The 142382-nt window shown below is 38.6% G+C and overlaps 10 protein-coding genes, 1 long non-coding RNA gene and 3 pseudogenes across 29 annotated transcripts; 7 read left to right on the top strand and 7 right to left on the bottom strand.

The window, feature by feature from the left end:
- Nucleotides 1-4068: 4068 nt before the first annotated feature.
- On the bottom strand, nucleotides 4069-11817 carry LOC103710895 (RAD3-like DNA-binding helicase protein). 3 transcript variants are annotated; one of them, XR_015987357.2, is made up of 11 exons: nucleotides 11569-11817; nucleotides 10859-11431; nucleotides 10706-10788; nucleotides 9713-10066; nucleotides 8898-9200; nucleotides 8584-8826; nucleotides 8422-8487; nucleotides 8266-8351; nucleotides 6351-6915; nucleotides 5691-6262; nucleotides 4069-4613 (listed from the first exon to the last, which is right to left on the bottom strand). XR_015987357.2 is itself a non-coding variant. In XM_017843742.5 (9 exons), exons 1-9 carry the CDS (start codon nucleotides 11729-11731, stop codon nucleotides 6039-6041), a joined length of 2730 nt encoding a protein of 909 aa, XP_017699231.5. In that variant the 5' UTR covers nucleotides 11732-11817; the 3' UTR covers nucleotides 5504-6038. The 3 variants fall into 3 exon arrangements, 1 of the variants encoding a protein (XP_017699231.5); XR_003386421.4 differs by having other exon boundaries at nucleotides 8266-8487; XM_017843742.5 differs by lacking the exon at nucleotides 4069-4613 and having other exon boundaries at nucleotides 5504-6262; nucleotides 8266-8487.
- A 216-nt stretch (nucleotides 11818-12033) lies between these two features.
- On the top strand, nucleotides 12034-16472 carry LOC148703558 (uncharacterized). Of its 2 annotated transcripts, none has more exons than XR_015987359.2 (3): nucleotides 12034-12206; nucleotides 12354-12447; nucleotides 16338-16472. It is a non-coding gene; the product is annotated as an uncharacterized LOC148703558 (long non-coding RNA). The 2 variants fall into 2 exon arrangements; XR_015987358.1 differs by having other exon boundaries at nucleotides 12067-12206; nucleotides 12360-12447.
- A 3697-nt stretch (nucleotides 16473-20169) lies between these two features.
- LOC103710896 (Pentatricopeptide repeat (PPR-like) superfamily protein) lies at nucleotides 20170-26725 on the top strand. 2 transcript variants are annotated; one of them, XM_008796821.5, is made up of 3 exons: nucleotides 20170-20542; nucleotides 20938-22779; nucleotides 25981-26725. In XM_008796821.5, the coding sequence occupies exons 1-2, from the start codon at nucleotides 20428-20430 to the stop codon at nucleotides 22767-22769; spliced, it is 1947 nt and encodes a 648-aa protein (XP_008795043.3). In that variant the 5' UTR covers nucleotides 20170-20427; the 3' UTR covers nucleotides 22770-22779; nucleotides 25981-26725. The 2 variants fall into 2 exon arrangements, with proteins under 2 accessions (XP_008795043.3, XP_088578492.1); XM_088722366.2 differs by having other exon boundaries at nucleotides 20294-20542; nucleotides 20676-22779.
- Nucleotides 26726-27080: 355 nt separating this feature from the next.
- LOC103710930 (uncharacterized) lies at nucleotides 27081-28329 on the bottom strand. Its single transcript, XM_008796860.6, is given in 7 exon segments — nucleotides 27081-27227; nucleotides 27230-27353; nucleotides 27355-27497; nucleotides 27500-27589; nucleotides 27592-27700; nucleotides 28200-28251; nucleotides 28253-28329. Coding segments are annotated over 7 exon segments (651 nt in total). The 3' UTR covers nucleotides 27081-27171.
- Nucleotides 28330-30663: 2334 nt separating this feature from the next.
- Nucleotides 30664-30813, bottom strand: LOC148703557 (signal recognition particle RNA; annotated as a pseudogene).
- Nucleotides 30814-33830: 3017 nt separating this feature from the next.
- NYC1 (NAD(P)-binding Rossmann-fold superfamily protein) lies at nucleotides 33831-44320 on the top strand. Its single transcript, XM_008796822.6, has 10 exons — nucleotides 33831-35551; nucleotides 37070-37148; nucleotides 37267-37402; nucleotides 37858-37932; nucleotides 38048-38243; nucleotides 39867-39935; nucleotides 41526-41665; nucleotides 41865-41987; nucleotides 42653-42845; nucleotides 43830-44320. Exons 1-10 carry the CDS (start codon nucleotides 35147-35149, stop codon nucleotides 44013-44015), a joined length of 1602 nt encoding a protein of 533 aa, XP_008795044.4. The 5' UTR covers nucleotides 33831-35146; the 3' UTR covers nucleotides 44016-44320.
- A 4214-nt stretch (nucleotides 44321-48534) lies between these two features.
- Nucleotides 48535-49072, bottom strand: LOC113462986 (mitochondrial import receptor subunit TOM7-1 pseudogene; annotated as a pseudogene). Its single transcript, XR_015987356.2, has one exon. The product of XR_015987356.2 is annotated as a mitochondrial import receptor subunit TOM7-1 pseudogene (transcript).
- Nucleotides 49073-62147: 13075 nt separating this feature from the next.
- On the top strand, nucleotides 62148-69459 carry LOC103710931 (proline-rich receptor-like protein kinase PERK15). Its single transcript, XM_039129105.3, has 8 exons — nucleotides 62148-62854; nucleotides 63674-64231; nucleotides 65381-65467; nucleotides 65599-65669; nucleotides 66689-66765; nucleotides 67341-67488; nucleotides 68312-68473; nucleotides 68962-69459. Exons 1-8 carry the CDS (start codon nucleotides 62275-62277, stop codon nucleotides 69268-69270), a joined length of 1992 nt encoding a protein of 663 aa, XP_038985033.3. The 5' UTR covers nucleotides 62148-62274; the 3' UTR covers nucleotides 69271-69459.
- Nucleotides 69460-70622: 1163 nt separating this feature from the next.
- Nucleotides 70623-78837, top strand: LOC103710900 (ras-related protein Rab7). Its single transcript, XM_088722364.1, has 7 exons — nucleotides 70623-70843; nucleotides 70966-70992; nucleotides 71108-71207; nucleotides 77669-77815; nucleotides 77908-77988; nucleotides 78110-78255; nucleotides 78536-78837. Exons 1-7 carry the CDS (start codon nucleotides 70791-70793, stop codon nucleotides 78603-78605), a joined length of 624 nt encoding a protein of 207 aa, XP_088578490.1. The 5' UTR covers nucleotides 70623-70790; the 3' UTR covers nucleotides 78606-78837.
- A 1919-nt stretch (nucleotides 78838-80756) lies between these two features.
- S1P (SITE-1 protease) lies at nucleotides 80757-94028 on the bottom strand. Its single transcript, XM_008796828.6, has 10 exons — nucleotides 93172-94028; nucleotides 92038-92166; nucleotides 91532-91684; nucleotides 89469-89585; nucleotides 84924-85108; nucleotides 83924-84187; nucleotides 82765-83836; nucleotides 82007-82531; nucleotides 81270-81330; nucleotides 80757-81179 (listed from the first exon to the last, which is right to left on the bottom strand). Exons 1-10 carry the CDS (start codon nucleotides 93727-93729, stop codon nucleotides 81088-81090), a joined length of 3156 nt encoding a protein of 1051 aa, XP_008795050.4. The 5' UTR covers nucleotides 93730-94028; the 3' UTR covers nucleotides 80757-81087.
- A 4667-nt stretch (nucleotides 94029-98695) lies between these two features.
- On the top strand, nucleotides 98696-116337 carry RSY3 (Adenine nucleotide alpha hydrolases-like superfamily protein). 2 transcript variants are annotated; one of them, XM_088722361.2, is made up of 12 exons: nucleotides 98696-99074; nucleotides 99173-99367; nucleotides 99463-99547; nucleotides 102285-102360; nucleotides 104323-104499; nucleotides 105334-105396; nucleotides 105496-105598; nucleotides 109943-110052; nucleotides 111492-111581; nucleotides 111746-111826; nucleotides 114661-115470; nucleotides 115829-116337. In XM_088722361.2, exons 1-12 carry the CDS (start codon nucleotides 98930-98932, stop codon nucleotides 115919-115921), a joined length of 2028 nt encoding a protein of 675 aa, XP_088578487.2. In that variant the 5' UTR covers nucleotides 98696-98929; the 3' UTR covers nucleotides 115922-116337. The 2 variants fall into 2 exon arrangements, with proteins under 2 accessions (XP_088578487.2, XP_008795051.4); XM_008796829.5 differs by lacking the exon at nucleotides 105334-105396.
- A 594-nt stretch (nucleotides 116338-116931) lies between these two features.
- On the bottom strand, nucleotides 116932-124749 carry LOC103710904 (uncharacterized; annotated as a pseudogene). Its single transcript, XR_015987355.2, has 4 exons — nucleotides 123574-124749; nucleotides 123357-123471; nucleotides 120640-120750; nucleotides 116932-117592 (listed from the first exon to the last, which is right to left on the bottom strand). The product of XR_015987355.2 is annotated as an uncharacterized LOC103710904 (transcript).
- Nucleotides 124750-124991: 242 nt separating this feature from the next.
- On the bottom strand, nucleotides 124992-131511 carry LOC103710909 (Peroxisomal membrane 22 kDa (Mpv17/PMP22) family protein). Of its 2 annotated transcripts, none has more exons than XM_088722363.2 (3): nucleotides 131198-131511; nucleotides 127723-127811; nucleotides 124992-125606 (listed from the first exon to the last, which is right to left on the bottom strand). In XM_088722363.2, the coding sequence occupies exons 1-3, from the start codon at nucleotides 131345-131347 to the stop codon at nucleotides 125201-125203; spliced, it is 645 nt and encodes a 214-aa protein (XP_088578489.1). In that variant the 5' UTR covers nucleotides 131348-131511; the 3' UTR covers nucleotides 124992-125200. The 2 variants fall into 2 exon arrangements, with proteins under 2 accessions (XP_088578489.1, XP_008795056.1); XM_008796834.6 differs by having other exon boundaries at nucleotides 127723-127817; nucleotides 131198-131510.
- Nucleotides 131512-134835: 3324 nt separating this feature from the next.
- Nucleotides 134836-140891, top strand: LOC103710907 (uncharacterized). 11 transcript variants are annotated; one of them, XM_088722354.2, is made up of 6 exons: nucleotides 134877-135037; nucleotides 136659-136786; nucleotides 137258-137458; nucleotides 137723-137862; nucleotides 138804-139709; nucleotides 139794-140891. In XM_088722354.2, the coding sequence occupies exons 4-6, from the start codon at nucleotides 137758-137760 to the stop codon at nucleotides 140682-140684; spliced, it is 1902 nt and encodes a 633-aa protein (XP_088578480.2). In that variant the 5' UTR covers nucleotides 134877-135037; nucleotides 136659-136786; nucleotides 137258-137458; nucleotides 137723-137757; the 3' UTR covers nucleotides 140685-140891. The 11 variants fall into 11 exon arrangements, with proteins under 11 accessions (XP_008795053.4, XP_008795054.4, XP_008795055.4 ...); XM_088722353.2 differs by having other exon boundaries at nucleotides 137714-137862; XM_088722355.2 differs by having other exon boundaries at nucleotides 137258-137463.
- The last annotated feature ends 1491 nt before the right edge of the window (nucleotides 140892-142382 follow it).

The raw sequence follows: 142382 nt of genomic DNA, 5'->3' as shown, positions 1-142382 counted from the left end.
CCGGCTTCGCGGCGGCCCCCGGGTCCAATTTCCAGCAACACCTTTAATAAAAATTAGGCCTTTAATGCCTCTTTAATGCTGTAGGGCCTTATTGGAAAAAACTAAAAATGGAGTGATTTTCAACTCATAGAAAATTAACTTTCCCATATTTTTCATGGGAAAGACTTTTCCATGTTTCTAATGGGAAAGACTTTCTCATGTTTCACATGGAAAAGACTTTTCCATGAAATATGGGAATCATATTTACATAGGAATACAACTTTTCCATCTCTCTTCTTTGAAAACTCCAACCAAGCAAGAGGCATCTCATTACTTTTTCGTTGATCATACTTTCTCTCCTTCTTTTTCTGCAAGCCAAACGAGCCCTTCATTATACCCAGCTGTTCGGAACATCAAAGTAGTTACAGAACATCTTCATAGCTTCTCTGGGAACCATATTTTTAGGAAGGTTAATCAACTGGCGGATTATCTTACCAAAGAGGCTACTATAACTCAAAGGTGGATAATCAGAATGAATGAGTTTTCTTCGGTTATTAATCACTTGGTGATGGCCGATAGCGTTTGTTCGGCTCCGAACTTTGTTCCTGCACAACCCCCAAAAAGAGGGGAATTCCGATTGCCAAGCATAAGGAGACATGCAGGCGATAGCCCTTCCCACCTTTTACAGGCCTTTCATGTGAGGCTCATGTGTCTTTTTCTCCTTCTGCCTTCATTTCTTTGAATTCAGAGATGCTATTTAGTCTAAAACTAATTCATGATACATTTGATGTTGCGAGGCTTAGTAGTGAAATAAGCGAGGGGGTTAGGGGAAGCTTCCTTTGTTGTTGGTTGTAAATTGGCTTGTCGTGAAACCCGCATTGTTGGGTTTTGGATCCGGTTGGGTTACCCATGATGGGCTAGCCCAACCCTCATCAGCCAAGATTCCAATATGAGAGAGAGTGACCATGATAAAGTTAAAAACTAGCCACCAAGGTGATAGCCTGGTGGTAAGGAGGCTTGGATTCCATCCGAGTTGTCCGGATTTGAAATGCGCAGGCATCGATTAAAACAGGAGACTGCATGCCCCACGCCCAGATGGTTCTATGTGGATATGCTTTTCTTCTATCAATACTGAGGTGGCGCTGAGGTGACGTACTCACACGTGAATGACCCAGTGGGGTTTTGCACGGGTTGGAGAGGGTACGCGGAAACTTGCAACCTGCATCGAACATTCCCTGGTGGAAGGGGAGCCCAGTGGGGGCTACTACGCGGGTAGGGTTCTGCCCCTCCCCCTCTCCTATTGTTTACCAAAAAAAAAAGTCCAAAACTATTGGATAGTTTCTCCTTCCCTCTCTCTCTTAGATCTGAGTTATTCTAATTCTATTCGCATAAAGTAGCACCTGATAGTTTGATTCATGCGCTCCAAGTAATGAAAATCAATCGGGATGCAACAACTACTAAAGAGGAGTCCTAGATGTCCTAAGCTCTCAAAGATACTTCTGTATTAGGCAAGTTAATAGACTTTGCAGACTGCATCAAGGCCCGCTCCAGAATGAATCTTGGGGAGGAGACAAAATTATCAAATACTTTGTTGTTTCTAGCAAGCCAAATCTTATATGCAACATAGGAAGCCCGAATGCTCAAATATCTACCATTGGTTCTAAGTCAATTAGCCTTTATGAAAATCAAGAAAGCCTCAATTGGAGATGGATCCATAATCACTGATAGGGAACATTAGAAAGGGTCCATACTTGCCTTGCCTTCGAGCAATGGAATAGAACATGTGCTACCCCAATCTTCCAAGCTAGTTTCAAGAATATGCAAATCCCTTCTAGCCAACATTCCTTTACAAGGAATCCGATTCTAAGCTAATTTCCACAAAAATAATACCACTCTAGGGTGTACCCCAATCTTCCATATGCAAGCACAGTCTCTTTTATCAGCTGTGCACTCCTTGAACAACTTATAGAGATCCCTAACCTTCACTTTGTTATGACATATTGGCCATACATCAATATATCAGGTGTGTCATGAGAGGGTATGGCAATGGATAATATTTCATTTGCCAAACGGTCCCAAAATAAATTATTAACAAGAATGGCATTCCAACAATTTTCACCAAGCCTAAATAGGTCACATACCGTCATACCATCCACCACCTCCTGATTTACCATGGTCGGCCAGTAAGTAAGAGAAACTTTCGGCAACCATGCATCATTAAACACCTCCACACTCTAGTCATTTCTAATAGGATCGGATATTAGATAGTACAACCGTAGCATAATGATATAACTCCTTCCAAAAAACTGAGCTAGTCCGCCTAGGAGAAGAGTGAGAAAAGGCTGATCGAGTCCCATATTTTGCCATCAAAGAACTCCACATATTATTGGGCTCAAGAAAAAGTTTTGCTGCATCCTTTGCCAATAACACCTCTCTCCAAGTAAGCAAGGAATGCAATCCCAATCCTCAATCAGTTCGACACAACTTTTCCCATGCAACAAGATGAACTCTCTTCGTATCTCCCATATATCCCCAAACAAAGTTTTTAAAGATTTGCTCCAACTTATGAAGAGAGGATATGGGAACTATGGTATTAATCATGAGGTGATATTCTGTTCTATGTCAATTCCATAGTTCCCAACATCACACGTATTATCTCCCTGATGCTCTATATTTGCACGTCAGTTTCAGCTCTTCGTTTTTAAGGTCTATGGCAGTTATTTCAGGATCTCTGGCCTTTGATTTTGCGCCCCGTCTTGATTGAACAATCCTGTGATTTTCATCATGAATGCACTATTCTATTAACAAATATACCCACCACGGCCCAACATTCTCTATCTATTATATGGCTAATATAATAATTAAAAAAAGAAAGGAATACAAACTGAAACAGAGTAATCTTGAAAACAGGACCACAACCATCAATGCGAGATCAACAGGAGAGTTATAATTTATTTTATAGAAGGGCAGTGATATGTTTGTTTTACAATTTAAAATAAGGATTCTCCTTTTCATAAAGTTTGGTGGTATCTCGCCTCCCCCTTTCCATCAAAAAAATAAAATAAAATAAGGAGCTCCAAACAAGCCCGCGAATTACATATCACAATCCATCTGGAACGTGGTTTCTAACAGCCCAAAAGAATATTGGAAACTGTAATGGCTCTTTCAATTCAGCTTTATGCACTCAAAGATGAGGGTCATTTGACCTTAACCATAAAATTACATCTTCCATATCTTAAGCTGAATGTACTATTACAATATTACATAACATTTTTTTTTGGGGGGGGTAAATATTGCATATACAGATGCAATAATCATCATTAATAACTCCAAACACCACCATTAACAAAGTCTATAATATGGTGGTACCATGTAACACTTGCACCATGGAACATGAACTTTCTTTCTCTTGCGTCCATCATTTCTCAATCTATAGAAATTTCGCTAATAGAGTAGTTAACGAAGGGCCTCCACCCTCCAGTAGACCTCATTTATGCTAAAACCGTTATTAGCTTACATTTGCGTAAAAAAGAATGTGTTAAAACCCGCAACTGAATAACTAATACATGTAACACAACAGGGAGAGAAATGAAAACTAGCTGTCACAGGAGGTGCAGGCTTTGATGAATGGTCAAAGAATATTAAGATGACCCAAGGCATGTTGATCATGGTTCATGCAGCACTGCTATTGAAGTGCGCAGAGACGAGACCTGCAGAGGAAAACTAGAACCAAATCCTAGGGCCACAAAATGAAATCTACATCAAGAAACACTCACATGGTGTACCTTGCAAGTTAATTCAAGAGAAAAATACAAGTAAAAATTAAAACATGGGAAGCAAACCAGGCTATAGCCCAGCACTCGCACCCCTCCTCAATGTTTGAAGAGGTGCCCTATTCAAACATTGCCAGTCCCGATGTTTTCAGGAGGTGTTATCTCAAGTATTTGACCAGGGTTTCTTTTGCAGCAGTTTGTCATCGTCATTATGGTCGAAAAAAGAAAGTACCACTTTTTCTTTTTCTTTGTTTTAAATACTGCAACATATAAATACTCTATAATCTATAATGTCCAATAAATTTGGCACACCAAGTGGAGCTGATGATATCTGCTTTTCCATTCATCATCAAATGAAATCAAAGATTCATCAGAAAATGTTTAATATTACAGCAATCCCAGGACCATATCTTATGGTATAATATTGAAAATGATGTTTAAATAGGTTGAGAAAGAAACTAAATGGAACAATTCAAATTCTATCTATACTAATTATGCCAATGAAATAAATTACAAAAAAAGCCTTAGTGATTACTGGATCCTCCCACAAAACTAATCTGATGTTGTGGAACATGCGATAATTCTCTGGCCAGTCTACAGCATCAGCAAGGTATTCAGAGTCGGATATAAATGAAAGCGGAAACTGTTGATCAAAAACTGCATACATACAAATTCACACTCATGATGAATTGTATAGATCCATGTGTGCATGCATCCGTGATAGTGTATTCTTACATGATCCCAATTCAGGAAGTGCATATATTCAAACTCATGGATTACATCTAATGTATCCTCAATTACGAGCTTGTTCAGAGGTCATCATTATCATGCTGCAGAAAGTCGCTTGTTGGGGATGTATGGCTGGCAAAGAGAAATCACAATTTATACAACCTTACAGTATAAGTTTTGAAGCTAAATAGAGAACGGGTATTTCCTTTTGCATATTTAATGGTAAACATAAGGAATAGTGTCTGTCACAAAACCTACACTGCCAGACTAAGTGGAATGCAAGGCCAAAAAATAAACAATACCTATTTACCAGGCAGATCACAGGAATCAAACAGCAAAGTGGAGATTGTAATATCTAACAAAAGGGAAAAAGGGAAGGTGGAGAATGGGAGGCGATCAAATAATAACAATGGGAACTGGGACAAATGGCCAGGAACCGCTTGAGAAAGCTAAGTTTAAAGTGTTTCTGTTTATCTTTCCATTTGTTTTTCCTAAGGTTTCAGGATTATTTCCCCTTGATTTGCACTAGAATCTTTCCTATAGACCACACAATTAAGAAAGTACACATTACAAGGTTCAAACAGAAAAGGATGTAGATGAGGCATGCAACGCACCAAAAAGCATCTCTCTCTCTCTTTTTTCATACTAAGATATCCAGTATAAGTGCCAGGGAAAAGGATATTATAGAATTCATGAAGGTTGACTGTCTCTAGAAGAGTCAAACTGGCAGTTGGTTATAGCAAATACTGGTATATGTTTAGCTACAGGAGCTTAATGAGTTGACAGCAATATTTGCTATTGTTGCACTAAGAAATGAAGCCCAACTTATGTTAAAAAAAGAATTCAAGGAAAAAAAAGAACAGGCATCCATAAATTTGATTTTACATCAGAATATTAAGGGTCTACTTATAAGTTCAAGCCTGAAAAGCTTTTTCACTTTATTCCACCCATCAGTTCATCAAAAGCAGAGGAGAAATAAGTTGCAGGAAAAATTGAATGTTGCAACAAAGGGAAGAAAAAGATTGACAGGAAACCAATGCAACAGTTGTGAAGCTTATACTTTCCATATGAAGAGTTGGCCAAAGTACAAGTTTAAAAATAGAGACAAAGATAATATATCAACAAATAACATTGTCATCATTAAACATAAAAACAGAAACTGACTCTTAATAGAAGAAAAAAGGTAATAGGCTAGAAAAGATACATTACCTCCTATCCAATTTGCTGCAAATTCACAAAGAGCAATGCACCTGTGCTTCTACCATTGCACTTTGCTCTGAACAGCAATTGCACAAACAAGATTTTTTATATTCTGAATATTTGCCTTCTTTAAACCAATTGGTAGGTTCATCTGGTGATGTTTGTGAGAACAGCTCCTAAGGTAAGTGAGAAAATAAGCCACATCCAATCCTTATCATCTGCATACGTATGTTTTCACTCATACCGCCTCTACTTATTGAATTGGGAGAACTGATGCCGTTATGGATTTCACGTGCTCATACTTCTTGTCACACCACTTCTGCTCATTAAATTGGAAGAACATATGCAGCATTGTACTTATGAGCTAATACTTTTGGTTACACTGCTTCTTATTTGGAAGAACTGACGTAGCAGTCTGTGGACTTCCCCATAGCTTTGAGTAGCAGAAACAAGTCGATCTTTTATCCACAGGGGTAGCTTGTTAGCTGGGTGTGAGAAACTCTGAAATGATGGATCGCATGCGTACCGTGAGTCGACCAACAATATTGCAGCATAGTCATTTATGTGCCTAATTGCTCTGCCTGCAATTAAAGAAATTGGGGGGTTGGTAACAGAGCAAACAATCATTTACATGCTAATTGATGCTAAATAGTCAAAGAACATGCATACCAATTGACTGATTTACAGCTTTCATGCATAAGTTCTCATAGTATTCTCTTCCTCTTTGTTTGCATTTCCTCAAGATGTCAAAGCCAGACTGAACTCTAGTGTTGCCATATAATTTATTACCCAAGGATTTATTTGGTGTCAGTGAAGACGGTTCTCCTAAACCTTCTATATATTTGATTCTTTCCATCAACTCAACATCAGCGGGACTTGGATAAGGAAGTCCAACCATTATAACGCAACGTCCCATCCCATCACTGAAGTTTATACCTTCAGAAATCTTTCCACCGACAACAGCTAGAAGAAGTGCGCCATTAGTTCTTGAATCATTTGAAATTCCACTAGGAGACTCAATGGCTTTCTTGTATTCCTTCAGTACAAGATCGACATCAATGCTGTTTCTAGGCTCCCTGTATATATGTTTCTTCTTCAGAATTTTGGAAAGAACCCCTGAAGCCCTCCATGTATTATAGACCTGTTCTTCATAGTCAAATGAAGAGAAAAACATGACAACTCCTTCTGGGATAACTGCCACTAGATTGCAAAGTAAACGTCCTAGCTCATCAATCTGGCATGCAACAAAACCAAAATAACATAATTAGCAGAATGCATCAGTAAATATTAATGACAATAAGCAAGAATGGATTAAAAGAAGGCTAAAAGAAGGCTATCAATAATTAGTTCATGGAGTGAATGTTTATAAAATAAAATAAAATAGCTTGCAATAATATTTCGAAAAAGAAATATCATATAAAATTCAGCACAAAAAATGTAACATGGGACTAGAAGAACATCTAGGTGCTTGAGAGAATATAGAAACAGAAAACGAATTTTTGAAAAAAAAAAAGAAGCACATTCAAATTCTAATGAAGAACCAAAGGACAGATGATGAATAAAACATGCAATCCAAAATAATAAAGTTTAAGAAGAACACAAGATCTATAAGTTACATATGGACTTATGTATGTATACAACAACAGGTGTTAACTCAGCAATATATGTGGGATATAGGTATCATACCAACATGATATTTTAAAATTGTATATATGGAAACATTGCTGTCAAGAGCATGGCAGGCCTTCCATATAATTGAAACAGCATTGCCTCTACCCCATCAAAGATCATGCCTTAGGGCTACAATATGTGTGGAGCGAATCAACATATCCTAATTGATGTAGCTCTTGTCAATGAGATTTGACGCTCCCAAATCAGATGAGGATGCAGTGTGATTTCCGATTCTATTTATATAGTCATAAACGCAGAGAAGGAACCCAAAAAGATATTTTGCACAAAAATGCCAATGCAAAAATGCTTGACAGAGTTTTTGTCCAAGCAGGCGACAGGACATAATTAATCTCTGAACTAAGAGTTCCATAGGGCAGAAGATAGAATAAAGAATCCTATCCAAATGATGGAGACAATGCTATCTTCAGTCAGGGCATCAACTGCTCCCTTTTTCTCACTAAATTGAAAGAATAATTTTTGGCCAAATGATATCTGCAGTCATTTTAGTGCAGATATTCATTTTACTTTGCCCAAATGATATCCACTACCCCATTTTGACCAAAGGATAAAAATCACTCTGTCAATCATTTACACAAGATGACCCAATTTGTACTCATACTCCTGTTTTTGTGCCATATTAAAATGTGAATTATGTAAAGAAACACTATGTTCAATATAGATAGATTCCCACAATAAACATACCTAGAATAACTACTCCCACATTTCGAATTAACATAAACTTGTATTCCACTTCCCTTACATCTGAAGAGTAGGTATTATGATTAATAAAGGTCTTTTAAATTTAAAACCCACCAAAAATCTGCTTTTAGAAGCAAGAGAAGTCTTCATAATCCAACAAGTAACTACCAACATCATGACCAGTGAGTCTGAAAGGATAAGACTTAGTACAAACCATGCTTGGAGTGCTTCTTGAATTGTAACTGAAATCAAAAGTCATGCCAGAGGGTCCACGAGAAACTGCAATGGGAAACAAACTCTCTGGAGGAACAATATGGTTGCATGTAAAAAAATGCACTTGATCCAATGCTAAGCCAGGGAAGAGGCGCACCCTTGTCTCTTCAATAGGCTGAAGAGTCCCCCCAGCCAGGACAACAGCATGTGCCTGACCTGCAATCTGCAGAAATTTATAATTAAAATAGGTTATACTGATATGCAAACCTGTCTTTATGCTTCCACAGAAAAATTTGATTAAGCAATAGGGCTATGAGACCTCAGAAAAAATTTTCTCTCCACAAAGCATTACAAATTTAAGGTATCCTTCTTCTGTTTGCCCAGAAAGCTTCTGCCTTGAGACTATCATTCTTCCATCACTATCATTATTTATAAGAGAGAGAAAGATACCAACTAGAGCCTGAAAACCAGATATTACACTTCCTTCTGCACCTTGGCCCTGGTGATCGGAATGCAAGGAACCAATTCGCGAACTTGCAAATTTAGCTCCATATCCAGTGACCTGAGGAACTGACACGATATCATCAACTGGGAAATAAAATGCATGGATGGCTATGCATCTGCATAGAGTACCTTGTGAATGATGTTGCTTTCCTTCACATATCGATGCAATTTTACTAAGTTGATGTTGTCAATATTGAGAGAAAATAAGAACTCATTTATGGTCATTGACGTATCACCAAAATTTTTCTCTTCAGTTGCTTGGTCTGCATGAATGTTACTAATACCAGAAGAATCTTCCTGGCAGCCAACCAACAACCGGAGGAAGGACTGGATTAAAACTATCAGAGTCTGGATGTATCGTCGATTTCCAGCTCCCAAACGATTTCGAAACCTGCCAAGATACAACTCAAGGTGGGACAGCACCTGCTTCAACTGGCAATTGAAAGCTCAATTCACAAGAAAGTTAAGTTCATACTACATATTTCCCCACCTAAGTCACAACAAATTAATGTTTATACTATTTATTCCCCCCAACAGGTTTGTGTGTGGGCCAAAAAGGCCTAAAAGCAACAGAAAATCAATCAGAACTAACACAACAAAAAGCCCCCTGCTCAAGGGGCAAGACTCCTCTTGATTACATAGAATACCATTGGACCCAAAAGCCGAGCCATATCAGGATCCTACTCAGCTTGTTGAAGGCTGCTGAAATTTCCATAAAATTCATAAAAATACTAAAAAAAAGTCAAGCACAAAATCTCTGAATTAACTTCCTATGCATGTATTTTAATTATAATTTCAAGCCTAAGAAAGACTAAAAGCGAAGCCTCAGCAACAACAAAAGCCCATTATAAATATCCGTAGTCTAGAAGGCAACCAGTCTTCAGAACAACAAAAGCCCATTATAAAAGTCAGTAGCTAAAAGGAATCAGGTACTGCACCATTACCTGGGACACAGTGATTTTTGAGTTGTACATGCTAGTGAGGGAGTCTGCCACATTGTGGGCTTCATCTATAACTACAACACTGTTCTTCAGGTTCAGACCAAGTGATTCACGAGCAGATCTCAATAGTAGAGATTGGTAGGGAAGGACCACAAGGTCACCTGCCCGAACCATTTCACGAGCACCATAATATGAACAGGTCCCAATTTTCCTTCCCAGCTGCGCAAGATCTTCAATGTCCAATGCACCATGCTCCCATACTTCAGTCCTGAACTGTTTACGTAGATTCTGCTTCCTCAACATTGGGCATCCTGAAGAAGCCTTTACACGCTGTACCCTCCCATTATCAGTCTGGACCTGCAGAAAGATTGCATCATTGGCTCTATCAACTGAGGTAAGCATATGGTATCGGTTCTGGTCAAGTCAAATTGTGGGCACAAACTGACCGTTTTATGTATTTTTTTTTCCAAAACCAAAAATCATGAAACATTGCATAGAAGATGTTTTTAATAAACCTCAAATTGTACTTGGATAACATTAGAGCTTCCATGTTAAAATTTATCCAGGAAGGTACTAAGGTACTGTTTTAAGACAGCATGTCAAAGACATAAGTGTTGGTGATGATATTACAAAGCTTCAGACAGCATTCAACCTAGATGCACACTTCTCCAATTTCCTTATGGATGATCAGCTACTGCTCTTATGATCTCAAGTTAAATACTAAGCACATTTTCACCTAAATTAAAGAGCAAAATAAAATTGAAATATAATAATTTGAAAGATTTTGTTGAAATTGTTCGTTTCAAAATTTTCTGAAAAATCTAATTATAGGTTATTCATCAATTGAAATAATAGGACATTATGCTTATGAACAAACTTGTGGAAGAAAACCTGAAGAGATATTGAAATTTATAATGCAAGCAAATGTTTTATGCATTAGACGTTGGCACCGAACTCAGGCAGCATATGATATCAACCCGTGAAATCCACCCAAACCTTGATTTGGGAATCCTTCTTGCTCTTCTGCAACTCCAAGCAACGCTCATTGATCCGGTTCGAGTTCCCCAGTTTCAGAACATCTGAGCAATTTCCCAACAAATACATAAATATTACCAATAAGAAGACTAGTAAGAGACAAATATCCATTACCAGAATTGACGCACAGGTTCTTCCTTGAGCCCAAACAAATGAGATTGAGCTCTGAAGTGAAGCCCGTCCTTTTAAACTCCCTCACAAACTGTGACAGCTGCGCATGTGTCCGGCTAGTGAAATAAACCTTGGGGGTCACCTCCTCTTCCTCCATTCCTCCCTCTCCCTCCTCTTCATCACTGCTACTCGAACTCAAACACCTCCCACCTTTCCTCTTCGATCTCCCAATGCCATACTCCATATCCTCCGCCTCACTCTCATAATCATCTACCAGGAACACCATCTCTTCGTCATTCCCTGGCGACTCCTCGGCAGTTTTCTCCACATTCTTGGGCTTTACGAAAGAGGCCTTCTTCGATTTTACCAATCCAGACCCTAATCTCCTCCTTCCCCCCTCCTCCTTCTTCGTACCTGGGATGGCAAAATCCCTCATCCAATCCGGCTCCTCCTCTTCATCAATGCTGGAGGTTTTCGTGTCGCCGGGCTTCCCCTTCTGCTGCTCGCGCTGCTGCTTCCTCCGATCGACGACCCACTGCATCGCGCTGCAGATGATGCTTAGGGTTTTCCCCGTTCCTGCGCCCAAACCGAGAAAGAGGCCATGTGGATTTCAGATAAGGATTTAGGGTTCGATTTCAGATGGGAGATGGAAAGAGAGAGAGAGAGAGAGAGGCGAGAAAGGAGGAGGGAGAGAGGGAGGAAGGAAGGAGTACCAGTGGGGCTCTCGAGCATGGCGATACCGCCCTTCTCCAGGGAGTCGTAGAGGAAAGCCATGAAGTCCGTTTGGATTGGGTAGGGATCGAAGGGGAAAGCCGGAAATTCACGCCTCGCCTTCTCCGGCGCCTCCCCCATCTCTTCTATCTTTTTCTTTCCCATTTGCTCCCGTTCCGCTTACCTCCGTCCCCCTCAAATAGCACTTCCTTTCCCGTGGTCTGCAAAGCGAGCGGCTCCAAGTGACGGACCAGCCGGACCCATCCGAGCCGGAATAAAGACCCAGTTTATTGATATCGATCTCACCGGTTTAGCTTTCGTAATTTACAAAAACCCACGTAAACCGAAATCCCGGTTCGGATCAGTTCAAAGCGGAACAAATATTTGTACCCGGTCTCAGCATGTCGGCAGTGGGCGGACCGATATACGCCTATAAATAGACGACCCAGGGATGCCATACCCTCTTTGCTCTGCCGAAATTTTTTCCGTTGGGCCGCTCTAGGAAGAACCGCCATGGAGCGGGGAGCGGAGAGCGGCTGGCCATGGCTCAGTTCTTGAAGCCTGGCTCGGACGTGCCTCGGCGACGATATGGGAGGCGGAGCAGGCTCTTCGTCTCCACCCCTCCGTCCTGCTCCTCCAGGTACTCTCCTTTGCTTTCCGTTAATCCTTTCGATCGTTTCGTCTCTCAATCCCTTCTCTCCTCCTCGTGGCTTCTTTCCCCTTCCATCAAAAACCCTGAAAACCCTAATGCATGAGGATTCTTTACGTTCGGATGCCGGTGTACAAGCATCAGAGTTCCATTCTTTATCTAGTAGCAGAGGATCACACCACAACCATAATCGTCAGAGAGACGGAAGCGGAAAGATCACAAAGATCCGCAGGTTTGCATCTCAATCCTAGAGATCCCCTTCAAGAATTCGGTTCTTGAATTTTTCTTGAAACCTTTCTTGCAATAGAACAGGGTTTTTTTATTTTTATTTTTGCATTCAATGCTTTTCCTACGCTCTTCAAGAATTTGGCTTTTGTAGTTCTGTTGATATCTTTCGTCTAGTAGATCAGGGCCTTTCGGTTTCTTTTTGTGTTCAATACTTCCCGCTACCCTCTTTAAGAATTGAATTCGTGGAGTTGTCTTGAAATCGTTCTTGCAATGGAGTAGGCACCGACAATGGGGTTCTTGGAGCTATAGGTACTTCAATTTCTCTTCCTATTTAATGCTTCTGCTATTATCTTCAAGAATTGGGTTCTTGGAGTTACAAGCACTTCAATATATCTTTCTATCTGGTGCTGCTACTCTCTTCAAGAATTGGGTTCTTGGAGTCACTTGAAATCTTTCTTGCAGTAGACCTAGGTTATTTCAACTTCTTTTTGTTTTCCATGCTGCTGTTTGATGCCCGTATATGCAATGCTAGATAACTGATACTTTTTTAATATCTTTTTCATGATTCTTCCTTGAGATTCCTTGTGTTGTACTTGCTGGCTGATTTGCAGGGCATTATTTATGTAGTTAGTGGGAGTGGTTGCATGAACAATTAATATTTAACCCTAGAAAGACTTTTTATATTAACTGTCGAAGGGAATCAATATGAAATATTTAGCTTTTCATGCAATGTGAGTATTATACAGGGTGAAATAGTTGTTCTAGATGGCCGATATTGATGTATACTGATGCTAGAAGATAGAATTGTACCAACTGGAATTGAAAATTTTTCATGTCTTTGTTTCTTTTCTCTTTTTTGATTGAGATAGTTAATTTAATTCTTATCAGCTTTCCTAGTTGTGTTGTTGGTGTTTACTGTTTAAATACCTTACCTAAAATGTATTCTTAAGGGTTTCAATTGCCTGGAGGAGTCTTTCTAACACTTTAATTATTTTAAACAATGTTATTCATCCGCTAGTTTAATTTTTTTTTGCATTCAAGTGTAACAACAAGTGATACTATCATTTACTATATTGTGAATATAACTGATCTACTGGAACTTGCATTTCTTACTACACGAGCAAATGAAGCTTTGAGATATAGCTGTGATGTTTTCAGAGCAGGAAATTATAACTTGAAAGACTAATCCTGATGAACTTTATATGTACTTCTTTTTCCTCATTATCTTAAAAAGGCAGGCTGGGCTGAAATGAGTTGTAGCTTGCACCCAGCCTGAGCAATTGGCTGTTCATGTGATTATTGCTTCCAGAACTTCACTTAACTATGAGTGCCCAAGAGAAAAATGTCTTGGTTGCTGTGAGCGATATATTGCCGCAATTCTTCCTTGTTTCAAGTATTTGCGATTTTATTTTTTCAGTTGTCCAATGCTGTAACTATATGTTTATTGGATTGTTTGGTATTGATATATTGTTATTGAGGGTTAAAAGGCATGTTTTCTTTGTTCAAGTCGCTGCCTATGCTCTGTGGTAAACCTGCTGTGTTGCTTGTGCTGTTTGACATATGACTGACATTTATCATATGAAAACAGATGCTTAAAGTACCTGAGAGCTTCAAATCATTGTAGATTCCCTATTATGATTTTTTTTTAAAGTACCACAAGACTTGCATGGTACTCAATAAAGGCAGCAAGTTAAGGAGTGGGTTTTGCTCAAAGAATTGATGGATGATCCTCTCCTGATCAAGTATAGTGATCTGCTACAAATTTTAACATAGATGGTTTCCTATCTCATATATATTTAGGTGCTGAAGAAAGAAATGTACTATTCCGATTCACTCTTACTTACTTCTGTTAAACATACATAACATTCACTCTCCTCACCATGATATCCTCATCTGTTGTTAACTCATCTGGATGCATCTTTACTCAGTTTAGCTCCAGATTTTCCTGAGTTGTTGTAACTCCAGCTTTTCAAATACACTGTCTAATTCCATACATCACTATGTTGCTAGGTATCATATTCACCATTTTATTATTTTTTGGTTCTTGTCTTCTGTGCGTGTCTCTTTTTTTTATACCCTATCTGTCTGATTCATACAACTATTTGGCTCGTTCTACTGCACACAAAGTTTTCTTTCCCACAAATATCAAAAGCATATAGTGGTGACATAACATTTTGGGATTCTTCTATGTTGCTATTTTTCTTTCCCATATGAATTAAGTAATTGAAGAAGTTTACCATGCTAGCAGTCCATGCATTAATAATGTTGTACCTCTATCAATGTTTGTAGATCTTTTCCTTTACCAATATCTTATGATTTCACCTTTAAAGCATATTACCTTCTGTTTGGCACAATAGTTTGGGATACCAATATCTATTTATGTTGTCTTTGTACTAATGTCATAATGGTAGACACAGCTCATGAAAGATCTTTCCAAACAGACATGTTACTAGGTCTCTTGGAAAAGGTATACTTGTTAAACTATATCAATCAATTCTTGTTCAAGCAGGGTTTTCATAACCCTGTATATATTTTTACGTTGTTTATTTTTATGCATCGATTGCTATAGGTTGTTTATTAGCTTATATAAATTTTTAACTTAACACTTGTATTCCTTTGTAGCGCAGAGTTTATGTAAATCTCAATCACAAATCAAAAACAGTGGATATGAAACTTAAGAAAAGGTAAAAGAGCAGTCCTGTAGACTCCCACCACCTTTTGAGATCCTCCAAATCCTAATTGAGTTTCCCCTGTTCTCATGTCCATTACGATAAATTTGAACCACTACTAAGGTCTCCTCAGTTTTTTTATGCATGCTAATCAAGCACCTCTATTTAATATTCACTGTCCTTGTTTTTTGCAAGTCCATTGCTTTTCTCTAATGCACTAATTTTGATCCACTGCTTTATGATATTTTATAGTTTTTAAGGAAAGAAGTAAAATATGAGTATTTGCTACATATACATGTGCATATATTTGTCTGTCCTTTCCCCTTGTTTGAACAGTGACTCGACATCTCCTTGCTTCCATTTTAATTTGCATATGGATTTTCCCTTCATTGTGATTTAACCCACTCGTGTAATCTTCTCATGGTTATCTGACAGTGATTGGACTATAGAAACTATATGTGGTTTGGTATCAGAGCAGCAAGGTCCCTATGGTGTGATTAAATACTTAGGACATCTATATTAACATAATTAGTGAAGCCAATCATGCTTGGGAAACTTTGATGACATGAAGTAAGGTTGGTTCGCATGTAGAATATGATAGGCATTTTGTGATGTGGTGTCTCCGATAGCTGAAGTTGGATGATCTTGTCGGCTGTTTAATGAGATATGTATACTGTAGATGATTTGTGATTCAGATCAAAATAGATGATGACTCAATTAGACTGCATTAGCTGTACACGTTATAAGGAAATATAAATAGGAGGTTCTTCAAGACTTTTTCCGCTGTCCACTAAGTTACTTGGAGTTTAGCTTATCCATAATTGTTATTAATACTAACAATTTTGAATGGATAGCTTATGCCTCTATGATATATTGTGCTTAGACAATGAGTAATAGTGACACAGTAACTTCAGTGTTGGATTAGTCTCGCAGCAGGAAATGGCACTACACTTTTTTTTTAAAGGCCAGTTGTGTATGGAATTACATTCATGTATCTCTTCCCATCCTTGCCAAACTTTGATTTAACAAAGGCAAATGGTCCCTTTTTTCCTGTAAGGTCAAGGCTATCTGACTATTCCTATCCTTTTTCAGGGAATTTGGATTATCAGGAATTTGTAGATCCATTCAATTTTCTAAATTTGTAGGATAAAATTGATCAACATGGCTTTGTCAGCTGCAAGGAAGGCGATAAGAAAGCCTTATTTGTATTTCATTTGTTTTTCAGGTGAAATGCTGCAAACAAACCAATAGACTCAGGAATAATCAAAAGAGGCATTAACAAGGACTCAGGAAGCATTCTTTAAGACATGGTTCATGATAGGAGATCATTAGTGGCAAGATTCATCAACTGAGCTAAAATATGTGTCTGGGCTTGATGGCAATTGTTATGGTAATATTTATGCATCACCATCTCCAATAGCTTGATATTGCAGCTTTGAGTTTTGATTCTTTTGGTGCTATTTTGCACCACAATTAAGCAGGTAAAGTGTTGCTTTGAGTTCTGTCAGTATTTTCTATTTTCGAGATGTTGGAAAAGCTATTAAAAAAACCACCACATTTTCTTCCATAGAAGATGTTATTTAATTTCCTTTTCAAGCCATGTGCGCTTAAAACTTTGGATTTCCTTACCTCTTGCTTTAATGACCAGACAGCTTGCGACACTGTTTTTGTAATGCAGGATTCAATTTTTGTATTAATTCATATCTAAAATTAATTTATTATTTTCTAAGCTAACAATGTCGCTCAACTTTTCCATTAAGGGATTTTTTTTTGAAAAAAAAAAAGCATAACTTATAAACAATTTCATAACCTATATGAGTCAGTGATTTATTATTGTACTCTGAGTCAGTCATTTATTGGAATCCCAAGTAATCATACTCTGGTTATTTGCCACAAATTATCTAGTTGTTGCTCACCTGCTATGCTGGTAGCAGTTGTAATTCTCCTTATAAAATGGATAATCCATGCTGGGATCTTTCTTTTCTAACACTATTGTTTTGGAAAGAGTTATGATGCATATGATTGTCGCCATTTTCTTGTTAGATTTCTGAGTATGTTGAACCTGGTGGTGGAAAGGCAAAGGGGCAGGGAGGCTTGGAAGAAGGGTATGACCAGGGAAGCGTTTTAGAACTTTAGGCATATGCCTCTTGCCCTTTCAAGTGGTGGCTGTTTAATTTCTCTTACTAGTTTTAGATAATATAGTTATGTAGCATGTATATATGTGGCTTAGAGATGAATTCCATTTATTAAACCAGAACTCTTCATCTTGCATCTTTATCTAAATTCTTTTCAAGGGGGGTTGCTTCCTGAGTGAATGGTCATATTCAGTATGTACTGTGGGTCAATGCCATAAAGGTGACTGGGCTACTGTGATCAGCTAAATTCGAAGGTGTACTGGTGACGTGGGGGACAGCACCCCCTACTTTAGGACATCTGGGGCATGACTACTATCTTCAAGACAAAGTATGTCTATAGAAAGACTAATGGATCAGTAGATTTGGTGGCTATCTTTATGGCAAATCACTTCGGGGGGATTTTTAGACTCGTGTGGAGGAGCTGCCTAAAGCGTTCTATGGCTTATTATATTTTGATTTTTTTATATATATTCATACTAGGTTGGGACAAGCCATCTAGCGTAGCAAAAGAAAAAAAAAATCTAACTGCTCTCTTAAATCAGTTTATTTCACGGAGATATATAATAAATTAATAATATATGTGAAGTGATCTGATGGGTGGGATTTAGGTTTTGGTTCCATAAGTCGGGTCAAGTCCCAGTGCCATGATTAGTTGTAGGGCTTTGGATCGAATGAGTCAAAGTGTATCTATTCATGATCAGGTGCGGTTCCAGATTTGGGTTGCGTGAAAAAATAATTTAGAAAACTAAATTATCAAACTCTGAAAAGGTTATCTACCTTTCCAAACTCAGCCTTATTACGGGCGTATACCATATATTTATTTTTTATATATGCTAAAGCACCATTGAAGTAACGCATGATCTGAATCCTCAATCTTTATAATAGTGATCCGTCGTCCGCTTCACTACTTTCACGTCCTAGTGCACTCCTTTGGCCAAGAGATGATGTGATGGATCAAGAGATAACCCCCACTCAAAATTCCAAAAATAAAAGAAAAAAAATGATAGAGCTATATTTGCAGACTCTAAATTTTGATGTATCACCAATAATAGGGACCAACTTGGAACTGTCTTGTAGGGCTGAAATCAGATGAAGTACTGATCAGATACTTGCATATTCATATTCATATTTATTTTATTTGATGAATATGGATACGAATGTTAGACGGATACAAAAATTTATATCCATATTGAATACCAAAAATATAAATATAAATATAGATAGAAATCAAATAATTAAATTTTATAGCGACAGAATCAAAGATATTACTAAGTGAATGATAAATTAAGTTAATAGCATGCTAATGTGATCATTTATTTTTTAACAAAAAATTCATGAATGTCATACAAAATTAAATAGAGTTACAAATAGAATTGGATATTCAAATACAGTTCAGATAATTATCTATCTATATTCATATCCTCTCTTTTTTTTTTGATAGATATGGATGTTAGTTGGATGCTCAAATTTTTATGCATATTCGGATAAATTTGGATTAAAAATGGATCCGGATGGATATGAACTGATCCACTTTTTGGGTAATAAAAGAGAGGCAAAAAAAATCTTTCTTAACAAATTTACTTCCATTTCAGATGTGATAAACCATTGTTCATACATATTTGTTGATCGGCTAACCTTCCATCGCTAGAGCTGCCAACTGTTTTCAGTACTTTATAAGCTTGCTAGGTGCCATTGATGTTGTGAGCTTCTTACTGGTGGAATAAATTTTGGATGTACGACCCTCTTCCTTTTATTAAAAAAAAAATGATAATTTATGAACGCCGGTTCTTTATTTCTTTAAATTGTATGGATCCATCAAGCAGCAATTCTCAGTTGATGAAATCACGGCCATCTATTGAATACATCTCAATATCTAATTAATAATAAAATCATAACCATAATTAAATGCGGCAGAATTTTAGTCAAAAATATTTTTTTTTTTTTTTTTTTTTTGCAACGGCGGCTCACACGCTGCGGGTGTGAATGCAGCCAACGAAATTAGAAAATAAAACACTACATAATGGCCCTGGAGCAGCTCCACTCCCAACCCAAACAAAACCACCGAAGTGGTGGGCCGCATAAGAGGCCACCCTGTTGACCTCCCTAAACACGTGTGAAGCCTGGAGGGAGTCATACTCCTCCATCAACCTGTGAATCTCAAGGATTAGCGGTCAATCCTCAGCAGTGAGTCCTCGTCCCCGGATCTACTCAACCACTGTGGCCGAATCGCCCTCAAGAATAATACGGTCCACACCCAATATCCGCTTCGCATAGAAAATGCCCTTTCAGGCTGCTCTGAGCTCGGCATACACCCCTGACGAGTCAAAAGTATGCGAGCCTCCTGCCGCAACTAATCTGGTGTCATGATCTCGGATAACGAACCCCATGCCATTGCATTTCTCCTCATCATCCACACTGCCGTCAAAGTTCACTTTGAGAAACCAAGGGATGGGGGCACCCAGGAGACGAGTACTGTTCTGGACGCTGTGTGAGCAGAATGGGGGCTTTAGATGTCCCTAGCCAACTCAGGTGATATCTCTGCAGCGCTGGTGATCTCAGCCGCTTGCATAAGGACTCTAGCCGCTATCATCCTCGGGTGAGGGCTGACTCCCTCGAAGACTCGGGCATTCCTATCCAGCCAACACTAGCAGGCTAGATAGGCAGCACATGTCCCCCTCTCTCAATCAAACATAGATCTCTGTGCCGAGTCCTTTAGGAATTGTAGAAACTCTTCGATAGATAACCACCTCTGCCACTGATCTGGCTGGCCCGAATCATAGCATCATATCTGTCTGGCCCGTAGGCAATCTATGAGGGCGTAGAAAATGGTCTCCTCCATCTCCGGACAAGTCACACAGCCCACGGGCCTAGCACAGCTCTTTTTCAATAAATACTACTTCCTTCAATAAATCTTCTTTTTCTGATCGGATCACAGCCTTCCATCAAAATCCTCTGCTTTTCGGCAGCCACGCTGACACCGAACCCATGGTACAAAATACAGTACGCAAAGGCTGAACATGCACTCCTCTCCAGGCTAAAATTCACCGCGACCAAACCGTCCAAGTCTCGTGCGAATCACGGCTTGCAGCCGTGCGGTGGCTTCGGGGCTCGAGACAACGACGCTCTCGACAATCAGCTCTGCTTCCTCGCCAGTGGAGTTGGGTTGAAATCCCATCTCGCATGAATAGTTGGCGTTTGGGAAGAGAAATGCGGCCCTCCAGAAGGGCCGCTGCTCTCCTTCCGAAGCGGGGCGTATCTTCCTCACCGCAGCTCAGCAGGAGATTAAAGCAAACAGGTGAGAGGCATAGTATACTCCCCTCCGAAAAAATCATGGCTTTACGATAACTCCTTTTTACAACAAAAAATAAGGTTTTAATTTCTGGGCTTTGCTGCACTGAAGCTATCTTGTTATACTGCAAAAAATTCAGACCAGGTGGTAGACCGATGAGAAAAAAAATTCTCCAGAGTGTTTGTTCATGGGAAAGCTAAATAGGATGCAGTCGAAATTCGAGAACAGAATACTTGTTATGATATCCTTTATCGTTATCTTTAAAACTAAAACTTACCAAGCACAATTTCATATATGGATTGCTTTGCTTTAGTTTGTTCCTTAACGTCTCGTTAATACTTTCAACTTTTACTAATATTTTGATGGATATTTGATTAATTAAACACTATGGAACTGTGTAGAAAATGAAATAGTTCAGATGTTCAGACTTCCAAGTCTCAGAGATGACAGCGCAGCCTCACGAGCAACACCAAGGTACGAGCGGTCCGTTCGTGCACTCGACGAGAGGTTCGTGAGAATACTGAAGATTTTTAAGTGGGGATCGGATGCTGAGAAGGCCTTGGAGGTGCTGAGGTTGAAGGTTGATCACCGATTGGTTCGCGAAGTAATGAAAACAGATGTTGAGATTGGGGTGAAGATGCAGTTCTTCAGATGGGCCGCAAAAAGGAGGAATTTTGAGCATGATTCCACCACGTATATGGCCTTGATACATTGTTTGGATGGAGCCGGACTGGTAGGCGAGATGTGGAAAAATATCCAAGACATGGTTAAAAGCAGTTGTATCATTACCCCTACCGAATTATCTGAGATTATTAAGATCTTGGGGAGGGCAAAGATGGTGAACAAGGCATGCTTGATTTTTTATCAGATAAAGGCTCGGAAATGCAGGCCAACTGCACATGCTTACAATAGCATGATCATCATGCTGATGCAGGAGGGCCATTACGAAAAGGTGCATGAGCTCTACAATGAAATGTGCAATGAAGGTAATTGCTTTCCCGACACCGTTACTTACAATGCTCTTATTGCCACTTTCTGCAAGCTGGGTCGTGAGGACTCCGCTATTAGGCTATTTGAGGAGATGAAAGAGAACGGATTGCAACCCACAGCAAAGATTTATACCACTTTGATGGGCATGTTTTTTAAGTCAGCAAATATTGAGAGGGCTCTGAGTTTGTTCCGTGAAATGAGAGATCAATGTTGTTCCCCAAATGTCTTTACTTATACTGAGTTGATAAAAGGTCTTGGTAAGGCTGGGAGAGTAGAAGAGGCATATGACTTCTTTCTTGAAATGCGGCGGGAGGGCTGTAAGCCAGACACAATCCTCATGAATAATTTGATGAACATTTTGAGCAAGGCTGGGCGTCTGGATGATGTCATTAAGCTTTTCGAGGAGATGGAATCTTTGCAATGTGTGCCAAATGTGGTTACATATAATACCATCATCAAAGCACTTTTTGAATCAAAATCTCGTGCAACAGAGGTTGCTTCCTGGTTCGAAAAACTAAAGGAAAAAGAAATTGCTCCTAGTGCCTTCACCTATTCCATTCTCATTGATGGATTCTGCAAAAGCAATAGAGTGGAAAAAGCCATGTTGCTTCTTGAGGAGATGGATGAGAAGGGTTTCCCCCCCTGTCCAGCAGCCTATTGTAGCCTAATTGATGCTCTTGGAAAAGCAAAACGGTATGAAGCTGCCAATGAGCTATTTCAGGAATTAAAAGAAAACTGTGGTTCTTCCACTTCTCGAGTATATGCTGTGATGATAAAGCATTTTGGTAAATGTGGGCGTCTTAATGATGCAATAGATCTTTTTGATGAAATGAAGAAATTGGGATGCACTCCTGATGTCTATGCCTACAATGCCCTCATGTCTGGAATGGTAAGGATTGGCATGATAGACGAAGCTCAAACCTTGCTCCGAACAATGCAAGAACAAGGTTGTGTTCCAGATATAAATTCTCTCAACATCATTTTGAATGGACTGGGAAAAACAGGTGGCCCACACCGAGCAATGGAGATGCTTTCGAACATGAAGAAATCTAACATTAAACCAGATGCTGTCTCATACAACACAATTCTTGGTGTTCTAAGCCATGCTGGTATGTTTGAGGAGGCAGCTAAATTGATGAAAGAGATGAAGTCAAAGGGATTTGAATATGATCTCATTACATACTCGTCAATACTTGAAGCCATTGGAAAAATTGATGATGAACACATGGACTCAGTTCATTAAAGACAATATGGTAAGATTCTTCTTCACTAGACTTTGTTTTTATAAATATATAGCTAATTCTACCATGTTATGTCGGTTTGCTTCATTGTGGTTTCATTTAAATTCATACTGAACCTTTATTCGAAAGTTGCATTATCTGATTAGATATGTGAAAAGTTGTTGGACTCTTATTACAATGGAGATTTGACATGCAATCTCATAGATATATCCTATTTCCCCTTGACAATTTGTTGCCCATATATACAGTAACAATCCAAGATGTCACCCAAAAAGACTGTCCAAGAAGGTGTTATTTGGGTTCCTTGGCCTTGTATAAGCATCTAAGACCTCCCCAACACACAATCAATATGGACTAAACACATGCTTGCACGAATCCTCATGTACCCTCCCTGTTTAAGCCCTAGCATCATTGCTAAATTAAGGGTAAACATTATTACATCTCATAAACATTTTGCGAACTACAATCGGGTTGTGGTCAGCCCAAAAACAACCGATGCTACAACATCCCTTAGTCACACATGGGCCATTGGTCAAGTTTGCTCTGATACCTTTTGTAGCGACTCAGGAACTCACCCAAAAAAGCTAGCTGAAAAAGTGTTATTTAGGTCCCTTGGTCTTGTATAAGATCCCAAGGCCTCCCTAGCATACAACCAATTTGGGACTAAATGCATGCCTGCATCTATCCTCCCATATACTTTTTGGGTTTTAATGTAATTGCCAAACATAGTAAAAATAGATGCAAGTTTCATGAAGTAATTGATGAATTATGTGTTTTATATTTTCATGAGGTCAAAAGTCACAAACAATTAAGAAGCAATCATATGCAATCTAGATAATTAGCAATCTTCCCCCAAAACCAAGAAAGAAAAAGAAGATAAATTATAAAAACATCATAATCAATGCAAAAACATTCGTTCTAGAGAAGCTTCGGATTATGGAAGGGATTGTTCGACCATTATTGAAGAGCTTCCAAGTTTCACCAATCAGACTTATCTCAGCCAGGTGGCACCCTTTCCTCAGAGAGGTCCAGAATTTGACTTGGGATGGTGCTACTCCCATTGAGTTTCCAAAATAGAGAAAGACTGAAAGAAAGAAATAAAAGAGGGACAAATCTTTTGGGTTCCCCATAAAATACTAAACCCACCCCCTCTCTTCCCCTCTCTTCTTGGCTGATAGTTTCAAGTTGATATCTTGATTAGTTAAATATCAGACTTACTGAAAAATTAAATATTTATAATTATATTTGTTTGCATAAATATAAGGCACTCCCTGAAGTAGATGGCATAGGCACTGAAGAATTTTTCAATAATGTCTGATTTGGTGTTTTATGCCAGAAAATATTAAAAGTATTTATGAGGGAAGATAGAGAGTGATTAGGATCTTCCAAAAGGACCAACATGGATCATATATCAGTGAGTACATGTGTTGATAGGCAGGGGCCTAAGGGGAGAGATTAGCAACAATATAAGCATTTTTTCGAAAAAAAGGATAAGAGGTGTTTGAACTTCGAATAGTCTGGAAAATTTGTAAATATTTTCTTTTGGCAACACTATATTATGGCATCATGGTCGATCATATTGCCAGCCCTATGCTGTACAAAGTTATTTTGCTATTAGAATGAAACTTGGAAAGTGAAGTACTAAATTCTCAGGAACATCACAGATAGTGTAAGAAATGTTGGGAATGCTTTTCTCAACTAGGGACCGGTTACCCAACATAAACATCATTTTTTCTTTTGGTAGGAAACATAAACATCTTAATAGACCAGACCATGACAGTTTACAAATTTGACATATGAAGAGGAAGGGCACTGATCAAATGGCTGTTCTTGTCTGAACAACTAAGCTTTTCTTGTACTCTGTCCCAGAACTCAAGAATTGATAGGTCAACTAGAATGTCAGATTTGGTTACATGTCATTAGTGATAATGTTGCATCTATATACAATCTCAAGAAGGTGTGCCTATATTTTGAGCCTTGATAAATCAATAATATTATATCACTATCTTTATACATAAATGTGTTCTTTGAAAGCTTCAATTTGCTGTACAAGCATAGCAAATTAGACTGCCCACTCTACAACTTAAAATGGATGGAAAAACATGGAGATGAGGAGAGCAATTCAAAGAATATAGAAGAAACCCCAAACTCATGTCCCTAAATATCTAAAAAATATAAATAGGCTCCTCTGAGATCTTAACCCAAGACATTAACTTTTTCTGTTGAAAGTTTATTATTGTATAACATGAGAAGAGTTGCTACAAGAGCATGGATAAAATCTAAACCAGGATATACTTTACCAGATTTCCTTTGGGTTTTATATCCATGACAGTAGGTGGACTGTAAATTTTGTCCTGTCATTATTAACCAGATTTTTTTCCTCTTTCTTTTGATGGTTAAACGATCTGATGTTGCTATTATTATATAGCATGTCATCCTTTAGTGGTTCATGTGTTCATAGCATGGTTTGGGCCGGTTCAGCACATACCGTACCGGAATCGGCGCCAACTGGTATGGTTCAATCGTGAAAAACGGTTCCGGCCTACCATCGCCAACCGGTACGGTTTTGTCATGAAAAACGGTTTTCGCAGTGTACCGGTACGAACCGGACTGGTTTGCATTGGCCCGCGCGGGGTAGCGCGCGCGCTTAACTCTATCCATACCGGTTCATACTAGTCCGAATCGGAACCGTATCGGTCCGGTAGGCAACCGGTATGCCTACCGGTACCGTTACGGCGTACCTTGATTTATAGTTATATATCATAGCCAACTGCAGTCAAGAAGCCTTATCCCATCTATCTGGAGCCTGAGCCTTCTTTATGTTTTTAGTAGCTTACTCATTCCCGTTAAGAGCTTTGTTGTCTGTTACCCCTAGTATTTGCAAAATTTTTCTCACAGCTTTCGTCTTTTTAGACCCTCTAGACAGAAACAGTTGCTCTCCTTACTGGTTTTGCGTATTACTTTACTCATGCCAATACCATCTTAGTTAATTCTCCCCTTTACATAATCAAAAAAAGTGGTTATTACTATTGTACTTTCTACCCCTGTTTTTCTTCCGTTCTTTACATGCTCAGGTTTGCTTACTGTACATTTGCTTTCTTTACTTGAGCACCACAAACTTGTCTCTTGACAATCATGCTTTTGTCATCACTTAGCTATCAGTTAATTTCTTGTGACTTCATCACTTGTCTAAAGAAATGGACACCTTTACAGGAAAAATTGTGAAACACATACATAAGCATGTTCAACAAAGTGTTGCCCTCAAAAAAGGGTGCACTTGGTGTTCAATTTCTGATATGGCTGGGATTCTGAAGTATGATCGCTGGAGACAGGTTTGCTCAATATTCATATTCAACTGCGTCCCAATATAAAGCTGCGCTGTTTAGATTAAACATTGCAATTAGAATACCATTGGACCAAACAGCATGCAAGGTAGTCCTCCTGAGGCCCTCCTCATAATTTGGATTTTTCTGAAGCGAAAGGTGAAGCTTCACTCGAAGTTTTAAGATGTTCCATGGGCAAGTATAATTAAAACTTAATGATGCCATATTCTTGCCTCTCTTAGCCAAGATTGGATTCAGATTCTACTGCATGCAAAACCTGAAACTAGGAAGCCAGAGTATTGAGTCATGGATGCTTGGACCAAATCCTATAAGATCGCATCATCGAACATGCCCTCAAAGAATCCAAGGTGGAGTCCTTGCATCTGCAAACCTTCATACGATGTATAAACCAGAGTCATTGATGTGAGACTCGAAATTCTCACAGCCAGGAGGTTAGGAGCAGCGTAATTATGGAAGCGTTCAAACCAAGAGGGCCATTGTTGAGTTTGAAAGCCTTGCCCTACCCTCCGGGTGTTGGGTCATTTCATTATTTCTCTTCATGTTGCTCATGCTGTACATTTACTCTCTGATCGATACTTTCATAAAGAATATAAGTTCCTTTTATAAATACAAAATCAGCATAATACTCCTGAAGAAGCATGTGGGGCACAGAGCACCAGGTGAATGGTGATCTCTGGCTAGATCTTTTGGAAGTGGCTTGTGCTGTAATGCACCATATACTGGAACATAATGTGTTGTGCAGCTGGTGTGGTATTGTCTTCTTATAGACATTAGGTGACATTGGCTGCTTCCTCTTTTTTTTTCCGAGTTGGTTGTCATATTATAGGATAGAGAACATGCTTCTTCGAGTCCAAAACATGTGAAACCACATATAGTTTAGACAATGCAACGTTTTTTTACTTGTAAACTGCTTAAGCATTGTCAATTGGAGAAGTGCCACTTCATGTGAGTTACATGCCAATTTGCATATTTTGTGATATTTGGCTCCAATTAAATTGATCAACAGAACAGCAGAGCTGATCTAAAAAGAACTACCATTCTAAACTGCCAGGAAATATCATCACTGTGGAAGTAGCCTGAGTCCTGCTTCCAAGTCATTCATAGAAATTGTAACCTATCAGCATCCGTGCAATCAAAATCAAGATGAAGATCCAAATTATCTCGAGCATTCATTCAGTGGATCTATTAAAACCCATTCATCTCTTTCCTCTGTTTCTCTGTGGTCTCTCTGTTGATTAATTCTGCCAAAAGCCTCCACGGTACGAGATGGGTGCAGCTTGAATCCATACGATACACTACTTATGATCTTGATTATTCATTATTAATAATGTAAAATTTAGGCGAGTTCGGTTGGACTGAAGTTATTGAAGTGAAAGACTCCTACTGAAACCATCATTTTATGTCGATAACATGCTTCATCGGCTCACAATATCCAGTGAATATAACAACTACCTTCCCACTGTCCATTACTGACATAATTCTTTTAAGGCCTCTAAACTTTAGTCCTTGTCATCTGCTTTCTGCATTGGTATCAACCTGTAAAGAAATGCTTCATCTACAAAAAGAATTCCTCCCTCTGCTTCTTGTATCTGTAAAAGAGTTTAATATAAGATTAGGATATTGAATGCACCATTAAGGTTAACGCAAATCAAAGGTATCTCGCCCAGCTCAGAAGATACCAAAACTCCATGAAGGTATCTGATATATCCAAAAAGAATGACCTTTGAAGTTTTGTGGTCGGCAGAAGCCAAATTACAATGTTTCACAATGTATTAGAAAGTCCATTTGATTAAAGCAGTAATTGGTAATGGGTGAGAGAAGGGGATGGAAAGAAAAGAAATATTAAGAACAGGGATAGTTATGTGGCACCTTTGAGGATTCGTAGTGCTTATACAGAACTTATTAAGGCAGTACATAATTTGAGAATACCATCTGTATTATAACTAGAAAGCATCAATTTAACGATTTTCAAATATTTGATAGGCTCAATCAAATACTTGATAGGCTATTCAGATTGAGAGAATAGGAGAAGTCTTCTGATTCTTGTTTAATTCAGCACAAAATTAATATGTATCAGTAAGAGTGTACCTTTTGCCTTGTCTTTGGTCCAGTGTGCCCTACGAATTCTCCCATAAGATCTCCTTTGCACTTCAGTTATTATTTCAGGAGGCAAACTGCCCACCATATGAAGGAGTTTGCCCAGGACTCGAGCAACCATGGTTTTACCTATCAATCATGAAGGCAGTCCAAAATTCATTAATCGAAACAAAGACACCAGTTAAATGAAAGATACATCTGGCAATAAAACCAAGATTTGCGTTTGTTGACCCAAGACAATATAATACTTTACTCATGTATCAGTACATGCAAGTTGGACTGATATAGTCAATTCAATCAAAATGTTAAAAGTTTTTATATGTTCTTTACAAAAGAGAAACTTCTTGGCATTCTTTTACTGACTTAAATATCTTGCAATGTGCTTCGAATGCTTGACGCATAATGTCAAAATTTTGATTTGCCATCGAGCAGTAAAATCAATAACAGAAAGAACCTCATGCAAGCTACAAAGCAAGTTTCCTGACATTAACCTAGAATAAATCCAAACATAAAAGCCTAATCATGCAAGACATCTAGTACCTGTTCCAGGGTTACCCAGAAAAGCCATATGGGGAGGCCTTCTAGCAGCGATACATACTTAAGCCCATGGCTCTTTGCTTTTCATCAAAAGAATTCCCTAGGCCTGCCTCTGCAAATGCATCTTGAGTTCATTCAATCCCACGATGATTGATATAGCTGCTTCCAAATCTGCCATCTTGGCTTTTGCCTTACAGCATTGACTCAAGGGCTTTGCACTTTCTTTGCTCTTCTATGTGCCAATTAAGAAGTTTCCACGAGGGGTCATGCCCTCCTGTGGTGTAACAACATATAGGTAGCTTAATTTCTTTTTCCTTTTCCCCAGAATTCACAAGAAAAAAAAAAAAAAAAAGTAGGGTTCAACTTGAAAGTTCATAATATATATTATATTTGACATTGTAGTTAGCATTAAACTTGTTACAACCCAAGACCTCGCCCAAAAAGACTAGTCGGAAGGTATTTTTGGATTCTTTAGTCCTGTATAAATACCCAAGATCTTCTTGATGAATAACCAATATAGGACTAAATATACGCATGCACGAGTCCTCATATACTCCTCTCGTTCAAGCCCGTTCAAGTCCTTATTAGGGTAAGAGTTTAAATCCATTCAAATCTAATAACAAGCATCACGATCAGCACGTGGTCAGACTCTATGAACTCGTGCTGCAGCGTTCCGTTGTCCATGTAGACTATAGGCCGAGTTCACTCTGATATCATTCGTCACAACCTACGACCTCACCCAAGAAAGCTAGTCGGAAGGTATTTTTTTAGGTTCCTTAATCCTGTATAAGTATCCAAAATCTTCTCAGTGAATAATTGTTGTAGAACTAAACACACGCTCGCACGGATCTTCTCAAAACTCTAGCAAGGTGATGCAATCTTCTGCTCGAAGTGCATGCCAATCAACTAAATGTAGTGGCGTCATCCCATCCTGCAGCAAATAAAAAATAAAGAGTTGCATGAAATCCAAAATCCAACAGCACATCAAAGCATATTACGGATCACATAATCCACGAAATGAAAGGGATGAATGTTTTAAGATCTCTAATTTAGCAGCAAAACAAACGCAGATCAGAGATAATGCTTACATTGGCTTTGGCCTCCAGAAAAGCACCATGAGCAAGAAGAAGACGTGACTGCAGCCGTTTATTTTTCCCTGCCATGTGCAAAGGTGTTTCACCATACTGCAAAATAATTTATACCCATGTATCTATAGATCAAAAGATCATAAATTCTATGGTAGAGTTAATTCAAATGAGTGAATACTGATTGCAATTTCAAAATATCGTTGCTTTTAAGTTACCAGGTTCTTTGCCTCCAGCTCAACCTTCTCCGGACCCTGCCACCCAAGCAGGAACTTTACGATACAAGTGTTATTATACCCAGCAGCCATATGAAGTGGTGTTTGTGACAGCTACAATCAAGTAAAGAGGGCAACGAACATCAAGCTTTCAAACCAACTCCATTGCTTGAAAAATCGAATCTTGGCTGCAGTTCACTATATGAGCAGGCTGAATATATCAAGCGACAATAGGGCATAAAGCGAAAAAGACTGATGCTTTCTGATTAAGAACGTCATGCATGCGTAGGTTTCGAAACAAGATGACACGGATCTAAGAGATACACGCAATGATTTGAAGAATAATTCAGTATTAAAAGAATATGAACTTAAGAATTTGTTCAGATAAATTCTACATCGAAGTTAAGGATTTTACATTGTTCGAAGATCTTGAAAATCCAATTTATCACCGAAATTTGGAGGTTGCAATTCTGCTCCCTTTCCAGGTATATGAAGCCTAATTCCATTTTTCTCGAGGGGCTTCGAAATAAGGGCACGGAGAAAAGACAAAAAAACTAGAAAAAAAAAGTGGTTGTCCGCAATTGTCAGCCTGCGAGCCATAGAGGGAAAATGGGGCAGTGGCCCGTTGTCCTTTCACCGTTGAGAGCAAGAGGTGTTCGCTGCTCTGTGAAACCAGCCTAGCGCAGTTCCCTCCGCTTCAGGAGATGCGCGACCCAAGCTTTAGCTCAAGGCGCACATCTCGCTACTCAACTTGAAACGGGCGAGCCAAGGGGGGTTCTATATACACCCCCCCCCCCCCCCCCCCCTAATTGCTAAGGACACCCCCCAAAAACCAAAAAAAAAATACCCAAACTAACCTTTAGTGTAATTACCATATTGCCCTTGAAATTTTCTCAAAGAAAAAAAAAACACCCCTCAAACCCCCCTTAAACCTCTCGATCCATTTACATCGTTTAGGCGATCTTTGAAGGAGATTTAAGCCCCATTCGAAGCATGGACAAGCAACTAGTGATTTGGGACGAAGAATCGGCCGCAAAGGTACGTGTTCCACCTTGTTTCGAAATTTTTTTTTTTTCACGGTTCGTGCTCCGTTCGGCACTGGATCGCCGAACAAAAGGCTTCTGTTCGGCTGAACGGTGCCGAACAGAAGCCTTCTGTTCGGCAACCCTCAACCGAACAGAAGCCTTCTGTTCGGCTGCACAGTGCCGAACAGAAGGCTTCTGTCCGGCACTGTGCAGCCGAACAGAAGCCTTCTGTTCGGCACTGTGCAGCCGAACAGAAGGCTTCTGGTGCCAAATCGCGTGCCGTGCTGAATTTTGTGCCGAACAGATCCTCTGATTCATTAATTCTTGGTGATAAATTATGGGCGATCTCCCCGAAGCCGATGATGGGGATCCCAAATAACCTGCAAAACAAAAGGTCCATTTCAGTTTTATACTATATCGCATATTAAAAGTACTGACAAACACAAGCAAATGGTAATATGATACGTACCTCATCGATGCTCAAAAGGTCCAATGACTCACGTAGAACCACTAAATGGTCCATCGTGGTACGGGATGGAGTACCGGGCATCCAGCGGTGCACGCGGGGACTGGCATCAGTATACTCAAGCGACGGGTGAGGACTGAGTGCTGGAAAATGCTCATAAATCCATGCCTGCAGAAGCGTCATATAACCACTGATCTGTCTCACTGATGACCTCGACGCAATCCCCAACTGCCGATACAAATATGCTAAGGCAGCTGTACCCCAGGCATATGTGCTCACCCTATCCAGATCCCGCAGTAAACACAGATACGCTATAGGCACCCTGGTCCCACTCTTATCAGCAAAGAGTGTGCAGCCTAACAAAAATAACAAATAGGCTCGTGCTGCACACTCTATCCTCTGCTGGCTGTCTCTATCAGATACAGAGTGAAACTGAGTCCTCAGCCACTCCATCCTCACAGATTGACCGCGCGATGACAGTACCTCCTGACGCGCGTCTCCAGCTGACACCCCCAACAACTCCACAAGTAGCTCCTCAGCATCCCGATCACTCATCCTCTCAGGAGAAACTGCTACTGAGGCACCTGCGACAGGAATCCCTAAAATGGCGGATACATCATCCAACGTGATAGTGATCTCGCCAAATGGTATATGGAAGGTGTTCGTCTCGGGCTGCCATCTCTCTACGAAGCCCGAAATCAGAATCTTATCGGTGAATCGATAAGAGCACTGTACTAACTCTATGAGGCCCGACTGCCTCAATAGTGCTTTGAACCTGGTATTTGGTTGGTTTGAAGACCATCACTTCTATTCACCAACCTTGGCAGTATGGTTCATGCACTTTAGTGGAGCCCGTTCCTGTAATATAAATGTATAATTACTACTACTTTATAAAACATCAATAAACAAAATATAATGCTATAACAAATAAACAATACCTGTTGCCTCCAGATGGAAGCTGCTATATGCGTCCTGAAACTGATCAGGACGGACTCATCCTTTGGACCTCCTGGACATGGTCCAACGGACTCATCGTCTTCGCCCCTAGCGGGCATATCATCATGCTCTGACTCAGGAGAGGGCGATGGCATATGAGCAGGCTCGGGAGAAGCAATCCTAGCACGACGTCTCCTAGCTGACGCCGTAGGTCTAACTCTGGAGGGACCGGGATCCATGTCTGAAAATATAGAAATTCAATGTTAGGCTATATCAAAGAAAATAATTCAATTGCATACATAAATGATAAATGATAAAACAAGCCAAAAAAGAAACAAGTTACTTCTTGGAATCTACATGATTGGGTTTTGTGATAAATAATTCAATGTTACTTCAATTGCATACATAAATGATAATTCAAAAGTATACGACTCGTAAACTCAAGACATAACTCAATAATAGACTTTACCTAAAACTATGCCGCAGTTCTTAGTTTTTGTTTTTAGTTTTTGTTCGTTAACTAATGTTGTGGTTTTATTATTTGATAGAGCATTTGATATGAGATAATCATTCCAAAATCAAGAATGATATCGACAAAAATGACCCAATTGCAGCGGGTCGGCCCCAGTCGGCCCCATGGGGCCGAACCGAAGGCGAACGATTTGGGGAGGCGGGGGGGAGCTACCTCAAGGTGGTCGTGGAGGCGCCGACGAGGTGCTCGTTGCTCGGGAGATGGTTCCGGAAAAAGCCGGCGAGGTGGTCCGAGATCGGAAAAATGCCGGCGATGGGAGAAAGAAGGAGGAACGGAGGGATTTTGGACGGTGGCGAGGTGCTTTGGGCGGAACAGTTCAAAGGAAGACGAAGAAGGTTGCCGCCGGCGAGGTTTTTTGGACGGAAGGGAGAAGCCGGCGGGTGTTTTAGAGGGGAAGAGCGGGGTGGGGGTTGTAGAGAGCAATTTAGGGGAGGGGGTGGGGAGGGTGGGAGGTAATTTAAAAATTTTTAATTTTTTAGGGGTGTCTTTGGCAAATGGGGGGTGGGGGGGGCGAGTATTTAATTTTTGGAGGGTGTCCTGAGAAATAGGGGGGGTGTATATTGAACCACCCGCGAGCCAACCATACGCACCCTGTAAACCCCACCTCGTCGAGGCGACTAAGCGTCCGAAACCACTTTAATGCCCCCAAACGGGCTCGGGTTATAAGCTCCCGCAACGAAGCTCGGCGGACAATCGTGCGAGACTTCCGTCTCTTAAACCAACATATTATTTTGTAGGCAAGCGATGTGGGACTAAATTGACCGGCTTCCCAGGAGTACGAGCGTCGTGGGGTCCCTCATCTCAGCAGCATACCTCTCCCAAGACCGCCTCCTCACACCAAGGAACCTCCCTGGCTCTGCGGGCTTCCTCCTCCCTCTCCTCTCAGGACGGGAGCTGGCTGTGGTTGCTGGCGATGACGATGAGGATGGCCTAGCCTGACAGAAGCCCACTGAGGGTGGGTTGCGGCCTTGAGCTTTCGGTGCTGCAGTGTCCAAGGTTTTTGAGGAGGACATTGGTTGGAAAGGTCGTATTGTTTCCTCGGAAGGTTCTTGAAGCGTTCTGCTCCGCCGCGCCATCTAAAGCCGGTTTTCAAGGATAAATCGGCAACCAAGGCCCAAAACAGGGTTAGAAACATTCGGGGGCAATTTCTCGGGGAAGCGTAGCAAGGGTTTCTGTCTTCGTTGACGTCGTTCTTCCCCGGCGATCGCTTGTGAGATCGGAGGAAGGGACGGATGTGATCGTCGGATGGTGACTTTGTGGCCGTCCGACGGACGGACGTTTGTATTGGTGCCACTGGGTAAATATTGAAGCCCCGGGGGATGTCACCAGTTGTTTGAAGAATGTTCACGGGCCACGGGTTCCAAATCTGTTGGAAAAAGCGACTCATCAGGGGTTGGTTTAAAAATTAAACGTTGCCCCCGGTTCGGGTCTTGGCTTCTTGATCTCATCAACCACTTGGGGCCATTGGATCGGGTCCTAAAATTGTTCTTGGTTGGAAATTCCTATTGTTTCTGTACTATATAAATTAGATTGATGAGAGATTTGGCTGGAGGGGGATTCATGTATGGTCATTCACTTGATCAGCACCTGCTCTGTTGCTGATTCTGGTCTTAAAACACCTCCCGCGAGACATCCTTCTGGTCAACCACGATTTACCGCTCTTCATTTTTATGCATATTTTTAGGAAGACGAACCAGCTTGCAGACTGGCATGCGGCAAAAAGAGTATAGACAATATGTTTCGGGTTGGACCGGGCCGGTCCAGGTAAAAGACCATGCCCAGGTCCGGCCCGAATTCACGGGCGAAAATCTCAGTCCAAGCCCGGCAAAACCATCGCGATGGCCGTTAATTTTACCGCGCTTGCGTTGGCGACGGAGGACTTTTGACAATTGAGAGAGTTCCGTACCGTGGATGGAAAGCAACAGGGATTACTGATTAGCCGACGTGGACAAACACGCACGCGTCGAGCAACGTGTGGTTTTGAGGTTGCTTGAACGTGTGGTCTTCACGTTGCGTGCGAGATATTTTAATCCAACTCCCGTTTTATAGGACGGCAAAAGAATAAAAAAAATAAAGCTGAAAAAATCCACTGGTCGGCCCGGCAGCGCTCCCCTCCGAGCTCCCGCGGCGCCGCCTGACGTCATGGCCACCGGCGTCGCCAAGCTCCAGCTCTCTGCCCATCCCTTCAACCATCTCGGCTCCAGAGATCTCTCCAGGTCCGACCATAGACTGCGGCTCCGATCGGATTCGCACCGGAACCCGGCGACGTTCGACGGTGTATCGTTCTTGGGGCCTTTGCTGTGCCGCCGGCGCGGGATTCCGCCGCTTTCCTGCAGATCTTTTCGGTCGGAGAACGGAGGGGAGTCCTCCTCCGAGCGCGATGGAAAGGGGAAGGTGGTTCCGGAAGAGAGGGCATCCCTGTGTTCGAAGCGGGAGGGAGCTCTTTACTCTCTGAAATCTTTGCTTGTTAGGGTTTCGGGGGGGCGTGCGGGACCCGGAGGGCAGTACAGGAAGGCTGTAGAGAAGGCGGAAGCGATCTTTTTTTCGGTGAGCTGTTATCCGAGTTCTTTGCTATTAAAGATAAAACGTAAAAGGTTCTTGAAAGGAAAATAGCGGGTTTGCTTGAAATTGATGTGCATTTTGGTAAGAATAGTTACTGAGTGTAATCTTTTGAGGATATTAAGGTGTTTGGTGAGCTAAAGATTCAAATTACGATCTTGGATCTCATAATTATTGTAGGATAAACTACTCGTTCACTGATTAAGGGAAGATTCAATAAAACTTTCAAGAACATATAACATGATAAATGACAAGAACTAGAACTGGTCGTGTTTAGACAGGTCAGCACCAAACAGATACACCTCTACAGTTTCATTGATTAACTCAGCTGGCGATCTTAAGGATATTGCGTAATTGAAGTTTTAGGTAAAAGCTATATTGGACAAGGACCTAAAGAATTTAAAACAAATCCGAGTACAACTTTAGTTAACTAGATATGGAATTGAAAACCAGAGCCCAACCAAAATTGGTGGCCAAGGAATACCAAGATGTGTATCAGGTTCATTATCAAGCTCTATTTTGTAAGGTTGTATAGAGGTTAATGCAAACAGATCAGATAGGAACGGGATGTCAAAGAATTATTAGAGCTGGGTGAATAAAACGGAGTGGAGCTTTAGGTGCATTATGTCATTGATAGAAGTGGAAGAAGTGAAAAATGTTGAGGCATGCAATCAGGAGTAAAATATTAAAAAAATAAAGTGAGGAATAAGTACATTAGAGGTGGCATTACCAATTATAATTAGTGCAGATGAAGGTGTTAGAAGTGAGAAGATTGTGATGTATAAATGGCATAACTAATAAGAATAGGGTTGTGAGGAACAAGAGACAAGATGCATAGGAGTTGCACTAATTAAGACACATGGTGAAAAACTGACTAAGATGATGTCAACATGTATAACTCCAGTTAATATTTAAGGAGCCTTTGCTGAAGAGAGGTTTTTGAGTTTGTAGGCAGCAGCTATAAAAACAAGGAAAGACCAAATGAAACATGAAGAGAAGTGTGAGATAGGATTGAGAAAAGCTTGTAGTGACATCAGATGTAGCATTAAGTAATGGTTGTGAAGAAGGATCCATTGAGCCAGCCACAGATATTTGAAAAAACTTTGATGATTGTATTCATGCTTATAAATTACATGGTTCAAAGTTGTGGTGAATTATATAGGAAAAGTTTGACTGCAGATTTTTTCCGTCATAAGTATAGTGAAGGGCACACAAAGGTGCCTAGGCAGATGGGACAAGGCTCTTAGGTGTGCTCATGGTAATGCTCTCGGTCATATCAAGATCGCTCAGATATATATTGTTAATGACTGTTTTCTATATTGCACTAGATTGGAGGCTTTTTCCTGACATAAGTTACCAATACTTTCAAATATCACCCTACATAGTAGATATCAACTTTTCTTGGCCATAGTTTTACATTAAAGTAATCATGCATGGAAACTTCTGATCTCTCTCTCTCTCTCTCTCTCTCTCTCTCTCTCTCTCTCTCGTCCTTTCCCCATTCAGTTTGTCACACAGATTGGAAGATATCTTGTTACAATGATGAGTACTGGTGTTATACTTGCAATTGGGTTTCAGTTATCAGGTTTGTAATTGTACCTATGTTAGAATTTTCTAGTACTTTGTCTTTCTTCTTTCTTTTTAAGTATATGTTTGAAAGTTTGTAAAATCTGTCTTTCCTTTTGTACTCTGTCAATCTAAAGGGGGAGACAGTCAGATGAATACATTGATTTGGTATTGCTGGCTTGGTGGAATAATTACGGGAACGATGATAGGGGCAAACATGGTTTTAGAAGAACATTGCAAAGCTGGACCACGCAATATTGTCATAACTGGAAGGTAGTACCCATTATCTGGTTTTATTGGAGAATTTTTGACTGTTAGCATCGGATTCTTCCAGAAAAAGAAAAGTTTGATGCAAACATATAAAATGTCAATAGTTTGGTGCCATATGATAAATCAGGCTCCTTGCATATTAATTTGAAGATTACAGTGGTCACTTGGAATGCCCATGCATGTATGAATGCTTTGTAATAGGAAATGCACTTTGATTCTTGTTTCTCTCTATTAATTTAATTGGATCAGAAATAGTCTACAGAACTTGGCAATTTTAAATCAATGAAATTGATATTCCGGGGTATCTGGACACTGTGAAGCAATTGCAGCATGTTCCATTAATTCTCTGTTCAAATAGTTCAACCAATGCTGCTAACCATACACTGACTATTTCACTAATGACTGAGCTTGTGACGCTATCTCATTCTGCTAACAGTTCCTTTGTACTGTTTTTACAGCACAAGGGGTTTAGGCAAAGCACTTGCTCGTGAATTTCTTCTTTCTGGAGATCGAGTTGTTGTTGCTTCCCGCAGGTGGTATTTAACACCTTGATACCTCTCTCAAGATTCATTTCCCTTCTGTTATGTTTCTACCATTTATGTCAGTCTCTCAGACCTTAGCATGCCATCTTGGTTTTTTTGAAGGCAGCCCTGAGTCGGTATATAAGACTGTGGAAGAATTGAAAGAAAACCTAAAGGAGGGTATGTCAATTGCTAGAAGTAGAGGGAGGACAAATTTATCTCATGCTACGGTTGTTGGAATTGCTTGTGATGTCTGCAAGCCTGAAGATGTCAGGAAGTTGGCAAACTTTGCTGTAGATGAACTCGGTTCAGTAGACATCTGGGTAAGTATGATGTTTATCAGACTATTCTTATATTCCTGTTATTATCTGTTTTGAACTAAAAGTTTTGCTTTTTCTCCCTTTTTTTTTAACATTGTCTGTTCCGAAAAGAAAGTAATGACTTGGGCCTGATTTGGGCCAAAATGCTAGGATAGTTAAGCACAAGATTACCTGGACATGTGAGATTCCTAGAAAAATCTTACCTCGGCATGTGAGATTCCTAGAAAAATCCATTATAGCAGGTGCTCCCTTGACAGCAGATTCAGCATGCCTCAAACACTTTGGATACTTTTGAATGTTTCCAACTTTGCCCTCCTTTGGCATAGCATAGACTGATCAGACTAAATCCTGGTTCATCAAGTTTTCAGATCCAACATAAAAATTTAAAAGAAAACAAGGAAGAAGATGTGGAGATTAATTTGTCATTGCCTCTCAAAAAAAAAAAAAAATGAGCATGGAGGTCACTGCAATAAAAGCTATTGTGATTCCGGTGACAATGACGCAAGAGACATGGAAGATAGGTAGACTTGTCTTGCATACTTTTCCTGTTTCCTTCTACTCTTTTGGCGAGGGCATAATTGAAAAACTTGAGGTTATCAAGCATGGAGTTCCTTAAAAAGGGTTACTTAAGATGAACCTATAATAATATTGGACAATAGGATGTTTGATGTTAAATTTGTCCAAAATACAGTGTTTAGCCACACATATAAAATTATACATTTTATCAGTATCAGATTCCTAAATTAATTCTGGAAGTTACTGCATCATTCTCTTATGGAGTATATGCTAGCATCCAGCTTATGACAATTTGACATGATATTTTCTAAATATTATTATCTAATTAATTAGAGTAATTTAAGAGCAGCCATTTTCTACATGTCCATGTGTCCTTTTCTCTTCCTTTCACCAAACGAGACATTCAAACATGTCTCTGGATCTGATTCCCACATTCTTGTCCATGCAACTCTTATTGGGCAACCTAGATAATCAATGAACATGGACATTTATAGAAGCATAATATGAAGAATGGTCAAACTCTTGTTCCATGGTGAATGTATATCTTAATGTTGGTTGATGCTTTTTGCATCTTTCTTTCATACAATTTTTTAAAAATTTCTTCGATGTTGTCAACATTTAAAAGAAGTATAGTTTGTTTAACTTGTGGCTATTGAAGACCTTATTTGTGCATCGTAATTCACCGATTGTTTTTGCTTCAAGTCATGTTTCTGTGAAGTACTTTCACTAGTCACTAAATGTATCATGTTTGAATATCTAATCTATATCTACAACACTGCCTGTGCTTAGAAAGGGATAAACTTCTTTACTTTGAGGGAACTGTAGAACCTGTTGTGGGAAATGTGCATTAAAGTTTGTTTTAAAAACTCATGAAGCTATCGGTTCCTCGTCTTGTGAATCTTGTTGGTCAAATTTCTAAATACCATGGCTAATTATGTCAAGGGTATTAAATGTCATCCCTTATCACTTAAAAATAGTTTGCCTTTGATGCATTTGTTTGTGGCCAAAGAATTTTATTTTCTCAAGGGTTTACTTTATGCAGTGCACAGTTATCTTTTAAATTCAGCAATTTGCTCATCTGGTGAGTTTATACTTTGACACTATGGACAGATAAACAATGCTGGCACAAACAAAGGTTTTAGGCCATTGCTACAGTTCACAGATGAAGATATTGTACAGGTTTGCACCTTTGGCGCTTTCTGGTTAATCTTCCTGGTATTTACCATCTGCATCTAAGGATGTCTTTTTGCATGAATGTTTTCAAATCTGGAAATATATTGAACAAAAGATTGGAAAGTATAAAATTAAGAAACAGCATCAAGGGTTAAGACTCGTGAGGATGGCAGTAAGATCTGGTATATCTTCTCTGAAAAGGAATTTGGATAGGAAAAAAAAACGTTGCTCCAATAGAAGTAGGAAACTATAGATATTTCAAACCAATCAAATGAGTAACAATAAAACAACAATGAATGAAATATTAATAACTATATTGAAAATGTGTAATTGCTATGAGGTGAAGATTTGATTTTCTGATTGGTTTCTGGTGAAATTTTAATCCTGATTTAGATTAAATTGGTTCTGATATGCACAATGCAGACTGATTCAATGATGACAGTTGTTGTGCTATCGGTTGTATCATTTAAATCCCTAATTATGAATGCCAATGGATGGTGATGCAGGGTCCCAGTCCTCAGTACTAGAGCTACAATATTTGATAAAATGACTTTTTGATACAAACAGACCCCTATGCATGCATATGCACATACCAAGTTAAAGTTGATTATGTAAGGTTGACATGCTTCTTACAGAAAAAAATGATAACCAAGGAATGGATCATATGTTGTTAGGTCTATTATTGAAGCACATAAAAGTTGTATTGTACAAAAAAAATGCGTTATTCAGGTTATAAATCCATCTACTCTGTAAATGAAGACCATCTATTTCCAAGAACAATACTCCTAGCCAAGGTTTCCTTTCTCGGTACCAAATCCTATATCGGTATCATCCCATCATAGTGTCGGAATGCACAATCTCGTACTGAGCATCGGTATGGTACTGATCGGTATGGCAAACCTTGCTCCTAGCATTTAGCACCTAGCAATCTTCTAAATATGTTTTATTTTCATTTATCCAATATAGCAACCTAATAAGCTAAAGATATTTATCAAAATAGAAAGAAGGCATTAGGCATTAGACTCATTACTATGAAGGGTTCTGGGGGTCTTGTAGAATAAGGAGTCTTCCTTAGGAAAAACCGATATAGTAATGCTTCACCAGTTAAGACCCATCTAGTTATTTATGCGCGTCTTATGCTGGTATGTCAGACAAAGTAGCAGAAACTTAGCATTGTAGGCTGGGAGGCATGCATGCACAACATACGTATACATGGGGGATACTTATATACATTCATACACATATATAAACAAACAAACAAACAAAGAAACTTTCTCCATGTTGTTAAGAGTACCAGAACAATCCCATGAATATCTTATATCCTCTATGACATATTGCAAGGTGCTCTTAACTGTTAGAATCAATTGTTCACTATTCAATTTACAAAACTAAAAGTAATGTGCTTCTTTTAGCTCTCAAGGCAATGTAAACATGCTTTTCATGCCTTGATAAATTTTTGTTGGCCTGTTGGACTATCTTTATAGCTTCAATATTTACTTTATCAGTTAGTAAATTACGTAGCATGTTAGTTGCAGTTAATTAATTTGCTTTAACAGTTTATTTGTGGGTTTTAACATGATGTTGCTCCATGATTAGATTGTCTCCACAAACTTGGTTGGTTCTATACTCTGCACAAGAGAAGCTATGCGTGTCATGGGATCCCAGGAAAAGGGGGGTCACATATTCAACCTGGATGGGGCAGGTTCTGGTGGATCAAGCACACCATTGACAGCTGTGTAAGTGGTACAAAGTCACCGATCTTTGTCATGTCCAGAGGCTAAAATGCATATAGCTATATTAATAGGTAACATTGCTGATGCCAGCCAGATGTCCAGAGGCTAAAGTTCGCCTGGGATCCGCTGGCTAAACCTTTTATTCTGTTTATGATGTCATTTTTGTCAGCCAACCTACCATGATCTCTTGTTTGATTTGTAGCTATGGCTCAACAAAGTGTGGCCTTAGGCAGCTTCAATCATCACTTCTAAATGAGTGCAAGCGGTCTAAGGTTGGAGTCCACACGGCATCTCCAGGCATGGTTCTTACAGATTTGCTTTTAAGGTAACCACAAACGGACTATCAATTCATTTTGTCTTTAACTCTTCATATTTATGGCATTTGCAAGCCCCATTAACAAGATGGGTCTCTATGATCAAATAAGCTGAAAGGTCCAAATATCATAATATTTTTTGTAGCATTGTAGGATGATACAACTCACCTACTTTCACCCAATAGGAAGTATCACCTTGCTCAGTTTGTTCTATCTGCATCTGCATGATATTTCTCCTGAAAATAAATGTGGTTTGTCCTTTTTCTGAAAGAGCAACTCAAGACACTCCCAACTCCGAGAATATCCATTCCAGCACTCTCAGGGTGTCCTTGACAAAATGGCCCTTCACATGGATTATGATGTTCTCATACCTGTCATGTTAATGCATAATTATAGTTGTTGTATTATAGGTATGTCTGTTAAGACGGGTTATATCTGTTAAAATGACATTGGCATTTTCAGATGCTTAACAGATATTAGTTTTATGACAGGTAAATCTGTTATGCATCTGGATAATCTAAACAAATAAACTCTTTTGAATTCTACATGCACTTCCACTATGCATTTTGTGGAGCATACATTAGCAGATTATTCTCTTTGACTTCATTGCATTGCTCAAAGCATAATGTTACTTTATTGACCTTATCTTCTATTTTCATGGTTCCCAATCATGCAGTGGCTCAACTTTGAGAAACAAACAAATGTTTAACATAATCTGCGAGCTTCCAGAAACAGTGGCAAGAACATTGGTTCCAAGGATGCGAGTTGTAAAGGGAAGTGGAAAGGCAATCAATTACCTGACACCACCTCGTATCTTGCTGGCATTGGTCACTGCATGGCTTCGTCGAGGTCGATGGTTTGATGATCAAGTAACTACTGCTCTCCAGACATGCCTAATGTTCAAAATAGATTTTGATCTTACTGCAACCATATTGAAATATTCATAATATCTCTGTTATAGAACAAGGAACATGACAAAGTCCAGCCTTTCCTATTTACTTAGATTGTTACTGAGTAAATAAAAATATGCTGTTGATAACCTATCACCAACCGTTGATTTGTTAATTCCATAACTATTAAACTACTGCAACAAATTATAAGTTGTCTTGGATGTGCTATATTAATATATTCCATGAAACATACCTAGACAGCGTGCTTGATTAAAAACCTTCATAGTTTTTACTCAGTAGACTACCTAGAATAGCCTTTTGCTCTGCCATATATTTGTGATAATAATTAGACTGTTCCTATCAGTGGGTTTTCCAGTTGAAAATTGGACAGACCATTCTTTGTGTCTGCAAATTCGAAATTAGGGATTTTTGTTGATTTTGATTGACTTTGTAGGAATGGCAGTTTATATTACAAATTGGTCCTTTTTTCCTTTCCTTTTGAGTGGTTGTAAGGACTGATGTTTGATAACACTAGAGAGCTTATTCATGGCAAGTTTTAAAACATGTAACATCACTGGATAACCCAGATACTAGGACATTGGCTAAGTAAAACAGTAGCTCTTATTACGACTACCCTGCCTGACTTCTTACACTCAACAGTCTCAGCTCTCTCTCTCTCTCTCTCTCTCTCACACACACACACACACACCCCACCATGCAGACACATATTGACTTATTCTTTTCCTTGTTCTGATTGGATGCATTTCATTTTCTTGGATAAAATGCTTAAAGGACAAATGCTTAAAGTAAGTCTTCCATTTTGTTTTCTGTTGATATAACAAAACTAATTTCCAAAGAGATTAAACTAGTACGCATAATATCACCAATCCCATTAAATCAACTATCTTGGTGATTTAAGATTGAATTCACACTAGCTCATACTTTAAATTTTCTCCTCTCTAGGGAAGAGCACTTTATGCTGCAGAGGCTGATAGACTTCGCAACTGGGCTCAAAGCCGCACTCGCTTCTCTTTCACGGATGCCATGGAGATGTATGCAGAGAACACCTGGCTCTCTGTTTTCTCACTCTCAGTTGTCTGCGCCTTCATAATATTGTCCACTTCAAGTGGTACCTTTCCAGGTACATGATTCCTAATGGAGATGTTGCAACAAGATTGTTTTGTATCCCATGCCTGGTTTTACACAGCAGAAGAATTGGTATGATATTATTACACACAGGAGGTCGTCATTAGTCAAACTATCTAACCTATGTAAGTTTAGAAGCAAGCCTTCTGGGCGAGCAACCCTGGAAGACTATCATTCAACCCATAAAAAAGGGGATTCCACCTCATTGAAAAATATCAGCTGTACCTACAGAGGGAAAAAGGAAGGGGAAAAAAGCTTGGCTGTAAAAACTTTGAAATAGCAATGCAAGCTCACATTTTAACTCTTTATATAGCAGACTGCAAAATGAGATGTGTTTCAATTTTATCATGTCTTTGTTTTTATAGGTTGCACATCCCATTTAAAAGACAGCAAGTAATGGGGTGTGCCATAAGTTATTGCCAGTGCATGAAACATGTAGTGGATGGAATACTAGAATGCAGATGTTATTGTTATTGTAATTTGTCTCCTTGAAGGCAGCTTTTTGGGCTGAAAATTTCTTGCATCTTCAGTATTAAAGAAGAGTCTTCCTCCTGAAGGATAAAACAGGGAAGTTGCCTCAATGGTGCTCGGTGCTTGAAAAACACAACTGACTGTTATAACTATTGCGCAGATCACACCAACTGATTAAACCCATGATCAGGTTGGGGCGCGCAGGGGTGCAAGATCTGGTAAAGTGCGATGGTTGTTCTACTTGGTGACAGTTCAAGTCAAACCATGCTGCAGTCTAGAGTACATTGAGTTTAACAAATGCAGGCTATATTAAAGGTTAAGGCAGAGAACATAATCAGTCTTGAGAACTTACTGGTTCAACCTCATAAAGTCAAGGATCAAAAAATTGAAAATAAAGAAGAAAATCTCGAATGCTCTTTCTTTTGATGCTTACTGAGTTGGACCAAAGTCTCCTATACAAGACCATAATATTCTGATGTCAGATGACAGTTTCTGCAAAACAGTGTGGATGCGCAATATCTGCATTTAACTATGTCCATATGTGGTGTTTTCATCTTGAGTGCAACGCTTGTTGAGGCCTCATTTGAATTGGCTCCAACCTTCAAACTCAGTTGTAAATCTAGATCCGATGAGCAAACTGAATTACTGAAAATTTCCTTCTATTGAGGCTGCTAAACCTCACACAACATTCAGCAGACTCTAATTAGTCCATGGAGAAATTTTAGAGCAATTTGGACCTTCCAATTAGAACTGAGAGATTACCATGAATGCCAGTTTGGCCACATGACATTGCTTAAGGTTAATATATTCTCCAGACAGGAAATAACCCTAAAGATACTTCTCTGAGGTTCCATCTCCAATCTTTTGTAGCTTGAACTTTGGAAATCAAAATGGAGGTACTTAGTAATAATGACAGGTAGATAGATACAGCCAGTACATCCTCTCTGCGTCTAATTGCACACAAATCTGGCATGAAGTATCGGAAATTTTACCATTCTATGCAGATCTCGTTATGCACCTCAATCAGCAGAACACCCAGCAAAAGAGCAGCTACACGTGAATACAAGTTTTTGTACAAAATTGATGATTGTGCCAAATGAAAGGTGCAAAAGCTTGCTCGAATTGTAGGTATGGATGTGGCAAAGTAAATAAACACTAAGCGTATTGTTTTGCTATAGCATGCCCAATATTGAGAACAACTCCGCAAGCTCACAATTTCTTTGATATTGCATTTCAGTTAGGGTTCCTGTAAAGTTGGGGGCAGAATCTTGAAAAAAGTCTGAGATGTTTGGTGATAGAACCATAAACAATCAATAGAAACAGCAAAGTATCTGCTCGAGAAAGAGTTCATCTGAAGCATGATTAGCTATTAAAATTATTTCAACTTAGTGTTAAGATTAGTCTTCCACTTATCAAAGGTCCAAGGCAGTTTCTATAATCTTGATTAAGAAAACATCAAGATAAGGGATTGCATGCCTATTTAGAATTACAAACAATGATAGAGCTGAAAACGGATCGGATATTGGTATATCCATTTTGTACCCATATTTTTTTTAACAAATACCAATATGGATACGGCTATCAAACGGATATCAAAATTAATATCCATATTTGTTATAGATATAAATCGGATATTATTTGGATACAAATCGGATTTCTAGTTAAGGCTGAAATCGGATTTCTAGTTAAGGCTGAAATTGGATCAGATACGGATCGGATACTAACATATCCATATTAATATTTGTTTTGTTAGATGAATATAGATATAAATATGGATATTAGTCGAATGCAAAAAAGCATATCCACATTTGTTTTAAATGGATATGGATACAAATCGAATCCCGAGAGTATGGATATAAATACATATATAAATTGGATAATTAAACTTTATGACCACAGAATAAAAGATATAACTAAGAGGATGATAAATCAAGTTAATAGCATATTAATGTTGTCATTTATTTTTCTTAAAAATTCATGAGTACTATATAAAATTAAATAAAGTTACAAATGGAATCGCATATTCAGATACAGATCGGATAATTGTCTATTCATAACGGATATGAATACAGATACGGATATTAGTCGGATACTATATCCGGATAAATTTGGATACAAAAATAGATCCGAACGGATACTATCCGATCTACTTTCACCCATATTTCGAGTACAACCCAATAATAAAAACTAATATTAATTATATAATCATAAAGGACGGTAACATAATTTCCTATGCAGATCACATAATTAAAGATTTAAGAGGTATGGAGATAAACCTGGTCAAGAGTCCAAATTACTAGTTTGACTAGATTTGCATTAAAATATTAAAAATTAAAATTATTTAAAGTAAAGATATGATATAAAGAATATTAATAATTTTCTATATCATATATTATCATTACTTTTGAATTATAGCATAAATAAAAAAAATAATCATGAATTATCTAACTTTTTAGAGAGATTGTAAGAAAAATTATAAATAAATGTAGCAGTATGTAGCAGTTACTAATATTTATAAATATTTTAGTCAATAAAGTTTTGAAAATATTTAACATTAATTTTTTATTTTTATCAAAAAATATCTATTTTTTATAGAAAATAATGATTATAATATAAAATATAATAACATACATGACGTAGTTATTTAATGATCTAAATGTGTTTCAATAAGTACAAAGAACGACTCATATAAATTAGAAGTATTGTTGTGGTATGGTGGTTGGGTGCTGGTATTTTAGTTGAGATGTTTCTTAGGATTTACAATTTATTTTAGATAACTTTTTACCATGCAGGAGGCACCCTATTATATAGATATTCAGATCCGAATCCAAAAAAATCAAATATATCCAATCCAGATCCGTATCCGACAGACTTCTGTATTAAATATCCGGACATGTATCTAGATTCAATTGGACCAAAAAAATTAGTATCTAAATCCAACCTGAATCGAACACGAAAATGGATACAATCAGATTATACCCGACCCGCTTTCAGCCCTAAAGCAGAATTCAAATAATGGGGGATACTGCTGAAGAGAATCTTGGTCTACATCTAACCAGTCCTGTTTGAATTAAATCTTCGGCCCAAGTCTTGACTCCATCTCCTAGTGCTACTCACTGCTGATTAACTACAAGGTTTAACGAAATGGTACCCTGCATAAACTCAATTTATGCTCCAGCTTCTGCTACAGAGGCTAACATCGAGCTAAATAGTGGAACTCCGTTGTTTGATTACCAATTATTCATTTGTTGACACCACAACTATCATTATCTTTCCTGACCATTACATCATAATCTTATTTTTAGTGTTTTTAAGTGTTCAGGTTGTAATTGAACCAATCAATGCAAATAAGCTGCTTTTCAACCTTTAATGCTGGCCAATGTCAACAGTCCATTAGCATAAGATGAGAATGTTGAAGATGTGCCAAAAATTAAATCTGCTAAACCAAACTAAGAAGATTAGAGGAAGATTAGAAGTGGCCCCTAAATGAGATAAGGATAAGATCTCAGTTATGTTTCTAGACATGCAATTTAGACCAAAAGATGGCCTAAATGAAGGACTTCCTATTATATGTTGAATCAGGCAGAGCAGAACAAAAGCAATGAAAAAAAGATTTCCTTTGGGACTATTACATATAGAAACCAAAAGTAAATCTGAATCAATATAACTGACAAATGGATGGAAAAAAGCGCTAACAAATTAGGTCCACAATGCATTCCATAGTAATACAAAGTGAATAGTACAACTGCCCTATACAACTGATTATTCAAAGGTACCCGAAATAACTCCACTATCCCCTTAGCACAATTAAAAACAAGGACAATGAAAGAAGCAATCTTGCAATAAAAACAGTGAAATACAATCCCTGTATAATATTACTCAAAGAGCGCCCAGACAGACCATGATATCTAATTACACTGGATCAAGCTACCAACAATTTATCACAGAAAGTTCAGCAGAAGCAATCAATATCTTTCCGCTCCAAAAATGGAACCACATCCACAGAGAAATCAGAAGAAATTAAGAGCGAAAGACATCAATTTTAACAATGTAGTACCTTAAAAACATCAATTTTATTAAGGAAGAATTAGGCAAAAGACAACCAAAAATATTGACCTAGTGTCACAGAATACAGTTCAAGAACACATTCGTTGCAACAAAACTGGAAGGATTGAGTTAAGAATGAGAGCTATTATTACTAGGAGCAGATACGAGGAAATTCTCCGACCATAGGATGTTATCTACCGGGGAGATAATTCGGAATTGGAAGCGGAGGAATTGGCGGCTCAGACGGGGCTGACGAGCTGAGAGAGATGGGGTTTGGGTTCAGAGTTCATGCCAATAACGATGATGAGGGGGATGAAGCCGTAGTGGGCAACGACCTTGGCCTTCTTCATCGCCCAGGTGCTCCACTCCTTGACGCATCGCGCCGTCGATCCATCGTCGGGGCCCCTCCCGGCCTTCCCCTTTCCCTTGGACGAAACCCTAGAAGCCATCGCCGACGAATACCTCTCGCGTCCCAAATCCGAGCAGTCAAAAAGCTGTGAACGACCTGGGATTTTAATGGAAGCGCGACAGTGAGGGCGCTTACGGTTGCCGGGTGCGAGTAGGGTGCATCGTGATTTGTATTAGCCCAAATCCATCCATAGCTTGGGTCACGTTGGATGGGTTGCGTGCCTATTTTGGTATGACTTGGGTTAAGAGTTCTCATTTGTCAAGTTGGATTGGGTTAATTTGAAAGCCTATGCAATTGGGTTCTTCTTACAACTTGGATGGTTTATGTCACCTAGGAGCCTCCACTCCTAAGTTTTTTCAAGGTCAACTTCCATATCACTGCAACAGATAATGGCAGCAGAGGTGGTTCGAGCTTTGTGATCCGGGATCCGAATTCCAGACTGATCACGGTGGGCGGATCGCGATCTTTAATACCTTAGTTCCGAGAACCAAGTTGAGAGAGGCCTGGGTAGGGATCACCTACGTGAGGCAAGTTCTGAGGGCTGACCACCTGGTGATCGAGAGGGACTCGGCGATGGTGATTGGCTAGATTTATAGTCAGATAGTGCTTGATGTTGCCCACCCGCTCTTGCTTGACATCTAAGAGGAGTGTGAGGAGATGTGTGGCAGGCATGTCTACGGCGAAGCAAATAGTATGGTGAACTGGGCTTTCTCATTTGTGGCGGAGCACTCTAGAGAGGTTATGTGGACCAACACTTTAACTATTCTAAACCGTATTGAGTGATATTTTATTTTTAGACTTTATTGAATGTATTCGTATCAGACATGTATGATCCATCTATCTTATTAAAGTAGAAAAACAAAGTCCCCCACGCCCTGCATCTGCACCACCTCTAGAGGGTGGTCGCATCTCCACGAGCTTGTTGAAGACCCAAACGTCTCAGGGGGTGGGAACATTGAACAACTAATCCTCTATCATCAAATTGAACTACATTGCCCTTGCAAAAGAACTGGTGCCTTAGGCTCAGCTGCTGCACACTTTGAATCTCACCTAGGCGAGAGAATAGCCCCACCAGAGCTTCCACAAGTGAGGAGAAGATGAATGAGTACCATATTTGGATGTCCATCAGATAGACCAAGACAACAGGGATCCACAGGACAACCACAGCAAACCTCTTTGTTTGGGCGAACAATTCATGCCACTGGTGCTCTATCGATATCGACGAGATCTTCTCAAGGAAGTTGCAGCCACATCAAGGAAGGTAATTGTTGCGGGGACGGCGCTTTAGCCGGAGCCTCGCGCAACAGCATAGCCCACATTAAGCTAGCAGAGAAAGAGGACCACGTTCCTCCCGAGGTATTATCCGCTTTGGGCGCTCCGGCCCGCGCGTCCAGTGCTGACGGGGGGAGACTGGTGTCCTTACGGGTTTGCCCTTCAAAAGGCGCCTCGAGAGGAAAGGATTTCCACCCCCCCCATTTAAGGCATGGAACCTTTCCGCTACTAGCCGATGTGGGACTAAATTCAAGGCCCCCTCCCCTCTCCACAACATAGCCCCCCCAGTGGGAAGGTTCCTTGCCGGTTTTTAACGCCGGAGGCCCCCACAGTCCTGAAGGGTAGTCAATGGAGGGAGAAGACGCCCCTACCTGGCGCGCCATCTGTTGCGGGGACGGCGCTTTAGCCGGAGCCTCGCGCAACAGCATAGCCCACATTAAGCTAGCAGAGAAAGAGGACCACGTTCCTCCCGAGGTATTGTCCGCTTTGGGCGCTCCGGCCCGCGCGTCCAACGCTGACGGGGGGAGACTGGTGCCCTCACGGGTTTGCCCTTCAAAAGGCGCCTCGAGAGGAAAGGATTTCCACCCCCATTTAAGACATGGAACCTTTCCACTACAAGCCGATGTGGGACTAAATTCAAGGCCCCCTCCCCTCCCCACAACAGTAATTAATTACCCTCGAGTTCGCATCATTGGACCTCCGAAGGTCATGGTTCTTCTGGATGCAGATCGGGGCCTGGAGGATGCCTGGACAGTGGCGACGAGGATGGACAAGAGGAAGGGAAGGCCGGCCCGGGGAGGAGCAGCAGAGGCTTTTGGGTCCGAACCGGAGATTGGTGACCTCGCCCGAGACGAGGAGGTAGAGGGAGATGTAGGCACTACAGGAGGAAGTAAGAATTCCAACGCAAATTTGCCTAGAAGTGTAACCATGCCAAAATTTGCCAATGCTTTTTATTGGAAGTATGAGGACACTTAAAAGGGTCGGCAATGAGATACGACATTTTTCCTACACTTTTTTGCAAAGCATCTTTATGTTATGAAGCTTGAAAACATCGTCGGAAGCCACAAATAACACAGTGCTAGATTACTTCTTCTCCTCTACCTCTTTGCCGAGCTTCTCCTTCTTCGCCAGCTTCCTCCACTGCCGTTTCTTAAAAGTTTTCTTTTCCTCATCTGCCTCTCTCTCGAGCTCCTCCTTCTTCACTCGATTTTGTTGTATTTGATTTGCCATTGTTGATCGAGTAGATGGTATTAGTGCCTCCCGAGGTATCGATCTTTTATTTTAGTTTGAAAATAAATCATTTATTAATAATTAATTCAATGATTTGATAACCAATCATGGTAATATCTTTAAAAGTTTCGCAAAGAGCATTATACATAATGATTAATGAAAAGAGAATTCTTAGCTATATATTCCATAGTTACAATGAGAATTTTTTCACCATTTCTAGTAAGAGTATTTACCCCCACTCAGTTGTCTGCAGTGAGCAGATATACCCAGAATGCTAAACACAATAATAGCACTATAGACGTTCGTAGGTTGGAGGCAGAGATGAAGGAGATGAGGCAAAGCCATTAGATAGAGATACAATCTTTGAGGGCTCAGCTCAACCAAATTGCATCCTTATTGTAGAGTTTTATCCCTCCTCAAGTAAATAACTATATTTATTCGAATATTTTACATAATTATCATATATATTTTTGTATGACCTTAATGATTTATAAGACTGTAATTTTCATATTCTCAATTTTTAAATTTTTTATCTTTTCTTTATATATTTCTAATACTTCCAACAATCATAGAGACGATGATGATGCTGCTATGGACCACTAATAGCCCTTAGACATTTTTTTAGGAGTTTTATGTGTATATTTTTATGTTTTCTAAAATACATTTAGTTGTAATAAACATTCAGTCATGTTTGACAATATATATATAATCATATTTGACAATATAAATATTAACTATTTTTATATATAATACATGTGTTATTATATGACTTTTGTTGTATATATTTGTGTATAGATTTTTAATTTTTTTAAAAAAAATAGTTCATACTTACGATGCTTTAAAGCATCACCATATTTTAAAGTTAACGACACTTTAAAGCGTCGTTAAAAGATAAACAAATGACGTAAATAAGCGTCGTTGGTTGAATATTAGCGACACTAATTTGCATCATTAATTAGCGACGAAAAGAACCCCTCATGGGCATTTTATTTTGGAAAAGAACCCAAACCCATCCGAACCACTGGGCTCTGGTGAGCCATTGCGGCCTCACCATGTTTGTAAATCTCATTCTTCTAAGGAGTCAACCTGGCTCCTCGGCTTTAGTTTTAAAGGCTATGTAGCAAGCATGCACTTGGTTTATTGGGTCCAAGTCCGACACCTTACTCTTCATCATTCATACTGCTAATGATATCACTATTTTGTTAATTTATGTGGATAATATTCTCATTATTCGGAGCTAGCTGTACTACAATTGCCTCTCTCATCAGTCATTTAGATGGGAAATTTTATCCTATGTAACTATGCACCACGTAAAATCACATCATTTCATTTCTGTAGGCTAATCACCGAGATAGATGCAGGTAGAATAAGGCTCGTAGGGATGAGATGACATGATTAGCATGGTCTATAGCCATGTGGTGCGCATGCGGTGCACGACATATTGGTCCATTTAGGCGTTCCTTGATTCTTAAAAGACATCGATTGCGCCACATTATTTCTTAGGGTTTGAGGTTCGGCCTCCTGACAATGGGTGCTTCATTTGCCAAAAGAAATACATGCATGATTTTCTTGCTCGTGCTCGCATGGATGGAGATAAACTCATTACGACACCAGCTGTGGCAGATCAAATGCTATCTGAACATTTAGGTGACCCACTTGATGATGTAACTTTGTGTCGAAGTATAGTTTGGAGCAGTCCAATATCTTTCTCTTACTAGACCTAAAATTGCACTCCAATATCAGCCATTGGAGGCTCATTAAGCTATAGTTAAATAGATCCTTGATTACTTAAAGCACACTATCGACCATGGCCTTCATCTCAGCAAGACCTCTTATCTATCTGATGCAAAACAGGATAGCTAATCTAGTACTGGTAGCTGAATATAAAGCCTTGGCAAATACCACTACAAAATTATTCTGGGTTCAAAATATTTTAGAGGAATTACGGGTCTCGCTACCTATGGCTTTTGCTGATCCTTTGTTTCGTACCTGGAATAAGCCCATCCAACTCGATTGCATTTGGACCGTGAGAAAGTGGCCCACAAAAAACTCGATGTTCGATTCAAACGTCTCAACGGTTGATCAGCTATCAAGAACAAAAGTATTATCATCAAGATTCAAACTTCCTCATGCGAAGCCCACAGTCCGTGCAATCTATAGTTTAAACTTGCCGACTTTATTTGAGATTCTGTATTGAAAATTATAACCATTTCCTGTACCAAACACCATATCCTTGTAACAAGAAAACCACCGCGTAATCTACATCTAACAAGCATAAATAAATGGCAAGGGCTCATCTCAACAACATTTGTGAGAGACCTTGTCAACTTTGTGTTGTTTAACAGCTTATCATTTTGTTGAAGAAATTATAATTAACATTCTCGTCGTTTTTTTTTTTTGTAAGGCTGAGCTGGTTGTTTCATTTGTAGGTCAAAGGAACACCTATAGCCTTACCCAACCAGCCAGACGCGGCATATATATATATATATATTTTATTCGCTCCCTGGTCCAAGATGGTTGGATCACGACGCGTCTAATATTTGAAGAAGTAAACTCCCATGGAGACTTTCCGAGGCATTAGGCTGTATCACATCAATGGGAACCTAAGATTAAGCAATCCATATACCGCGTGGAAACCGGACCGCATCCCATAAGTCCGCTAGTAGTTTGCGGAGCGACGGCAGGTAGAGCGATAGCTATGGATCGGTGTCTCTCTGTTCATTGCTCCTCCTTCTCCTTTCCTTCATTCCAACCAATATACATCCAATTGGGAACCGCAACGTCGAATCCTTTGACGCTTCCTTTGTCTTAGCTTTTAGCGCGCAATTAAATTCCAAATTCACCATCAAGAGAAAATAGTACGCGGCCTCAGTCTAACATCAAAAAAAAAAAAAAAAAAAAAAAAAAAAACTAAACATGCAATATGGCACAAGGAGGTTGTTACTTTTCTTCATAAAAAAAATTTATACCATACTCTATGATTAGGTTGATTTGCCATATTTTTTCTGTGAGATCGTAGCATTGCTAATAAGAAGTGGTTTGTGTTGCCAGTTATATATTAAGAGGCGCGACGAAGGATGGTGACATGGTGCTCCTAGTGGACACCGGGAGCATGGCTTGCGCGTCTCACGCGACCCCCATCCACGCGGTGCAGCGCTTGCAAATGGCCGTGATGCAAACCGCCAAAGTCGTTCCTTGCTCCTTCGCCAAAAAAGCCTTCACACACACGTGTCATCCATTTATGGTCCTTTTGAGTGCCATCTTCGGTTCCCTGCGAACAACAGCCTTTTTTTTTTTTTCGCTAAAACAAACAACAGCCTTTAGGGTAACCACCGCACGCGCTCTGGCCGTGTTTAGAGGGTCACGACAAGGATGCAACGGCTAGTCTCGTTGCAAGCGGACGGTGGTTCCCACGTGTATGTATTTTATTCTTAATGCACCGGATTCTACCCGTCACTTCTGTTTGGAAGTTTAAAACCGTTGGATGGCCTGGTTGGTGGGCCCCTGATCACCTTCTCGGCCAATTAATAGCTTCGGGCGACATGAACGCAGAAAAAAAAATATTTTTTCAAATATAAAATTTTGCATAAATATTCTAATAAAATTAAAATTTGTATGCACAAATTCGTAAAACACTTATTTCACTATTTTATATTTTTTAATTTTTATTTTTACATATACACACATCCATCTAATGCCGTTGAAAATTAACGATTTCAACTTATAATAACTAAAATATTTTTAATGGATAGATGTGAAAAAAGTTATTTATAAAGTAATTACGATAAAAAATAGTTTTAAAATTTTATTTTATTTTAAATTAAAATAAATATAGTTTTATCAATATTATTAGAAGTTCGGTTATATTAAAAATATTTATAAAAAACAGTGTTTTATGTGGTACAGAAATAAATATAAATTTAAAAAAAAATATTTATGTAAATTAAATTTTGAGAAGGGTATTTGTGGAAAAAAAACTTAGAAAATCCAATAAACTTTTGCGCCACGCCGACGCGAATTGGGTGTCGGTTAGGCGGGCCCACGTGCACTTGAGTGGCGGAGAAATGTGCGGAACCGCGTCTCGGGGATAAACTTACGGTGTGGATGTTGGCGTTACGAGGATAGGGATGTTTTGCGGGCGGGTAGGTAATATTCGTTTTCAAACTGCCAGGATGCGCCAGAGCCAGCTGTTTGCTTTTTTATTTTTTTTGGTCATTTTATTTCAAAACTTGGAGAGCAGATCTGTGCTGGAGATATCTACGCCTAGAATCAAGCTACTCTCCAACTAATTTCTTAAATAACTGGGGATGGTTTCTAAACTTCTTTTAGAGAAGGTTCATAAGTCAATGCTCCTTCCTCCTGCCGGACCTGCCCTTAGATGAAACGATTGCAACGTGTGATGCCAATAATGTTGATGGCATTTTTGCGACACTATGAATGGTGTTTTAAAAATATTTTTTAATTGGAGGTGTAGCGTATGATTGATGAAAAAAAATATATAAAGAAGAGTAAATGGCATTGCGAGAAACAATTTGACCGGATATAATGATTAAAAAATTTTAAATTTTTTAAAAAATATATAAATTTTATTTTTAAAAATAAAATTAAATGTATGTAATTTAATAAAACAAAAATATAAATATTTTAAATATTTTGAGTTAAAATGTATGAATGGGAAATATAATAAATAAATAGTTTGATAAAAGGTAGCTCTCCGTCTGGCCCTATATTTAAAAATTCATTATACTCAAAAATAATAAATTATATCTAACAGCTCGAATCATCAATGCAACTCCGACTCCAATCAAGATTCACCTTATTTAAACTATTGCTTGGAAACCAACATATTTGAGTGCTTTTTCTCTTATACATATATGTATATGTTGTGTATGTTCGTATGTATATGTATATGTGTGTATGTGTGTGTATATATATATATATATATGAATGTGTTGTGCATGTGTAAATGTATATTTGTCTCCATAAATGACTTCTCAAAACAAAATTCAAAAATGTTGATTATGAACTGCATTGATAAAAAAAGAATGATAATGATATAGCTAGTGAGCAAAAATATCATGCAAATCACATAATTTTTAGTTTTAAATTATTGATCTTGATCTAAGTATTTCATTTTTGAGTATTTTTAACTAAAAGTATTTGGAGCCTCGCCTTTCAGTGGATGCCGATAATGTTGAGAGATTATTCCTAGGTGATATGCTTTTTTTTCCATCTTTTAATTCCAAAATACTTTACGATGCATATAAATTGACTTTTGTGGTCTTTTTTTAACAAAAAAATATTTTGGTGTGCGCTGAAATGTCATTGTGAGAACATGTTAAGTGTACGTGTGATATTGCGATATAACCAAATACATATTTCAAAACGTAGGAATTTTTAAGTTCTGCAGCTGAAAAGGATTTGAACTCACTGTACAAGAGGTGTGCTATTATTAATCCCCTAATAATGTTGCTATTATCATGCAAGTATGCAACATCGTCATCCCATATCTCGAGTTGAGCATGGGAAGTTGAAAATGAAATATCTATTAAATTTAGAGAAATAAAAATAATATTAGGCGTCGTAGCCTAACTGTTTCCTCCGGAAGGGAACAAAGATGATGTAACAAGAAAAAATGATATCAATTTTTTTGGAGATATATATTTTTTTTTGGATAAATTGGTTGCTCACACTAGTCTCGCGTGAACATTGCTAGAGTCACAAGCCAAAATACTCCACAACCGTGGAGGAATAAATACACAATGAGTCCACAAAATTTTTTCAGAGTGATAAGCAGCAAAGGAGGCAACCCAATCAGCAGCTCTGTTCGTCTTCTAGAATACATGACCAATCTGGAACACAGCACACTCTTGTAATAGGCTAATAACCGTTTGATGTCCTCTAGAAGCGGTTGGTTGAAGACCCTCAGCCTCTCCTGTAAAATCCATTCTACCACCTCCACCGAGTCTCCCTCCAAAATGAGGCACTAGGCCTCCAGAACTCGCATCGCGTAAGATACGCCCTTCTATGCTGCCCTGAGCTCCGCCCTCAGAGCAGATGACTCGAAGGTACATCGCCCACCAACCACAACCAGCCTAGACTCATGATCCCTAATCACAAAAGCAACGCCTGTGCATCCTTCACTGGCAGATAAACTGCCATCAAAATTCACCTTAAGGTAGCCGGAGGGTGAGGGTTCCCAAGATATAAGTACATACCTAGGCGCTAAAGCAACAGAAGGGAACCCCAGATGTTCCTAGCTATTCCAGATGAAGCAGTCATAGTAACCTCGGATACCTCACTGGCCTGACGGATACCTCTATCCAGATGTTTTTTTTTTTAATATGCTCTATCTCCCCATGTAAAAATTGTTTCTTATTTTTTAAATGGTAAAGCTATAGATCGCCCATTACAATCACTGCCCCATTCATTGGGGATAAGTCAATAATTGACTGGGCGCAAGCAAGGCCCACTTGATTACGCCTTTGTTTGGCGCCAATCTTCGCCTGCCATGCCCTTTCTAAATTTTAGACGAGCGATTTCTAAATTGAAGAGTAAAATTGCTACGAAGCACCAGGATGAGTGTGAGAGTTTTTCTACGTTCTCTGTGAGCCCTCGGTCTCTTGAGCATGGCACCATTAGGCTATCTACTTATTGTTATGAATTATGAAAATCGCCTAGCATCTCTTAATATAGTTAAGAGTCTAGTCCATAGGAGCACCGGTAGATAGTTAAAATTTTTTCTTACTGAAATATTTTTTTTAACAGATGATTTCTAAGAATATGATACATAAAAAAATAATGTTAGCATATTTAGTTGATCATAAAAGAGTGACCTATACTTGGTTGAGTATCTACTTTCGTAAAAAAAAATACTTATTATATCCTTAATAAAAAAAATTTTACTTTTAAATTTTAATGGCTTAAAAATATTTTTGAAAAAAAAAGAACCACAATTTTCAATCAGTGGAAAATAACTTTTTTTCTATCTTTCATGAATTTTTTTTCCGTAAAATATAAAAATTTTATTCTCACTCACAATAGTACTACTTTTCTATCTCTTATTTAAAAATTCCACGCAAACAAAAAGTAGATTCTTATTTGCTTTTTCCTTTATGTCATTTGAGCGCATGCAGTCGGACAATTATTGCCATGCACAATAAAAAAACAAGGTTCAAGGGCTATGGTGGCATGAGGTCATGACTCATGTGGATAGTCGGAATCTCTAGCAAAAGAATATGTGGAGGTGCATGGGCATTAACTTTGGATGTGGGGGAGGTTGCCAATAAGAAACAACTTGCTTTCTTTTCTTTTTTTTTTTTACTGTCTGCCATCCACCGGCCACAACAAATGCACCGGCGGGCCGGTTCGATTTCGATTTGCTTTTCCCTTCAGTCTAAGCATGATCCTTTTATATCAACTCCACACCTTTACAGCTTTTTCCATGGACCCAGCAGGTGAACACTTGCTTTCCACGCTCTCCCATGGTTACATCAGTTAGGTCAAGTAATTAACCTAAAACCAGCCATTAAGATACGAGAAATGCTACACCATACATCATCATTTGTCATTTTTTTCGCAGCTTTTATAATCATATTACCAATACCAAGAATCGCCAAACCGATACCGATAGACGTACCGGTCAGCTACCGGACCGGTTCGAACCGATACCTAGTTCGGCCTTCAAAAGTTCAAAAAAATCTAACCTACTCGGTACAGATTGGTATCGGCCGGTACGAGTTGGTACCAGCCCGTACGGGAGCGGTTTGGACCGGTACAGACCTGTATCATTTTTTAACGCCGAACCGGATTGGTCAGAGACCGGACCGACTCGGTACGAACTGAACCTCGTCGACCAATACTAGAATAGAATTGGACAAAAACATGGTATTTTGTATTATTTTTATATACTACGTCTAAATACTTTTGTGTTCAACAAGGAAATCCTAGCTGAACTGGTTATGGCGTATAAATCATGGAACTATGTATTGTATGGTATATACTTGTACCTGTTAGGTGGTTAAATATTATTGTGCTGAAGTATGGCACTTGCCAAGCATACACCCAGGTAAACATTGAGATGAGAAAATGGAGAGCAACAAGCACATTGCTCGTGATATGGATTCTACTAATACCATGACACTATAATGCCCATGACATGCTATAGACTTTTGCAATAACTCCCTCTTAATAAACGAGTTCAAGTTGTCTTGCAACTTAGGTGGAGCTAATCAAGTTTAATTCACCATGGAAGGGGATGGCCCACATGCATGTGGCTTCAATTAGACACGCCAACTAAAACGAAATTTGGTAAACAAGAGCTGTCGAAAAGAATTGGTTATAATCAATGTTTGAAGCCCTCCTTAATCCCACCTCCTTTTTGTTTTAAGACACGTATACAAAGTCGCAAACATAGCCAAATAAGTACATGGAGGTTGCATATTGAGTATCATTTGAGTTCCAATTTGGAGACATCTTTTGTGTGTGAGAAGGACTATGATGGATTGATGATGTTGGACTGGTTGCTTGTCAAGCGTTGGTCATGCTCTTCAGTTTGGCCGCTATCTTCAATCATATCCTTCCACTTCTATTTCGCATGTATACCATATTAATATTTTAACATATGAACACCTCCGTATCTCTCTAGCGATTGTTCCTAACTAACATACAACAGATATCGGGGGATTGTAACTCCTTTAGGGCCACGCATGTATCTCGGAAGGTTAACACAGCTGCTGAGTGGATGGCCTCCTATGTGGCGCAACACTCGGAGAATTTTCTTTGGATGACTCAGGCGGATATTCCCTACTCGCTGAGCCAACTTCTCTTTTCTGACTTTTTTGGCTGTACTCATCTACGTTTAGTATGAGAAACTGACATACACACACACTATCAAATTTTTGCAGAAATAATCTTTACTCCTACTTAGGGTGAAATAAAATTCCATTATTGTTTGATTAAATTCTTGACCTAAAAAATATATTGCTATTGTGACTAATTTGCAACCAATATCTAATTAGAAAATACTAAAATACGAAAAATAATGTCTATAATAAAATATAAAATCAAAATTTAATAGAGCTCCATGATAATAAACTTGACCTCCCAAAACACGATGCTAGTTTTTCCTTAAATAGCGAAAATGCAACTTAGCTGTCCCATTTTAATTGACTTGTCAATGCCGCTTGATGCAACCTCAAGGCTCAATTGATGCACAACTCCCATCTTGTATGACTTGATTTTTAATGTTTAAAAGCCTGATTTCATGTGCTTCTCCTTGCAGAATGCAGAGGCTGATGGCGGTGTCAAATATGAGACAGCCCAACTGTACCTTTTGATGCAGGCCACGCATCGCATCACGCTTCCCCTCCCAAAAACTGTCCACCAAATTCTAATTAACCGATGGAGCCGTAGAGATTTTAGCTCCCACCGCTGAACTTTCTCAAGACCAATTTTGATGAATCTGTTTCAAATAAAAGTACATAAGGTGGCACAGAATTTATTATCAGGGATTCGAATACCAGGGTGATGGCAGCAAGTGGCTGTCAGCAATTCGATATTTCGATTTTTGGTGCAGAGTTGAGAGCCGCGTGGACAGACCTTCGACATGTCCAACTAGAATTGCGAGCTCGCTCAGTCATCATGGAGGACGACTCGGCCACGGTTATCAGATGAATCTAGGAGGTCCGAGGGGTGCGGATGATGACCACCTTCTGCTTCGTAGCATCTGAGCCATAATGAGGGATGAAGTGGCCTTTGAAACCAAGCATGTCTTCCGTGAAACTAATGGAATTGTGGATTGGATGGCCGCTTATATGGCTAGCCATACAAGTAGTACCGTGTGGACTGGAGATGGAGAACTGCCTCGGGCACTCCTAAATATTTTATTTTCTAGTTTTATTGAATTTTTTCCTATTCGTTAGATATGGTTCGCTCGTTTCAAGAAAAAAAAAATAGCCTTAACACGTTCGGGTTGTATATTTCACGCCAAATGGTTGATCTTGGCGGCATCGGCCGTACCTCATACCTCGTACGGATCTCAAAGTAAAAGTACTTCAAACTTTTTTTCATTTATCTGTATAAATCTCATGGCGGCTACGTACAATCTAATGATACAACCAGACCCCTCCAAACTCCCGAAAAACGCAGCCGCTAATATGTAAGCTGCCATCGAATGACAATTACAGATAAAATACATCAACCATTAATAACATGGTATTTTTTTTTTTTTTTTTGATACAACAGTCCTTCACAGGTATAAGCACAATCATAAGAGTCAAAAAGAAAAAGACAACTAAAAGAAGAAGAAATGGAACGAAGGCTCTCTCTCTCAAAAAAAAAAAAAACTCTTATGAATCATGCACAGCAAAAGTGACAATAACCTCCTTTAGAGGCAGGCTATGTTCTCTGTTTCTTTTTGGGCCAATAACCTTTCTATCAGAGGCAGGCTGTAGTTGCCATTAGAAGTTTGTGTCTTTCGTTGATCCAGTCCGTGACTACATATAGAATACAAGGTGAGGATTTGTAGCTCCAGCTTTGGTGGGGGAGAGAGAGAGAGAGAGAGAGAGAGATTGACTCAAAAACGTGGGCGGACCGCGTTGACACCTCGGTCCAGGCTGGCACTTGCCCTGCTCTCCTCCTCCCACAGTCTGAAAGCGATTCCATCTTCCCCCAATCTTCAATCCGCTAACATTATGCTAATCGCGTTCCCTACTTACCCTACTGCTCCCGTAAAAAACGGAGCGAAACGAACCAAAAATATCACGGAGGCCAGCGTACGTTAAAATATAAAAAGAGTAGAGAGAGGAAAGCAGGCCGCCGGAAACCGTGCCGATGTCTTCCTCGCCTTCCCCTGGCGCCGCCCCGGCGCCCACGTCCCCCCCCTCCCCTCCGGCCCCAGCGTCCGCCCCCCCGCCGGCGACCCCCTCCGCCCCTCCGCCGTCCAACAACTCCACCTCCCCTCCTCCCTCCACCTCCCCTCCTCCCTCCACCTCACCCCCCTCCCCGCCTTCCTCCTCCCCTCCCCCCGCCTCCGTCCCCACTCCCTCTCCCCCCTCTTCCACCCCTCCCCCCTCCCCCGCCGCCCCCTCCACCCCGCCCCCTCCGCCCAGCTCGCAGGGACCCTCCCCTCCGTCCCCGGCGATCCCGTCGAAGTCGCCACCGCCGCCGCCTTCCTCTCCTTCTACGCCCTCCAGGAACACTCCTCCTACGCCCTCCAGGAACACTCCTCCTTCCTCCTCCCCGCCCTCGACCAACGGCTCCCCGTCGACCGTGCTCGTCGTGGGGTTGTCTGCGGGCGCAGTGGTTGTTCTTCTGCTACTGAGCGTTCTCTGTGTCTGCTGCTTGAAGAAGAAGCGCCGTCCTCGGCCTCACCACTACGGCGATCCTCCGCCGCCGACGCCGCCACGGAAAGGTTTGATCCGATTTTCCTCTGGAAAACAAAAAAAGAAAAGAAAAAAAAAGAAATCGTTTTCCCCGCTTTATTCTGTTTTATTTCGCATTGGTCCATCTCTTGAGGCGAATGCGATGTCTGGTCGTTAGGACTAGGGTTTTGGGATATTTTATTCTTTTCAAGAACCGATTTTTGGAAAATCCTGTGGACTATAATTTTTTTGGAATTTTTTTTTGGTTTTTTCTCCTTTTGGGGGTCAAAGAACTGCAATTTGTTTGTTGCTGGATCGTCTGCTTTTCCGATCTATTTATCTATCTATCACGAAATGCTAATGTTTAAGATGGGGTTGGAATGGTGGGGTATGGATGGTTTTCTCATTGCCATTGGTGAGCAATCGGACAAAAATGGATCTTTAATTTGTACACATTTCAGGGAAGATTCAAAATATAGGCGCCTGATAGGTTGGGAGTTTTCTGTCAGATGCTTTGCAACTAGGGTTCTGTATCAGCTATACCTCGAAATATACTCTACTTGGATCACTACATCACATATTAATTAGAAACATTCGAACATTTTCATCAAGTCCTAACAAGAATGGCTCAACTTGAGCTTTCCCCGCCTCGAACCAGACTCTGTGAGAACTGGTGTGCCGGAAACGTGTATATTGAATATTTCTGGATATTTGAATTTGTGATATTCTTGCTTTTGAAAAACCTGCTCTTTTTTTCAGCTGACCTTTTTTATGCATCTGTCCTATCGTGAAATTGCTCCTGCCTTTTATCACCATTGCTGGATTTTGATTTGATGTTCAATTTTTTATCCACTTTAATGGCTTGCCAGATGATACATATGGTGATTGGCCCCAGAATTGGCAGCACAATGCTCCCCCACCGGCAGAGTATGCTGTCAAAATTCCTCCACATCCTTCCCCTCCACCACCGCATGCTTCACGTCCTCCACATGCACCAAGCAATTTTCCACCTCCACCACCTCCACCTATGATAAGCAGCAGTGGAGGTTCTGCATCAAATTATTCTGGGTCCGAGCATCCATTGCCGCCACCATCGCCTGGTGTCGCTCTTGGCTTCTCAAAGAGCACCTTCACATATGAAGAATTGGCAATGGCAACAGATGGGTTCTCTGATGCTAATCTCCTTGGGCAGGGTGGTTTTGGATATGTGCACAGAGGAATATTTCCGAATGGTAAAGAAGTTGCAGTCAAACAATTGAAATCTGGGAGTGGACAGGGTGAGCGTGAATTCCAGGCAGAGGTTGAAATTATCAGTCGTGTGCATCACAAACATCTGGTTTCACTGGTTGGATACTGTATTGCTGGAGGCAAGAGGTTGCTTGTTTATGAATTTGTTCCTAACAATACATTGGAGTTCCATTTGCATGGTAAACCTCTATAACTTTGGTTTTTTACCTGAACATTTTTCTTTATTTGTTTTCTTATTGCCTCGTTTGAACAATTTCCTTGAATAAGTAGCAAAAACAATACATTGGAGTTCCATTTGCATGGTAAACCATTTACCTGCACATTTTTCTTTATTTTCCTATTCCCCCTGTTGAACAGTTTTCTGGAATAAGTAGCAACCAAAAAGCATCACATTATCAATTCGGAGCCAGCAATGGGTGCTTAAGATACATTGGAATGTTTGTCTGAGATATAAATTTAAGTAAAGAAGTCTTACCCTTGTGGGCTAGGTTGCCCTCTACTATTGCGGTGTAGTGCAGGCATGTGTTCAAAGAAGTTCGTTTGAGAGATCTAGAGGATGGACTACCGACATGTTTTGCAGTATGAACTAATTTTTATTAGCATGCGGTAAATTATCCCTAATGTTTATCTAGGACTCTTGATAATCTTGGGTCTCTTGCATCCTTTCTCCAGATCACTTTACAATGACATCTACTCTTATATCTCCTTAATTCTATGTCCTTTTACATCTCTTTATTAACTATCTTTGTTATGCTGATCAAGAAATCAACTATTTTACATTTGATAAGCCTAAACCATGATGTTCACTGGAATGAAAGTAATTAAGAGGATTTGTGGTATTATATTTATGTAGAATGGTTATTATAGTGTCCCATTTGGGTTTTGTTCTATGGATTTTGTTTAGCCAAAGAGAAAGAAGAGAGCTTGTCGTGTTCATTAAAATGTTGTCAATGGTAAAAACAGATCTCCAAACATTGTACGTAATGAGCTTGCTTCATGGATATGTTTCAAATGTGAATCACGATCAACAATGTATTGAAGTTAATTAGGAGATATATTGGTATGAAAATGACTTGTATGTCATCTTGAATCAAAGTTATCCAAATCTTACAACCATTATTGTATGATTTATCCATTGCTGTTGGCCTGTCATCTGTGAATGTGTCAGACACTCTTTTTCGCCCTGTCATTCATTCACTATTCAATACAATTTTGGATGTCCACTTTTTACATATTCCATCAAACACCTATTTTACTCTTTGATGAATCAGTTTTACTATTTAGACATTTTCTTCTAACAAATGGTGTTTTTTGTTTTTGTTTTACAGGGAAGGGTCGACCAACAATGGATTGGGCCACGAGATTAAAAATTGCATTGGGTTCTGCAAAGGGATTGGCTTATCTTCACGAGGATTGTGAGTGTCTCTTGTTCGTTGTTACTCATAAAATTTCAAATTCGATGAAGTTTGCACACTATAATTTGGTAGGCAAGTTTCTCCTCTTCGTTATTATCCATGTCCTTATTAGAGATTATTTTTATCTTCAGGCTATCCTAAGATCATTCACCGTGACATTAAGGCGGCCAATATTCTTCTTGATTATAAATTTGAGGCAAAGGTAGGATGTGCTTCTATTATTGCATAATTGGCTTATCGTTGAACCAGATCTTTCATTCTTACATGCATAATTGCTCTTGAAGGTTAATGTTTCTGTATTTACAATTGGCTCATATTTTCCTTATAGGCCATATTGTTTTTATAGAAAAATGATTCTCTAGAATACTGTTAGAGCTAGGTAACAAAGGGAGATGTAGGGAAAGGGGATATCTTTTTTTTTTCTTCCAAATGCTTTCCTGGTAATAATGTTCGTAACCAGAACAGACCAATCACTTGAGCCTGGTTTGACCGGAGATGATTGATCCTTTGATTTATGATGTGGTTGACCTGCCTATGCCCGAAGATCAAATCAAGGCAAGGATTTTCTAACAGGCCGCGTGGACCAGCCATTTGTTGGGCCTGTGGGTAACTGCACAAACATATTTTATCCTAGGCCGACTTTTATGTTCATTAGAAAATAAAAAAAAAATCAGGCATGGTATTATGGAGGAAAGAGTCAAACTGTGCCCATCTATTTATTTTAGATAAGCATCTAGCAAACATGATAATGTCTCTGTTCTATGTTGCGGAAATAACTAGATTTATTAAGAAGCATGTATAGAAAAACTTTTTCTGTGTAAATATCCAGTTGTGGAAACCCATGACTAATCAAACACATAAAGCTATGTTCCATCTTCTATTCTTTTAAGCTTGAGACCTAGTTTTGAGCACTCTTTCAATCATGTGCATCTTTCAAGCAGTAAATAGATATACTTATGATTGATGCTGAAACATAATGATGTATCTGGGTGCATTGCTTGAGACCATTAATTGAGGTGAATTTTCATCAGAATTTAGTTGGCGCCTTGGCTTTCTCTTAAGTTCTTTCTAGGTTTGCTCTTAATTTAAGAAAATAAATCAAGCTTTTATTACTCAAAGTCATTTTACTAATCAACAAAACTAGTCAGTAAGAAAGATTATTTTTTCAACTTGTTCTTCAATTGTTCGTTTGAGTTTAAAAAAATTGGAGACTGCTTGCAGGTTGCAGATTTTGGACTTGCAAGGATTACTTCCGATAACAACACCCATGTTTCTACTAGAGTCATGGGAACTTTTGGGTAAGTTCATTGTCACCTCGTCAGCTTGATCTGTGTTGTGCCTGTACATGATGTTTAGATTGCTTTGCATGTGTCCATGCAATTTTTCCTGAAGACTCAAGTATTTAGTCCATGGGAAAGCTTTTGTGCTATGTTTGACATTCACATCAAATCATTCATTTGTATTTAGAGATTTAGAGTCTTAATCAGCTAGAATTTCTTTCGTGTTTGGTGCTTGCTGATTTCTGTCGCTAAAACATTTTAGTCAATTCATTAAAATGCCTACTGGTTTAAAAACTATATGGTTTGTTCAATTTGAGGGCATGCCTTGGCGCAATGGTCAGGTAATTCCATTGTGACTTAAAGGTCACACATTCGAAACATGAAAATAGCATCTTCACATGGGGGATAAGGCTGTGTACGTCCGATTCACAATGGCAGCAGCCTTGTGCACTGAGCTGCCCTTGTGGTTTGTTCAGCTTGTAGTGAGTTAGGAGATTTGACTATCTGCTGTTCAGCAGCATATGCTAGCCCCTTGTGTGCTTTCTGGCATCGCTTCCTTTTGGTTTAACTTGCTGCTTGTTCTTTGCATGCAGGTATTTGGCACCAGAATATGCATCTTCAGGCAAGCTCACAGATCGATCAGATGTCTTTTCCTTTGGAATCATGCTTCTTGAGCTAATCACCGGACACCGACCGGTTGATACAAGCCAATCTTTCATGGATGATAGCTTGGTTGACTGGGTCAGTGTCTTGAATATGCTTATGTGGCTTTTGGTTTTATAGGTCTTAAGAGTTAATTTAATCTTTCTTTTTTTTTGGTGACATTTTTTAATAATTGGGAAGGCATGCATGCCAATAGAATTTCAATACTATATATTTTAAAAGATTGCGAAGCAGGTTGCTTCTCTTGCAACTTTATCTTTTTATTTATTTGCATGTAAACCCTATACTCAAAGTCTGCTGGAGCTTGTACCTGTCGGTGACCGGTTCAGTACAGTCAGTACATTACCATACCAAGCTAAGGCATATCGAACCATGGGGAGGGTGAGAGAGATAAGTAGAGGGAGGAAGAGAGAGAGAAAGAGAGAGAGAGGAGGGAGAGAGAGAAGGGGAGGCTTACCTTGAGGGTAGCCAATGGTGTCGTGGCATCGATGTCTGACGGAGAGAGAGGGGGAGGGGATGAGGCTTACCTCGAGGGTGGTCGATAGGGTTGCGACATCTAGAAGGGGGAAGAGAGAGAGATAGTGCAAGTGAGCATCCGATATATAGAGCAAGTGAGAGAGCCCTCAAAGGCTCTCGAACATTCAATCGTTCTAACTGTTGGGGGTGGGGGGGGTTTATAACCCAAACCAACCCACATTGCTGCACCATCCTGACTTAGTGTCAGTTTGTTTTTGTACGGGCCGATCACCCGGTTCTGGTTAGTTTGGCGATCGTTGCTTCTACTTGTAATGCTATCCCTCCATCCAAAATTAGGACATCATGTCACTGCTCTGCATACCTTTTTCCACCTTTTATCTGGTTACACATTAAATTTATGGAGTTCGTTTTTTTGCTACTGCAGGCAAGACCTTTGCTTTCTCAGGCTCTTGAGGATGGGAACTATGATTCCCTCATTGATCCACGATTGGGAAATAACTACAATCCTAATGAGATGGCACGCATGATTGCGTGTGCTGCTGCCTGTGTACGCCACTCAGCAAGGCGACGACCACGGATGAGTCAGGTATTGTTCCCTCTCTCTCACTCTCTAGCATATATTAATCATAGTAATCAAGCGTACAATTTCTCCTTGAAGTACACTTTTTTGTTTTTAGAGGCATTTGCATTCTCTAAGTGATTCATTTATCTGAAGTGAGTTTTTCTGCCTCCAGTATTACTTTCTTCTTATTCCTCAATGCTGGTAAATGAATGGATTCTGACTGGGTCAATATTTGCTAAGTTTTGTGTTCGTTGTTAGCTATATCTTATGTAACTCCAGAAAATGTCCTTGGGCTTCCTAAGGTGTACATCTACTGAACTCAAATTTGTGCTAAGAAAATTCAGTTCAAATTGTTATGTTTTGTTTTGGAATTTTGAATTATCATTTGATTCTTGAGCTTTAATCTTGACAAGTCAGACAAATCACATTACCTTCTTTGTTCAGATGATCAGACGCTTGCTTGTGTTTCTACTCTGGCTTGTTATTTACAGTATCTTGCGATTACTCGACAGGTTGTTCGGGCCTTGGAAGGAGATGTATCTCTTGAGGATCTGAATGAAGGCGTTAGACCAGGACACAGCAGGTTTTTCGGTTCATATGGGAGCTCTGATTATGATTCTGGCCAGTATAACAATGACATGAAGAAGTTCAGGAAAATGGCAATGGCAGCAACTCAAGACTATGCCAGCAGTGAATTCAGTGCACCGACCAGTGAATATGGTCAGAACCCATCAGCATCGAGCAGTGAAGGCCAACGTACACGGGAAATGGAGATGGGGAAGAGGAACAAAGAAAACTATGGTTTCAATGGTAGCTTGTGAAAACTTCCGACTGTTCGATTAATTGTAAAGTCTCACCTTACTTTCATACTTTATTGCTGACTCTTGATTTGAAAAGGCAGCAACATGAGCGAGTGGACAATAGGTTTCGGAAATATTTTAAAGCTGTCTTCATATATGTATGCTTTTCACAGTTGCAGAAATAATGAAGAGCTAACTGATTCTTTCATATATTTTAATTGTTTCCGGGGTTCCATCTGGACTGTGTCTTGGATGTGTGTTTTGAAGAGGCATTAATTGTGAATGCTAAAAAGCTACTAGCGTGGCTGGATAGGCTGCTGGTTTTTTTGATTTTGAAGTATTTTAGCCAATCGTGATAAAACAATGAATGCAGCTTCATTCTTTTGGTGGTTTACATTCTTAAGGTTTTGTCGACCCTTTAGAACCGACTACAATACGACAACTATCAAAGGTGGTAGGCTCTCTCTGCTCGCAACTAGAATATAAGATCCATATGCACATTCCTATTGGGATAACTTCATATGAATATGCCTCTAAAACTACTCATTTGGACAGCACAGCTGCCGGTGGTGAGCGGGAAAATACGTTCGTGCATGGGGGATATCTCGAGGTCATGCATTCATTTTGATACAACATTATTATTATTATTATTATTATTTTTGTACCACAGTGGCTCAAGCAATAGGTGTGAATGCAGCCAGTAACATCAGAAAATAGGAGCCCACGTAAGGGCTAAAGCAGACCGAGGTCTTGATTTCCCCATATGAATCTACTGGAGTGATGAGCAATAAAGGAGACAATTCAGTCAGTAGAACAACTTTGAAATAACTCATTATTCATGAATGAGGGTGCAGCGTTATGCAAGCATTTTGGTACAGCATTATCATTTTGACTTGCGTGTACCCCTAGTAGATAGAGCTAATTGGAAATCAACTGTTATTACGTTGGATGCAATTGGAACTCCATATCTTTAAAAGTATAAGCAAATTCTTGACTTAAAAATCAAAATAGTACTCCATAAAATTGCCCTTTATATTGATTTGATGGTTGAAATGTAGTGCATATAAGGGAGACATTGCTTTGGATAAAAATGGATGAGGTTGGTAGGGAGAGGAAAGAATTAGTGGCGTGAACAATAGAAAATCGTGGAGGCAAATTACCATGGCCCGTGGGCCGGGACATCTAGACCGGACTTACGGTCCGGGATTCAACCATGTCTCGTCTACCTACCTCTCACAACAACCAAATTCTGGTTGATTGGTAATTTTCGCAAAATCAGGTGGCATTTTAGAAGCCGTCCTGCTGATCTGTGTTAAGACTAAGGTCCGAAATTTCTTTTCTTTAATTAATAAGTTTTATCGGGCGTATTTTTCCACCACCAAAGATAGAAAAAGAAAATCCCCTCTCCGCTGCCCTTCTTTCTCGATTTTGGGGAATTTTTCCAGGGGTCGATCTCGCGGGCCGGTGGGGAAAGAAACCGTAGTTCGTTAGGGCTCCAAGCCTTCGAATCGCCCTCCCTCGGTTGGTTTCAGTTCGAATCCATGGCGTCCCGAAGGCGAATGCTTCTCAAAGTTATCATCCTCGGAGACAGCGGGTGAGCTCCGTCCTCCGATCTTTCTCTCGATTCGAGTTCATTTTATCCTTCTTTCTTCGTTTTTGGTTTATCTTTGCCTTTGCTAATTCTTGATTCGGATTTGTTTCTGTAAATTTCGGTAGGGTTGGGAAGACGTCTCTGATGAATCAGTAATCTCGAATACTTTAAACTTCTTTGACTTCTTAATTATTGAAGAAGTATCTGTTTCTTTGATGTATCTTCGGTGTTGCGATGGGTGATTTGGTTCTTATGATAACCTTTTAGGTATGTGAACAAGAAGTTTAGTACTCAGTATAAAGCGACTATTGGAGCTGATTTTTTGACAAAAGAAGTCCAGTTTGAGGACAGGCTATTCACATTACAGGTGAGTTTTGGCATGCTAAGGGTCGTTTCAGTTTCTTTTGTCCTATCAAATTTGATACTTTTCTTTGTCCTCTTCCCTCACCAAAAAGCTGCTATGCTACTCCACTAATTTCAGCCACTGAATCCGTCTTTGCAATATGGGATTTGGCATGGAATCATAAGATTGCAAGTTAGATTATTTACATGGATTTATGATAGGTGCCTGGCATATGTTTTATGGGTATTGATAATAGATGTTTTAGGAGTTCCAGAAATTTCCTTTTCATGCAACAGATTCATTGTTTCTTGGATTATATCTGCAACAAACGAATGTACTAAATGATTTAGCACAACTTTAGCCTAGCCTTTTTTGTTCAAACATTTTTTCATACTTTGGGCTGATTCTACCATCGCTTTATGATATATGCTGTATATGCAGGCTATGCTTGTCTTGGCAAAGCACCTGTGAGCAACAATTTTTACCTGTCATTAGGCCTGATTATTTTTGTTATCTTATGCAAAATTTAGTTGTAGGGAGAAATGTGTTGTTCAAAAGAAAGGAGAGACACCATCCTGTACTGCTATGTTCATTGCTGTTTTGTTGAAGAAAGTGCTGTGGAAATTAGTCTCTGGTTAATCAAATCATTTTTTTGACAATGATATGCCAATAAAAGGGATGGAATGAGACTTAAAAAAATAATGTTCATTATTTTCTTATTAAGAACACAAAGTTAATTATTTCATTAGTGCCAAGTCATCGTCAATGACTTTTTTTAGCGTTAAGAGTCATAGAAGGACTTATTTGAAGCTACACTGAACACATGCCTAATGAAGGAGGACAGAGCCAACTTTATATAGATGGCACGCATCTTTTCTAGTATATATGCAGAAGGCCAAAATATTGTGAGGTAATATAATTTCTCTTACCTTTTCTTACCCTATTCTTCTAGAAGATTTAGAACTCATTTTGTTGTCTAAGTGCCAAGTATATAGTGATGGACTGCATGTTCCTTGGCTAGGAATTAGAGGGATTTGACATTTTATAGAAATACAAAGGCAATGCCTTTTTAGTTCAAAGAGCCATTTAAGGAACTTGCCAGAAGAGATCATCCACATTTTATCCTCAAAGGTTGGTTTTTAGTAATTTGTTGGTTGAAGAAAGGAATGCTGTGAAATCATACAACTTCATGAAGATCCATTTACTCTTGGCATCTGAAAGGAATTCTTGAAGACTAAAGCATTTACAATGAATAATTTAATGGGAAAAGCATGAGGCAAAGTACTAGCAGCTCGGATTACCTGCCTAGTGCTGCACTAGTTTAGTTTTTTGTAGGTCAAACTGCTACTGGTTCTACAAATGTCTACTATTCCTATCTTGTGGCTTTTGATAGTTTACCTATCCGGTAGTGTGAGTAGAATGTACCTATGTTCTTGTGGTTGGAAATAACTTTGTTGTCCTTTGTTGCATAGTTTGTGTTTACATGGATAAAACTAGACATAATTTCTCTTTTCTTTCTCTTTGAAAAATTGAAGGCTTGTGTTTGATTGATTTTTGAGTTGTTTTTTTATGCAACTATCATGATTCATGTCATCTATTTACGATATAGTTGATACACAATGAAGATTTGATCGGCATGTCCCATACTTCTATCCAAGAAATTCTTAGTCGATACGATGGATAAAAAAAATTCAAACTGATGGAGAAATTTGAAGTGAATAGCTTTTGATAATTAAGCGCGACATTTTCTAGAAGGCCCAATCAGCTCTCTCTCTCTCTCTCTCAGCTTATCCCCTATCAAGGGAAAAAGAATGAAGTACTTGCATCTCTAGGATGATAAAGAAAATTTGATTGAGAATTAAGAACGTGGTATGCGATGCTGAAAATGTGTAGCAGAAGGATCTCATTGTCATGGAAGCCCTTTTCTTACTCCTCAATATAGTCTATGAGGATGTCTTTCTGTCCAACTCTCATGGCTTTAGGAAGGGGGGAGGACCTTAGAATTTTGCATATACCGATTTTTCATTAAGGTTAAGAAGTGATAGGATTCGAGATATAATGTTTAGCTTTACTACTAAGCTGATATCTGGGTATCCACCTTTGGCCTTTCGGAACTGTAATGGTCGGTTGTGAAGGAGGATCTTTTGGCAATTTAGCTTCTCGGTCCTTGAGTGGTTGAACTATACTAGATATGCTTTGTTAGTAATCCTTGTTTGATTGGAGGGGGTTTATTGAAATAAGAACTAAGCATAGAAAGTGATACAGTGAAGGAGGTGGGGCCTTACGAGAACGGAGCCTTACTTCCAACCAAGTAGTTCCGAGTTCGAAACGCACGGGCGTCGATTAAATTGTGGAGACGGGATGCTTCCTGCTTGGACACGAGGTTTGGAAGGGCTACTGGTTCGCTGGTAGCCTTGATGGTGCTAGGTGTGACGTACTCACACGGTAGGTTCATGCCGGAGCCCTGAGGGGGATCCGTGCCGGGCCCATGGGTGGGGAGGGTATGAGTAAAACCGGCCGGGGTGCTCAACACACTGTCATTTCTGCCCGCATCGAACATTCTTCTGCCGGGGTGGGGGCCCAGTGGGGGTTGCTACGCGGGGGTGGGCTCGTCCCTTCCTCCCCCCTCCCCTTTTCTTTTAGCAAAAAGAAAAAAAAAGGATGGGAACAATTGCTATGTCTTTGGATGGGCTTTTTTGATACTTGAAGGAGTCTATCTCTATTAGTGATTAGCAAGGAGGTTGAAAAGGTGATCACTACCTACTATGTCCTTTATCATATTTGGTTATCTAGGAATAGCTGTGTCATGGAGGGGAAGGATCGGAGTCCCCTTCTGACTTCGTGAAGCCCAATGCAGGCATCCGATTATATCTATGCTCATGTTGCTTGGTCTTTGACAGCTAGGGAAAACTAAGGCTGCCATACAGCAGTCCTTATGGTTTCCAGCATGATTTATTTTAACTTCGACGTCAGCACAGTGGATGGTGGTTCAAAGGGACGAGCAAGATTTGTCATCCGCAATCAAGGATCGAGCTCGATGGCAGCTGTAGGATTTCACCTTTATGACATCATAGTACCCCTTTGCGAAGTTGAGAGGAGCCTGGAAGGCCTGATTTATGCAATCACTATTCTTCGGGCCTCTAATGTTGTGCCGGAAGGGGATTCTAAAATGGTGATCAGTTTGATTTCAGAGGGAGTTACCTTCTATGGTGACTCGCCCAGTACTGGCTGATTTAAGGACATTGATGTCCATGTCACGATCATTTAGAGCAATTCATGTATACAGGTTGGCCGATAGTACAGCAAATTAGGTTGCTTCATATATTGCCAACCACACTAGTTCAGTAATTTGGGATTTAGCCGCATCAGTTTTGCCACCATTGTGGGATGTGGTATACTTTGATGCTACTGGCTGTATTTATATCAAGGCAATGTAATTATTTCATCTTACCCAGAAGAAAAGGAGGTGGAAAACAACCATTTGAATAAGAAAAGAAAATGATGCGGAAAGATCTAATGGTTGCTTATGAACAAGAATACTTTAAAAGAAAATGGAAAATTGCCAAACACCTAAATGATGTGGCCATGAGGATGTCATATTAATGCTGATTAAGGTCATGGTTTGGATGCTCGTGGTTCATGTCAACCTTAGATATTGTTTTGATCTGTATGCTAAGGATAATAAGTAATTACCAATGGAGCAGAGTTTCATATCATTTGATATTTTCTCCATCTTGGCCAATGGAGCAGATCTTAATTATGTCTTCCTTTTTTTTCTTTAAATAGTTATACAATAGGGTGCTTTTGCTCCTTTCCCGCTAAGAGTATCTAAAGGGTGGAAAGGGGTTGAACTTCAATGTTAATGCGAGGAAGGGCCAGCTAAAGCAGACATATGGAAGCTTATTATAAATAGTTAAGATAAAAACACTTCCCAAATCACCTCTATGGTTCAAAATGTTACAAAAAAGAGTTCTTGCTTAAATTTAGATAATTGGTCAACTACGCAAATGATATGGAATGCTTGAGTTTTCCCCTTTCAAAGAAGAGCTCTTTCTTCCCATTTTACTACCTGTTTCCTGAAAACTCACGCCATAAGTTACAAACCCAAGGGGAACATGCTAAAGCATATAGGCAATATTAGCATGATTTAAGAACTCCATACCGAAGGACCGATATTATTCAGTATTACATCTAAAGAAAGATACATATATGATATCATGAAAGAAGGAAAATAGAGAACAAGGTTTCAAGTGCCGCCTCGTGCCAGGCTTGTTCCGATACTCAGCATGAGTTCTCATGGCATCCACTGATTTTTTAATATTTTTAATTAAAAAGGGAAATATTATTTTTTTTTATTTCAGCGTGATGTAATCATGTGCTGGCATGTCCACTGGGACCGGCACTTAAATCCTTGATACAAGGACCAGCTGTAATAGAAATTTGGAAGCTTAGAAAACAATAAATTTTTGGTTCCTCTTCTCCCATCACTTGTATTTATTTATCCATCTTTCATGTGTATAGGTGTATTTCTATCAAGGCATTTCTTAAGAAAGATAGTTGATGGTGGATTCTATTGTATGTGCCTATACTTGCTTATTTGCTTTTTATTCCTTTTTTATTGTTGTGACAATCCATATTATTATATTGAACACATTTTATATAAATTATTTGGTTTCTTATTTTTCTTACTCTGCATTGCTAGAGACCTGGCTAACTCGAATATGTTTTCAAGGTGCTGCAGCATCACCTTCTTTGTAGAAATATTATTGGGATTTATGACATTGTTGTCTTCTTCCTCTTTGGTTTTTTGTTGGGGGGATTGAATTTGTATTAGTTTGGCTTGTAGGAGGGAAGTGAAAGAATTAGTTACTTTTTCGTACATTGGGTCTTACACATGAAGATGTGAGACTAGGTACATATATAATTAAGGATTCTTCAGAGAGTGATATCTGAAAACTTATCAGTGGTGATAATATGGTGGAGATCAAGGTGGAGATGACCGTGGAAAACTCTGGAAAAGCTAGGATGGACAAGGTACAATGTCGAAGGACCGACTGATCATTTTCTAAGTATTGTGATCTCTTGAAGTAGCCTTTTTAAAGAGAGAGTTCAATATTTGGGCTGACTGGCTTGAGAAGTGTTGGGGTAGATCTAGAAACACTTGAATGGGAGTAATGCTGGTGGTTAAAGGTGCCTCTAGTGATGAGGATGTGGTTGTCCTATATAGTGATGATTTGCAAAATTTAATCCATAAAACAGATCCTTGACCACGATTGATGGGACTTGCTGGTTGTGAATCTGGTTGAAATTCAGTTTGTGTTTTTTTGTTGGTCGTTCACTATTCTATTTGCTGAGCCAATCTACAAATTTAATTGGAATGTCTTGTTTTATGTGAATGAAAATGTATATCTTAATATCGCTTTCAGAAGGAATATTTACAATATCACATTTACGAGTCATAGTTGTAAACAAATGAATGTTTTTTTGGTGTTCATTATGATATTCATAATGTATGCTTTTCTAATCTCTAAGATGTTCAACTTATATGCTAAGGATTTAAAATTTAGTGTTGGAGTGTGTTTAAGTCCAGCTTAAGATCAAAATAGGCCCAAAAGAAATTTAGAATGAAGAACTTTCTAAAATACTCACCGACACATCAGATTACGGTTTGGTTTGAGGAATATGAAATCATGAATTAAGTAATTGGAAGTTGAAACTGATGTGTATACTTAGCTTGATGATATGAAATCGATTTATGAAGCAATTTACTAAAGGTGAGATCTATTCTTTAAATCGGATAGATGGTTTGATGATACCATGATTATTAGATTGAAATGTCCTTGAGATTGACGACGTAATCTAAACTGGGAGCTATTTTGTTTAGAGAGAAAAGACGTAGATTAGATAAAATTTGAAAATGTTATTAATTTTTTCTGAATTGCCTAGTTCGGGGCATACCATATCGTACCAAGTCGGAGCCAGTATGAGAACACGATTTGGATTGGTATGGGTCTTATACTGAGGCGTACTGAGGTGAACCAGGATGCATACCGACCTGCACTGCCTAGTTTCAGATGGTACCATGATAAAAATGGTTCGAGAGCTGTTCGGTATAGGGTTTATACCATGTTGTACCAACTCATAGCAATATCCAACCGATAACATATTGGCATGGTATCCCGTACCGAGATTACAGACATTGCTTTTAATGCATATACTACACAATATAAAAAAACAACAATTCAAGAGAATTGTTTTTAACATGGAGTATGGACAGTAGCCATTGTGGATTAAATTGTTGGCAGAGGTTGTGGCCCTAAGAGCTTGAGTATCCATCAAAAGTTCATATGGTCTAGTCTTTATGGCCTCAGTCCTATATTGTCTCTTAGAGAATTGTATTTACATTTTCATCTCACCCCTAAATGTATTGGTGGATAACCTCCTATCTTTTGGCTCATTATTTTGATGCTGCATTTATTCCCCAGATATGGGATACTGCAGGGCAAGAAAGATTTCAGAGTCTTGGTGTTGCCTTCTACCGTGGAGCTGATTGCTGTGTTCTTGTGTATGATGTTAACGTCATGAAGTCATTTGATAACCTGAACAATTGGCGTGAAGAATTTTTGATTCAGGTTAGTGACCTTTCATCCAACATGGCTTCAAAGTAATACAAAAAAAAAAAAATAGAGTTGGTTTACTTCTGTGTTGATTGTCTGACATGCAGGCTAGCCCGTCCGACCCAGAAAATTTCCCATTTGTGGTGCTGGGAAACAAGACAGATGTTGATGGTGGCAATAGCCGAGTTGTAAGATTGTTTTCTTCTTCCATAGTCATAGCCAATTATCAATATCATTATTTCCATTACCAAGTATTTGGTATATTTATATTAATTTTGGTGGAGTTATTTTTCTCTCTGGCTTCCTCAGGTTTCTGAGAAGAAAGCAAGGGCATGGTGTGCATCAAAAGGGAACATCCCCTATTTTGAGACATCTGCTAAAGAAGGATTTAATGTGGATGCTGCTTTTGAGTGTATAGCCAAGAATGCCCTCAAGAATGAACCAGAGGAAGAGCTGTGAGTACCTCTGTAGGCTGACTAGTTAACATATGACTTTGAAAGTGAGAGTTTTTCAAACCTAGGCCTGAAGTTTGATTTTAAAAATACCTATTTACTGGATTGGAAAAGTATCTTCATAGGTATTTTCATTGCAATCAGGTTGTTCTGCAGTGATATGGAGGGTCAGTTGAAGTTCTTAGTTTATCCAAGCAATCCTGTATCTAATTTAAAATGTTTTCTTTTGCGCCATTTTTTTCAAGTTAGAGGAATTGACTGAGACTTTCTTTTGCTAATGAAGATATCTTCCGGAGACCATAGATGTGGCGGGTGGTGGACGTCAGCAACGATCATCAGGCTGCGAATGCTAGATAAATGACAGGCAGCTGGAGTTTATTCGTCCAATTTATTTGTAGTCAAAATGTCATATAATAATTCTATGAAAGCTCATTGCTCTTTCTTGTAATCTCTGTCGTGTCGTGGGGATTGGTACTAGTTGGTCTTAATGGGTTATTCTTCCCCATGTATTTGCTTCATCAACATTCCGCCTCTCCCGTGGGATTCATTTGTTTCTGTATTTAAGGACTCGAGGAATTTGTGCTATTTTCTGAGGATGTTCCATGCGGTAGTTTCTAAGCATCTATTCTACAATCCTTCGCAGTGATATCTTTCAATTTGTTGCTTCATGCCTGAAGGGGGTCTTGCAGCTGTGATTTACTGCATGTCCGTTTCGCTTTGATTTTGTAATTTTATCCCTGCCAGGAAACTTCTTTGGGGACGGCAGGTCGTCTCTTGGCTTGCCAGCTGATCTACCACGAGGCAGAGGTTCTTTTGTTAAGGAGCTGGTTGTTATTGGTGTTGAAATAATGATCCAGTTTCCTCTTATCGGGATCACGTTTTTAATTCTATTTGGAAGGACTTCCTGGGCGATCCCGTCTTGGCAGCAATGCTGAGACTTGGGTTTTTCAGAAGCTTCTCCATTGTGCCCTAGTGTATTGTCTGGTTCCTTAACATTTTTGTCCGCATTCACGTGTTGCATTTGTGCGCTGTGATGCGCGTCCAAAGAGGCATTTCCTGCCACCAAGGTAGTAGCCTGGTGGTAAGGGGGCGATAATTCCGCCCAAGTTGCCCGGGTTCGAAACGCATGGGCGTCGATTAAATTAGGGGACCGGATGCCCCACGCTCGGCTGGCTTATTGGTGGTTATGCTTTCCTTCCACTTGTACCAAGGTGGCACTGGGGTGACGTACCCACACGTGAGGCGGTGAACCCAGTGGGGTGAGCCCACGGGTCGGGGAAGGCACGCGAAACCTGCGACCTGTATCGAACATTTCCTAGTGGAAGGGGGGCTCAGTAATGGGGCTGCTACGCGGGTGGGCTGGTCCCTCCCCCTCCCCTCCTTTTTTTTCACCAAAAAACAAAAAGAGGCATTTCCTAAGCGATGGGTTACCGTCTCTAAAACATGGTGGAACTGTCTGCTCTCCCTTTTAAGTCCTTCAAGGAGCTTCTAAGGTGATGGTAACAACGATGTTTCAGGTTCAAAGGCGTCAGGTTCTTCCCTCCACGTTTGTATGGAGACGGCAGCAGCACCACAGCAAGTATAGAAGATTTGAAAGCAAGGTCTGCCGTACCGGTGGCCGGCCGGACCGGTACGGTACCGGTCCGGTCCGATACGTACCGGCTGGTACCGGTCCCGTACCGGCCGGTACGCGGTGGTTTCAAAAACCACAGCGCGCGGCGCTGTGGTTCTAAAAAAAAAAAAAATGTACCGGTGCGAACCGGCCGTTTCGCATCGGTACGAGGCCGGTACCGGCCAGTACGGGCTCCGAACCGGCCGGTACGGGCCCGAACCAACCGGTACGCACCCATACCGGCCGGTTCGGATAAAAAATCGGAAAATATCAGTTTTTTATCCGGACCAGTACGTACCGGCCCGTACCGGCCGGTACGGTATTCCATGTTTGGAAGTACATGTTTCCAGGCCAAAGTGGTATTGGCTGGGTCTGGCTTCGGGGGGTGACGGATGGAATCTGAAGATGGAAACCTGTGTTCAAGATGGCTTGGAAGGAATGGTATGGCGGAGGCCAGAAATATAAGATGAAGATGATGGCTGATACCTATGATAAAAATGAAAATGATGACAAAAAGGCACCGATTGAAGCGCTCAACCAAAGGAAAATCGATCCGGCGGACAAAAGAAAAGGCACCGCCTGATCTTAATCTCGAACTGGCATCCAGGCGGCAGAATGATTTTTATCTTTTTTTTATAAAGCATATGAAGCTTCCTGTCAGTTGTAGAACAGGGTAGTTCAAGGAAATATAAGATACATGTTTTCATGTTTATGAATTATGAGTTCTTTTTCTTTTTTTTTTCCTCCGCAGGTTTATGTTGATTCTCGGTGCATTGTTTCTGTATAAATTAATGGCACTGGAGATGGCATATAAAAATTTCATTATAAAAAAATTGGAAAATAGAAATTGCCTTGAGGATGTCTCTTGAATCGATTTGCGACCTCACAAAAATTCAGGGAAAGGCTAAAAAGCCAATAATTGATTGAGATCGATGGCACTTGCAGTTGGTAACACAACAAAATTAATGGATTATGATACAACATTGGGGCACTTTCACAGCTATCTAGAGACTGATCTTAAGGCAGCCGACGGGCTATTATGCTCCCTGTTGGGTCAAGAGCATCAGGTTCTGGGCCCCACAACTCCGACTCAAACATTAGTCTACTTCTCAAGATCCTCAATGAGTACCTGAAATCTCCTGTTGAATTGATCTAAAGGTAACGTGTATGGCCATGGCACAGCCAGAAATATAGCCCTTTGAATACTATAACACGTAGTGCAGCTAGACTAGGTTTGAAATTCGACCTGAACCCGGCCCTCTCCTTCGCCGCCGTCGCTTCTGCCGCATACGCCAGCTTAGGCATAACAGAAGGCCTGAGAATCAACAGATGAAATCAATAGGCCACTGTGGGGAAAAAATCAGCAATTTACAATTTATTATTGATTCCCTATGGTCGTACTTACCAGTCACAGCAACAAACAAAGGTACGACCCATTGACTTGCCATTAACATGGGTATGTCAACCTGCAGACAGTATCAAATCAGTTATCGGGCGAATAATCAGCAGAAAACAAGTGTTAAATAAAATGCTTGGCTGGCTGATATGGCTTTAATGCTCTACAATCTGAAGTTCCATTGTGGATATTGTTATTTTCATAAAGGAGAATATCTTGTAAATGAGAGATGAAAGCACCAAAAGCATAAATTTATTTGATTTTTTCCCTTCTCTTTTCTGTTTTCTCTGTTAATTGGTAGAACCAATGACAAAACCAAAAAACAAAATAGATAATAAAATTTGTCAGTAGTTCATGACAATTTATTAGCTTCCTTTGTTTGGTCACTTATGGTCAGATGATACTAGAAAAGGATCTAGTCCACTCGGATAGATTTGTTTATAACAAATAAGGACAGCATGGCCCATGGCCGTGATTCCTTGGACTGCATACTACCAATTAATGCATTCTTTGATTTCATATGAGTGAAAAATAAAATTACAAAAAGAAGCAACTTATAGAGACTTCAAGGAGAATCATGGTAATCTAATTCGCATCCAGAATATTGAAATTTTATTCAAGTTTTCCCATACTATATTGTATTGATGCATAATGTAGGGAACATATACCAGTAAACTTCATGAATAAAAGTCCTAGTCTGTCTGATATTCTAAATAAAAATCAGGAAGAGAGCCTTATGTTCATACCTCATCACGGTTGAGCAGACCCAAGAAGTCCACGCTATTGTGAAACTTGTTTCTACCTACAGCCCCAGAATTATTTCCTCCATCAATCTGTATCGTAACATCATCTGATCTTCGATTGGATCCCTTCATTGTGATGTTCAAATCACTACCCAGGTCAATGGTAGGATATCCTGGGAGTTTTCTATTCCTGCCAATGAGTTGAACATACCCTTTTGTCCCCCAAACCTCAAACCTAGAGTCATGGTGGCAGATCAAATCTTTACCCACTACCGCAGAATATGACGAAAAGTTTACATCAGTTCTACGAGATGGTAACTGGCCACCATCCTCGTGCAGCGGGACCTTGGTTTTTGCTGAGTCTGCAAAAAGCACTGGATCTTTAACATTCTTGTTGGTGAAGTCCAGCATCTTCCTCAGAAGCCAATAGCAGTTTGTTACCATGTGACTACTGTCAAGGCAATTGGAATCCCCATAGACTGCTATTCGACCCCTACCAATCTCCACTAGACCAAGAATTGAAGAGAGCTGCAACCATAGAATGAAATAGAATAGATGAGAGAAAAGAATCATAGATGTCATGAATTATAATAGGCATTTGTTTTCTGATTGACTAAATTCCCAATCCACCAACACACCCACCCAGTCTCAACTCTTTAATTTTTCCATCATTAACCTAGTCAAACAGTAAGAAGATCCTCAGATATTAGAGAAAAAGATATATACTATTAGATTACATAAAAGAAGACGAGGCTGCGAACCTTGGTCATCCCAGAAGTCTGCAGTATGTTCTGCGTAGCACCACTTTCTGAGTTGTCCTGAAATTCAAAACTATGTACATAACCACCACCTGGAAATTTCACTATGTCAGTTCCGGAGGCATAATGGCTCTGCTCACCGTTGATTGAGAAATCACCATTTAAAATTTTATCCCCAAAAGCAATACCAAATGGGGTCAAGAGCTCATTAAGCGCAGGGATATTTGCACCTCCGGTAACTGGAGTCCACCAACTCCGTGTGTTATCATCAAAAAATCTCATCTTCACCATTGAATCTACATTGTACCATTCAGCAAAAACGACAAGTCCCAGCCCTCCAATAATAACATCATCCCTAAGTTTCTCAATTTCCTCTCTGAAAAATTCGTCTTCAAGATCCACCAGGAGCAATGTTCCATAGCGTCTAGCATCAAAACATGTAAGAGGCGATCCAAGTGTCTCAACATAGTATCCTGCATCCCGTAGCATGTTGTACATGATGTGGAAATTTGTGTGCAGGTGATCACCATGCCAATCAAGAATGTCATTACGAACATCCAGGGAATCTCTTGGAATATATCCAGGTGGGTATTTTATATTGTGAAATTGGTCCCATATAACTCTCTTTGATCTTGGTGGGGTCGGAACCACTTTTAGTTTCAAATAAAGCACACAAGTACTACTTCGTGGGCTTTTTTCTCCACGAGATGGTGGACTGTTTATTTTAAGTGTCACGTTACCCTCAATCAGACCCGAGAATTCGGCACCTTCTTCCTTGATCTGCATGTGAAGCGCAAGGTGACCAGTCCAAGGCCAGATGACATCTGAGTATGTGAAGTAAATGCTGAGCAGATTGCCAACCTCATCAAAAGGCTGCCATATAGGTGGGCTCTCAACATAACCAATCACACCCATGCCATTAAGGATTGTAGCATTGAAGATGACAGGCATGGCCCCAGCATACAAAGGCTGGCGACAGAAAGGCCAGGAGTAGGGACAATCGGTATAGTCAAGAACACATGGGAAAATGCTAGCTCGGGGTTGATAACTTTTCAGGATTTCGTAAGCCTCCCAGCTGTGAGGAAAAAAATGACACTGCAGCATTATTATAAACATTGATGCAATTAAATTTCAAGGAGGCACCTTAAAATTTAGAACTTACAGGTTGAGTCTGCCAGCACCTTGCTCATACATATTAGGACCAGAAAGTTTGGTCGCACCCTCAACTAGAGCTTGCTTCATGCTTGCAGGAGTCAGAAGATCTTTCCGGTTTTTTTCTGGGATAACACTTACAAGCAAGCATACCACACCAGCAACCACTGGACTTGCAACACTGGTGCCTGAGAGGCTTTTGCAACCTGTGCTGATCTTAGATCCCATTATTTCACGACCATATGCAACCACATCTGGTTTCACACGGCCATATCTGTCCAGACACACAGAAAACGTGAGTGATCTTCCTCACTGATATGCATGGACAGATGTAATTTTCCAACACTGAAGCTAGGAAAAACAACATATACATGTTCACATGTCAATATTTTTGTTTGGGCAGGGTGGCTATAATTTTAACAGTTCCCAAATGTTAATAATTGTACAGAGAAGTCTTTTTCACACAAACACACACACATATAGATGAAAAGAGATTCCAAGGCACTCCTAGGTGATGAAGCTACATCATATAGGCATGTTTAGTATATCATAAAATGCAGAATGTGTGGAAGGCAGAAAAAATGTTCGAAAAACTCTACAGAAAATTCATAGTGCTATTCCATAATTACTTCTGCTCAGACCAAGGCTTCAGCCATTTTCTACCAAGCCTTAGAGCATCAGGTCAATATATGATACAGTTATAGCAGAAATTCAACATCCTACATATTGCACATCATAGAAGCAAAGGGAATCTAGGGAAGGATCGAAAACTTTGATGCCAACTTCTAATCCTTAGAATCCAGTGGATAATAATGGCAGAAAAATATATAAAGTAAATAAAGCATACAGTGTGTCAATAAGTCAGTTGATTTAACAATAAACAGACTTGTTATACGAGATTTATTTAGGAAAACATTTAAAGCCAATATCATAAATGTTTGGATTTCGTAGAAGGCTAGCAAAACATTGACATCAAAAAATAAATTTCTAGAAATGAATAAAAAGCTTACCCATGCGGAATCTCCCATGTACTCATGCCACGTGAGGAGAAAGAAGCAATATGATCATTGTAATCAATACCACCGACTCCGATAACATCACTCTGGTCAGCTGGATTATTTAGTGTACCATACAAAGGTCCATCATTTCCAATGGCTGACACCATAATAATATTATTTGCTGTGAGCTCCCAAACCTGATTACCAGTCAACGGCATTAACAATTAGCGCATAGGTTTGCACAATGAATGACTTAACAATAAAATTGTTTCTTAACACAAAGTTGGGACTTAATAACTAGAATTTATGCTTATGAAAACTACCTTGAGAATTTAAGATCAGTTGCTCACAGCAGGTTCCACTGCAATGTCTATTTGTACCCTAGAGTTACAGCAACATACAATACCGACTTGGTGACCTTCAAAGTAACTCCAACACACAATAGGTTCTATGAAGACTACAAAAATCTGTGTAATGGTCACTATAGTAAAGAGCATTCATAATTTTCTCAGGCTGTGAGATTACAAATTAAAATATTTCAAATTTATAAGAAATGATGTGTTTATTAAGTTTATTGTCATGAACTGATGGATACATGAAAATATAAATGCATGAATGAAAAGCTAGAAACATAGCATTCATTATGACAATGTCACTAGGTAAAAAACAGCATTTAAAAGGATTTAAATGAAATACTAACCAGCACGACAAATTAACATAACATGAGCGAGAGTCCTGGTCGATGATTAATTATATCAATAAAGATTCCTCAAAGAAAGAAGCTAGCTTAAGAAGTACTACAATTGGCTTCAAGTGTCAGCCGAGCAACTAGCAAAAAACAAGTCAAAGTTACTTCATTCCAAATCCGATAGGCAAAACCACAATAGCCCAGAGGATGATTACGTGTCTACCTAAGCTAGAAATATGCATGCATACAAGCAAGTTCAGAGATGCTGATCAATTAAGTCATCATGGACAAAGTCATGAGTGGCTGGTTTTATGTGATAGTTTGTTTTGAGATTTGTTGTGGTCAAGTCATATTTTCTGTTAATTAATATTGATAGGTTATTTCTTACATCCCTCATCTAGGTCTCTGTGTCCACCCTTCATTTATTTTTTTTTCAACATTTGTTGTGATCAAGGCAATGTTCTATTAATTAGCACAGGTTGATTCTTTTCACGGCTCTCATTTAAGGCCTGTTTGGCATCACTAGCAGTTTCCAGTTTTCATTTTTTGTTTGTGAAAACATGAAAACTGAGGCAAAAAGCTTGTTTAGTTACCCTGTTTCACTTTCTGTTTTTTCAACAACTCTTTCCAAGTTTCCAAAAAATATGAAAGCTCTCAAAACTAGTTCACTTTTTTTGAAAACGGAATCCACCAATAGCCACCACCGCCTCCTCTGTCACCACCACCACACCCATTGGCCTCCCACCACCACCTGCTGCAGCCCATCGGTTGCTACTAGCCAGCACCTCTGGCTGTTAGCTACCATCACTGCTGCCAGCCACCCTTGCTGACCATCAGTGCCACCATCACTCGCCGGCCGTCACTGCTGCTGCCGATAGTGCCATCGCTGCCACAATCCAAATGACTACCAAACAAGCTCTGGGTTTCAGTTTTGAAAAAAAAGAAAAGAAACTGGATTTGGCTTTCATGAAAATTGAAAATTGGAAACTAGAAGTGATGCCAAATGGAATCTTAGGTATCTAGGTCTGCTCTGCTGATTCAAACCTGTGAACATATTTGGGTTTTGCTCCTTGCTAAGCCTCATATGCCTTTCATAGCAAATGAATCAACCAACAATTAATTACTATATCTTTATCAATGCCCGCTGCAACACTATCTTGTGTACTTATTACTAAAATTTTCCAAGATACGCCACATATCTACCCCAACAACCTCAAAGACCTCATCTTTGAAATGATCTTGTATATTAACTCCCTTTATTCCTAACCAAAAAATTATTGCATGTCTGACTATTGTTGGTTTGTTGTACAAATTTTCTCAAGCATAGAAATCACTCAACGAGAGGGCAACTACATTATTCACCCAATTGACACTGCTAGAGAACATACCAAATTACCAAGTATCTTCTCTTCTCCTCTATAATGAAGGTGCCACAAATAAATGCTTTATAGCATCTGGTAGCCTTCAAGTTCATTGAAGCCACATTGTCATCTATCTTCAACACTAATATAGTGAGTACATGCAACCAACTATTTTTCACCTTTTCACTATAGCACTCCTACATAATTTAAATTTAGCATTCCAGCATGCTCTAGTATATAACACCACGTCATCTGGTTATTCTTCGATATGGCATATTTCATTAAAAACAATAGTAAGGAGATGTAGATTTACGGCCTAAGAATATTATGGGTAATCTCCTCGAAAATAATTTCATATGATATTTCTCCAACATAGAATTTCCATAGGATTGTCCATATACTCTTGTAAGATAACTATTTTCTTTCTCCCTTGTTGCCAACAAAGTACAATATGGTTTGTCATCCCTTTTTTAGGTCATGAGGTTTACTAAATTAATGGGATTTTTTAGATATATACCCCTACAAATATGGTATAATACATATTTACCCCTCAAAATTACTATTCGCATATATACTGTTCAATTCATCCTGTTTTCTCACAATTATCATTCCATTTTTTGATAACAATGTTAGTAAGCAATTGTGTTAAGAATAAAATGACTCTATACACTTTTGCATTAATTAGCCTGGAAATTTAAATTAAATTAAATTTATATTATAAGTATTTGCATAATTTTTTAGGGGTATTAATACAACAGTGTAATATATCCATTCTATATTTAAAATATTGCTTAGCAACACCATCAGCCAAAAGTTTAACAAGGGCATTGTTGCACAAACAAGATGAATTGATATATATATATATATATATATATGTAAATAATGACTTTTGAGAGGTCAATGTGCAATAACCCATATTTGCATGGGTACATATGCAAAATCCTTAAATTGATTCATCATTTTATGCATCGATCCAATCAAGAGTATCAAACCAACAAAAGGCGGGGATAAGGTATGTTGTGCCGGTATCAAGATCCATACCGGTTGCTCAATGGTACAGTATGGTACAGTATTATACTATTTCGTTCCAAGCCCATATCGACATAGCTAAAGCCGGCGAGGAAGGGGAGAGAGGGGGGGAGGGAGAGGCTAAGAGAGAGAGGGCTTTCGAGCCCCCTCTCCTCCAACCGCATGAGAACAGGGGCAAAGGAGAGGGGGCTCGAAAGCCCTCTCTCTCCTCTCAGCCTCTCTCCCCCTCCCTTCCTCTCCCCCTCCCCCTCCCTTCCTCCTCCCTCTCTCTCCCTGCCTCTCTCTCTCCCCTACCTCTCTCTCTCTCTCTTTTCCTTTCTCTCATTCTTCCTCTCCCATGTTTCATCAGATTTCTTGAACCAGGGGGTGGACTGGCATGGTTCCACCCTCAATACAGCTCAGTAATGCCCAAAACCAAGCGGTTCGAGGCGGTACAGGATTCCTTGGGTGGGAACCTGAAATAAATTCTAAATCTCAAAATAGATATGAATATGAAATATTTTTAGATTCCTATGCCGAAGATCTGCCTATGAATAAATCATACTCCAGAAGGCAATATTTTTCACTAATCACCCAAAATTAAATTTCATACCATATTCTCTCCTTTTATATCTAGAGCCATTAAATAAAGCTTATTAGATTGGACTCCTTTATTAATCGGGATACCTCATGAACTTATCCCTAAAAACTCAAAAGGAGAGCAATTTAAATCCTTTGGGGAATTCTAGAAATAGCTAAATTCATTCTTCCATAAACCCAACCCAACAACATAAACTCTTTCTAAGTTAACCTAGGCCTAAAGTTGCACGCACAGACACTAATCTTCCCCAAAATAAGATACCAAAGCCACAAAAATATCCATAAAAATATAAAAATATGTACAAAAATTGCAAGAAAATAGAAGATGCCTAACTTTATTTATTAAGGCACTTAATATTTGATAAAACAACAGTTTAACTGACTTGGAACCCTGAAAATGTAATAACTAAATCTAAAGATAATTTGAATTTAAATCACCTCAAAAACTACCAAGGGAAGGTGATACACAAACATATAGACATGCAGATATACTACGAAGTCTTTTAAAGGTAGATCTTTCAAGCTCTTTGCACAAACCTGAGATTTTTGCCAACCTAATTATTTACCATAAAGAAATCAAAAAAGTAAAAGTTAAACTGAAAGAGAAAATATGCAGATATTTTGCCAATTATAAAGCTAGTCATCAGCTCAGTGGAAATGTTAATTAACAGTCTTTTTTACAATGACTAGCTTAGAAGAAATTAATAGTAAGATTTAGAAGAATCTGCAAACTTATATATCAAGGCTAAAAAAGGAGCATTTGGAATTCAATGGCAAAATTTAAATAATACTAATGGTCCGATGACTTGTAGAGTCGAAGAGGTTAGCGTTCTAGGTTACACTGAATAAGCTAATGTAAGTATTATAGGTCGCAATCATCCAGCAAAACCTCCAAAGTACCTTTTCTACAAACGGGAGATCCAGATAATCAGGCCCGCCAATACTCAAATTCAGCACATCCATATTGGTTGCAATAGCATAATTAAATGCATCAAGAAACCATGACGTGTAAGATACCTGCAACAAGGCTGAAGAAAGAATTCTCAAAATCATGCCAGAACATGTAATAACTGAAAGTTTCCGAGACATGATTGGAACACAAAATGCATGAATCAGTCACAAAATGCTTGATAGGAAATGAAAGTATTCTCATGAAGAAAAATGAACATAAAAATTTAGCATCGGCATGAAAAATTTATCAAATATATGAGTATAATTTAACCAATTACAAAATAAAGCATCACGCATGGTGGGTAACACAATATAGAATTTCAACTTGATCCAATTTATCCATTTACCAAAGACAAGAAGTCACTGTATGGGAAGTCTACAAACTTTTCCCCATCTAAAGGAATTTTATTCCATTAGGAAAAGTATAGGTTGGCACTAGAACAAACAAGTTCTCTGTACAAGACCTTGATTCTTCCCTCATTTACTCTACTCCTTCCACGTTTTCAGGAACCTAGAGGAACCTAACCTGATTATATGACTTTGATCTGCATGATCAGCTAGATAGTTTCAGCTTGCCAACTGTCCTTCAAGGTCATGGCAAGCTCTTCCTTCTCCCAAGTTTGCCTTAGCAAGAAATTTGAACTTGAATTTATTAAAGACCGATGACAGCATGAGAGGCAATCATAGAACATTGTCAAACTTTGGTGGATAATACCTTGGTATATGTATCCAAGCCCATATAGATTGGATTTGTCTTGTAGTTAAGTACTGAGATACAAGAAAAATTTGAGACATATAACATCCCAGCTGTCAACAGTATTTTGATTTTGCATTAGGGCATAGCCAGCAAAAAAAATGCCTCCGCGATCCTTGCAACTTATGTGCCACAAAATCTATAATTCCAATATTAAAACACTTGTGCTGCATATATTAAGATCAAAAGTTTTGGAAAAACTTAAACTTGAAACTTACTATACAAGTTGGTGGTAGTTCTAAATGTTTACAGCTATGAAATATAATAAGTTATCAAGTGAAATTGACCTAGTTTGATTACAGGTGCTTGCAAGTGGTGCCATAATCATGATGTTGAATGTTTTTACGGATGGACAGATAAATTTCTTTGGTTGTCTTAAGTCTTTTGGGATATTGCCTGTTTGGCCTGGACATTAGAGCTCTAACCTGCCTGCTGGCGGGCAATATCATAATCAAGATGATTTTGGTGCAGGGAGCATTGCCATGGAGTTCCTAGGCTACATACCCTTCCATCAATGCAGTTTTCTCACCACAAAGAAAGACATGGTTCAATTATAATATAACTACTTGGAAGCAAGAGTTACTGTGATATTATAGCATTTGCATGTCTTTTAAAACATGTCGTGACTGTAATTATATCTGCATGGAGTTCATGGAGATAGCAAAGTAATCAGCATTTGCAAAATATAATAAATAAAGCAATCCAATCACAAAAATATGAGGAAAGAGAAGATGATTGATGATGACTGAGCAAAGAGATGTAGCAAGGATAGCAAGAGTTTGACAAAGAATAGTTATGAATTTTAACACAGCAACAAAATGTTTTACTTCATTTACTTCGTGAGAAGACTTGTTTATGTGAAGCATGCTTGCCACAGGTCTTTAATACAGGAGTTTTCAGGATGATTGCAAGCACACCTTCATGGTATAAAAGTAAAACAGATATAAAATAATCATGTCAGCAATCAGCAGTAGTAACAACAGTGCCTTTGTAACAAGTGTGACATCTGTCTTCCAAACATTTGGATGACTTAACAGAAACCAAAAGGGGAACATATCCTGATGATGAACCATCTATTGTTTTTTTGGAATGCAGGCATTTCAACTTAATATTTCAGTCAATATCAAAAGAAGCGGAAGAGAAAAACATGATAACATAAAACAAAGATATTTAATGGATGATGGATGAGAAGGTAAGCAGTATCATACAGAACACTATCATTTACACGTTAAATTTCGTAAGGCAAATTATGCATTACCTGAGCATCAGTGAATACTCGAAATGCATAGATTTCAGTGTCTGGAGCAAAACCCAGGCACTCTGCATCTTCACCAGCAATAACTCCTGCTACAAAGGTCCCATGCCCAAGATTGTCATTTAATGTATCCTCGTTTGTCCAGTTAGTGCGCTCCTGGATAAGTTAGTGACGAATTTAACCTCATGTTCCAGTAAATTACTGACAAATAGAACTCCTACACATGAACACAGACACTGAAACTTGACGAGATTTAGAATGGAAAACCATAAGTACCATCTTTGCTTTCTGATGCATCAGAGATATGAAATTTCTGATAATCATAAGTTATAAAGCAGAGCATCTTGTGTTGAAGCTTGTATCAGAAAAAGGCATATGAACAACTACTATATTAAGACTAGGGTGCATGATTCCAAGTGATGATGCAAAACAACATAGTATCGTTCATAAATTCAGAACTGTATGTTGCCCTCTTGTGTAAACATGAAGAAATTTAAAGAAAACTATACCTTGATATTACGAAAATGCGGATGATTTGCTCGAATACCAGTGTCAAAAATTGCCATTTTCACTTTTGCACCAGTGAATCCCCGAGCCCAAAGTCTGTCAGCTCCAAAAAGAGATGTAACTTGGGATCTCTGTAAAAAGGATAATAACTGTCAAATAATTTCCGACACAGCAAAAGCAGAACTGTGACAAACTATCAGAGACAATCACTAAAATCCAGTGAACTAATTCAATAGGGTGGTGCAGGACCAGTTCAAGAACAAAGAGCCCAATTATGCTATCTGGCTCTTTCCAAGAGATTGGAAAGTCCAGTCACTCAGAACTTTGAATGGTCTAGCCTGGAGGCATGCATATTATATGCGCACTAACTTAGAGCCAAAGACCCATTTTCTACAAGGGTGCCAACTGGTCAAGTTGGAAAGACCTAGGTTCCGACGCACCATCACTCTGATGCTCAGGTGCCTCGACATATCCTAGTTCTGCAGAGGGATAAGTAAAAAGGCTCGAATTTTCTACAAAGTTTTCTATTTTAGGCTTTTCAAATAGAAACAAAATAGCCTTTTTTCCCCCTCAGTCCTCATATCAGGAAAAAAATATTTTTAGAGTATTTTTCAGTCAATGAAATAACCCTCCATTCCTTTCCACGCTGGATGCACACTATCTTTAGCACCATCACTTGTGAAAGCCCGGCATCATTTGCCAGTAGTGTCATATTTTTTGCACCATATCGCATCTACCATTCTACATTCCACCATTAACTTTGCTGACCAGTTGATTGACTGCCGGAGTGGATCTAATTGGCTAGAAATTAATTCGATACCTCCCTTTCTTTTATTCTTTTTTCTTTCTTGTTTTTTTCGTTAACATTTTTTTCCTATGCAATTGCTGCTATTCACAGACTCCTACTTCCTGTCCAACTCTATCAATGCAGTCCTGGGTGGATAAAGTAGAACCAGTGGAAAAGGATTATTTTGTCATCGACACGTGAATAATTGCAGAGCTCCTTGATCATGTGTCAGTTGCCAAGATTTATATTTTGATGCGTATTTCACCATTTAGAGAAGAATTGCACAAGAGGACAAGGCTTAATTACACCGAAACCAAACGAAAGAAAGAAAGAAAGAAAGAAAATGTACCTGCATCAAAAGCTTCCTTTTCCAGCAAATTGATGCGTTGCTAACCGGACTATACGCCCGGTCTTCTTCCTCCTCGAACGACATCGATGTGAAAATTTTCCCAGGGCGTTTCTTGCACTCCAGAAAGGTCCCATCATTCGAATTTTCCTCCGCGAACAAACTCCGTGAATAGCTCGAATCGACGAACACGTCCTTCACCCGCCCCAACCTCTCGAGCTCCTCGATCAAAGCCATCCGATGCGAATCCTCTATCTCCAAGACCCCGAAATCCGTGGGGAATGACGCCGCCGGGTTCCTCCTCTCGATCCATCTCCACCCGTCCAACGATCCAAGATTCTCGTCGAGGTAGGCCAGGTGGTCCTCCGCCTTCCTGTACTCCAAGAACCTCACCACGTAGTTCCGGGAGAGGGTTAGGGTTCCGTTCTTGGGGACGAGGCGAGGAGATGAGCCAGCGGACGGATCGGAGAGCTGCCGGCGGAGGAGGGGGAGGGGGAATAGCACGAGAAGGAGAGGGAGAAGAGCGAGGGGTCCATGAAAGGCCCGACCTTTGAGGGCCATTGGGGGTGGAGAGCCAGGGAGATCACCTCAAGAAGCGGTTTTAATTAGGCTTAGGTGGGATTTCGGAGACGATACTCCCTCCATTCGCCGCCGCGGCGATAGCCGTCCGGGGATCGCTTGGCGTCTCAGGGCGAGCAAGATGATGGAAAAAATAGAAACGCGAGCGGACATAAACGGACAGTAAGATGCGTACAACAAAGACCTCACCGGTCCAAGACTACATGTGAGTCCTAGGGTTCACAGATCCATCGTCGCCATGGTTTGTATTTTCTCTAGAGATGTTCTTTTTGAAGAATCACAAGATTGCAAATACAGACGCGCATGTTTAAATACAAGGCGTTATAAACATATGGATTGTGTTTGGTGACCCAAAGTTAATTTTACATCATGATGGTTACCTTTGATCCCTGATGATTTAAAATTATCATATTTAATATGCTATATTCTAGTAATTAAAAAATTTTAGATATCCACAAATAACATATTTAATATTTTATAAAAATCTAAATTCTCTCACCACATAATACCAAAATTACTCTTCTTATATTTCATAAATATATTTCTTAATTATATAAAATATATTATAATAATATATCGATATAATTATGAATATATTCTATAAAAATATATTTATTAGTCCAATAAATTATTAATTTTATGAAATATATTTATTATGATTATTATTATAGAATTAATATTTTTTTATTTATACTTATAATATATTTTTAGTACTAATAATTGTTTTAATTAGGAAAATAAAGTAAATAAAAGTAAGATATTAAATACTTTCCATATATAAATATAAAGTACAATAATATTTTTATTATAGTTTAAAATTATCATCAAATAATAATATGACAATAATATGATTAATGATATATCATATTATAATATACTATAAATGTAATATATGTATAATATCAATATAATATAATATCATATATATATTAATTATTGATATAATATAGTAATGGTATATTGATGTACCAATTTTTTCCTACTAGCTGAGGGGTATTTTGTTCTCTAACTAACTTTTTAGATGCTTCGTTTAACTTTTGAACTTTGAGTTGTCATTTTGTTTTCAATTCGTAATATTATTTTACGTATTCATGTCTTGAAGCTTTATTACATAGGTTGGACAAGGCTTTTTTTTCTCATTTTATCTAGTTTAGTTATATAATTATGCTGCTAACTAGGGATAGCAATGCTTAATCATTTATCTTATTTAACTTGTTTCAACCGAATGTAGATTGAGTTGGATTTTTTGTTTAATAACATCGTTAGTTTCGGTTCTTTATTTTTGACCCATTTAAAACAATTTGGATTTGAGTGGACAGATTTTTGATCTATCATGTATTCAATCCAATCTGTATCTTATCCGACTTGACCCGATTGCCACTTGTGGTGCTGGCAAAACATCTGAATTGTTTGGATAAGAAACAACTTAATAGTTGCTTAATAACATGATAAGAAATAAAATAAAAAATATTTTGTTTTATTTCTTATTCGACTTTGATCCTATTAAGCCAGCCCCAATTGTCCAACTCCCCATTGATACGCTGCATGCTCAAGACTTCCTTCCGAAGCGAACAATCAGGGAAATTCTATAGTTTGGGATAAAAAAAAGATTCTGTGGAATTTAAAAGAGCTGGGTGGAACTTGTGAGTGATGGTGCTGTTGAAAAGGGATGGATAGATTTTCTTACCATTATAATGAAAACTTTTCCGTTTCAACCACATTCCGATTCTGATTTCATTTTTTAATATTTTTCAATAGCATAGGTCCCATCGGATGCCTTGAGCAATTCTTGAAAGCCCCTCATGTACGGAGCAAGTGCAGGCTGTTGGTAAAAAATAGAAGGGTCAGCAACGACGGGAAACGATAAAGATATAAAAGGGGATGGTTACGTAATTTGCAGTATTCAAAGTGCTATGTTTAGGATAATGATTTTCTCATAGAAGTTGTAAATTGGGGTATGTAAAATTTGAAGCATTTAGAATTCGAAACATTGCACTCTATAAAGGCCATGGCTACTAAGTGAACAATTAAGAATGAACAAAAAAAATAAGGAATTAGGTTGTTTTGGGGCCTTTTCTTGCATTCAAGAGGGGGCTTGATCGTTGCAATTCTGCCTAAAAAGCTTCAAAATTTTTTGCTTTGTAAAAATAATTAATAATAAATTCTAATTAGATTTCTATCCAACTATCAAAGTATATTTATGTTTAATTAAACTTTCAACCATTAATATAAAGTTCTAACCATTATACCCTTTTCGATTCATATCAAGTTAAAACAACTGATTAGACAAAAATTTGAGTTCAAATTTGATCAGACCATCTCCATTCCTTTTGCTTCCTCATTTCTTCTTTCTCAATAGTGCATATCCCTTCCCTACTCACACCATACTTAATTTGCTCCATATTTCCTTCCCTTTTTCCTGGATAAACATGTCACACCCCCGGCCCGAGATCGTGAGCCGGGGGTCGCGCCAACCGCCGCACACTCGTAGGAAACTCTCCCTACGAGCATGCAAGACATCTAAACCAAACATCTCAATTATATAAATAAAATAATTCAGCTGAAATAAATGCAATCTTATTCCATTGACTGACACAAATTATAAAGTCTCATAGTTCTAAATACGCAGCGAAACAATAAACATAAAACATCAATTTAAATAAAACCTAATCTAAGATAACTTGTGCTATAATTCTTTTATTCGCTCTTCCATATTGTAAAACCCTGGATCGAGTTAATTCTTCGGATCTGTAAAAATAGTAAAAAATCGTATAATGAGCTAGACAGCCCAGTAAGTAATAAATACTTTAACTAGACAATTCATATAATAACATAAAATATAAATACAAATTACGATGAATCAGCATAAAGACATAATCAATTTCTTTTCAAACATAAATCCATTGAAATCCGTATCTTTCAAATATCCATATAAATAATCATAAATCTGATTCAAAACAAATCACATTCATCTCAACAGCCTTTAACTATGATCACACTTATACCCTGTGGCTAGGCTAGAAATAGAACCGCACTTATATTCTGCGGAGTGGGCCAGAATACCGTACTTATACCCTATGGTGGAGCCAGAATTGCCAATGCATAACCCCCAATTGACAGGGTCCAGAACATAGTCAGGTTGAGAGTTCCAAATCTAATGCACATCAAAATTCTTTTGTAACATAATAAATATATCATAATCCAATCTAAATATGCATATACGATGCAAAAATAATAAATATATCCGAAAAATATTATTCCAATTCACCTTTCTATTTTTCATTCAAATCATTATCTCGTAAAATTCATAAATCACGTATAAATTCATTAACAATTTATTCGATGCAAAAATAATATTATATAAATGAAGAGTCTAGAGAAGGCAGTTCATTACTTACATTGAACGCGATCCACAACAAATCCAATTAATCTCACAAATCCTTCACAGAATCTAATATCCAAAAATCATATTCTTCTTTTAAAATTTATCACAATGTATATAAAAACTTAAATTTAATATTTCCTCATGGCCGACCCTACAGAAGTGCCTAGCACCCCAAGTTCGGATTCGGGTTCGGGTTCATACCCGTAAACCACCCCCTCTTCTTTTTTTTTTTGCTTTCTTTTCGTTTTCTTTCTTTTCTTTTCTTTTTTTCTTTTCTTTTCTTCTTCTCTTTCCCTCTTCTCCCGACTCGTCTCTTCTTTTTTCTTTGACGAAACAGGGGCCCGTGACCCCCCTTCTTCTTCTTCTTCCCTCCTCGGTCGATCCCAAAGGCGGCCACGGTGGCCGGCCTTGACGGCGGCAGGAGGTGGCGGAGCAAAGCCGACCACCCTCGGCGGCTAGCAGCGGTGAACACGGCCGGCGGCGAGTGTTCTCAGGCCAAACAAAGCTCCCATTTTGAACCCAATTTCTGGCGATTGACCGGCTCAAAAAATCACAATAAATCATGGCTAAATATCACAGAAGGAAGGGAGGAAAGCTGAGAGTCCTTACCTTGGCCCCGACGATGGTCCGGTGACTTCTTTCCGACGGCAAACGGAGGAGGAAAAGACCACCCGTGCCAAAGCTAATCCTGGTTTTAATGGCTCTCTCCCTCTCTCTCGGCCGCCAGCCCAAGGAAGAAGACTCCCCAACTAGACGCGGCGACCTTGCTTCGGATGGCTTCAAGGGGAGGAAGAAGCCCTAGAAAAACCAGGCGATCCCGGCTTCTTTGGGATGATTTCTCCCTTCATCTCGCGCCCTCACGTGCGACGCACGTGAGGCCAAAATTTGGGCTGGGGCGGTCAATGGACCGGGCCCAGTTTCAGGGTCTCACAAAACAACTTGCATTTTTCCAAAGAAATAAAAATAAAATAAGTACATAAGCCAAATAGAATTGATAATTGGATCAGCAGAAAGCTTTGTTGTTGGGGGGGGGGGGGGGGGGGGGGGGGGGATAATTAATAATCCAACAAGGGAACAATAAAAAAATTTCTAACTGTTTTCCTTTAGTAGTTTTTCCAATTTTCAGATATATATTGCAAATAATTTACCTTTACTGTGAGTCTCTGGTGAGATAAAAAATCCTAGTTATTAAGTATACCTTTTTAAGTAAATGTAAACATAATTCATAATATTGCTACGGGTTAATGATAGTTTTATCTTTTGTGCTTCCACGTAGCGACCATAATTGTCTCCAGCCTTTCAAGCAAAAATTAAATTGACAATATTAAAGTAGAGACCGGGTATCTTTTACATAGTAGAAGAATTCATCTTTATTTGTATAAATTTATTATTTGATCACCCATTATTTATTTTGAGATCTATATAGATAGATGAATGGTAGTTGCGGATGCTTTGAGATTTTTATGGTGCGTAATTAAACCCTAACCTCGTTGCCAATTCTGTAATTATCTTTAGATCCGGATTCGTGTTTGTATATGGAACATACCAAAGTATAACACAACTGCACTCGCGAAGATGGGTTTTGGGCACGCGGCCTCTCGCTAGCTATAAAAATAGCGGGAGACGCTAAAGGCCGTCCAAGCTTCTATTTAAGTTCTTATCTCCTCCGGAGCAGAACCGGGTCGAGGCCTCGCAAGAAAAGCCATATGAGCGCCACTCCCCAAGGTTTCCCCAAGGGTTCTCCATCGTCCAAGAAACCCTTGATCAAGAAAACCTAGCTCGTCTTTCCTTTCAGCGATGCTCTATTCTCTCCGTCCCTCTTCTCACCTGCCTCTCCGCCGCTTCTTCTGCCACAGCTCCGCTCCGCCGGACATGGCGAGATACCGAGAGGTTTTCGCCAGGAGAATGACCATGGCCGGAATCAAACCCCACCATCGAATCGGTTAGCCGAGCTTCTCCTCTTTCCTCTCTTTCTCTCTCCTCTTGCCTTGATCTTGGTCTGATGAAAGATTTAATGAAGTTCTTCCACGTTTTTCTAAGCTTTGGGAGTCTCTGGTGGACCTGACAGCATGGCGCTGTGTGTCTTGACGGCTGGGTGGAAATCTGAGGGTCGTTTGGGCAAGAATGAAACGTCGAACTTCGTAGACGGGCTTCTGGGAATTATAGTGGACCATAGATTGCGGCCGGAGAGTACAGAGGAGGCAACTCAGGTTCGAAACAGGGTTAATAAGATAGGTAATTTCTACTTTCCTTCGCATCCGTTCTTGAATCTTGGGTTACATTCTTGTTAATGAGTTGGTTTTTGAGATGGTTTTGGATTGTTATTCCAGGAATTCATTGTGAGATTGCATGTTGTGATTGGCCGGATGGGAGGCCTAAGAAAGGTCATTTGCAAGAGGCTGCTCGGGAGATGAGGTGCGTTTGGGTAATTGGGTCCTCATCCTAGGTTGTCAAGAATGTTGTGTCTAATTTCGTGAACTTACTGCATAAGAGTTCAGTAATACTTGTTTCACTTTATTTGTATAAGCTGGAAAAAACTCGCTTTCATTCACTGTATTGCCAAAATGTTTATTATTCAGAATTGGATTTTGACCATCCTCAATTCAATCAATGCTTGGTTAAGTTCATGTACAGACAAATTAGATATAATGAATGCAACATGTCCCTGGTGTTGTCTACTAGAAAAGTAGCTCACTCTTGAAGATTCCCTCAATTTGATAGCTGCAACTTAATCCAAAAACAAATATTATGGCTTACACTGGTAGCCTTTTGGTTCCTTATTATGGCTTACACTTTTGGCCTTTTGGCTCACACTGGTGGCCTTTTGCTTATTTTGACAATTCGAGTTGTCCAGGGAAGTTATTTGAGTCTTGAGAAGCCTTGCTAGATTACTGGCTTAAGCTTTCACTTCGCCAAACAGGAGGACATATGTTCAACTGTAATTGTAAAAATATGGTCTTGTACCACGAATAACTTCCTAGAGAAACTGATCACAACTAGATTACAAAGGAAAAATGGAGTTGGTGGGGGATATTCATAAAAAACCATGTAATCTTATTTCAAAATACTTTGGCATTTGTCAGGAGCTGTTGAAGTAATAAAACAATATTACAACACTTATTACTTTACAAGTGTATGGATGTGCTACACCATCTAAGTAGGTGCATAAGTATTTAACTGATCTTCTGTCCTCTTTAATTGAAGGATGAGTACATGTAACGTGAAACATTAACTTCTAGCCATTGTTATAATAATGACTATTATAATGATGACTAAGTGCACTTACCTGTTGAATGTGTTGATGTAGAAAGATTGAAATCTCCCATGGCCATTATAGGGCATGTCTAGGTTTACAATTGAGAATACTTATGGCAAACTACTCTTGGTAAGATAACCATAATCATAACCATCTAGCTTTGTCCTAACTTTTGGGGTTGACTTTATTATCCTCATTTTCCAAGTATTCCTATTTAGGACCACAGCTGATGTTATTCCAAGTTTTAATTAGGAAAGTGTTACATGGAAATTTACTAATGAAGGCTGAATGGAGCAAGAAGCCAAAGTTTTTTTTGTTGTTGTTGTTGTTGCAAGGGGAGGGGGTTGAAGGAAAATCTTAGCCTAGCTTGTATTCGACGTGGTCACCTGATTAATTTCATATGTATTCAATATGGTTTCTCTGGACATACTAATCAAGTAATGTTTGTGGATGACAACTTTGGGATTCTATAGGCATTAGGAAGCTAAATACGCTGCCAATATGTTTATTATAAAATATAGCAATCACTCATAGTGGAAATAGTATGTCTAAAGATAATGTCAAAGGAAGAATGTTATTGATCAGTTTTTCAAGTTGGAGCATTTGTAACCAAGAGTATGAATGTTTGGATTGACCATGCTCTAGATAAGGACCACTTCTAGATGACACAGGGAGATGTAGACAATAGGCGGAAAGCTGATACCTATAACCATTTATCATCCAAATGTATCCCCCACATCATGCAGTTAGTTCATTGTTACTAGATGATGGCCTTGTTTTGATGCTGTGGTACATTTCTTTAATATCCATATGGTGTTCCAAACTAAATAATTCTAGACAAATAAAATGGCCATCAGCAGGTAGATGGTCTCCATAAGCTACTTGGGCATGTTCTTTAATTGACAGATGATATGCTATAGTGTGGCACCATTGTTACAAACCTAACAAATGGGAAAGCAAGAAATTGAGTGTGGTTGCTAGGATCAAGGGTAAGAGATTAATAGCACGTTTTTTGTACCTTTTTTTTGAATTTAGTTATTTGGTTTATTATTGGAAAACCAAAAAATAATTGACTTGTCTCCACACTCAAAAATTCTTGGGGTCATTTTGTTAAATACCAGAAAATCAAGCCTGTGGTAGATTCACATAAAAGTATATTCTAGTTCTAGAAGACTCATCAGTTTCCTCCAATCTCTTCTTTATCGTAATAATTGTGTGATAAGCCTGCTTGATGAACTGGTGCATGCCTTGTTCCTTCATAAAGAGAGAGAGAAAATCAGACATCTCTAGTATTTCTATTATTTCCCTTTGTTATTCAAAATAAAGAAGTCAAATGCACGTGAATTCCCATATTTCATTATTTGATTTAACTAGCAAGCTCTATGTTATCTGCAGTTCATCATTTGCAGGTGTAAAACACAGTTTGTCAACCTTTTTTTTTTTTTTCTTTTTTTGCTGATAAAGTTTGTCCATCCTGGCCTACTTCACATTACATTTCTGAGCATATACATGCATCTAATGCTTCTTGTTTCATTGTCTTTCTTGCGAACATGGATCTGTGTTTGTCAGCTTTATAACTTAACAATTACTTGTTAAGATGCCAAAATATATTACTTTTCCAGCACATAAGTCTGATTTAAAAGATATCCGACAGAGTTCATAATATTCATTTTATGACCTGTCATAAGTTCTATAACTTGGCTAAACAACATTTTACTTTCATAATATTGATATGATCATTAAGGATGAAACTATCGCCTCTTATTGGTGCATGCAATTCTTCTATCCCACTACTTTCCTTATGATTCTTCTGAATTTTGGCCCAGGTACAAACCAAAAATTGATCTGGTGATTTATCTATGGAATTTGTTAACTCTTATGGGTTATTAATTTCAGGTATCAAATTTTTCAGGGTGTTTGCATTAAGCAACAAATAGGAATCTTGCTTGTTGCCCACCATGCAGATGACCAGGTCTGAGTATATTTTTATACAGGACTGTACATTTGTATGTGCGATGTCTGTGGTTTGTAATTTATTTATCTAATATTGACATCATGTATTAATCCACATGCTTCCTTGACCTGTTTTTCATGGTAACAAGTGCTATGGTAATTTATCACTTGGACCTTTTTATTATAAGAATTTAAAATTATCTAATGTCCTCTGAAAACAATGGATATCTTCTTGTATGAAATGCTGAATTGTAAGATTAATGTTGTCTGCCATGGTTTGCTTATTGATTATTGTGAACTGTCGTGTGGTATGGTGAATGTGTAAATGAAAGTAATTGCGCAGAAACAACAATGTGCCATCATTTCATGAGTGGGGCTCAAAAATTGCAGCATCAGAAGAATTCCTTGAGTCCATTAGATTGCGTGTGACTGTCTCCTTCTTGATTCATGTCTTACTTGCATGCCTTGTTGAATTTCTCAAGTCACTATCATCAAAGCTTATACAACAATTAATGACTATTATAAAGTGTTGAGGTCTGTACCTCGTTCAGTTTTTCAGCTACAGATGTTAAACTAAAATCTCCTTTAATTATGCAAAACTGGCAGTGTCCTATTTCTTTTTCTAGTCCTTACCTCATATGAGATGGAGTAAAACTCTTATGTTGGATTTAGCCTTTGCAGTTCTCAAAACATTGCCTATCTGGGATTTTTCATGCTGCTTTCTTTTAGAAGCATTTTCACTATTCTTGTTTGGATTGATGAACCATTACATTTCAATAAACCATGTAAACTGTGTCTCAGTATACAGCCCAGTGACTTCCATATATTTAGTTAATTTATCACCATGAGTAATATCTTTCCATTGCCGTATATTGTGCATTATATGTATGTACATATGCGTTCTATACAGAGATACCTACATATACACATACAAATCATTCACTCATACATGTATATATTTATGTGTGTGCATGTCTGTGTTCTTTCTATTGTTATTAAACTTGCTTTTGCGTGTATTTTAACATATCTGTCTTTTCACTAAATGAAAAACATCTATATACAGATTGGATAATACTAGATGAGATATAAGTAATATTTCATGTTCTACTCCTGTCTTTTCTGATATTTTGACTTCTCACGGTCTGCAGTAGAAAAAAAATTAGTGTTCTGGTTTTGGCTTGTTTTAGTTGAAGAAAAAAACTTCCTAAATGAAATGAAATTCACTAATCTAACATATAGTTGTGATGCAATGAACAAGGAAGGCTCTTTCGAAATTTAACCTTTCTTCTGAGTCTTCTCAACAAAGATGTAGAAGACCGGGAGGGCCTTCGGTTGGAAGTGAAGTTTATTTAATAACAAAGGGAAAAACTAAAAGTAATGTTCACTTTTGATTAGTTTGCTGTTTTCATCTTAGTATTTTATTTCCTAGTGGAGGGCTTGATTTGTATTTCAATTGTTACTTCATTAAACACTGTTTTGACTTTTTGGAGGGTTTAGCTTTGCAAGTTGGATTTTTTTTTCTTTTCTTTTCGTTTTCTTTGTTGGTGTGGAAAGTGCTGTATTTCTGCTGTTTCTGGAGTAAATTTATCCGGAAGCCCCCCTCTTCAATTATGAGTGCTGCAGGATTCAAAATTTATCTAAATTTGTGGTAGCAAGGCATGTAGTTACTTTAAGTCAGTCTATGCTTAGCTGTAACCTTTTATCTGGCTTATATTTTGTGCTCAATTCTGTATTCTTCTGTCAATCTCTCTCGGTATATTCCTTTGCAGCTCTTCAGTTCAGAAATTCCGAAAAGTATTTCCATATTATAATTATGAAGTTCTGCTTCTTGTTTGAGCTTCTGTGCTCTTTTATGTAATCAGCTGTCTGTCGTGATGTTCAATATTGAATTACACAATACTCATTATTGCTAATGAATGTGTGCTTTTATTGGATTTTTGTGTACTGCAAGTTTGTAACAATGACACTCCTATTAAAGCAGGCTGAACTTTTAATTCTAAGGCTATCTCGCAATAGTGGAGTCCTTGGACTTGCTGGTATGGCATTTGTTTCACAATTATTTGCTACACAAATGAAATGCTTTGGAGAAAATTCAGGCAATAATAGCGTTCTGCTTGTGCGGCCAATGCTTGAATTCTCAAAAGATGACATGTATAAAGTGAGTATACGTATTCTTCTCAAGCATTGCGGGATTTTTTTTTCTTTGTGTTTAGTCTACCATATGAAACTTTCATGTATGGAGACATCAGAAATTGAACTGATTAGCATATTTCTAAAATTTAATATCGTGGACATCACATGGACCGCATATACTTTCTTTGGCCAGAAAAGTTTGATTACTTTATTGTTGAACATGCCTATGCATAAATTTTCAGCCAACTACGAATTTTTTTAAGAATACCTATGAGTACTATGTGTCACTGGATACAACTGGTAAAAAGTGGAATTATGAAAACCTCTCCTTGGGCAGTTGTATTCCTCTACCTTCAAGTTGCAAGGGTATATTTTTTTTTCTTAATTTATTCTGAAAAAGGAACATCAAATAAATGATGCTTTCTGCAGGCAACATGTTTCCTGTGTTGTATCTTAAGATCTATATGCTGTTATGTTGCCCACTTTTGTCTTGTTATGTAGTTGTGTTGCTTTTACTTGTAGGCTTTAATTTTTATATGAGCAAGCTTATTGCAAGGAACAAAAAAAGTATGTGCGGCATCACAATTTAGGTGGATAAATTTTGTTGCTAGTGATTCATATTAGGTTTTTTTGTGCTGCTGGAGAACAAGTGAAGCAGGCAAAATTTCCTTTTTTTGTTTGTCAAAATTTCCTTTCAATAGTATTTACACGTATATCAAGAAAATTTATGCTGTTGTTTGTGTTTTAAATGTTAAAATGCTTTTCAGTTTATCCTGGGAAACAAGCAGTAAATATTTCATGTTTTTATCTACATATGACATGAAGCATTTAGAGTGACATTCTATATCCTCTGGTGAAGGAGCTAGTGTTTTTATCCATGCATGAAGTCAAAATGAAAACATGTGTTTTGGATTATTTTGAGGTTTGTTTCAAGGAAATGACCTGTTTAGATTTTTTTTCCCCTAAAGTTTGCAATCTTTTTTGGGTACTAATTACCTGAGAGGATTATCATTATCTACAGATTTGTCAAGGAAGCAATCAAGAGTGGGTGGAAGATCCAACAAACCAAAGTCCGTTGTTTGCTCGGAACCGAATACGAGCCTGTTTAAGAAGCCTGTCATCATGTAAGTTTCTATATGATGATATAACCGGATTTACAGTGGCATTGCTGGACTAGTACCTTGACAGAAAATATTGGAAGGTTAGGCTAGGTTAGTTTACAGCAATCTCTATAAAAGATATTTGGACTTATTAGTGATAGTGCCAGGGTGTCGCTGTGGAGCATTGTGGATCCACTGGGTGCTTTATGTGTGTGTGTGTGTGTGTTTGTTTGTGGGAGCATGGGGGGATCAGGTGGAGGCACGATAGGGCAATTGCTGCCTCTAATATCCTGGAGTTCTCCAAAAATTGGTAAATTGTATCAGGGGAATTTTGGTTAATTTTTGCCTTCTTGAACATAATGTCAATTTTCTCTTGAAGAGCTGCTTAGTTTTCTAAGAGCATGGAGGCTGCACTCCAAGATCTCCACAAATCCACTCTCTGATTGAAGCCTATCTATTTCTTTCCATGGTAATATTGAACACAAGCTAGTTTTAGAAGTTATATTCTATATATTTTATCATGGCAAGGCTTTTATTGAGTATTGGCGAGTAGAGAAAAGAATTATACCTTGGAAGATGAAGAGGTCATGGGAGCACAATGTAAAAGACAAATCATGCAATCCATTTCCCCACTTTCACTCTCTTGTGTTTCTATTCTCCAATACCTCTCCTAAATATGCACAATTTGGGATTTGAAGAGCACTTTAGTTAGTGCTTGACATATTAGGTTTCACGTTAAGGCTGCTTAATTTTTCTTTTGTAGATGCACTAAGAATAAGTCGCATTCTTGACATGCACCCATTACATGTGGTCTAATGCACAATTTGTTTAAAGTAGCATCTAGCTATAGAAGTTTAAGGTTGAAAGTTAGTCTGTGCTTGAGATAAAGCAATAGTATAAGCTACAAATTTCTTTTAATGGTTAACAGTGCATGTAGGCCATAGCACAGACATTCACCTTGTGTCATTTTCTTTAAGTTTTCTTAGCAAGGTCCGTAATCTCGGCATGGGTATTATATCGGTATGCTATCAATTTGGTATGGTATAGTACATAGTTATGCACCTCAAACCAAGATAGCTCTTAACTTCTTCTTCTTTTTTTTTTACTTATCATGGTACCCTCTGAAACTGGATGGTATGGGTTGGTACATGGATTGTCGTGCCATCTGGTTTGAGGTGCCCGTATTGTATTGGGTGGAAACCAATATGAAACTTAAGTTTGGGTAAGTATACGACTTGTACTATCTTGTACCATCTTATACTAAGGCATACTAAGGTGTGCTGAGGTGTGTATCGACCTGTATTGAAGCATATCGAGATAAAAAAAATGGGAAAAATGGTTAGAAGGTTGGTTCGGTATAGGGAGTGTATTGTACCATACTGAATTGGTAAGGTACCGATATGGTATTCGATATCGAGATTCCGGATTTTAGGTTGGTACAATATGCTACATATCCATTTTCGGACGGTACAAGATGGTTCCACTCAGTTTGGATTGGCTCGACCAATATATCGAACCGAACCTCAGCACCATACCGATATCTTACCGGTATGGCACGGATTGGTACGATAGACCTAATATTAGTTTATTTTTTGTTTAAATGTTCTCAACTTATTAGCAAACTAACTTAGAAGGCGGGGCTACATATAGAAAATTTCTACTTTCTCACTTGAAGATAGGTCAATTTGGCAAGTGTCAAGTTTATAATGGAATTTAAGTTTTGTAGTTAACTATTTCTTTGTTAAATGTACATACATACACACTGTAGTTATGATCTTTTTGAACAAAAACCTGGCTAGGCCACTTCTTTTAAGCACCATCATTGATAATGTAGCTTTTATAAGAAATAATTGGTGAAGTTATCCATATTGCCAATATCAAATGGTTGGAAGAAGGCTTATTTGGAAACTATGGTTATGATACTTCTGCTTGTAAACCTTGCAATTGTAGGAAATCTGAATATCATGCAGCCTTCACCCTTTTCAATGCATTATTTCTTTTTCTCAGATTGAACACTTTCTTTAGGCTTTACCGCATTACACTATCTAGGTGGCATTCTGTCATGAATGACTTCGTGTTTTCTGATAACCAGGCTAGGTTGACCCATGTTGCTTGTCCCTAGATACTGGTTTGAGGTCTGAGATATAACTGGTGAGCTGATTAATAATCAGCTTAGCCTAGTTATTATGAATGTGGTAGTTTCTCTACATGACCAATATGATTTTAGATTGAAAACTGATTCCTTATAAACTATACACTATTTTGTAGCAGAATCTTCACTAGTTCACAGTTTCAAGCTTCCTGCAATTGGGGATCTCCATGTGTTTTTTAAGTAAAAATCTATTTTATATTGTAAAAGATTCCTTTCTGGATACTATCTCGATTTACTGTAAATATTGCATGTCAATCTGTGGCAAATTATAGAAATGATCTTCTGATTTGTCTGTTTCTTTTTCAAATTTTGTTAAATTTAACCATTTTATTGAGATGTTTCTGGCTGCTTTTTCCTTGATTTTCCTTGTTGTCTACTGGACTACATGATTCCACTTGATGGACTGATCTTCCTGGCTTTGTCTCATGCTTGGAAATTAATGGCTTGTTTAGTTGATTAGAAGTGTGAGAAGTGCTAAAAGTGAGTTCAACAAAAGTGAGCTTTTAAAAGGAGGTTCAAGATCTGTGTTTGATACGTTGAAAACACCATATATACATTAATTGTGTCCTCAAACTTTGTGTTTTTGTCTCATTAGACATTTTATTTGCATTCTCCATGCATTTCAAGTTATTATGGCATGAGAGCATACATATGTGTCCAGGACCTTTCTTTGGGAGCTTCTAAAGAACATTATGACATCAGGTGAGAGAGCAGATTAAAATAAACATTTTGGAGTCAGGAAAATATCGTTGATGAGCCATTCTTCTGATTGAAAGATCAGATGTTTCTTTTGTGCTTGAGATATAGTGGACCTTTTTTCTGTGTGCATCACCAGAATCAGGTGAAAATAGAAAATGTTGCTGGCATTTGATGATCTTGGAGAGAGATTGCCTAGTTTGGCTGGATCTACACATTTGTGGAGTAATGCCTGAATTTAGTCTTTCTTGTAGTTCTTCTTTTAACCTTCTTAAAGCATCAAACTAGTCTCATTAGTTTCAGTTTGCCCATGCACATCATTCTCTTACTTTCTCAAATATCTTTTCTATTGGGATTTCCCTTTTTTTTTGTTGATTAACTGAGTCAATTGTGCACACGGGCATATAGCAAGTCTAGATAAGACTGTTCCGTCAAAGTAGGCTTCGCACGTAACTTGCTGCAGAAAACTAGGCTGTCATTACAGATTTTGAAAAGCTCTTTGCAATGCGTAGGAGTTGAAGAATGAGCTAATGTGCATTTGCCTTAAAAAAGAATTATGGATAAGTTACACAGTCCTCGTTCCAAGTAGACTAAATTTTTGAAATTCAACTAAATTGGAATACCCATTTTGGGTGGGTGGGTGGGTGGGGTATAAAAATGCATTTTTAGTTACCATAATTACCTGAAATTTACAAAGGGGCTTTTTTTTTTTCTTATCAAAAGAAGGATGAGTAAGCTCATCTTTTTATTTTTTTATAAATTTCTTTTTTGGTTATGCTAGTTTTCATGAATCCTTAAATTATATGGATACATGTTAATGTAGTTCCATTCAAAATTTAAATGGAACCGTATGAATTTGTCATATGTATGCCTGTGGGTGATTCAGTATTGCATCAGAAAGCTTATTTGCTTTTTCAGTCATGTTCTGCAGTCACTCCATCTTTCACCCATATGAAGGCACATAGATTGTAGTGATAACATATCACAAAGTAAATTGTTGATTGCTTTCATCTGATTGTATTTCTTTTTTTCATATAATGAAAAGAAAATTACTAGTACAATCACAAGCCTTTATTTTACTAGCATCCATTCTCATTGGATAGTTCTTTTTGGCTCATTTATGCAATGGAAGTCATGAGAACTCACATTAACTAATATAATTTCATCACCTCTCTCTTTGTGAAAGGAAGGTACTTTGGCAACCAGACATCATAGATGCTTCTGCTTGTGTATGTTACGGTTTTTTACACCTAAATGACTGAAGGCAAAGCACTTAAATTATTTTTTTCATCCACCTTCACCCAACCAAAAGATCCTAAACAGAAGATGTATCTTAGTTTTATACTTTTTTCTATGCATGATGTGCCCTTATCATAACTGTTCCCACTTGCTGATTCTGCTTCCTAATTTTACTTTTTTGATATCTAGTAATCTTACAGATTCATTTAAATGGTATGGGTCTCTACATTTCTGATCCAGCTTTTGTATGCTAACAGAATCATTCTTAATCCTATTTTTAGGTGTCTTTAGATCAGAACTGCAAGGACTTATCTCTGCTTGCCGGTTAACACGTACATATGTTGACAATATTTGCCATCAGATGATAAGGCACTCTGTTACCATCATGGAGGTTGGTGTCCTTGCACATAGTAAATTTTTAGTATTTAATATATATAGGGAAACCATTTTTGTTAAACTTAAAAATTTATTCTGACCTGGTCAAGAATGCTATCTTATGTTTCAGTATGTTAGTTCTTTTTTGTAAATGACTGATGCACTCGGTAGACTCTTTTTGGGGGCCTTTAATCCTTTTCTGAGTCTGAGAGCTCAGCCCAGACCATATTATACATGACACGTGTATTAGGTGTTGGTTATTGCTTAGTATATTGCTAAGCGTAATAGTTCTTTATATTATCCAGTTTTGATTGAAAATAATTTGCAATAGTGATTGAGGACAGAATTATTTGTAAACTTAAAAGGAGAGTCCCAGTGCTTCTGATTCCTATGAACATTCTTTACATTCCCCTAAAATAAGATCCAGCACTACTCTTTCTAGTATCCCACTTCCATGTTTGACTGTGTCATGTACCTTGGCTTTCTTCACATTGTTGAGTCCTGCCCACAAAGCACATGCAGTCCTACCTTTTTCTTCCCTTCTTCATCTTCTGCTTGCATCCTTGAACTCTCCATTTGGCGTCCATGTCAATGGAACCAACATTGCAATGGAAAGAAGATAAAGTAAATCAGACACGTAACATTTTATTTTTATTTCCTTTTCTTTATGATCTTGTGCTGGTAGAATCTAAAATTTGTCAAGAATAGTCAGTTCTTTGGTTGGTTAATATGATGGGTCTGCATGATGGGCCTATTGTGCCTAAATCATCTGAGAGAAGTAGAGTTTCAGTCTTTAATTTCAGCACAGTGGGCTGTGTTTGTGCCAAGCATGGGCTGGACTCAGCTTTGGCCAGGTGTTGAACAACACAGGCTGGGCACAACTGCATGTGGCCTAGCCAGGCATGCTCAGTATGCATCTCCTGTTGGAAGTAGTTGAAAGTTGGTTAGGTGTGTAGGATATCCACATAGATATCTTTTCAGAGACCATGATAATATGTTTGCTTTTGCAACTCAAATCACCAGCTACTTATTTATTCCAATTGCCCCTGCATTACATGCAGGAAAAAAGCAATGCAATATGGGCACAAAACGTGATCTGTTTTGAGAGTAAGTTGGAGGAAGCTCATGGGTTTCAATGTTGCTTTCTTTGCAACTATCTTTTTTCAAGTCTCTTTAGAAAGGGAACTAAGATATAATAAAAGATAGATGACTAATACTAGTAGGAGAGCATATCGGTTAATTCAATGAAAATGTGACATACAAAATTATGAGCATTATAAAATTAGCATATTTAAAAACTAATAACATCATAGGCAAAATATTGCTTCTGTATCTGTAGGAGCTACTATGAGATATTCTTTTTTCTCGCTATTCTCTAATCTCTTGATGTGCATTATGATCAGTATAACTGGGCAAGTTACCCTCAGATGTTTTTGTAATACTTTGTTTTTACAGCATGGGTATGCTATAGTTGATTTAGAGAAGCTCAATCCATCAGATGTTGAGGATCTTTGTTTATCAAAATTTCTAGCATTGATCTTGCAGGTAACACTGATTATTTATCTTTTAATTTTATTGCTTGCTGTCACATCCTGCACAAGATGATCTTCTGTGCCCCCCTCCCCCCGTGCCCCCCTCTCAACAAAAAAAAAGAATATTGATTTTGTTCACCAGCACTTTGATATTAACTGGATAACTGTCTACAACAGTTCATCTCGCAACGGAATAGGCCAATTCGTGGTAGTATTTCACAGCTGCTACTGGGCTACATCCGCAACATCCCGTGCAAGGTCCATTCAGCTTCACCATTCTGGTATCATATTTTGAATCTTGAATGTTCTCTTACAAATGATTGCCTAAGAGTCTAAGACCCTTTGACAAGTTTTAAGACAATATTAAATTTCTGTTGAATTTTATAATGCGAATTTGAACTTTCATAGTGGGTGCAGTTTGAGATCTTTGTGATTATGCTGATATGCAGTAGTCTCATAGCATAAGTGGTCTATGTGAACAACATTACTAACCTTACTTCATGTTGCCATTGATTAATAGTTAAATTTGTAAAAACTGATATCCATGAAACACTTGCACAAGTGATCAAATTATCTGTCAACAGAGAGGGTGGCGGTGATATCTTGTATCAATGAGCACATACACGCTTGTTTGTCTCCTCTTCTTTCTATTATATTGCACAGCACATTCAGAATATCCACTAGGTGATAAAGTGCCACAACATTTTCGTGATTAGGGCTCCACCATCCTCCAGTTCCTTATTCACTCTGCCTCCTCCATCCAGCTGCTTGAGCTGGTTTTTGCCCCCACTCTCAAGTTCTTTGTCCAGGCTGCCCAGAGGCTATCCATCTCTGCTCTACCCCTTTCTTCCCTTCATCCTTGTTCATCTGCCCCAGTTGGAAGGAGGCAGATGTGGAGAGTGGGGGATGTGGAGCATAGGAGGATGGAGGTGGTGATGGTTAGCTCAGAGGGGAAGATGGAGGTGTTAGGGGATGAGCACAGTTTAGATAAAAGGGTGGCTGGTTGGAGGGTGAGGTCAGGCTAGAGGAAGGTGGGAAGAGAAAATTAGCTGGTCGTGATTACCAACAGTTGCAACTACATTGGGTAGTAGCTATGTGGTGTCACAGTGTAACCTATGAAGGGAAGGAAGGTCTCAAACACCTCTAGGATTGTGATGGAGAGAATTCCTACCATATTTATACTAATTTTCGTGGAGAGCATAAAGTGAGAATTGCTCGGTACAATTCTATTGGTAGGATCTTGTTACTAATCTTGTCAAAAAGAATCCACCATAGGTGCATACACATGCATGCATGTACTTACATATATGACATCCTTGTTTGTGCTAGCATGCATGTAATTTTGCAGGCTGTTAGATTAAGTTTAAGACTAGAATAATCTGTCTATTACATTGTCAAGACCCCTTCTTGATGCTTACTTGGCATTAGTATACAACAGACTGATGGTAGTAACAAACCCAGATGTAAAGGGCGGAGCTTTGAAATCATGCAAATTGGTAGCAGAGGCCATACCATTTTATCTATCATGATTTAGTAACAAAAAATAAGTAGGAAAGGATTTGCAAAGTCAGTCCAATATAAATGGGACTGAGCTTGTTGGTAATAGTTCTTTTGGTTTAGCACCAGTGGATGCACTTTTATTAAACCTGTATGTTCTATGTGATGCAAAATTGGCCTCAAGCAATAATTCTGCATTCAGAAAGAAAGGAATGAGACTGAGCTTGTTGGTAATAGTTCTTTATGTTTAACACTAGTGGATGCACTTCTATTGAATCTGTATGTTCTATTTGATGCAAAATTGGCCTCATGCGGTGACTCTGCATTTAGAAAGAAAGGGCCATGATATTCAATAGCTACCTCCTTAGGAAACTTGCAAATGGTACTGAGCTTGTTGGTAATAGTTTATGTTTAACACTTGTGGATGCACTTCTATGAGGTTCACCAAACCGGTTTGGCACGGCACGGATCTATATCGTGCCTTTTCGGGGCGTATCGACATAGGAAGAGCCAGAGAGCGAGAAAAGGGGAGAGGGAGGGAGGGAGGAAGGAAGGGGGAGGGCGAGGGAGAACCTAACTTTAACTCGAACCAAAGAGAGGGATTTATCGGAATGTGGGCGGGAGAGAGAGAGAGCGCGCGGGGGGGGGGGGGGGGGGGGGGGGGGGGGGGGAGTGAATGTGATTTAAAAGCAGGGGCAGGGGGAGTTTAAGCGAACCTATCTCTGAACCGCTTTAATAGCCTAAATTGTGCTGATCGCTAACCGGTTTGGTTCGGTACATCTTAAACCAGCCGGTTTGGCAAACAATGATGTATTCTATTTGATGCAAGATTGGGCTGAAGCGATGATTCTGCATTTAAAAAGAAATGGCTATGATACTTAATGGTCACCTCCTTTGTTAGTGATCTTGACAACAAATGATGTATATCTGAAAATAATATGATAATATGATCTTCAGTAATATGCCTTCAGTTCACATAAGAGGTGGTAGATCCACAATGTCTCAAATCTCGATGCATTAATTATGCCTTTTTTTCAATACTAAACTTCATCTTTAAGCCATATACGGTCATCTTCATATGTGTGGAAGTGTATTATTTAAGCAGTTTGTCTACATACCTATGGAGAATCAGCAAGCAGTCGGCCCGGGCCTCTGAATAGGCACAAATTATGCTAAAGTGATCTGGGTAGTAATAATTATGTCAAAATGTTATTAGTATTCAGTATTCCAATGGAACTGTTCTTTCTATATCTGAATCCAGTAAATCATGACATTCATGAAAATAAATTCTTGTCTTTTCCATTATGATATATTCAATAAATTTTCTGTATCAGAGTTGCAACTTGTCTAGTTTTGTTGGATCCTTCTTCTTTTTTTTTTGCATATAAACTTTCTGTCCTGCTGTATCCCCCCTTCATTATTTTTGCGGAGATTGCTGTCAGAATTTAATAGCTGGGTTGTTTTGTAGTGATACTGCCATCAATTGTCGAACTTATTTTATACGGGAAAGACACTACATCCTGTTTTTAGAAAGTGCACCATTGATTTTCATATCATTTCCAATCATTCATATCTTTTTTTTGGAACCCCGACAGACCTCCCTTACTGCAGCTGGCTGTTATCTTTGTCCTGCTCCACAGTCCAAGGGCATGAAAATCTTGATCAGTTTTTCTGCTTCCTCACCACAGCCAACTAGAGTGGAGCTTTCATACAAGTGCTCATGTGAAGAACAGCAATCAAAACTGCCTAGCGAGATAGATAAGATAATAATGAGTGCAAAATCATTTTCTGATCAATCAGTCCCAGATGCTTCTATTGTACCCTTTATGCATGCAAAATCTTCTATGACTATTCTAAGTGAAGCAAAGAGGCTGAACCTTATCAGTGAATCAACCTTTAAAAACATTTGCTTGTTGCAAGAGGAAGAACTAGAGAAATTTGGCACCAAGACAGAGGCTAAACTTGATGACCAGTTGAGGGATATGAAGCCTGCTCCAAGCATAACATTAAATCCTGGGGAATCATGCCACTTTATGAGCAGGTTCTTAGTTACATGGAAACTTCGTAAAGATGTTACCGAAGATCAGCTTTCCTGGAATAGAAATCAAGGCCATCTCTGTCAATTTTGCATGATTGATCAGGAGAAAACAGGTGCAGTTAGGCACATGGTCGATGCAGACTGGTTGTTTCTTGCAGAACTTTCTAAGAGCCTGAAAATGGAAGAATGTCAGGACAATTCAAATGCTGCAATATATAATCAGGATGTAGCGCAAAAGGCTCAGTGTTCCAGATACATGCAATTGTCAGCACAGGGAGCTATTCAGGCCTTGAAATCAATTCCAGTTTCTGCAAGAAGAGCATTGCCTGTAATTGCTAATTCTCAGGGTCTACTACTAAGCATACCGGTATGTTCGTGAACAGTATAATATATAACCCAGTTGAGGGCGCTAAGTTACTAGCAGTAGCATTTAAGCTTTCTCATTCTACCATAAGTACAATGTTTTTACAATCTTTCTTTAGTCCTTGATTTATGTATACAAGCAACCAATTTCTTATGACCTTTATATATATAGACTTGTCCCCATGAACAGGATAATAATATGGCTGCCAGAATATCATCATGAAATTTTAAAAATTTGACTGCTAGAATAACATCATGATAATTTTGGAACCTTATTGATCAAGGGTCATTTTACTATATGTATATAAAGATGCCTATGGTCCCTATGCAGGCTAACTGGTTCTATTTATGTTTTATGGCAGAGCATTTGTTTCAGGTGTTGTCCTTGCCTATCAGTAGATGCAGTATTCAGGCCGAGAGTGCCCCTTGGAGGAGGTTACAGTTCATATATTTGACTTCTGCAGGGGTCAGGAGGTTCATCAGTTGTCATGGTAACGCATCCATGGCTTATGCGGTGCTCCAAGTCTGGGTCATCACCTTTGACTCCATGGTGAAGTTGGACAAAAGCTTTGAGAGTACACTCATGCTCACATGATTGGATGATGAAACATCACATTTGAGATCCAACCAGGGACTAACAGCATGGAGACTGCAGAGCTATGTGCGTTGGGTTCTGGGTACAGGGCCGGCATCTCTCGATGAATCATTGCAAGTTGGTAGGCACTATCAGGTTTCTCGTCATCCTGTCGTTTAACTTGTTGGATATCATTAACCAATGTAACGTAAATGTGCTCAGCGTTACTCGTGCAAACAGAATTGTAGGCGAATGTTTCAAATTATGCATATTATAAACTCTGTAGGCTATACTGTATTCGACCGTGTAGAACGAGCATGCATGCCAAAAAGTAGAGCATCCAGATATTGTGTGGGTAACCCACGGTGAACAAGCCAAAAGAGGGCGAACATTTGAGTTCGGGGAAGTAGTAAGACTCATCAAAACTTCGCAAAAGCTTAAAAGGTTTAATTGGAATGAATGGCAAAGAATCTCCGCTAACAAGTAAGTTGAACATTTACTATTTAGGTATTCAATCTTTTTGAATGAAATTTGGGTTTTCTATATTAATGTAGATAGGCAGCAGCTGCAGTATGAAGGGAAATACCTCCAAATGCCTAGTGGCTGCCCACGGATCGGTCTTATACGATCACGTGAATAATAGAGACGGCCACCGTTGGTGAACGTATGCCATCTTTTCCTTTCGCATCGGGAGCCGCCTTCTCAGCCTTCGTGCGGATGGAAGTAAAGAAAAAAAGAAAAAAAATTCCCTGATCAGTCGCGGCTAACTGCCGTGGCTGGTGGATTCAGAAACTAGTTGCCGAACCAACATATAAAAGAAAATGAACCTGAGGAGACCACTTCCTTTCACCATAGAGAAGTTGCTTGCAGATCTCAGAAGAACAGTGGGTCTCGAGGAAACACAGCAGCAAAAATGATCAATCAATTCACAAGCTACAAACCACCTCATGAATTTCTACGGTTGTTGTTTTGAATCCAAACAAAAAGTAGAACTTCCTTAGGAAGTGATTCTCTGGTATTTTCTACAGCAATAAGAAAAAGCCCTCGGGCAAGTCATCCAATTGAATTCTTCCATCTGGAACAAGCCAGTGGCTTTTACTTTATCCAGGCAGGGTATACTCTACAACATCAGGTTACATTGTGCACTGAAACTCTTGAAGGTAGCATCCACATGCTAAAGCAACGAGAAAAAATTTCTCACAAGAATGAGGCACATTCTGGATATCTCTTGATGAATCATTGCAAGTTGGTAGGCACTAGATTCTGTTTAACTATTGAGTGCCATGGCCATCACAGAATATTTCTCTAACTTCTTGTTCCCACAAGGGTGTCATCAGTGCTAATTTCGAAATCATCTGATGCATAACTCTTCATAAACACACACACTCTTAAGGAAACTAGTTGTACCATCATTGGTCAAGTAGCAAAACAAACACGTCAACTCCAACGTGGTAACTAGATTCACAGACATGGTAATATGATTGAAATTACCTCAGCAAGCTATATCAAAGTCTACACATACCAGTCAAGCCTTGTATGGAAGAGCTCACACCTACCAAAAGAAAAACGGATTAAAATCCAGTTAGAAATAAAAGGGAACTATATCATCAAACGAGAGCATGTCGAGTGTTGAGAAGTAGAAAAGTGATTGTGCATGAAGTAGTGCAATAATTACGTTATGGCATTAGAAAGTTACATGCTAGAGATTAGCCACAATTTTGACTTCTTATATTGGTTACAAGAAGTCAAAAAGTGATTCAAAATGAAGTAGTGTCATAATTAAATTATAGCATTAGAAAGTTACATGATAGAGACTAGCATAATTTTGACTTCCTATATTGGTTACCAGTTGGCATTGATGAACTATGGTTATGACTACCCAATTTATGCATGCATTACATTAAAACTCACTACCTCGTAGTAGGAAATGGAACAATATGTTCGTAGTGTATCAGAAATGCACATTATTTTTGAACAATGCTTCAGAAAATAAATGGCAGATTCATATGCTTGGACTGCCATAAAAAAGCAATATCTATCAAAACAGATTGGAACTGCAAATGGTATAAAGGAATGAAAATCTAATCCAAATGAGGTATCTGTGATTTTACCGAAACCAAAGCCGACTCCTAATTAGGCAAGTTATAAAAAGAATATGAAAATTTGTGGATATTTGCATACAGATAAATAACTGCATATTCACAAAAGCAAGCATATCTATTGATGCATTTATGTGTCTATATATGCATAAATGACGAATGCAAGCTTGTGGGACATGCATGCAATTTTCTATGCCCTAAGAATAATTTCTACCCTTGCATAGCTGTTATCTGGTTCCAATAAGTAACAATATTGGAAATAGGAGCATGCCTGATCTGAATTCTGATGGTCAGGAAAAATGAATAAAAGAAAAAAAAGTGAGTTGCCAAGCAGTTTCTCTCATAGAAAAAATGTACGTTGGAAAATCGGTGACTTTTCTGATAATCAGATCTCTCGATTTGGATTCCTAACACAGATGCCCAGACACCTGATAGCCATGTGCGATAACACTCCTCCTGTGTAGCCGTGTTAAAAAGATCCCAACAGGCAGAAATGGGTAGAAACCCAACAACTCTTTCTCTCTCTCTAAATCGGTATACTGAAAATAGTAACAGAACATGGGAATGCAAAGTGATGTAGCCAGTCATGACAGCACCATAACACTCCTATAGTGATCCTAACCAAAAAAGAGCATTAAAAATTTAGAACCAAAAAAAAGATAATAGCAAATAAAAGAAAATAGTAAAGAGATTGCAGTCCAACATTTTGTACTAATACATGTAAATACAATAGATGCAGAAAGCATGCATTTTTATGCCACGATACATGCTACTCTCTGTACATCAGGCAGGCATAAATTGTACTTGGGGCAATTTCATGTTTCAATGTTTGCATACAAGACATATATGCACGATGCCTGGCAGTGCGCATATGTTGTATAAAATTACAAAAAAGAAATGCATCTTTTGCTTTTCATGAAACCAAATGAGCCAATTGCCATGAGAAAAATATGCAAGGAATAATCATGAAGTTATATTACTGTAGAGTGGTTTGAAAAGGAATTATAGTTCATTACAGTAAAATTCACTCACATGTTCATGGTGCATTTGTTTAGCAGACTAGACAAGCATTATACACGCTATACAGTACATACTAGTTAGCAGAGAACTAAAAAATAGCATTTAAAAGAAGAAAGTGATACCCGACAAGCCAATGCTTCTTCCAATAGCAGGATCACAAGAAGAACAATGGGTAGAAAAAACAGAATGAGGTTTGCAATATAAGTAGCATTGAAACTTTCCTAATTCCTTTAATAGAATGGCTATGTGGAATGCTCATTCCACCACCACATGTTCCAACACTTGTTGCATGAAGCCAATATATTCAGTAAAACAAATTTGTAAAATGCAGATGGCATTTTACATGCAGATGCAAGTCGATACTATGTCCCTATCAGAGCAAGCATTTTGATAACCCATTTTCACATTTCAGTTCAGATATTCTAGCCCCCCCTTTCCTTTTCCATCACCTTTTTGACTAAGTTGATCTCCTAATGAACCTTGTTAAACAAGGTAATTCAATCTTAATTGGTGACTCGATTGTCCACCCCTTTCTTCAACAATCACAACACATAAAGTTAATATATATACTTGTCTCAAATTATCCATCACAACTACCACATCAACCTCTAAGGTCTGCAAACTACAAAGTGTATTAATGTCAGTATTCATTATCCTTCTTTGTTCAAAAGACAGTTGAATTCACATTATAACATTTAAAAATCAAAAAAGAGTTTATTATGATCTAAAAATTTGGAAAAAATATCAAAAATTGACATTCACTGTATCCCATGCCATCATCATAGTAGATTCATATCTAATTTTCTGGTACAACATCTCTTGCAAAGTTCAACATTCAGGAACACTAGCTCAATGTTACCAGACAGCCTCCTTGAAAATCTGAACCATGCAGCTGCCATGGATATAGAATATTCATCTGAGATATCAAATTTTGAGAGTCTCTCATCAATTTGTCTTTCACAGTATGGCATCTTCCAAGCAGCATAACATCTTTGCAATAAGTGGATTTAAGAATCTATACTGGGAGAAAGCAAAAAAAAAAATCCTTCATTAGCAATTTCAACATCAACTATTCATTAATACAAATTATGTTGGAGAAATCCACCATGTGAATCCAACATTGGCATATGGCTTATAAACTGCTGTTTGGCAATGTCTAGAACTAATTGTAAATTTTGGAATACGCGAATCTGCAAGATTTGAACTTTATCGGTCCAATAGGTCTTCTTCAAAAACAGAAGGCCTAAATGCCTATGAGCATCTATTTCAGCAGTTACAACAAATCTTGTGCGGCGCGCGATCTGTACTAAATGGAGCCTTGTAGATTGGTTGATGTGATAGTAATGCCTATGCTTAAGCCATAAGCCTCATGAAGATGTACATCCAGCTACAAAGTTGCGAAGCAAGTGAATTCAATAAAAAAGCGTTGGTTTATTAAAACTGATAGCAGATCCAATCTAATGAGTGACAGGAACCATACTTGACAGAAGTTCTAGGACCATAAAGGGGATTCTCTATCCACATAAATGTTGTATATATGCCTTAGCGATTCCTGAAGATCACCAGTATTCACATGAGTTGTTAAAATAATCTGCATCAGCAAGCAGGTAAGTGCCAGCTGCGATGCACGCTATGAAGTTATAACCAGCAAAGCCTACCATTAAAAAGAGGAAAATACACATTCATTACCTTGCTACAGAAGAAGCAAATACTCAGATGGAGCAAAAATGCTTACAAATATCTAGCATCAAAAGCAACAATTTACAAAGAACATAATGAATCTAATTTCGTAACTAAATCAACTCTAATTAATAGATTCATAACTTGAGGAAATGACCGGAAAGTGTTTCACTAGTGCTGCAACCAATAATCAGTTCATTATCAAATCTACTGGGTAGTACAATCAGATACCATCTAGATGGCATTTGGTGACCCAAATGGAATCACCAAGATGATCTTAGATCGCTAGTGATCCTTATTCCAAAATAATCTGATCCCCCATGATCTAAGATCATGGTGTTTGGTATGCTATGTTCTAGTAATTAATATTTTCGAATATCCGTGAGTAGCCTGTTTGGTATTCTATGGAAATCCAAGATCACTTAACATCTAATACCAAAACTGCCTCTAATATATTCCATAAAAATATATTTATTAATCATATAGAATATATTAATAAAATATCAATATATTTATTAATATTTTAATTATTAATATATTCCATAAAATATATTTATTAGTCCTATAAATATTAATCCTATAAGGATATATTAATTATTATTATAGAATTAATAATTTATTTATACTTAAATATATTTTTAATGCTAATATTTATTTTGATTAAAAAATAAGACAAATATAAGTAATATATTAAATAATTGCATTATATAAATATAAAGTACAATTAAATATTTCAACTATAATTTAAAATTATCATTGAATAATATGACAATAATATGATTAATAATATATTATAATATAAAATATATCATAAATATATAATATAATATAATATATTAATGGTATATTGATATACAAATCTATTCTACTGGATTGAAGGGCATTTTTATCCTCAAATTTTAGCCCATGGGGTAATTTTGGATACCCGACCTCAAGGACGGGTAGCCCATCACTAGGTTGGACAATGATTTAAGGAATGAGGATGATTTGGGATCACTGCTATGTAGGATCACCATAGTGCAACCAAACATGGATGATCACCCTAATACCAAATGCCCCCTAGTGAATCACTAAGATACAAAATTGGCTGGTGTACAAGGAAGACGTGTAGAGGTGATTGCAGTAACAACAAAAATCTTGAAGCTATATTACAAGCAGTTTGCTTGAATCTACATTGTCCAGGAATGCTTATTATTGAAATGATCGAGGATGAGGCTTGGATATGAGGCAGCATGACTACTTAAGATTTTGGCATGAACATGGGCCCCTTCAGGATATTTTTAAATAAATAGGATATATTATGAAGGCCCAAATTATTTCGTATACAACAACACATAATATAATCATTCAAGTTTAAAGTTTAAAGTTCAAAACTAAACAGATCTAATATTGGCAAATGGTTGCACCTAGGTTATTCTGATAAAATAAATTCATGCAATCGTTGTCCATAGACAACTCAACCATGGCAGTGATATAGGATACAAACCTTACCAGGCTTAAGAAAGGAGTACCAAGCTTTATTCCTCTGCACTGCCTATATATCCATGACATCACCCGATTTCAAATTCAATTCCACTAAATGGCTAACGACTTTTTACATTGCTGTTTTCATTCTAAAAGACTATAAGAAATTAAAAGATCTAGATTATCCAAGCATTTCTCTACTCCTTACACAGTGACTTTCTGTTATCCAATCTCAAAGCTCAAGAAACAATTATTAGTTCATGGCTATTTATCACAAGTGACCATATTCGTACATTGGGAAAGTTAACAATCCTCATTCCCCACTTTGTTTTTTTCAAACTTGGTCTCAACTAATGAGGTAGAATTCAGTCAAAACTCAAATATCATCCTTAAAAAGTTAATTTAATTACCACCATTGTTCCACAGTAAAACGAACTTCTCTATCCAACAAACACAGAGATGATAGGGATTTGTGAAGGTAAAATAGAGGTGTTTTATTCACAGATGAGTTAGATAGAACAGAGGTTCCAGCTGACCAAGCAGGTAAAGCCTTTGGTGTTCTGTCAAGTGAACTGGGTTCTACCCCCGCCTTCACTAGGATTTGTGGGGTTAGCACTATTTGGGAAGAGCTGCCGGCAACTCTGTAGCCCATTTAACACAACTGCAGAATTTACTTTCTTAAAATTTTCTGTTTTAATCACCAAGTAAAAATGCTTTGTTATGCAAAACTATTCCCCCATCATCAACACCATAATGTGGCCTTTTCATCTTGCTTAACACGGAACAAGTCATGCATTCTAGTGTATTTGCAGTTATTGTCTGTAGAACACCTTGTATATTTATAGCCAATGCTGCCTGATTAAAAGGTCAATAATGCATAAAGATTAATCATTAAAGTATTATCAATTCCAGTAGTTCCTGAAAGTGGCAACTAAAACCATATGCATATTCCTCAAATGCCGACACTTTGTAACAGACTAAACAGAAATTGTCCAATCTAATTGAATAATTTCGATCAGATTAAACATAAAAGGAGGTTACAGGACAACTGACCTTAATCCCGGAGGGGCACTCCATGAAGCTTAGCTTATAGGTGTTGGTGCGGAAGCTGTGGAAGGAGCAACCTTGTCCCAGGAGCAGAGGCACCCCAAGATTTCCTTTATCGACGCTGCTCCAAAAGAAAGGAAAAGAGATGGTTTATTAGGGCTTCGATCAAAAGAGAAAGAGTAAAGAGGGGATCGGGGATCGGGGGGAATAAGGGAATCGGAACCTGGTGGGATCCCATCTTAGCGGTGAAGGAGCGGAGGGAGAAGGGGAGACCGAACATGAGCTTCGTGTCCCGCTGGGCGACCAGACACCCGCTCCTGTTGAACATGTACAGCATGTTCGAGTTGTTCCCGGACAGGCCCATCGCCGTCCCCGGCGGTGGCGCCGACGATGGGCCGATCTCCGCCGTCGACAACCCGCCGAAAAATTGCATCGCTGGTCCGTGCGGTTCCGCGGCCTGCCGTAAACGGGTCTGCGCCGGAAGGTTTTCGTCTGGTCTGCGACATCGATTTGTATCGGTATCGGGCACCTCCTGGTATAAATATAAATCGTGGCCCTAGTATCTCGCCTGATATAAACAACTGATATACAAACAAACATAAATTGATACTTTTCAATCGTCTATCGACTTCCTTAAAGAAAATTTATAATTAATAAATTTTTAAATTAATATCTAAAATAATTTTTAATTCTGAATCTATTATATCAGTTGAAAATTAAATATCCTAGCTTATATTTTTTTAAGATATTGGAAAAACTATACAAGATCATCCCCATTCATCTCGGTCTTTGACTTTCCGGAGTTCTATACTTGATGACTTCAGTTAAGTCTTTGAAATATGAATTATCCTTGAATATTAGTTTAGTCGGATCCGAAAAAAAAACTTATAAAAATAGAGGTTAATTGATTTGGAGGAAAAACATGCTAGGTCAGTTATTTTTATGAGTTTTAATTAATGAATTTCTTTAGTTATTGCTCCGTCCACCAAAAAAAAAAAGAAAAGAAAAAAGAGTTAAGGAATAATTGCGACACCAATCCAATGTTCCTCTGTGGTTTGCAGTTGCCATATATCATTGAAGCTTGATAATTAAAAGTGATAGAAAGTCAACTACAATAGATGGATCTGGTTTCAAATAAACTAAATGAATAAAATGTTTCTAGTTCCAAATGCCTATAGGAGGCTATGCTGATATATTAGCTGCATCTCACTATAGAAATGTTTGAATTGAAAGAGGTATTAGCTCTTCTGAAGAATCCATAATCCTGGTCCTTTAAATTAGGAAATTTGAAATGTTCATTGTCTAGATTTTATTTACAGTGGGCCTCTCTTCTTTCTTCTGTCTATAACTCATATGGCCTGCAGGGAAGCTTTGCAAGAAGAGTTGTTGAGTGCCCTGCACTTTTTAAAAACTAGCAATAGACCTAAGACCTACAATGCATCAGTTTGCTGAATCATCTACAATTCAACATTAAGACCTATCTCAGCACTTCAATTGCAATGAAACTGATAAATGCTTTATTTCATCCATAATTCAGATCACTAGAGAAAATATAACTTCGAAGAAAAGCCACAACCACAGCATCAGATTTACAAAGATTTGCTTGATATGCAATTCATCATTCAGGATGCAGATCATCAATAAAGTGCAACTTTGAAGGGTCCAGACCTTCATTTAAGCAAATGATCAACTCAGAATTATTTTGATAAAAAAGAAAAGCCAAATTTCTGATCCCCAAATTTTCTCCTCAGTATTTGTTAAAAATATACATGAATCTCTACATGAATTTGCATTTTGATTGGAATAAAAGGTAGGCTGACTATTAGAAATTCAAACATCAGACTAAATCGTCACGCCTGACCTTTCTGCTTTTCCAAGGTACCAATTGATGAAAACCACTGCTTCCATGGAGCATCACCTTGCTGTTCAATCCAAGACAAGAAGGAGCTGTCCAACAGGCAAAAGAAATTTACATATAGAAGTTGGTACCTGACTGGAACAAATCTGAAGTTTGCAACTTGGACAAATGGCCAAACTCCTCCCCCAACAATAAGAGCTGGAAGGAAATCCCTCTTCACATCTTCTTTCACCTGGTCTGCACTCCTCCCACTGGCAAACCCCATGTATGAGAAAAAGATCAGTAGATCCAAAGGCCCAAAGAGAAGCCCATCTGCAGCAACTTTTGCAGCAACAAATTTTAATGATTTAGGTTGCAGTTGAAGTCGAACTCGAATGTAACGGTCCAAGTATTCATACCTATATAAAGAAAGCAAAGCAGTTAAAAAAAATTGCAACAAAATTGTATATGGCAAGATCTTCGAGCCTGTTCCTGTCAAAACATCTGACCTTTCATTTTAATTTGACAAAACAACTTTCCTCAATAAAATTTAGTCACAGATTTTTCTCATGGAAACAAAAAGATGTATGAATAGAAAGCATAGCAGGAGAAGACAGAATTAGAATTGGCAATCAAACAAGCTATATGTAAGTTTAGTTGGCAGCTGGCTTTGCAATTTGCTGCTTTACAATAAGCTATTGCTCAATTTTGACAGTAAGATTCGAGCAGAAAACAATTGACAATTTAGTTAAGGAATCCAAATTCTGGAGCCTTTAGAACTACACAAGTAAGTATTCCTTTGGAATTTAAGCTTGTTCCAAAACAAGCATGGCTTTGAGATGAACGGTAGCACTGGAAGAATAACAATTTGATAAGCATAATTATACATATATATATGTATGTATGTATATAAAGGTAACTGAGAAAGCTGCATAGGTAACTAAGAAAGCTGGATAAGTGTATATATAACCTATAGAAAAGTGCTTATCCAACAAATCTTGCTTCCACATGCAAAAAGCCACTAGCTTATCGCTTCATCGAATTAAATGAGCCAAAGGTATGTGTTCCTTAGCCTATGCTAAAGTTTCAATCAATTAGTGCCCAAGCGATTCCCATAGTAGCGGCCAGAGAAATGGAAGCAGCCTAAACAGTGAAAATGGGATTATGGGTGAGCATCACAAGTGTCGTGCTGCTAGGCAAAGCTGTGGAATGATGCACCTTAGATGGCAAAAGTCTAGTAGCTCAAACCATCATTAACTTTCACTCTAACCCCGAGTAGCATGGGGCACGTGGAATCCCATGTGAATCAGCAAGGACCACCTTGCAAGGCTAAATACTCCTAGGCGACTGATAACAAAATAGTTCCATGAGTAAAAGGTGAAAAGAACCCCCATTAGTGAGTGAAATAGAACATGAAAACACAAGCTCCCAAGATCAAATAAAAAATGATCTTTGTTTCGTACGACTATTTCGACATAAATTCTCATGTTATGAAGAAACAATAAAGATTTGCTCATATAGAACTCGAAGTGCGGAATACTTGATAAGATACTCGGTATATTAATATTGAAAACTGAATTGCTCATTCAATGAGCATTTTTCTCAATATTATTTCTTGAAAAAGACTCAAACCACCATGATCTTAAGCATGAGATTTTGATTCTTGTGTGTCTACCATTTCCCCATATATATGCATGCATGCATGCATGCATGTATGGATGTTTGTATGTATATGTGTGTGTATGTGTCTATCTATATGTGTGTGTGTGTATGTATGTAACTACATGTATATACATATATGTATCTATATGTGTTTGTGTGTATACATATATATGTATGTGTGTGTGTGTGTGTGATGCACTTCTACCTTTCTACTTGACTGGTAAACAGCATTAACAACTTTTGAAGACTTTAAACATCAATGACTTTGACATGGTTGATCAGACATTTATATAGATGATCATTATTTGTGCTGTATTACTCTCTCTCCAACTTTCATTTCTCCAACCAACCACTAAGTTGCCTTCAGATTTTATACCCCAAAACTTAAATATTAAATAACTACTTCATATGAGATAGAATATGCTGGACAGCAGCAATAGAGTCTGACAATGATATTTAAGCTCCTTAAGGATGCAACTGGAGATAGTACGAATGCTGGCTCTTAGCTTATTGCATTCCCAAAATAAAATATTATGACAAGGTCTACATTTAAAAATTTTCTTTAAAAAAGCTTTTCATAACATTTCATATGCCAGAGTCTGTTGTTTGCACATCATGCATTACATGTAATCAGACAGTTGGCAACTTGAGCAGAAATTTTAAATTAATTCCAAAATTTATGAACTTTTCTTGCATGAAAAGACCAAATTTGCTCATTTTGCCTGCATATAATCTTCTAGATGTGTTCAGCTTACAAATTTCAGAAACAATTTCAATCAAGAAATGTGTCATTCAAGACAAAAATATACAATCTACGCCATGCTATAATGTAAAGCTAGATATGCAAATATCAGATAGTATAAGATTACTTACCAATAGTGGCCAACCGGTCCAACAAATGCAAATCCAAACATACTTGTGATAGCCACCCTTTTCCAATTGATTTTGAACTCCTTATCTTCCTGATGCTGATAAGACACAATGTTATCATCATATCAACCAGATAAATTTTCAAATAAGCCATGACCGATCAATGTCACTATGGTACTACATAATAAGCTTCCTAACTCAGAAATCACGAAACTATCAATTCACAGGTCTGAACTAATACATGGTATCTGCATTCAGGACAACTGTTAGACATCTTGCAACTCTGGGAAGTAAATGATTAAAGAGGGCCCAACAAGAGTTGGTGGCCAAGAGCTACCTCAGTTCGTGATTAGAATCATCATACAAAAGCAATTGGGTTGAACTATCTGACAAGTTTACAGCAAAGAGGTGCTTTTGAGTTGTGTGGCTATGACCGTCTGGCAAAAACACTGCAGGCGTGAAGCATGGTAGGCCTGTGCTGGCAGAGCATAGGGGGAAAAGGGAGCCAGGACAATGCCTATACAACAAAAATTAGAATTTCAAGACAATAGTAAGGATTAAAAATCATGTCAACTAGAATATGTCGGCCAATAATGAGGTTCCACAGACAGAAGGTCAACGCAATGGGGAATGGAAGTAGTTATAGAATATCAGAGGAATTATCGATGTGACAAAAGAGGACATGTTGATGGAGAAGTAGTTGTGGGGGAATTTCAGGATGGAACAGTGAGCTAAGAGGACTAGTCAAAGTATGGTATTTGAGATTCTTGTGGAATAGCCAGCAAGAAAGAGAGAAAAACTAAAGACAGGATGGACAAAAATTGCAAGGGAAATTTAGAAAAAATCATCATTGACGAGAGGACTAAGCCCTTCGCTAGAATAGATTTGGAAACTCAAGTTTAAATTTTTAAAATAATAATAATTAATATTTGGGATAAGATTCATTAATGATGATACCATACAACACCTTGAACTTCACAATTTTGATATGTTTTATTTATGAATTTTGATAAATTACAAATCATAACAAATTATTTCTGAATTTCATTACAAATTTTGTTAATCATGCCTATATCACCATCCTCATTCAACCATCACCATCAACCTATATTCCTTATATAAGGTAAAATTGCCCGAAGGAAAATGAAATTATAAGATTGAGGGTATAGCTTAGCAATATCTCCAATGAGCTAATAACATTTAGAGAAGAGGAGGAACAAATATAAAGTAATCCCAAATAGAAACAAAAATGAGGCCCAAATCAAAGAGTGATGATAAAGAGATACCATAATGTGATTGGTTTTGCCATCCTGGATCTGTTATACAACAGAAGAGTAAGATGGATGAAGAAATATATGACAAATTAGAGCTGGACGGATGAAGTGGAGATGTTCTTCTAATAAAACTCATGGATTGAGCATGCTCCAACTGAATGGATACAGTGAGTTCACCCCATGAGAAACCATCAGATTTGACAGACAATTCGTAGATCATCCAACCAGATTTTGTAAACTTGGTTCTCTACTAATGGAATAGCCAAGCTCAGGCCTCAGAAGTTGGAACAAGGGAGCTGGAACAATAAGGAGGAGGAAATGGAAGAATATTTTTTTGCTTGAAGTTGATGGTTCAACATATCATTGGGACCTTTGCTTATAAACTTAACGTCTGTCACATGAGATCATCAAACTAAATATAGTTTATATAAAATCAAAAAGAGAAAAAAGAAAAATAAACATATAGACACACATGCATGCATGGGCAAAAAATAATGATAACAGCTCAATCCTAGCTCCTCATCTAAAGATTCTCTACTGACTTCTGACATATATTCTAGAGAAATAAACTAATCAGCTCCTAGTCTACCGATGCAAACTAGAGGTTTAAGGGCGTAAGGACTTTAATATAATTCACTTTGTCTTAAAACCCAATTGAAAAATGATACTCTTTAAAAGTTAAGGCTGAACTATAAAAATGTTCGAATTTGCCTTTATTGGCCAAAAATTTCATATGCTTATTATATGATTAAGCAGCCACTTTCTTTTAAGTTCCAATTTTTGAAGTTATGGAATACTTAAGGTCTTTTTTGGGGGGAGGATGGTGACTTTCATGTTGGAGTGTCGATAAATGTATATGACATTGCTTGCATATAGAATGCACATGCTACGGGTTCTCTACATTACGACGGTAGCCACATCACCTTATATGTTTTATTGAATTATTTCCTTCAAAATGATATGTAGATTGATCATTCTCAAAAGTTTCCCTCAATATTGGAATGATAAGGCCCTCTTCTACGATATTCCAAAGATTTCTCATGGTTAGCTTTATAGATGAAGATAGTTATACTCATAGCAAATGAGATGCATCCTCACTACCCGTTATTTAGCCATGGAATTTGTTGCTTCATTTGCCACACATATAACGTGCTCAAATGTGAATCCAACATTTTTCTTTTCTTAGTTGTGAATATGTCCGCCATGTCGGCAAGAGATGTTAACTCTATCTTTTTTTATCATGAGTATTCCACTTCAGCCCTATTCTTGAGCAGCAATTGGAATATTTCTCCATCTTTGAAGCAGACCATTTGCTGAGTAAAAGGATTACAGCAGAGTTAATATTTATGTTTTAAAGGTTAATATTTGAATCCAGCCAATTTCTGTGTTTCCTACTGAAATGTTCTGTAATAAAACTTATGCCATCTTCAACCCCAACCATCTACTATAAGCGTTATAGCTCAGATCTTAGCAGTCAGAATCATCTATTTAGGGATCTATACCCTCTTTGAACGCTTGAACTCAATCCTAAACAAAACTTCAATGTTGCTTCTAAAGAAACCATATTATCTTAAAAGGGAAATTTCTAAAAGTTATCTCGATAGCCTGTATAACGAGATATGATGGCTCTTCAGCCTAAGTAACCCAAGTTGCCATGACAAATCTTTACAGTGTAGACAACTAAACATCTACAATTTGTGGATACAGATCAAGAAAAACAGCGCATTACCACCTATCAAGAACTTAGTACCACGATAGTGATAGCACAATGTTGAACAAACATCAAGAGGCAGCAGTTCACATTCCCTCTCTTCGCATAATTTTCAGATTTCTTTATATCCGATATATTGTTCATTCAACCTATAAACAATGTGTATCTTCTTCCGCACATCCATCTTCATACTACTACTGCTTTTTTCTCTGTTCCCTTCAAAAAGAAATCACAGAAGATAATGTGCTGATTTGATATCTAAGAAGAAGTGCAAGTATCCCAAGAAGAAAAAAAATTGAAGAATCGTATCAAAAGGAATATGCACGCATCGAAAAAAGAAACGAATCAAGAACATACCAAGAACTAAAATCACATCTATACATTAGAAGAAGAATAGGGCAGCATCCATCCAAAGCAGAACCATTAAAAAAAAAAAAAATCGGAGGAGAAAGAAAGAAAAGAAAGAATAGGGGTTTTCTTGATCGGTGATTACTGTGAGCTGAGGATGTTTTCTTTGGGTCCGATGGGTGACGGCCTGAGCTCCGACGTCTCCCAAACCCCAGAGGATTCCGGAGCTGATCACCTGAGTCTTCACCGGATGCACGGCGAGGCAATTCTGGTACCATCTCCATAGCTTCAACATTCGGGGAAGGAGGGCGGGGGGCGCGGGGAGGAAGAAAGCGAGGGAGAGAGAGAGAAGGGAGGGATATTGGTTGGGCTCCGATGGGGATAGGTCGGAGAGCCAAGGTTCCTTTATTCGAGGAAGAGGATCGCACCAATTTTTGGGAGAAGAGTCAAACCACACCGCTTCTAATACCTCATCAGCCGTGTTCTCGCTTCTCATGATCATTGAATTGATGCTCGCTTTTATTGGCTGCGCGCCTGGGCCCGGATAGCAACTGCCTAACGCTCTTTTGTGGGCCTCGTTCGTGAGACCAAGTGAAGCAACTTGGTAGCCCACGGTGCTGATTGCTGTTCCGTTGTTTCCTACTTGACATTGACATTGGAGTATGGGCCTCACCATGGGACGACAAAGAATTCGTTTAGTTTGCATATATATATATATATATATATATATATATATATATATATATATATATATATATATATATAGAGGGGATTGATAATCTACTCTCTGTTGTGGTAGGTTATCAATCTACCCATTTTTCATTGGACAAAAAATACCCTTACTTTTTATAACTCTTAAGGGTATTTATGTCTTTTTACAATCCCACATTAATTCACCCTCTCAACCCCCTAATTAATACTCTCTTCCTCTCTCTCTCATACATACATACATACATACATATATATATATATATATAAACATACATACAAACATACATACATACAAATATATATATACATATATATGTATATATGTGTATATATATACATGTATATATATAGATGTATGTATATATATAGATAGATATACGTATGTATATATACATACGTATATGCATATATATATATACACACACACATATATGCGCATGTATACATATACATATATGTGTATGTGTGTGTGTGTATGCATACATATACATATATGTGTACATATATATATATATACACACACACATATATGTATATATATATATATATGTATACACATATATGTATACTGGGGAGAGAGAGAGAGAGAGAGAGAGAGAGGGAGAGAGTATTAATTAGGAGGTTGAGAGGGTGAGTTAATGTGGGAGTGTAAAAAGACATAAAATATCCTTAAGAGTTATAAAAACTAAGGGTATTTTTTGTCTACGGAAAAATGGGTAGATTGATAACCTACCATAACAGAGAGTAGGTTATCAATCCCCATATATATATATATATATATATATATATATATATAATTATATATATATATATATAGAGAGAGAGAGAGAGAGAGAAAATTAAAAAAATGATGTTCGAAAATGATGTTAGAACAATGTTGTGTGACACTTTTTCCATTCTCCTTCTCATTATTATTAATTACTTGCATGAAACCAGGCTATTTGATCGATTCATTTCCATTGAATTGCTTATTTTTGCATGTCCCAACCAGGCCCGCCAAAAACCAATATCTTTGACATCTACCTGGTTGTGCAGCTTTTGGAAACAATTGGCTTTACCTCATGTGCATAGCATTGGTCTAAACTTGGGCTGTCAAAATCCATCAAACACTTAGAAGATCTTGCCTCCAACCATCAATTTTAGTCTATGAAAAATTCCTTTACGAACTTGATTTGAGATGGAAGTTTTTATTGTGTCTTCTACGTAAAAAATGTATTAGTTTGGTTTATGTTTGCCACTACTTTTCATGTTCTACTTACCATTACACTTAGCCTTCTGTGCAAATCAAATGCATGCTCTATATGAATTTCCTGACTTTCTATTATCGTTATATTTTATGGGTTGCTGATTTTATATACTAATTCGTCAACACAGTCTTCCTACCACAACATCTATATATCACAGACTTACCAACTATGGCTCCTAAAAATTTTCCAGCCTAACCAAACCCAACTTTATATTAAGCTAAATGCGAGTTAACTAAGGTCGACGATGGGTTGCAGCCAAGTTGGATCGAAATGATTGGTTAAACTGAAATGGAAGCTCTGTTATCTCGAACTTATTCTATAGAAATCCAACTTAGTAAGCAGGGTGGCTAGCTGATTGGGTTGTCGCCTATATAATGGAGCATTTGAGAGAGTTTTTTGTGGACTATTATGTAAGTTGTCCTTTTTGATTAACTTAGATGTATTCATATTAGGTTTGTATGATCTGTTCGTCTTATCAAAAAAAAAAAAAAAAAAAAAAACAAGGTGGCTTAATCATATTTAAGTTGAGCAAAATTAAGTTACATATCTATTAATCCTTTTAGAATCTTCATGTTAAAATGGTTGGACATGACGCTGGTCTTGTATTCAAAATTATGCCATTTTAAATCGTGTATTTACCTTGCAACCTCCCTTGGTGTTAGGCCATTTTTTTTTATGTCAAACATAGTAGATCAATAGATTATTAGAGATTAAGATACCAACTTTATCCCTATCCGCTCCAATAACATGAGTTGAATTAGTATTGGGAAGATTTCGGGCATTTTTCTTTCAATAATTGTCAAATATTGACATATTCCTTGCGTTGGTCTTGCACTAAATTTAATTGTTGTTGACCCATTCCCATTGAGTCTATTGCGCTCAAGAAATTTCAATTTTATTACCAAAAAAAGAGGAAATTTTATTTTCTTCTCCATGAGAAATAAAAGAATTCAATTTCATTCTTGAGTAATCATTAACTTATCAGTTCTTTTACCTCAAAAGAAAAAGTCTGGCATTATAGGAGAAAGAAATTAAATTTGACTGGTAACAAGAAACAAGCATATGCCATATAGCATTTCATGAGTTAATATATCACCCAATCGCACCCCTTTGGGTCCTATACACCATAAACACATAACGGTTCTGAAGCTTACATGATGGCTTTGTGTCGCCAACATTGACCTAGAAAATGAATAAATAAAGTTTGGACCTAAAGTTTTGCTAATATATTGAAAATGGTCATGTGGTATGAGGGGTAGGATAGGAGTGGACTAAGGTAGGCTAACTTTTTTCTGCCTTCCTGTATATACTATACTAATAAGTTACAATAGATTTGGGTATTTCGGGAAGATTAGGCTACAAATTTTATATAAATTTGTCTAGTTGGCCGTCCAGCTCATATATTCTAAGACCCTGCCCAAATCCCAGCTTGAATCATAGCCCGTAAATTTGTTGAGCTACAAGAAGATAAAAAGATCTATAGGAGTTTTTTTTTTTATTTTGCTATAAAATTTGGGCTGGAAGGTATTTTGGTTGATAAAGTCGTGCTAAAATAGGCAGTCTGATATAAGAATCTCGTAAGAAATTCAACCTAATTGTGCATGATTACATTTTTTTTTTTTTTATTTGGGGCGGCACATTCTAAAGATATTAATATAAGCTTAATCTAACTCGTAATTCTATGAACTTGCTATATATATTAGTTTAATTTACAAATCCAATGAAGTTTTCTGTTCAATTATCCAAACAGACTCTAATAGTATAAAATTTTCTCATTCAACCCAAAATATAATATTATATTCCGGTTGGGTTTTGGATTCTCTCTGCCCAACACCCAACCCAAACCTTTTTTTTTTCCATTTTTTTTTTCTTGGCTGGCTTATTCTCCGGGCCTTGCTTTTGTGCTCCCTTTCACCCAACGTCTGTGGATAAGAGTGCTCTCAAGGGTGTCCGAAGAGGGGAGGGAGCATGCAATCCATTCGCGCGATGCGTCCCTAATCTCTCCACGCCCTCACCTTCCGGACCTGGTACCGCGTTCTTGTCCTCCCAAGAACTCTCTCTTCTCTTTTCTATTCAACCCTGGTGCCCATTACGGCCAACTCCCATGAGAAGTGGACGAGTATAATGCATGAAACAATATGCCCGAATGCCCTTTTTTTTTTCATAAACTGAGGTTCTTTGATTATCTTGAAGTCTACTTTTTAGCGAAGTTCTGTGCTTTGTACTCGAAATTGCTTGGCTGAGTTTCTTGTTTCTGTTCTTTAATGGTGTTCGACTCGGTTTAAACACCCCAAGAATTCATCTTTGCTGCTTTCCAAGTGTGGATGCTGCTAGAAACTGTGCAAATATGGAAGCTTATATATGATTATGTTTGCTTTTTTGTTGGTTTTCTTGGTATTCTTGGATGCTATTTTCCGATTATTTTGCCGTTTTAAGAACTTCATTTCTTCAAAATTGTAGATAATGTTTCCTTTCTTGGTTTTCTTGGTGTGATTTTTGCACGAAGACAAGATAACATTTTTCTTGTTACTAGTCCCTAGCGAAGCTGAAGTCATTATGCAGTAAAAGAAACGTTGAAAAATAGATGAAAAATCTCGAAAAATTAGGGTCAGTTCCTGTACAGGGGGGGACGGGTCACATTCCTGGTGGGCAGACCGCTCCATAACCAATAGTTTTTACGTGCTAACTCAGATTTTTGGGGTTATTAGTATGTTTTCATGCAATGCTCGACCTTGATTTCATAAGGTGGTTAAGTTCCATTTTAATGTAGTTCTATAAACATGTTAAAGAAGAAGCCAATAGGGTGGATGATTTTTTGGCCGCACAATGAAGGAACTCTTCATGCAATGAAAAATGTTTCTGATGGTAAAAATTTCAATCTTTTCCTGAGATCTATCTGTTACCCTGGCCGAGTTAGAGGACTTCTATCATCAAAAAGTGAATCATTATATTTAGTATCGATTAGGGAAAAAACAAGAACATGAAACAGTTTATGCACATGGTTGCCTTTCGTGGTGAATTTTCACTCTTCTGTATCGAGAAAGAACTTCCTAGATGTTGGAATTGTTTAGCATATTATTAAAAAGTAGACCATGATGAGATGGTCAGGAAGCTTATTAGTTAAAATTGATACTAGTTACTCTTTTTCTATGGCTGCATTGCTAGAATAGAACTTACTTGATGCCCCGGTGAAAGTTCCTTCCTGCTTGTATTAGTTTTTGCAATGTCTTTTGGAAGTATGATGTATTATTGTGCTCATTTTATCAAAGTAATTGCCTTCCAAGTTCATGCATGGAAACATCTGCTTTTAGTGCCAGAGGGTTAGATTGCTCTTCATGCCATAGGCCATGAGAATCCTTAATTTCTGTATGTAGTTTACTGCTATTGTGGTTGCTCATTTTGACTTTATTTCTGCAATATCCAGTGCAATTTTTTATTCTTCAATTAATGAAATCTTAATGAAATGATATTGTCTGGTAGTCAATGAATTGTAAAGTATGAGTTCATTTTCCTGTTCAGAAGGAAGGTGATTTGTTTTCGTACTCAAGTCATAGAATAAATCTCATCTTGCTCGTCAAGTAAAAGATGTTGTATGTATCAGTTAATTGAGAAGAGTAATTACAATTTTGTGGTTTTGTTGCTGGCCAGAATACCCATGAAAAACAGTAGCAATGACTGATTTCTGATTTGGCATTTGGGATAAACGTGGTAGATGCACAAAGCAATATGGTGACATCTTGACCCGCATACTGGAGGCCTTTCCCAGCATACTGGAGGTCTTTCTTTAATATGATTTTGCTTTTTTAATGACAAGATGATTATATCATGCAACATTAGCTATCTCATCAGTAATTCTTTTATTTCTATAGGGAGGGATATGTGCTGTATATTTCACTGTTATTGTTTGGATTTTATAGTTAGCTGAACTTCTCTCCCTCTGAACTCTTGTCCTGAGAAACCGATGTGGTAATTCACAATGCTCTCTCGTTCATGTGAGTGTTCATGCACAAATTTACCACATGAATCCCAGTCCATGTCAGCTTTCTTTATATCAATGCCTCATTTATTTTACAACTACATTTTCGTTATTGTTTATCCATGAATGTTTTTCTTCGTTGTTCTCATCAACTTCTCGTGTTTTAAATTTGTCTTATGAGGAATTCATATGCTGAAGAAAAATCCCCCCAAACTTTTAAGCTAATTTTTTATTGCATTGATTTTTGCTTCTTAACTTTTTCCTACACCAGAGCTTCAAAGTATGGAAGAAGCAGCAGCAACAATTATGCATTACCCTTCTCAGTGCATTTCACTGTTGAAGGTTAACAAGCCCACTGGAATTCTCGATGAGGCATAAAATCCCATCTACTAGAGAATATGATAATATTGTCTGTTTTTATGTGGATGACATGGGAAATGCACTTGTTGAAGAATTCTATGTGGTGGCAGTGGTAAGGTGGTGCATTGAGCTGGGGCTTCTCTGACAGTCTGGAACGAAATTTCCCATAAAAGTTCCATGTCATTTTCATTTTTCAATTACCATCTTTATAGTGTTATTGATGGTCACATCATAACTAATGTCTTGGATATTTATCATTTATGTAGCCACATAGCTGCTTTTTGGTGAAAACCTCACCTTTATTTTTACAATTTCCCTAAATTTACAAAAAATCCATATATAGCATGAACTCATTATGAATATTTAGCTTCCGTAGACCAAGGTGCTTAAAGAAGGTCGACTGCAAGCTTCATGGCAGAATATGATATGCGGTTGGCCCAACTAGACTTTGCAGCTAAGGACATAGGAAGAAAAAGTATGGGCCAAGAAGACACTGTTGAAGGCTTATCTGCAAAGGTACTCTTCAACTTTTTCTTTACATTATTGGACATTGTCATACACCCTCCTTTTTGAGTTACAATAAGTTTTGAACTTGTTTCACTCACTTTGGAAATTTCATGAGCTGTTCTATGCTTGTGAATAAGAAAAGATACTGAAGTTGTAGCCAATTCTTTTCAAAATTTAAGTTGTCCTCTTCATATTGTTATCTGCAAATGGGGATGCAGATTCTGTTTATTCTCATACAGTGCTAATTTTGCTTTGTCATCACTACTCATATTCAGTAATATTATTTACATTTACTCTGAGGCCTTTCATTTATATACAGTGCATTGAAACTCAGCCAATTTACCATTTTCCTTTAATGTCTGAATATCAAATCCATGAAATTGATGCTTTTGATTGGGAGCTAAAATCTGACTATACTTATTGTAGAAAGTAAGCAATCTGGTTAACTCAGAGTTTGCCGCTCATATGGCAATTCTCATGATTCAAGAACAATATTGAATATCCATATCCAATGGTAGGCTTCATTTTCTTCATTTTTTTGCAGGAAACAGTTGATTAATGATCCTGTAGCTTCTTTGAAAATCCTTACCTTGTAAATTAAAATATCACAAGCCAAATACGTAAGTAAGTAAATTCTGTGGATGGACATACCTTGCGACATTATAGTTATGGTGCTTTAAAACGCTAAACATGCAGAGATATCAATAGTGAATATCTTACTTGTCCTCCATCCCTTTTTTGTCAAGACATTTTCGCAAATACTAGTCTAGCTAGCTTGCATATGAGCAACTAATTTCTTTTCATTTGGTAGTGATGGCTAAATAACAGTGAGCCAATTTCAGGTTTTCTTTATATTATTATTACTTTTTAATGCACACTCAGAAACATATTCTTGCTTCTCTTCAGTCAAATTTCTGATTGCTGAATCTTTTTCTTCTTCAAAATAATAGGAGCAAATTAAATGTGATAAAACTCTACAACCAATTTCAAGTTCCTCATACTCCAAAATTCAGCCTCGCTGCCCTATCTGCTTGAAAGGAAATAGTTGCCAAACAGTCCGTACAAGAACAAAACAGATGGGTACTCTGATAGATGAAAAGAAATCTCATGAGGCACAGGCCCTATTTGACTGCCTAATCGAAGAGGGGCACAAGCCTTCTTTGATCACATATACAACTCTGTTAACTGCTCTGACAAATCAGAAGCAGTTTGATTCAATTGCTTCCCTCATCTCCCAGGTAGAATGCAATGGATTAAAGCCTGACTCAATATTCTTCAATGCTATTATTAATGCATTTGCGGAAGCTGGCAAGATCAAAGAAGCTATCAAAATCTTCTGGAAGATGAAGGAAAGCGGATGTCGACCAACAACCAGCACTTTTAACACTCTCATTAAAGGGTATGGTATTGTGGGTAAGCCTGAAGAATCACAAAATCTTTTCCATATGATGTCCCTTGAAGACAATGCAAGGCCAAGTCAGAAGACATACAATATACTCATCAAAGCATGGTGTGATCAGCAAAATCTTACAGAAGCTTGGAATGTTGTATATAAGATGCGTGCTGCTGGCCTGCAACCTGACGTTGTCACATACAACACTATTGCAAGAGCTTATGCCAAAAATGGAGATACAAAGAGAGCCGAGGAGCTTATTTTAGAGATGCAGGCCAACCTGCGCCCTAATGAACGCACTTGGGCCATTATCATAGGTGGGTATTGCAAAGAAGGCAATATGAAGGACGCATTAAGGTGTGTGCATCAAATGAGGGATGCTGGGGTGTTACCAAACATTATTGTTTTCAACACTTTGATCAAGGGATTTCTAGACGCAGAGGACATGTCTGGGGTGGATGAAGTGAGTAAATTATTTCTTTACATTTTTTGGATGTGGTTTTATTTTCTGATTAAACTAGCTGCAATTTCATTGTAAATTGACCAGGTTCTGACATTGATGGAAGGACTGGGTGTCAGGCCAGATATTGTAACATACAGCCACCAAATGAATGCATGGGGTGCAATGGGGCTCATGGCCAAATGCATGGAGATTTTTGATCGGATGGTGGAGGCAGGTGTGAAAGCAGATGCTCAAGTATATAGCATTCTTGCGAAAGGGTATGTTCGTGCACGAGAACCTGAGAAAGCTGAGGCCCTTCTGGCGACAATGGAGGAAAGGGGGATCCGTCCGAATGTCGTAACCTTTACGACAATTATCAGCGGGTGGTGCAGCGCTGCCAACATGGAGAATGCAATGAAAATCTATACAAAAATGCATGAATCTGGCGTATCTCCCAATATAAAGACCTTTGACACGCTTATATGGGGATATGGCGAAGTAAAACAACCATGGAAAGCAGAAGAACTGCTTCAGATGATGAGAGAAGCGGGAGTCATGCCCAAAAAGAATAGCATCCGCCTTGTGGCCGAAGCCTGGAGAGCTGTTGGCCTGCATGATGAGGCCAGCAGAATATTGGGTTCTTTAAACGATCGAGAAGCAAGCTCTGAACCACGGGATGCAGCTGATAATGCGATGGATAGCCTGGAGGGACTTCATCAAGGACAAGCTTCAGGTGCATCATTCTCCAACCCACTTCAGGTGCCGAGTGCCCTTTCTAATTGTGGACAGGTTGCTGGGACCAGTGGGAGCAGAATGGTGTTGCAAGATGCCGAGCTTCCATCTGATAGCCTGAAGGCTGCTACGAAGTTCATATTATTTGGTCGGTCATTTAAATTTGCAGTGAGGTCCCCAATTTTTTGCAGGAAGCAGTCCCAGATGCAGCTTGGGATCTATGGACAGTTTCTCAATTCATGCAAGGTGCTATTCCTCAACTGACGGAAGGGCAGTTTGTGCTCTGCAAAACATTACGGGTATGTTAAGGATGTTAAGACATTGTCAAGCAGAGATTTCTTGATCTGTTTTCTTCTTAGCCTGTTGAGTACGTCAAATTGTATCATGTTCTTACAGTGCTTGCATGTACCAAAAAAAAACAAAAAAGGGCAAAAGGTTCTCTATTTTATATATAAGTTATATTACCTGGCATCTCTATGCATATATAGGACGAATGGAACTTTTTTCTTATGTCTCGTATCATCATATAATCCTCTACAGAAGGCATCAGAAACCCTCTATGCGGTGTGGTGGCTACGACCAATCGCCACACGGTGAGGATGGTTTCTTTTGGCTTGAGCTGGCGAGCTGGCAAATTTGTTACCCGATTTGTTTCCTCCCTCTTTGGAGCGCGGGGGGGGGGGGGGGGGGGGGGGGTGGGTGGGTAGATGGATCGTCCTGTTCACAACATGGAACTATCCAATTTTACTCAAACAGGCATCAGCACCGAAGCAGGCCAGACCTCGAACCCTACAAAAGGCCGGGCAGACCTCGTCCGGATCTCTCTGCTCGAAACGCCCTGCAGGATCAACCAAGAGCCGAAGAGGCTCCGTTGACCACATGTATCTACAATGACGCCCCTCGAGGAGGGGTCGGGTGGGGGCAAAATGGATCGTCCTATTCACAACATGGGACCATCCAATTTCAGCCAAACAGACATCAGCACCGAAGCAGGCTAGACCTCAGTCCTACTGAACACCAGTCCGACCCCGGACCCTACAAAAGGCCGAACAGACTTCGTCCGGATCTCTCTGCTCGGAGTGCCCTGCAGGATCGACCAAGAGCCGAAGAGGCCCCGTTGACCGCAGGTATCTACAATAACGCCCCTCGAGCCGAGCTCGGAGCGGTCTGCAGGATCGACCGAGTGCTGAAGAGGCTCTGTCGACCATATGTATCCGCAACAATGCCCTGGCCCGAGCTTGGGGCTCCCTACCGAGCTGACTTCAGAGCTGAGGAGGTTGGGCCGACCTCAGTATCCGCCGAGCCAATCTCACCTAATATACGTCGTGGCCCCCCAAGCGAGCCCGACCTTAGTGCTTATCTAGCTGACTTCACTAAGTAAAGGCTGCGGCCTCTAAGCGAGCCCGACCTCGCCTACGGCCACATTCACGTGTGCATCTACGCGCGCCCCTATATCCACATATGTGGCCGTACATTACAACCTTACCGTACCATACTTTGCTTGCTGGTCACTCTACGACATGTCAACCAGGGACCATACCCTGCCACCTCTGTCGACACCATGCCATTCACAAGGACGGCCTACACCGTATGCCTCAAGCAAGCCCTGGTTGCACGCCACTTGAGCACCTCCGCGGGGATTATAAATAGCTCCATCAGGTAATGCTTGGAAAATTTTGGCTGGATTACCTAAAATCTATTCTAACTTCATCATCGGAGGGCCTTCACCGGAACCCTACCAGTGAGGCTTTGTGCAGGTCTGCCGGCGCACAGAAAGTGACTCCCTTCTCCGTCCCGTCCGGCAGCTCCCCCCGACTCCTCCGGCATGGTCACCCTCGGGCCGAATTTGAACCGCAACAATACTAACTGTGTGATTGGTGGACGGGGGGATTCTTTACGTGGTAAGATTGGACGGCTGTGATTGAACGGCCTCGCTTGGAGTTTGAGCTCAAGTAGACTGGA

This window comes from Phoenix dactylifera, chromosome 5 (assembly GCF_051530095.1).
Source record: "Phoenix dactylifera cultivar Ajwa chromosome 5, Ajwa_hap1_PhDact_Kaust_v1.1, whole genome shotgun sequence".
NCBI lineage: Eukaryota > Viridiplantae > Streptophyta > Magnoliopsida > Arecales > Arecaceae > Phoenix > Phoenix dactylifera.
Note: the sequence above shows the minus strand (reverse complement) of the source record. Positions and strands in the feature narration are given on the sequence as shown.

What these genes read in the sequence shown, in the direction of transcription:
- LOC103710895 (XM_017843742.5), bottom strand. Translation starts at nt 11,731, where the DNA reads ATGGGAAAGAAAAAGATAGAAGAGATGGGGGAGGCGCCGGAGAAGGCG. An exon ending in CAAAAATCACTGTGTCCCAG is followed by an intron (nt 9,201 to 9,712) that starts GTAATGGTGCAG and finishes TTCAATTGCCAG; the next exon opens with TTGAAGCAGGTGCTGTCCCA. An exon ending in AAAGCAACATCATTCACAAG is followed by an intron (nt 8,827 to 8,897) that starts GTACTCTATGCA and finishes TCAGTTCCTCAG; the next exon opens with GTCACTGGATATGGAGCTAA.
- LOC103710896 (XM_008796821.5), top strand. Translation starts at nt 20,428, where the DNA reads ATGAATAGTTGGCGTTTGGGAAGAGAAATGCGGCCCTCCAGAAGGGCC. An exon ending in CAGGAGATTAAAGCAAACAG is followed by an intron (nt 20,543 to 20,937) that starts GTGAGAGGCATA and finishes GGAACTGTGTAG; the next exon opens with AAAATGAAATAGTTCAGATG.
- NYC1 (XM_008796822.6), top strand. Translation starts at nt 35,147, where the DNA reads ATGGCCACCGGCGTCGCCAAGCTCCAGCTCTCTGCCCATCCCTTCAAC. An exon ending in AGCACACCATTGACAGCTGT is followed by an intron (nt 41,666 to 41,864) that starts GTAAGTGGTACA and finishes TTTGATTTGTAG; the next exon opens with CTATGGCTCAACAAAGTGTG. An exon ending in CTTACAGATTTGCTTTTAAG is followed by an intron (nt 41,988 to 42,652) that starts GTAACCACAAAC and finishes CCAATCATGCAG; the next exon opens with TGGCTCAACTTTGAGAAACA.
- LOC103710931 (XM_039129105.3), top strand. Translation starts at nt 62,275, where the DNA reads ATGTCTTCCTCGCCTTCCCCTGGCGCCGCCCCGGCGCCCACGTCCCCC. An exon ending in ATGATAGCTTGGTTGACTGG is followed by an intron (nt 67,489 to 68,311) that starts GTCAGTGTCTTG and finishes TTGCTACTGCAG; the next exon opens with GCAAGACCTTTGCTTTCTCA. An exon ending in GACGACCACGGATGAGTCAG is followed by an intron (nt 68,474 to 68,961) that starts GTATTGTTCCCT and finishes ATTACTCGACAG; the next exon opens with GTTGTTCGGGCCTTGGAAGG.
- LOC103710900 (XM_088722364.1), top strand. Translation starts at nt 70,791, where the DNA reads ATGGCGTCCCGAAGGCGAATGCTTCTCAAAGTTATCATCCTCGGAGAC. An exon ending in ATCATCCTCGGAGACAGCGG is followed by an intron (nt 70,844 to 70,965) that starts GTGAGCTCCGTC and finishes AAATTTCGGTAG; the next exon opens with GGTTGGGAAGACGTCTCTGA. An exon ending in ATGGTGGCAATAGCCGAGTT is followed by an intron (nt 77,989 to 78,109) that starts GTAAGATTGTTT and finishes TGGCTTCCTCAG; the next exon opens with GTTTCTGAGAAGAAAGCAAG.
- S1P (XM_008796828.6), bottom strand. Translation starts at nt 93,729, where the DNA reads ATGGCCCTCAAAGGTCGGGCCTTTCATGGACCCCTCGCTCTTCTCCCT. An exon ending in GAGTATTCACTGATGCTCAG is followed by an intron (nt 89,586 to 91,531) that starts GTAATGCATAAT and finishes GCCTTGTTGCAG; the next exon opens with GTATCTTACACGTCATGGTT. An exon ending in GGTGCTGGCAGACTCAACCT is followed by an intron (nt 83,837 to 83,923) that starts GTAAGTTCTAAA and finishes TTTTCCTCACAG; the next exon opens with CTGGGAGGCTTACGAAATCC.
- RSY3 (XM_088722361.2), top strand. Translation starts at nt 98,930, where the DNA reads ATGCTCTATTCTCTCCGTCCCTCTTCTCACCTGCCTCTCCGCCGCTTC. An exon ending in CAAAAGATGACATGTATAAA is followed by an intron (nt 104,500 to 105,333) that starts GTGAGTATACGT and finishes CCTCTGGTGAAG; the next exon opens with GAGCTAGTGTTTTTATCCAT. An exon ending in ACTCTGTTACCATCATGGAG is followed by an intron (nt 110,053 to 111,491) that starts GTTGGTGTCCTT and finishes TTGTTTTTACAG; the next exon opens with CATGGGTATGCTATAGTTGA.
- LOC103710909 (XM_008796834.6), bottom strand. Translation starts at nt 131,347, where the DNA reads ATGTTGAAGCTATGGAGATGGTACCAGAATTGCCTCGCCGTGCATCCG. An exon ending in GAAAACATCCTCAGCTCACA is followed by an intron (nt 127,818 to 131,197) that starts GTAATCACCGAT and finishes GTGTCTTATCAG; the next exon opens with CATCAGGAAGATAAGGAGTT. An exon ending in GGACCGGTTGGCCACTATTG is followed by an intron (nt 125,607 to 127,722) that starts GTAAGTAATCTT and finishes TTCTTTATATAG; the next exon opens with GTATGAATACTTGGACCGTT.
- LOC103710907 (XM_008796833.6), top strand. Translation starts at nt 137,758, where the DNA reads ATGGCAGAATATGATATGCGGTTGGCCCAACTAGACTTTGCAGCTAAG. An exon ending in TTGAAGGCTTATCTGCAAAG is followed by an intron (nt 137,863 to 138,803) that starts GTACTCTTCAAC and finishes TCAAAATAATAG; the next exon opens with GAGCAAATTAAATGTGATAA. An exon ending in ACATGTCTGGGGTGGATGAA is followed by an intron (nt 139,710 to 139,793) that starts GTGAGTAAATTA and finishes TAAATTGACCAG; the next exon opens with GTTCTGACATTGATGGAAGG.